Genomic DNA, 123070 nt, shown 5'->3' on the forward strand with positions numbered 1-123070 from the left:
TTTATCCGGGTTTTCATTTGCTTCTTCGTAGTTCTTTATGAACCAATTCATCTGCAATAGTTTGATTTTTTTTTCTACCTCTTGCATGTGCATTTGGTGCCGTAACTCGGCCATCGCCATTTTGAATTGAAGATAAAGAAATACTAAATAGCAGGAAATGGGGAGAAATGAATGTATCAATAGCTTGATGTATATTATGTAAGTGTAATAATATGTGTTATAATAGTCTATATGTTTATTAAATTAGTGTAAATTAAAAATTGTTTGAATTAAAAGTAGAAGCTATTTTTCGTGTGAACGAACATAATATTGTGTGTGAATGTAAAATCGAGAAAACATTAAACATAGTAATATTATTTTATATTGGTTAGTTACCAAATTATTTTGTGAAAACAAAATGAATATTCTATTATACACTAAAAATTTATTTATTTCTGTAGAAAACTATGACTGCTGTAGTTTAATGTATTTAAGAAACGAATAATACTTTATCGAAGTTCATAATAATATATAATATATATAAGGTATTTTATACATATATGTATACTGATACAGTAGTTTTAATACAATATAATATATATAGCACCTTAAAAGTATATGGTAAACCTTTAGATGTAACTTATATAAACTAAAATGAAGTCTTTAAATTGGTGTATTATATAGTTAATAAAACCACCAACTGAAAATTAACTAATTTCTGTACCATCCATTTTCGAGGTTTACTTTTTAATACCATTGCATGAACCATTTTTCCTTGGTTGTTTCTGATGTTTTCAAGTTCAATGGTTCAATAGAATTACTGGTCTAGTGATTGTTTCTTTTTATTGCTCCCCTAAAAAAAAAAATATTTAACACTTTCACTGAATGAAATATATAAAGTAAACAATAATAATAATGTCAGGTATAATTAATTTGGTACTTGAGATATCTAGTAGATATTAGGTGGGTAATAATGAACTCCAATTTGCTTACGTATTTTATTTTTCTACAATTAAAAGACTCCATCATATTATATCACTCATCATCAGATAGTTAAATTCCAATTAAATTTTGTTTCATTAGTTTTCATCTACTTTAAATTATTTATAAATAATATTTAAAATACGTTTTAGCAGTTACACGAAAATGTAATTAAATTGGAAAAAAACATAATATTATCAATAAACTTTTAATATAAACGTGGTACTTATATAGTATGGCTATAATATGTACTAATGTATTGTATACAATTTATAATCAAATTTATTTTGTAATCCTGCATCATAATTTCTTCTTGGCGACAGCCGACAATAATTTATATGTGCACTTAAAATGTTAATGTATATATAAGATTAACACAAATACAATTATCAGATTTTATTTCAGCCTAAATCTAAGTAAATGCGTTTAACTGAATTAATGAAATCAGTGAATTAAGGTAGTCATCGCGAGTAGGTACCTAGGTATATACTTTGTTATAATATTATACACATGTTATTATGTTCTAAAATATATGTACATAGTACTATTATCATAATATGATAACCACTGGCAGTTGGTAGTATATATAAGTATATAATTTATTAAGAATTTGGATTTTAAGAAAAATACAGAATACTATTTAAATTTAGTGAATAGTGATCATATCAAATATAATATTTTTAGACATTCCAAAATATTAATAATAAGTTACACTATGATATACATAGATTATAGGTTATAAATCTATGCTATAGATTTATCATATATAGGTAGATAGTAACAATATTATTAAATATAGAAATTAGATTAATTATAAAAATTCAACGGAACTTAATATAAAATAATATATATCGACTTAATTTCCATTGCATCGTAGCCTATTAATTATGTCGGGGAGAGGGGGCACGATGGTCTTAACGTTTCCACCAGAATTTTTATATTACACATAAAATACATTTTCAAAATAAAATAAAAAATATTTTTATCACAAAAAATTATCAGATAAATAATAAACTCTTAATACATTGATATTTGCTAACAATGTGATACAGTGTAAATTAAAGCAAATTAAAGCTTAATAAAATCAAAGGTTTATTTCTTATAATATGTTTTATTTTTATTATTACAAGTTCTCTGTTGTTATTGGTTATTCATTGTACCTGTGTACTATATGTATAATATATTACCTATTTACCCATAATATGAACAGAAATATTTCAAACACATGACCTTGAATTTGACTGATTTTTTTTTACTATGCAATAAGATACCTATTCAAATAAATTCAAGTTTTACAACTTTTTTTTCTAGTTTTCACAGCAAAATCAAATTTTCTGAATTGCAACTCCCTTTTTTGAGTTGAATTTGTATACATAATTGTTATTAATTGTCTTATAAAGTGTTTTTATATCTTTAAAGTTGAGTGTTTGAGATTTGAAAGTAAGTTAAAGTTTCAACAAATCACATTAATTCTTATGAAAATTTGTAAAATTGTAGATGGTAAAAAATTCGATAAATACACATATTATATGCACTGATATATAACCATACTCTCAATCAATCAACTATCAACAATTTTAGACAGAAAAAAACATTACAAGTTAATATTGTCTGAAAAAAAATAGAATTCAAATTTCAACTGAGAAGAAAAGGAGGGATTTTAGAAAGGGATTTTAACTAAAAAAAAATGTAAAAATGTGAACTATTATTGCAATAATATAAGTATTTTACACGAATTAAATTCAAGTTTATACGTTTAAAATATTTCGTGATAACTTTATCGAAAGACAAATTTATTTTATAGGTAACTATCTGAATTTTTTAACAAATACGTAATGTAAAAAGTTAATAATAGGTATCTAATATTCTGATAGCATTTATACATCTAATAAAATATTTTAAGGCAACACTGTTGTCTGTTTGATTGATAATTCTTAGAAAAATAAGATAAATAAGTTACATGTTATTACCTGCATGGAATAATTATTAATAGATAGATTATGAAGACGAGTAGAATAACGTTTTAGTGAATATTATTTAATCATTTATAACCAAGTATTATTCATACACACACAATTTTTTCAACTTTATTATAATATAGACACAGACTATGTCTTTACTTTGTGTATTTAGGTATAAAGGTAAAACAAATCGAAAACTGATAGAATGCTGATTTTGAACCCCATACAATTTAAATAGACTTATAGGTATATTAGTTGGTATATACATTTAATATAACTGATGTTTAGCGATAATCAGATGATGTACTACAAACCTATTCACTTAAGTGTATTATATAATATATAATTATATAAAAGGTAAATCTAGAATATTCTATATTGTAATCTAATGCTGTGCAATGCGTACTTAGGTAAGTACCGAGTAAGTTTATTATATTTCCTATAGTATAAAACAGTGAAACCTCCCCCAATGGGCATCATTCAAGCTGACGTTGTTCTGGGAACAAACTACAAACTTTTTACAATCTGAACCCTTTGAATAGAGGACATTTCAAAATAGCGGTCAAAATGTCGGTGCTTATTGCTTAAGAGTGTACGGTATATTTAGAGATTTATTATCAACCATCTATGCATAGAACATCCATAAAAATAATTTGTTCTAACAACATCTAACATTAGTTCATATTTATGTATAGTTGCCCAACTAATTTTATGATATCATATAGAAAAACTGATGATAAGTTGATGATTTTGTTTCAGATACCTATAATGTATAAATAATTTAAATAGTAAAAATAATAAGTTATTCAAACTAACATAATTATTTTTCATTAAATAGTTACTCGTAATATTAAAAACAATGAATATTAAAAATCAAAAATCATGTTCGGTGTATTTGTATTTTTAAAATTATGTTTATTATTGTATACTTTTAATAGGTATGAATTAATACATTTTTATGGAAAAATACCTTTATAATACAAAGTTTAAAAGTGGGAACTCAAAACCGAATTTAATGCACTAAAAATGTAATAAATTTGTAACGAAAAAATATGTAAAAGTTGTGTGGAAAAATCATGTAATTCCAATAAATATTTTATTGTATTAGGTATTTTAAATTCCAGTTAAATTAGGTCAGTCGCATAACTAGTAATATAGAAAAATATATTTTTATAAAATATACCTACTCTTACAGATAAAATAGGGTAACTAACATAAAAAAAAGTTAATACTGAGTATTAGCTCTACTTGAGATTCATTTTCTCAATTTATTTTATATTTTTCTTCGTTACACGTTTTTTATTTTATTCTTTCGTCTTCTAACTTTCACTTTTAATTATTTTATTTTTCTTAACAATAGAATTACTATCAGAAACAACTGACTATTAATATAAGAACAAAAATAAAACGGCAAATATACAGTGATCTAAATGTATTTAATAGTATACATGGGTGTCGTGGGGACATAATTATAATAATGTACAACGGAAATTCAACCAACCAAACGTTTGAGTCAGATTTAGCCATTACTGTGGTTTTGTGAGAACGCTTCATAAATGGCAGTTGTATTTGCGTAGATTCCGGTGACTGAACCAATCACTGCTGTAAATATGGTTATCATATCAAAAACTGAACTGAAAAATGAACTTTTATCTTTCGTCCGGAACGCCAAATTAGATAGTGCAGGGAAAATCATTGTGAGAGCAACACAAGTTACAGAACCCACTAACGACATGAATAGGTCCAAATGTGGGACTGTGCTGGCAGCCAGGTCTAAAATGTATAAAAAAAAAAAAATTATAAATTTATATCTCGCATGTTCTTTGATTTTTTTAAATGATAATTTTATGAAGCATGTAAGTAATACGATGACTATTAATATCATTATAAATTCAAAAAAATGTATAATCAGTATTCAATTCACAATACAGGTACCTCACGCATAATAGAATTGAAAACTATGTTAAAATTTAAGACCCTTAAATCAAATTTAAAATAATTTAAATATAGCAGGTGTTGCTTGATATATGTAGCCGGTGCAAAGATATGCTTTTGAACCTGCTGAATCGTAATAAAATATAATACAATAAACAATTTCAATATTTCATGATTTTTTTTTGTTTTTTGATTAAAGACGATACAACTGAATAAATAGTAAAATAACGTTAAAGTAATAGTTTTAATAGTTTTAAGTAATAGTTTTGTTACCACTTATCAATAATAACAGTGTCATTATCATAGACTTATAATAGACTATAGACTATACATTTTAACAAAATAACATTTTTTATTTTATACAAATATTGTATTTTTATATGAATATACACACACATACAGGGCTTATAATATAAAGATTTAGATATTTGTATGTAATCGATTAATATAAAAAGATAGTGAACGCTAGCAAAGCGTTTGGCTTTAAATGTGACTTGATTTGTTTTAATGACTATTAAACCTATACAAATATTGCACCTGTTGAAATTTAATGTAATTACGCCAATGTGCTAAAATATACCAAGAGTATAAAATATAACTACAGAAGCGTATTTATATATGTATCAAGTATGCTAAAAGTAATACGATCACTATTCACCATTAATCAACATTCAATTCACAATACACAGCTTCATCATAATATAATAAATTATTATATTTAATAATATTATAGTTTAGTTTAGTGTGTTACCTATGTTAAAGTCTAAAAAACTTTAATATTTAATTCAAGATATTTTAGATACAATATATTACATTTTGGACAATACAGGAAATACAGCTCATAGTAATATAGGTGTAATAACTAATAATGATTTATATAGATTACAGCTGTTTTCGGTTGGTTAATTCGTTATTTTGCAATAATTATTATTAATAACATTAAATGGACGTCTCTCAGCTAATCAAATTGATTATACAATATGTTTATTTAGTATAAAGTATCTTTTTTATGATAAGTGATCTAAATTATATATTTGTTTAGTAACCAAGAGAATTTGTAAAAAAAGTCATATCTATTTCAACAACAGTTTAATATTAATTTTAATACCGCTTTTATAAAATTTAATTAAATTAGCACAATTATTGTGTTGAATAAGTGTGAAGCCGTGAAATATAATTCTCTAGAAACGTAATATATTAAAGCACAGAACATGACATACTCATATTTCAATGTTAATAATATTTATACATTTTTAGAAGTTTAAATGTTTTAATTTCCTAAAATAATAATATTATAAAATATAGTTATTATATTGTATTATACACCTAAAGTAATCCGTGAGTATAAAACATAACTACATAAGCGTGTTTATATATTAAGTGCGAATTTACTACTGTCAAATAAAAATATATTATATCTATTTACTTACAAGTTAAAAGGCATAAACTTATCCGTATGCTATAATCCCATACTGCAGGATGGTTATAAGGGCCGTAGTATTTTTCAAGGTCATTATAGACGATTACGGCTGCAAGGTAAAACTGAAGTGCATATGAACAAGCTATACCCAATATCATCATGAGTATTACAAATTGCGTTAATCTGTTGGAAAAAATACTAAATATTTACAACTGTATATTATGATTTTATGTAATTATAAGTTCATAAATTCTTTGAAGTAGGTAGGTACCTCAAATCTCAAACATACCCCCCTACACATGCGCAACAAACGTCCGGGCAAATAAACATTAAAAATAATTTTAAATATATATATTATACTTTTACATAATATTATATTACATTATTTAGTCGATTAACTCACTCGTGATCAAGTGGTAAATTCAATGTTAGACTGCTTTTTACTTCCTCTCCCCATTTTGAATAGCCAGTCATACCCAAAGGCACGTTTAACATCATTACAGCTACCATACCAAAATTCAAGACTCCAAAACACGATGTAAACTTTTTATCATCGTCAATTTCCGCAAAAAGAGGTAAAACCTGTATAGATGGTTCACAAATTATCAATTTTAGACATAGTAATATTATTATAATAAAATATTGCAATGAAAAACTACTTTAATTTTAAAGCTATGAGCATATTAACTTGACTAACATAATAATATTATGCTAAAACAAAATACATTATTATTTCTATAATTTTTATTCACCGTTTTTAGTTTATTAATAGAAAAATATTTTAATTTATATTCAAAATGTTTTATAATATAATATGAATTAATATAAAATGTATTTATATCATATTATGTGTTTCAATACACGAGTGTAGGAGAATTGCCTACCATATGCGCCGTTCTACATTGTATATTTTACATTATTATAACTTAGGTATAAGTCACTAAAATATAATGTTACAATAAATAATAATGACGCTGAATACTGATAAATTATACTTGGAAAGAAAGAATGAAGAATTAATTTTTTTTTAATGTTATCTAAGTGTACTAACATATTTGATGTTTCTTTCTTTTAATGTATACTATGATTATCTATGATGAACTTTTATTAGTACATCCATATTATATTTGAATACTACTTATAAAACATGAGAGTGGTTTTTCATTACTTCTTCGCCGAAATTACTGAATGGATTCAAATGTGGTTTTCACTGGTGAGATAGCTCTACTGTCTTGCAAGGTTTAAATATAGTTTTATAGACCCGATCATACCCACGGAAAATTGAACAATGGAATAGAAATACACCCGTTGTTCCATCTGTCCGATGTTTACAGTGAACTTCAAAATAAAAAGATGTTTTACAAAGCGTTGAGCGTCGAGCGTCGGAAACGCAGCTAGACAGAGTTCAAATATATAGGTAAACTTACCCCGAAATACATGGCTACCTTATTTTATACTTATTAATATTTCCCTGGTGTAATCATGTAATGTAGTAAGTATTTTATGAGTATATTTGGTTTTTTGTAAATGTTTTTATTTTACAAATATGTAGGAGATTAGTTTTGAAAACTGTATATCTCCTGAAATAATGTAGACATCTTAATTCTGGTGTTTTATTAAGACTAACAGAGATAAGCACTACAAATAATTCATGTTTTAATTTTTTTCTTATGTTTCGGTATAAAAGTTGAAAAATATATTTTTTTTATTAATTATTTTAAAAAAAATTGAAGATAGCCATTTTGTAGAGATCATTTTTCTGAAAATATTAAAGTTTCAACATTCTAATTTTAGTAATCTCCTGATTTTTAATCAATTTTTAGTTAATAGGTAAAACAGCAAAAACCCGGTTTTGTACGGGCGGCAATTCCCCCTCTCCGGCTAATGGGTATATCATAACGGGACATCCTGTACTAGAATAAGTTAAAATATCATAATATAATACATCAGCATAGGCAATAAATAATATTAAGACAGTAAATTGTCAGCACTGAACTATTTAAATAGTGCATACTTAGACAATTAATCTATAAGTATAGTATAATTACGTGTTATTTAATGATTTATTATAATTACTTAATTATTTGGTTAAAAATAGAAGTACACACTACACAGTAGTTATTAATTATTATATAAAATCAAAATAGTATTATTATTCTATTATTTTTCTAGTACCATTACGATTAGACTTAACTTAACTAAAATTACACTATACACATAAGCAATTATCATAAATAATTCAATCATTTTAATAAATAATGAAATCTAAATTATATACTTACCAATCCAGTTCCTTCAAAACTAAACATTATTATTCCAAACATCGTTGGCAATTCAGACCATTTAGCATATGAATATCTAACATTCTTAGCTGATGGCCCAGAACAGCTATAATACATTATCGTAACAACGCCAGTAATCAATGCAACATTGGCCACAGTTGATAATGGTGCTATAAATCGCAATCTTCTCAAACATGCACCTACCATTATCAAAGGCATTGTAAATAATATAACTGTTTGAATATTAATCTCATATGAGTATTGATGTAACAGCTGCAAAATAATTAAAACAAAAACAAAATAATTTAAGGACTAATAAGATAAAACACCGAAAATATAAACGATTAAAATATAAAGATTAAATACTAACTCAATCTACTGTATATACTACAAAATATGTAATAATAAATAATTCAAATATAAATACTATTTTTCTACACTCTAAATGCTAGGATAAAATACATAAATGTAAATTATAATTTATTTAATAATAAATACAATTATTCTTTATTTACTTAACGAATTTTTTTAAACAATTATTCCTACACGTACAAGAAATTATTTATTGTGTTAAGCGTTTCTTTTTATCTCTTTTGAATCCACGATTCCTATTCGATTTATAATACTTATAATTATATGTACCTAATTAAAACAAAATAAAAACAAACAAATAAATGTACTAAGTCTTTTAATGTGTAAGATTAGTGATTTTCATCACTAATTATTAATTAATTAATATTATATCTATTATGTGTTTGTTTATTATTTATTTGATCTTATATAAGCTTCAAGTATTTATATTTTTTTTTACAATGTTTGTTTTTAATACCTATATTGATTTATATAAATCTTGTTACAAAGTATGATAGTATTTATTTATTAATTATTAACCGGAATATTATTAACTACTACCTAATTAAGTATTACCTTAAGGTACTAACAACTTTTTACGTTAAAAAAATAAAGTTCTCTCCAAAACCAGAATTAATCATTTTGGAATTTCTTTCCTGAAATTTCGAGTTAGTTATAATAAATTATGATCTCTGGATCTTAATACTTATACATTTATGATTGATGATAATGAAGAAATTAACCTAACCCAAGAAGTGTATTAAGTGTAATTAATTGCCATCTACGCAAGTGTTACATTTTGTGCAATAAATTATAAGTTGAATTTTAGGTACCAAATTTTTTTTTAGTATCTGCAGAAACAAAATTGCACGAACCTTTAATTGTACTCGTAAGCCCCAATTATTATCGGTAAGTGTTTGAAAACCAATCGATATCATTTTTTTGTTAATAAAGCGGAACATTTGAAGTATTTTAATTAAAATATAATAGTTTGTTTTTGTAAATAATATAATAATGCAATCATGCATTCATGCTAATAATCAAAGCTACTCATAACGGAAGTTTTTATTGTAAATTGAATTAGGTTTATATTCAGAACTTGAGTCTCGAGGCCATTCGAATGAATAACATTTCCAAAAAATTGTGTTTAATAAGAGCTATGATGACCTTAGAAAGTATTTATGTTAATACTTTCTACTAGCTACTATGATTTTGTTTCACTAAAAAAAAATATTAAGTTTTATTACTGATAAACGAAAATGTATTATTTGTTTAGTGTTTTTGGAACAAATATAATAGCACAATCAAACAATAAATAGATTACCCATAGTAGCAAATTAAAATGTATAAAACTTTATCACCTTTTTATCATTATTTGACCAGTCACATTTATATACATATACTCCCCAACACAAATATATTAATCTGTAACTATCTTATATTATTATTATAATAAATATGTAATACATATTTTTTTTTTCAAGTTTACCTTTTGTAATGAAGTGCTGATAAAAAGAATATATACACTGCCGAAACCAAGTTGTGTGATAAGTATGTTATAAAAAACAATCTTTCTACATGAAAAAGATAAATATATAACGTGTAATGCAACATTTATTAGTTTAAATGCTCACTTAATGTAATTTGATATACTTCGAAATATCCATTTGTCAGACATTTTGAATGCATTTTCGACGGTATCGCCAAATGTTGGTGCACGTTTGGCTTGCAAACGAATCTGCACTTTTTTACTTATTGTAGTCTGTGAACAAATTTAAAATTGTTTTTCTGAACATGATGCAAATGTTACCTGTTGTTATAAGCCTATGACCATAAAGATTAATTTACCAAGAATAAAATAAATATGTGTGTTTTGTTCAATCAATTATGTATTTAATTGAAAAACTTACCAAAATATGCATATTGCAGAGGCTAATTAGCCACACATATAACAGAATACACAATGTAAGGTATAAGCCTCCAATCTTAAAGGCTTCTCCCATAGCCAACATTCCACAGCCTATGTTTCCTTTTATAAAGTGCATCAGCGTTACTATATACCTGAAAAATTGTAAACAAATAATAAACCTAATATATTTGAAACATAAGAGGCGTTTAAAACCAAATTGATTTTTTATTTGTATTATTATTCCAACTCATCGTACTTCAATAGTTACAACTTTTAAAGTTTAATCGAAAAACAATACATTAATTAAGTGTATCGATCATGTTATTGTATCATCTTGAGATGGACTTGGATATTATGTTATAAATTACTCCTTGAGTGCAATTTGTTAATTCTTTTTTTAGAAGTTTCTTTAAAAGTAAGGAAAACTTTACTATGCTACTAAGTACCTACTACCTACATTGAAGAAATTTCAGCGAGCGTGATTTAACATACTAGAATAGTATTTCAATAAATAAATCACTGCAATGTATATATAGGTACCTATTATCTATCGGCTATACCCTATACCTAAACCGACATCACAAAATTATAAATTACAAATTTGTCTAGTAAACTTAGTTTCTAATACGCTCTTATTATAATTATGCCAATTAATCAAAACATTTATTTGATACTACAATTTGTGAATGTTAAAATAAAATCATACTATATATATTATAGTGCATTACACTTTGGCATCTCGTTACATATTTAACTGTAATTTACTGTCAAAGTTATAATATGTGTATCTACATTTTTTAGACAATATTAGGTATGTTGTAGGAATATAAAAATATTAAACACGTAGGTACCCTTAATAACTACAAAATATATTGAAGTATGCTCACGCATAAATGTGCTCAATTACGTAATACATACGTGTAAACTGCAGTATGATATTATGTTACTTAGGCACAAGACAAATTACGAGTTTGTTGTTTTATTTAGTGAAAACTAAAGAAATGCTTTATTGTGAATAAATAGAAGATATTGGTAAGCAGAAAAAATAGGATATTTAAAAACAAATCATTTCCAATCCCGCAATGTTATTAAATATGCATAGGTACCCGTCATATAAAATAAATAACACCTCTCATCCCTTAGTTTATTACAATTTTTAATTATTATACCAAATTAATTATTTAATATCAATATAAAGGATACGTATTTTCAATAGACATTAATTAATCTCCGTGTTTACTTTTATAAAATAATAATTTATTCATTCGATAACATTTGTTTGGTTGTTCCAGAAATTCCAGTTATACTTTTATTCACGACAAAATAACTATTATCTAAATATTAATATTTTTTAAATTCATTTTATGTCAATTGTTATTCAAATGAGAAATTAATAACCTTTATGTTTGAATATTATAGGCATCAGCTGTTGTTTTAGATTATGTAAATAAATACCTTTAACCAACTTTCTATAATATTAATCAGCGGTGGTCAAACGTTTGGATGGGGCATGGAAAGGTAATAGATTCCCGGATGACCTTTTTTCAATGTTTATAATAAATAAATTATAGTTTGAATGATCAAATTAGCTCATGTTAAAAAATTAGCCGAACCTCCCACCCTCCAAATGACAAAATTACTTGACCACCACTGGTCAATTGACCTAATCTGTTTATTGTTATGGAACAAGGTAAAACAACCATCACAATACTGTAATTCTTAAAAAAATATACTACAAAATAACTATGTCAAAATTATTTCAGTTAATTATATAAATTATTTTAAATAAATATAATAGACAATTTTATATTAGTTACATATTTTTAATAAATATAATAATACAACTTATTGACAAAAAATAGATATACGTTTAAATAAAATGTCTTTAATTGTTCTTTAATTGGTTTTTAATTTACAACGTCCATGTGAACGTTTTCCTAATTTACTATAACATATTATGTATGTATTTATTATTATCAAATATATCATTTATTAAATAGAATTCAAATGGTTATCACAATTGATGAGAACATTTTTTGTGTATTGTACATTGTATAGGCATCTTTAATTGACTCTTGTAAATAAAATAATATGTTACGTAGGTATACGTTTCTCTCTCTATATATAGGTACATAATACGTTAGTTGCCAAAAGACATATATATTTCGTAAAATAATATACAGAGTGATTCTTTTAAACCAAGGTATATTATTTCAAAAAATATTCACCATTTAAAATTACTTGAATGATAAAACAAAAGGAGTTGAAAAGAAATCACGAATATGCTATATATAGGAAAGCATAATGTCAAAATATAAAGACGAGAAAAAAGGATCAAGTAGGTATCAAAAAATGCATGGACAGTCAAACAAATCACAGCAAGCCTAATAATTGGCTTCATTGATATAATATAATGTAGAGGAAAGGTATATTGAGGGCGAGTTATCGATTCATTAATAACTAATCACTTAATATATAGTAGTAGAAAATGGTAATATATTATACATCGAAACTTAAAATTATAAAATTGATAAGACGTCTGTCTTACATTTGTAATACAACTAAATATTTAAAAAAAATTATAGATAGACCTTGTCTAAATTTAAAACTGAAATTATTATAGCCTACCATATAAAATCAGAATATTTATAAACCAAAAATAATAGTAGGGTTAAATATATCAAATAAAATACAGTTCAATTATGAATATTTTTAAAGATGTATACTATGTAGACTGATTAAATTTTTTTTAACGCCCTTATTTATATGTATCTATGTTTAATATTGTACTTTTTAATATTTTATTTCCAAAAACATTAGTACTTATATGACATAGTTACTCTCATCAATAAGTTATAACTTATTACATTTTTGAAGAGTTTCTGTATGGTATTATAGGTAATTTTTTTTTTTTTGAGTAAAACTATCAAAAAAATTGTACTCAAAATATTATCGAATTCTTTGAATACTTATTTTGTCAACATTTTTTATCTAAAAATTACACATTGAACAGTTGCAAAATAAATAATACACAAAATAAAATTACGAATAATATCACATCAACAAATAATAGGGTTAGTGATCCTTTTTGTAAACGTCAGTTTGGTTTATATTATTATTGTGTCTGAATGGATAACATGAAAAACTTTTATGCAATGTAATAAAATATAGGTACACATAGGTATATTACAAATAACTATCATTGTGATTCGAGGATTTAAACCCCTGAAAAACTGAACAAGTATTCTATGTGTTACTTATCTCTAATAATTGGAGTGCGTTTTATTATTGACATTGAGACATTCGATAAGTGTTCTATTATAATACGCCTCATTATATTTTATTGAAACCTTTATTTAGCTATCACATATTTACTGCAAAAATAAATAGGGGTTGAAATCGATTATTAATATCCTATATAATAGGTCAATTAGATCGTCAATTAGTTCGTCAGTTGATAATTTTGTTATCTATGACCGTTATTCGTATATATAAGTATATTGAACACACAGTTGACGATTCTGCACGTATTGTTCGTAGGTAGAAAACATGATTGTATTAAAATCTTTAAAATGAAAAACGATATTTTAAATTGTAAAAAAAAGAATAAAGTTTAAAATCTAATTATTATAAATCAGAAAAATATATCGATTCATCGATATTGTGCAACATATACAAATCATAAAATGATAAGATCAATACCTAAATAAATTATAACTATTAAAAAAAAATATACCTATTGGATATAGCTAAGCAAAATTGAAATTAAAATCGAAAAATATTATTTTGATTTTAAGCCTTGAAAATATTTCTCTAAGAGAAAGGTTATTTAGCTGGTTATTGGATTTGAGAATAATATAACATAGTAAAAAAAAAATTTTAAGTTAAAAGTAAATTGTACATGACAATTAAGTTTTTTATATTATTTCTAGAGTTAAAAACGTTTGGAAAAATACTCAAATGCTTTTTAATTTAAATTTAATTCTATTTAGACTTAAATAAAATTTCTATTTAGTTAAATATTTGTTTATACTTTATTGTAACAATATTTTTGATATTTGTGAATGAATAAATTTTTAAAATAATTTCTTTTTATTTATTTGCATTTTTTAAAATTCGATCCTTTATAACTCGTTTCGTGTAGGATTCATGGTACGTAATACAATATAACTACAGTTTAGGGTGTATCACATTAAAAAAGGTCAATTTAAAGGTTTAATTTTACAAACATATTCAAAACGTACTTCCAACACACCAAATGTATTTAAAAATAAACACTTAATGTTAAATAGGTGTAAAAATGTGGATAATTCAAATTTTTTCACATGGTTTCATACTTTCATCAAATTATAAACAGCAATATCATAAAATGTAACTTATACAACAACCTCGGGCTTCTACGGTTTTAAGTTATTATCTATTGTTAATAAAACTGTGTAGTTGGTAGCAGATATCTACTATATAGAGCCTATAATTAATAGGTATTACATATGTTGTGAAAAATGTTTAAAGGAGTATGAATTATTCTATCGGGTGTATTTTATGAGAAAAGTAAGACATTTATGACAATTAATAGACATTAAAATAGAATAAATACATAACAGTTATAAAATTCATATTATACTTCGACTAATATTTATAGCTTAGAATTGAAGCAATTAAAGTCTAATAAAACATACTATTTTTCAAAATAGGGTTTTAAAATAGTGCAATAATTGAATTTTTAATAGAGATCTTTGGAATATTTCAGCTTTAATTGTAAAATAACTGTTACAATGAAGGTGTACAAAGGAAACTCATTATTTCATAACGTTTTTGAAAATGTTATTGTAAGACATCATTTTTAAAACTATATTTTATACAATTTTTCATAATTTTTCATGTTTTTACTTTATTCTCTAATATATATGTAGCCCAATAATTAAATATTAAAATTTATTCCATCTACTAAGTTTTATATTCAAATGTTATGTGCTGTACGAGTTTATGCAAAAAATATTTTACTTACCTAATTATTTAACATTATAAAACTTAATTAAAACTAACCAGTTAGATACGAGTAGATAATCTGTGACCGTAACATTTAAGCTATTATTAAGATGACAATTATTCTAATCACTCTATGAGCCGATGGGTATTTATCATAAATTGGTCATAGGAATATAATTGTATCCTATTTAAGAATTTATACTGGCTTGCCTTAACTAGAAAACCTGCTATTGTAAGATGGTTAAACTTTGCACCTTTTTATGCAAATAATTTTGAAACATTTTAAAACGTGATTGAAAGATTAAAAGACGATGCTAAAGATGCTATATTACCCTCAGTGTTAAAAGCTCGAAATACTTCTTAAAATATTTTGCTCCGAAAAATGTGTAATAAAAATGCATGTTGTCTTCCGAAAAATGATAAAACAATTTTAAGTATATAATATATCAGATTATACTTTAAAACATAAATATGATTTAAGTATAATGTACCTAACCTCAATGAAAATATCCATTATAAATATTCATAACTACAAAGTCAGTAAAAATATAATTCTAAGCAGTAGTTATGTACCTATTATAATTATTAATATTAATTATTTACTTTATATCGATAAAATGTATTTGATAACAAACTATATGTTTATGAAATAAATTGTAAACTTATAACTTTAAAATTGTACTGGATATTTTGTTTGCAAAATCTTTGATCTACAATATGCGAGATTCAATTTCGAATTCCCGAATTAATATAAAAGAAGGAAGCCGTATATGATGAAATGTTTGATCATTATAGTCAGACATTTATTTTTTTTTAATTTAATTTAAAATACTCGTTAAGTAAAATGGTTACAATATTATTTTGTGTCTATTTTGTTGATGTTAGAAAAAAACTTCTAATTTGTATTTATGAATAATAACGAAACATATTTTGTAATATTAAGCGACAATGTACAATAATTTTCAATTATGTGTATTCATTTAAAAATGATATAACTTACGGCATAAATAAATATTGTATTTTTTATAGAAATTATTTAATTTTAAACATTTTATTTTTACAAGTATTTACAAGTACCCATAAAATAATGTAACGAGTATAATCTTAGATTGATTTTGGTTTAACCTTTTGACTGATACTTTTTTTAACGAAATTATCAGTGTATTTTTCTTTTTAGGTCAAGCTATCAATAGTTATTTCATTTAGATTGAACTTCTCAAAAAATTATGGTCACTGACATTATATTTCAATTACTGTGTAATGTGTTTAGACTATAGAGTCTATAGTATAGACTTTAGGCACCTACTTAGATTTATCAATGTCCGTGATCAAATCAACTTAATATTTTCATAACATAAAATCTTCAAACCTAATCCTAGCTAATTTGATTTTATAATTATTAAAACAATATTTTTTACTTGTACCAACACTTTGAGTCTACAGATTCGTCCATACCTACATTTATAAATAAATACATTTTTTTGTTCAAATTTAATAGTATGGGTACATTGGGTATCAACTATCAAAATTATTAATTTCGACTAAATACTGTTATAGAGGCCAAAAGGCCTATTGTATATTACAATAAATAATAATTATAAATATATATTATTTAAATGACTAGAATATTTTTTTTTTATTTGAAAAAAAATGTTACACTAGACATCATTTCTTGTCATTATTAATAGGTATTTATTAATATATCGTGAAGAAATGTCTTAGAGGAGGTAACAATTTAATAACAGTAATTTGTAGAGGGGTTCTACAAGCCTTAGCACTTTAAGTGAATTATTTATGAATTCAAAATTCCATAACACAGATTTAGGCTTCGGTTTATGACAATTTATTTCTTTTATCCTTTTTTTAGATATAAATATTTTATTTTGTTTTAGAGTATTAACTAATCAATATTTTATTACCTACGCAAAAATAACTTGAATATTATAAATGTATCTAAGTTCTATCTTTCAAGTAATATTAATCATGAGATAGTAATTTAAGAAATATTTATAATTTATTGGAAAAAAAATTGAAAGAACGCACTAATAACTAGTTATTTCATTTATATTTATTATTTTTATTCTATCTACTTGTTTCAAATAAAAACACCTTTTGATTTAAAAATGTTAAGTATTTATACCGCACTTCAAACAGTTGAAACATTATATAATCTTCTTTATTCCACTGTTTAAATTTTATTATTTGTTATAATTAGAAAACAATTAGTTTGGATTAAGATCTAAGAAAGTGATACAATATGTTGAGTATAAGACATTATAAAATATCAGTGTTGAAAAAAATAAAAACTGTTTTGGTAATAATATAAAATTAAAATAATTGTAAGTCACCATTGACAAATTGAAGGTTGATATTGTTTAATAAAATAAAAGAGATAATTATTACAAGAAAATTTAGGACAGTTGGTATAGGTATTTGTCTTGATTTATGACAATTTGATTTTTATTTTGCTAATTCTTTAAACAACTTGTAATTAGTTTTATACTTAATGTTTTAATTTCTGTATGATTATAATAATATCCAGAAGAACTTACTTTTCTTTAATTAATTTCTAATTAATCAGGTATTTGTTTTTAATTATTTTTAAATATCGTAATTTTTAGTTTAATTTTACCTAATTCTAGCTTATAATTATTAAATTTATTTTTTATCTTTGATATAATCGTATATTTTAATTTTATCTTTTATATGGTAATAATTTAAATTTTAATATCATTTTATCGAACTACTAATTCAAATCCCACAAATACTCATGTACAATTTATAAAAGTAAATTTATTTCTTACCCTGATGTTTTATTTTCTCCCGATATTGATGGCCTCGAACTGTGATTAAGTTCTCTCATTTCTACCACAGCAACTTGAGTATCACTTTTTCTTTTCTTTTCTGTATCATTTAATTTGTCAGTTTCCATGGTTTTGATTTTCACTACTATTATAATATTCTAATTAAATCAATATTATAACTAAAATAATTTTAACTAAATAAATCTAGCGAACAACTAGGACGACGATTGAGTATTCGTTTTGATGATCATCACGCGCGGACGAAACGATTACTAAGCTCGTCCCTGTGACAAACACTGTCTGCTACAATCTATTTTACTTTGTACTTTACCCTACTTCTCCTTTCCCTGCTACACACATTTTAGCCTCCCTTTACGGGTGTAACCGATACATTTCCATTATAATTTCCACGAGTGTATTTAATTACTTTTATATTCGAAAATAGTTAAGCGCCTTGAATATTTACCTTATCAATTATAATGGGCATGTGTGTTTATAAAGTTATGATCACACTTAGTTATATACTAGATAAATTGAATTGAATATTTTCGTTTATTGATGTGTCAGATAGACATAGTGAGTTTTTACTTACCTAGTGATCATCAAGTAAAATTCTGATTTTGATTTCTGTTTTATGTACAAAACCTATAGAACAAAATAATTATCGTATGACTATTACTTATTAATTATTATGTATCGATTCATTAAAAATAAAAGTTAGTTAATTTTACATACTATAAAAACAAGAATAAAAACGTTATTCTTTGTACAAATATTCAATTTCATCAAAAATATTAAAATAACTTTAAATTCCTTTTAAAAAAAGCAATTTTATGTATTCAATGTTTATACATTTCTGCATAAAAAACATAAGAGTTGATTCGAATGTTGTATCCCTATAAAACGTTAAATAAAATTTCATGTGAATTAAAAATAAATATTTCAATTACGCAGTTATAACAAAATGTACCTATACAAGATTTAAATACTACAATATTTGGATATTTTCTTATGAGCCAACTTGGGTATTTTATTAAATATTCAAGCTTATTACTAAGAAACAAACATTTTATGAAAATAAATACCATAATAAACTAAACATTGGTTATATTAAACCTTATAGCAACGACTTAACTTCCTAATGCTTTCACTTTAAAATGCGTGTTTGGAATATGATTTCACTCTTTTGCCTATTCGTCAATTATTAGGGTTAAATAGTTTGATTGAAGGAATCAAAGAAATTTAAAGTAAACATCTACGATTTATTTCCATTAAGTTACCTGCACGTGAACTGTTTTATGCTCGAAAACGTGCAGCCTTACAGAAAAAACTCTAACGCCTCGTAAAGTTCAGGTTCGATTTTTATCATTTTTTTTTTTTTGAAAGAGATACCCTTCTTACATTGGACTTGTCTTTTCAAATCTCTTAAGTATCAAATAGATTAAATTTGATATCAGAATATAGTTGAGTATAAAGTAAAATTAAGTAGGTATATTCTTCTTAAAAAAAGTTGATTCGACACAAATGAAAAATATACATCATATAACTAATACAAAGAAAGCATAGAGGAACAAAAAACATTTACTCTACCACACCATACATACATTTTTACTTTTTTTTTACTTTCGTATTTTAACAAGTTAAGAATGATGGTGCAATCATAATTTGTTGGTCGAACTTACTTTCGAAGTTATAGCTTTTTGAAGTTATATATACCACCATTACACGTATTATAAAAATACCATCCAACAGTGATATTGAGAAAGCCGGTAATGATTTCAGCTATCGGATATGCTGGTTAAATAATTGTATTATCTTATATATATATCAATTTCGTGTTACGATGTATGTTCGCAATAAACTCCGAAACTACTGAACAGATTTTGATGAAACTTTTTACATGTTGTGTATTTTGGTCCAACTTAAAAGATTGGATAGTTTTTATCTAAAATGTATTAATATATTAATTAATTTTTTTATACATTTACATACTTATGTATAATTGCATGGTGTATTTATTTATTTGGATTGGTTTAGTGTTTTCGTATTTTACTTTACCTAGGTTACCCCACTAACCATAAATACTTTGTATTGTGTTATTATTGTGCAGTGTTCAGTATTGAATATTCTTTAAATTTTTTTTAATTTAGTATAATGTCACGGAAATCTAACCTTAACAATCAGTATAGTAAAAATGCACGAAGTATGCTTGCTAATAGAGCCCATGAATCGGAAGAACAAATTGCAGCAAGAAACGCAGCTCAACAAATCAGAACAGCAGAAATTCGCAGACAAGAGCCTCGAGAACAGCGTTTATGTTGGTTTGTGCTTAATTAAAACATTTCGATACTTTATCTATTACTTTTAAATTTTGGCGAAACGTTTTATTTTCAATCCCATATGAATGAGTCTATTTTAAATTTTTTTAGAAAATATTAATTTGATTGCACCAAAGAATTAGTAAAAAATTGATTAAATGTATTATAATTACTGAGCCACAGCAACGCGTGGCTGGGTCAACTAGTATTATATAAAACAAAATAAATAATAACAAGCCTAACTTTGTAAAAAAAAAACAACAGAAAGATAGTATTCCCCCATATAATAATTATAACAATAATCAATAATTAGAGTTTGAAATCATAAATAATTGGTACACAATACATTAATATGCGTAATATGGATACGGATAGCAGAACTCCGTGGCAGATATAATCTCGAAACTGAAAGGCTATTAAATCATCGAAATCAAGTACAATTGAAAAATTTTGATTTCACTATCATTCATTACTCGTTTTAAAAAATCAAATCGAAAATTGCGAGTGCCGTGATAAAGTAAATCTGTGGGCACCAATTTACAAATTATCAAAATATGTTTATTAGGTACCAGAAAAATCGTAGATAAGTTTGAAATCAGCCGTAAATTAGTATTGTAATCAAAAATTAGTTTTGAAATGAAATAATATACAACTATAATAAAAAGGTACTAAATAAAATGTTTATAACAATACAATTAAACGGGATTCAGTAATTTACTATTTAAAAATACAGCTGTATACAGATAAACAACTACCTATACATTTTGTTTTGTATTATACTATTTTACCTATTTGTCTTTAGGTAGTTCAACAATTATTATTTATTACCTACACAGACATTTTTGATCTTTTACACTAGGTATTCTGTTTATATTTCACATTCTATTAAAAAAAAAAGTTATTACTGTGGATTTATCCTTTTTCTACCATAATATAATATTGTACTGATATACATATACTATATACAGTTACTATACACATATTATGTACATAATACTTGCAGCATGATTTGGACACAATCAGCACATGATGCTCGGACGTCACGATAAAAATAAAAATTTAAATTCTATCACTATTCACTGAGATAACATTTGAATAAATTATGTAACATAAAACACTTCAAGGTTTAATATTGTATGAATGATTGTAGGTATAATATTTGTATACGAGCTTTTATACTGATCACTTGAATTCGAAATTCTCTCACAAGCCCCAATATTTCAGGACGACAGTCTCCATAAGGAATAATGTACCTACATATACGTGATATGTCATATACAATATACATACGGCTATATAAGGGTTGCTTAAGAGTAAAAAAATTATATCAGCAAGGTATAATATTATAAATGACACCACATGATTTTGGGTGTATAATCATATGTATTTATATTTAAACAAAAATAATTATTAAATATTATTATGATTCGTATTTAACACACTTCATTATAAAATTGCTGGTTAGGTTAGTGCCTAGAATGGCGTCTCATAAAATACAAAGTAACGAAAGGGGGTATAATCACGGAGGTAACGAAAGCAAACGGTTTGCTGACTGTTTATTGATACCACCTGATAAGGAGTTTGTTCATTGCCAAAACGAAAATGTTTTATCAATGACAACAGAAACAGTAAAGCTTAGTAAATTGTTAAGAAAGTCGGTTAGTTCTTAGAGAGCACATATTTTTGTAAACAGTACACTTTTGACATACAATTATGGCCAAAATGATTTTTAGTAAACCGATAGGTCTATCGGTAGTTCCGTTAAAAGCGCTTGATGACTGCCGTTGCAACTTGCAGCAGCTTCCAATGAAGATATCGATGTGGTAGACCGTAACCGCGGTATTGTCACAAACTTATAACTGTCAAGTCACGTCTCTACTACACCGTGCGCAGTCGTGTAGAGTTCGACTCGTAGGCAGAACATCTTACCAAAATTTTGATACTTCCGTATTGAATATTTAAATTTACGAAATACGACAACGACGTGGCATGTACTGGAAATCAGGCAAGATTTATGACGTACAATGAATTGATTTATGTTTAGCCCAAATGGCCATCGGGGTTTTATCAATAGATTATAGTTTATATACTTTTAAAGATTATTATTCAACATTTAACTATAGGAAAACCCGAGGGAAAAAATACTCCCAACAAAGACCCTATTTATTTTTAGGTCAATATTATGCACAAATTAAAATTATTCACTTCATCATAAGGGCCTCAAGTAATTTTCAAAAATAATAATTGGTTCTTTCCAAAATCCTATAATGGGGACTACTGGACTATGGTCTATGAGGTATTCGTAACTTAGAGGGATACACAATTCCAACATCGGCAACATCAAATCAGGGTACGGAATTACGGATATGTTTCTATCTTTTGGGCATTACACACGCTGCCATGTCCTAAAGATAATTTGTTCCGCGATAATTTGATTATATTTTTCTATGGTATTAATATACACTTTTGTGTGACTTAATATATGGAACATCGTATAAAATATTTTGACTAAACGTATTGCATTTTGCTCGAGTCTCATTATTTTACAAATCCGCAGTTTTTAGCTAGTTCAGTGAGTAGGTGAGTATAATATAGTATTAGACATTAGGACATTAAGTACATAATGTACGAAATAATAGTAGAGATCAATAAATTGTAACAACTAAACGGTTAGATCTATTTTTAATTATATTTTGTCTACACCAATTATATTCATACACCTGCAATAAACATACCTATACTTTAATCAGTTCCCTATAGTTTATTATTGTAATGTTTATGTAAAACCGAATTTAGCAAAAAAAGAGCATTAAAAGATTAGATAGTTCATTTAACTATCAGTATTAGGATTAAAATAATTTCAGGCACTCCATAACATGATGGTTATAAAATAATAAATAATAATAGGTAATTTATAGCACAACGGGAGTACTATTAATATAAGTGTTATTAATAGTAAAAAATACAATATATTATTACACGACGAGTGTGGAGTGTGATCCGCAGAGTTAAAAAAAATAAGATTGCAAATACTTAATTTGAGTTATTAATATTTTCAACTAATTATTCAACTTTAAGCGTGTATGAATATTTGCAGTGTAATTTGGCAAGAGAAAATGAATGTTTTTTTTTCAATTTGCTGATAGTTAAATACCTTTGATCGGCACATTTTTAGCACGTGTTCGAAAAATTTGATTAATATATAATACACGTGAATCAAGAGATGTAGACGTATTTTCATCGCCGTTGAATAATACACTCTTATTATAAACAATCACATGCTACGAATGTCCGATTATTATTCAGGTGAGTAATTTTATTATTATCTACTTGTAATAATATGAATAGCGTTTTTCTTTACTATATGTAGCTAATTTTAATTCAAATTATTTATCTTTAGTCGAGACCCTCAGAAACGGTTAGTAATTAGTATACATTACTATCAAATTCAAATTATACGTCAGGTTGAATAGAACTTTGTAATCCGTGATAATATATATATATATATATAAATATGTGAATATGTTTGTGTACTGTATTATATATTATGGTACCTAATACCTATGCAAGCATTGAAGTATACAATATACAATACATTATACAAAGCACATACTGTAGTGTATAATGTATATCCATAATATAGCTTTGATTAGTTTTAAAATATTGGAGTTAAGAAGATGATTAATAACCTCTACGATTAAATTATGACGTCGGTTCCTAAATACACTAAATGTCTATATTATGTAAACCATCGGAACATAAATATTGTAAATAATATATATAACAATTGGTTTGTTATTAAAATAATAATTATATGTGAATGTTTAGAAAAATTAAATTTTGTTGTCTTCCTAACAAAAACACTACCGTGACTTGGTGAGGCGCGGTCGTATCCTCAATCTGCGGCAACGCACTGAGCGTACGTACTGGACCGTCGTTGCTAGCAGTCGGATGGGTGACCACCCGGGTTATAGCGACATATCCTTGGTACACATACAAATATGTGCTTCAAATCAACCGTTTCCTCCTGCAAAAGCTAATGGCCATGGTTGCCGGGATTTAGATCAATAAAAAAAAGTAAATAAATAAAACACTACTGCCTACTGGTGACAAAAACTAATGACATATGACAATTTAATATTTATTTTAACTCCCTCAAAGGCTTATTAAATATGTACTAAAATACCCTCATAAAACCGGAAAGTATTAGAATCCAGATTTGTATTCATTTACATACTTTTTTTGAGAGTATGCATTCCGATTAATGGTGTAAGAAATATCAATCATTTGTTTACCAGATGCATAGAAAGAATGTCATTATGCGCCTTTATTGAAGAAATTTTCAAATTTATGAATATTTCTAGGCAAGTTTTATAGATAAGTACTTTTTTATGCCTGGATTTTTTTATGTATTATACAAGTACATACAGCATTATACAAATGCTTATACAAATATTGTGCATTCGTATTTTTGAGATTTCTAAGTTTCAGTAAGAATATATTTTATGAGAAATCTTGTACTAACTTTTCAGTCATTGCTATAAAAATTAAAAATTTTATTAATTTTTAACTACAAAATAATTTGTAATTTTTAGGGGAGAAATTCGTAAAAATTGAAACTTTCAATGCTTGTAAAAAAAACTTGTTGTTTTCAAGATTAATGAATGTAAAAACTATTCCAGTAATCTCAATATAATATTATTATGTTAAATTGAATTGGGCAAAATAATATTCATAATTGGTTGTGTACTTGTAAGATTGGCACAAAATATCATGCACCTTTAGAAAAAATAAAAATAATACACAATTAAGACTCACGGTGTTACAAAGAAAAAACAGATTCATTTAATAATTCAGAACAATATTTTTTTTTTCAGTGAATCAAAAATAATAGCATGATATTATGAATTCTAAATAATATAAAATAGGATAATATTAATTTATGTATAAAATAAATCAACTTACTTTACATTACAAGTAAGTTTTACACATGTAAACTGCAAAGTAACTTCTAAATTATAATACTATACAGCTATGTTCTTAGTTTTAAGCCTATTAAATAAAATAAAATGTATAATACAGTTAAAAATAAAAATAAAAATATTTGTAAATATATATAATATTATAATATAAGCAATGACTAATTTGTATATAGAACGTAAACCTTGGATTCGACTGTGTATAATATGTATCTAATAGTAATATGTATTACAATTATTTGTGTAAAATAGTCTGTGTTGCTGTCAAAACGTGAGCATATAATTACAAAATAATATATAATATTAACTTAAAAAAAAATTGTAGAAAACAGTGTAAAAAAGGAAAAAACAATCAAGTATGGTAATATTATTAAATTGAAAAATACGTAACTATACGTCATAATACTTCTTATACTATTATATATTTATATTATGTAAATTTGTAAAATGTATATGTAAATTTATTGTAGAAGTCCTTTTACAAATTCGGTTAGTGATATCTATGAATTGACTCCTATATAAGTCTATATTTATTGATATTTGATACACATAATATAATATGTATTTTTTATTTCACATAGAATTGTTATTATATTAAGATTCAAAGAATGTTTTTTAATTCTTTTTTAAAACCTATTTTAAAACGTAGGTTTAAAAAAATTGTTTTTATGAACCATGTTCAATACGATTTTGTATAGAAAAGCCAACCCTGGATTTTAGGGGATTCTATATTAGGTACAATTTAAAATATAAATTATAATAAATATAATAGATGTATTAAATATCCACGTCTCATATCATATAATAATTATATACCTACTAACTACTTGTATAATATTATTATACGCGTACGCGATTTAGCATCCGAAGCTTAAATATACTATAATATTTGAGCTTCCGCGCGAGGTATAATGATCGTAGAGATGGATGGGTGGGTATACGGGAGTGTGCGAATGATGTCGACGACAACGTCCGCACAACGCCGCTGATGTGGGTGGATGGTCAGTGTACTCCCGGTACAGTGTAGTTATTGGCTGTGGTATTGGTGACGGCGGCAATGACCGAAACTTTTTGGAACGCACCAAATATCTCGTAGACGCTCGCGTACGTACCGGTAACGAATCCGAGAGCGCCCAACACCAGCGTGACGCAGTTCATCACCAACCGCCAGTTGAACAAGCCGTAACCGTTACCGCCGTCGTCGGCACTGGTAACAGCCATGTGGCACAGTGGCGGGAATATCAGCGCTAGGAACGTACTGGCGACGGCACCCATCATAGATATGAACAAGCTTAGGTGTGGTATCACGTCAGCCGCAACGACTGAAACACGCAATGTCACTCACACGTGTTATTCAAAAAATATTGTGTACCTATGTTATTAGGTAATTCGGGTCTTAAGACTCGAGTGCTATATATATTAGTGCTTCTAAACTTAGTTACCTATAATCTTTATAGTAATTACGCACTATATAATCAACTTTACTCGATCAAAATTATATTTTTATGTTTTATAATACCTACTCAAAATATATTCTACTCAGGAATTTGAAATATATATTTTTTCATTAAAAAATCGTAAACAAAATCCAATTTTCAAAAAATATTGTATGAAACGACATCAAATTATGTAAAACTAATGTTCAAAACTATTTTCAAATAAAAAATGTAGACACTTATATTTAAACAATAAATAAATATATCTAAAATACTCCAAAAATATCGACCAAAAATTGTATTATTGCACAATTTTGCAACCTTATTTTAAAAAAAAACAGTTTATCTTTTTAGACTTTAACTGCACTAATTCATAGCTATAAATGATTGTACATTTGACAAAGTATTTATGGTGAGGGGACGGGACGTTTTAGAGTGATTCTTTCATTCATTTAAAATTTAAAATGAGTATTCAATTTTCGAGAGTTTGGAAACACTATTTCTAGCTGGCCGAAAATACTGTATCTTGGTAGGGCACCTAATTACCAAAAATACCATGTCTCGGGAGTTGTCTAAAATACCGTACACTACCGGTTAAGCCGTTGATACTGGTATCAAAATTTGAAATACCACCAAGCCCTAGTTACAATAACTGATGCGATTTATATAAAATGAAGATATTGTATTTACCTACCTATTAAAGCCACGAGGCTTTTCTCCATTTTCTCACACCACCTCATTACATTTTGTCATCTTAGATCAACAATTTATTGTTTTGTTAAGGGTAAATGCACTTAAAATATCAAGTAATACTTTCTTTCCTCTAGAATACAAAAGATACCGTCAGCAAACACTAAAATTTATTCTGCACACTTCAGGTATTACCCATGTGCTTAATATAACTTATTACTGGATATGGTCATTATGATGTTATAGAAATAAGTAGAATTCAATAAGTCACCATGTACATGTGCTCTGCCAAGCACTCACAATTTACAAGTAGGTACCTACTAGGCAGAATATTTCAAGTGAGACTAAAAATAATATGTTGACATAAAATTCGAGTAAATCCACGACTTGAATGACACGTCATCATATAAGAGTTGAAACACGCGAACTAGACGTTTTCGTATTATAATCTGACACGTAAGCTAGGAATGATTTTCATTCACGCCAATGGCAATGTCAAGACGTAAAAATCGGTATGCGAGTATCGTGTATAATATTAAAGTATTATGAAGTATTAAGCCTCGTTTAAAAATGTAAATAAATAATAATCATTAATATTTAGGTACTAACATGTGATGAGCACCAGTATTACACGTAAACCCGTATCCCACAGTAAAGGTGATCTGAAAGGCCCAAATTTTTGTTCGACTTTCGGCCATAAGATTTCCACGGGTACGTAGAATTGCAATGTATAAGTGCATATGATACCAAACATCATACTCGAAATGACGACTTTAGATAGCCTGTAAAATATAATGTGTTACCCATATACCTATAATTATGTAACAAATATAATTGTAATAAAATCGTGTAAAATACTAACAAAAATTCTTCTGGCAAGTTTAATGTAAGGCTGCCTCGCACTGCGTCTCCAAATCTTAAATACCCCATAAAACCGGTAAGAACTATAAGACTCGTAACGATAACCATGCCCACGTTTAGTACTCCGAAAGCAGTCGAAAACTGTTTTGGCTTTTTCATTTCTTGTTCTAAAGGTAAGACCTGAAGCATGAACGTCAAAATATATAGATAAAACAAAAAAAAATACATATAGTTTAATATCAAATTATACTAGGACCAAATTTACCAAGCTAATTCCTTCGAATGAAAAAATACTGGTACCGAAAAATAAAGGTATTGTCGTCCAATGGGCAATAGCGGACCTTGAAGACAATGGGGGTAAATCAATGGTACAATAGTACAGAATTACAACCAGACCCACAAGCATACACATATTTGCTATTGCAGACAACCGGGCGATGAATTTTAAACTTCTGATGAGCGATGAAATCATTATAGGCACCATCGATATTAATATACTGAGGTGCACATCTAATTGAATGTTATACCAGCTCAACACCTAAAAACACATTGTAAGTAACGTTTATTTTTTAAACTGATACCAGAGTATTAATAATTTATATTCAGTGTCTTCAATATTATGGTTAGCTATTGATCTATTAAGTAATAAAGAAACTATAGTTTAATGTATAAATAAATTTTTAAAAAAAACAGTTTGGTGCTTACTAATAGTTTAAATGTTTATTTATCTGTAGCTTATACTATGCTACATTACTAAATATTCAATTGATTTAATAGTATAATGTAAATACCTTTTTTTTGGTATAGATTATAGGTAGGTATTTAAGAATAACATGGTTTGGTAAATGGTAATTATCATAGAACTTAAGAGGACGTCACACTCGTGTTGTCATTATCTTTCAAACGTATAACATACTACAGTTGCGTTTGACAGAACCAATTTTGTGTATTGTTAGCCTTAATATTAAAGTTAATTGACCTATTATCAAAACTAAAACTCAAAAGTAAGAAAATTATCTGTATTTGAGAATAGGTTTTGTGCGGTATTTTGATTTTTAATCGAGTTATAACCATTTAAAATTGCAATATTTACATATTCATGCTCAATTTAAAAATATAACTAAAGATCATAAAAATTAAAAATTCAACTTGCTAACACAGACATCTTACCATTAAATTCGACTTTCAATATTACATGAAAGCTAAAAACACATAATTGGTTCAGCTGAACGTACATTTTTTAATTATGTTATATGTTAACTCTAAGACACATATTATCACATTCGGATTAGACATCTTCTTGAGATCTCACAATTTCTAACAGCAAAATTATCAAAATCAGGGGCATGCCTGGGGATGTCAACCCCCCCCCCCCATCCCCGAAAAATAAAAATAATTATTAATAAAAGTTGACCATAATATAATATATATTTGGAGCTTGATTAGGTCTGGCTAGGTCTGGAGATAGAAACCACCCCCGAAAAAAAATTCTAGGTACGCCTCTGATCAAAATAAATGTATTACTATGACAAATATTATTTTTATTATCTTACTACAACATTTAACTTTATATTTCTTCATGTAAATAGTTAGAAATAAATAATTTACAGTAATTTTTTTTTTAATTCAAATTTAAATTAATTTAACTCATCTAGATATAAAAATTACAGGTTATAGAGTACCTAAATATGCATAATACATTTTATGTAAGAATATTTTAATCTATTTTCTATTTTGGTTTTAAGTAGTACCTATATACCTTTAGTGCTTGTTACACAGTTATAATTAATTAATAACATTAAACAAATCATAGTAATAAATTATCTATAATTGTAAAAATAAAAGCAATTTGATACGATATCCTAATTAGTAATAATTCATTTGACTCTGGCTTGCGTAGTACATAAATTCGCATAAATATGTATTTTTAAATCTAATTTAAAGCTCAATTCATTTTCTTGAAAATATAATTATGTGGTGTTCAATAACACCAAAAGGCTAATATACTAGTCATAATTATTTTTAATTTGAATTGTTTAAAGGCATGTACAGTTATACAGTTCATAGTTATAACTTATAAATTATGATGAATTAACGAAGTACAGATTTATCATTGATTAAATTTTTCTAGGTTTTATTTTATCGTTGAAAACCAACAGTAAAGAAATGTTGTCACCCAATTACTTGTTAGTTATTAACCTTACACAATATAAATCATCATGCATTTACTCGTTTAATATTATCATTTCCTTGAGAATAATACAATATCCTCACATTTAAATACAATATAATTATGGTACAATAAAAACACACTTAAGACACAATAATTGACCTTACCTGCTGAATGGATTTTGATACAAAAAGAATATAAACACAACAAAATCCCAACTGAGTGATTACTATAAAACTATTCACACTATTCCTGTACAACAAAACAAAAATATTTTAGTAATTAGTAAATATACTACTAATAAATATATATTATATTCATATAACCATAGAACTTTTCCACTTTATAAGAACATGTTTAAATTTCAACATTATTTTATGTTGAAAGTAATTCTTTCATAAGAGAACCATTGACGAATATCAATTAAAAATAATTTTTATTAATATTCTGTGTTTTATATGATTTAACTAAGACTATGATTAATTATATTAGTTAAAACTGATAACCACTCACCGAAAAAAAACTGAGTAACTTTGAAATCGTTGTGGTCCACTTTGAAAAGATAATTCTACTGTCTCAGCAAATTGTGGATTATGTTGTAATTTAAGTTTTTGTTTAACACTTTTTGAACACTGCACCTAAAAATAAAAATATTTTTATTCTTATATAATATTTTTATATAGTTGCTAGTTAGTCCTATACAGGGATCATCATTTCGCCTTTTTATTTTAACCATGTATTTATTCAAATTACGATTTATGGAATTTTTAGTATTGGTACTGCGAGACAATATTTTTGAATACTTCCATTCGCTATGCCTTTTAAGGGATAGGCACATCCTTTTTTAATACAAAATTCGTTTTTCAAATAAGATCCATCTTTTTTTATTGTAAATTGTGATCATGATTTTTTTGAATCAATTGATGGAAATCTAAATTTGAATGAATCATTACTTAATATACCAAGAATCTTATCCCATAATAGGTTTAAAATATACGTACCTATAGATACGCCCATATGGGAGCTCTGATTATTTTAAAATTTTGATACTCAATTCATATTAATACATTAACATTTTGTTATATGCAATACGGAAACATTTTTTTAAAATAAAATATTACACAGTTAATAAAATGATATTTTAAGATCGTTTTTAAAAATATTTTTCAACATTTGATGATTCTTTAAAATCTAAAAAGCGACCAGGAAGTCTTAAGATTGCGAATAAATAAGGAGTGTATTAATATTTTATCAAACCGATAACCCATTAGGTTTTGCATTATAAAATGGTTTTACTACTCTTATTTTTAATATCCTGAATAAACATTAATCATTTATCATAATTTAAGTTAAATGGGAAATTTGAAAAAAATATTAATTTTATGGAATTAGATTTTAAATAATAAATTAATAGGCAATACGTCTTATAAATTAGTTCAAAGAAGATTTCGTTAATATGTAGTTATACAAACTACTATAATGGAATAAAAGCAACTAAATAAATTACGAAGTAGCTAATGTTTGTAACTATATAGTTATTGCTTGCACTTAGAACCATAAGTATAAAAAACCTGAAATCCCATTGTTGAATGAAATAATTGTATAATGATAGCTTACTAATACGTGTTGATTGTAAACACAAATAATTCCAATGAAAAATGTTAAAACTGGCGACAAAAATAATCCTCCGTTTTTAAATGCGTCTCCCATAGCTAAAATTCCACATCCAACGTTTCCTTTCAACATGTTTATCAGTGTATCTAAATAACTGAAAAGATTTTCAAATTTTGTATAAAATTATTATATAACTTTATCAAGAAACGTATTATATAGTTTATTGCACTTACGAAGTCGGATGGGCAGTTGGATTATAGACTAAAGACAATATACTAAGTCTGTGTTCGGCATTTTCTCTTTTTGTCTGTTCAGTTTTGCCATTTGACCGAATATTTACACAATCCGACTTCCATTTCTCTTTAGCCATATTACCGTTCTCAACCATTAAGAGCGACGAAGTCTCGTCGTCTGCGGATTTAGGTGATCTTGATTTTTCGGATAATTTGTCACTTGCAGTCTCAAGAAGTTCAGCCTACGTATACAAGTAAACGAATAAGCAAATGATTAATTTAAATTCTATACATATGATTATTAACCTAAACTTGTACTGCATAAAATATTACAATTTTTATACATTGTTGCTTTTAAAAAGATTAAAATGATTATTATAACATTGCAGTTAAGGCTTAAGGATGAACGTCTATTTAAGAATCTGTACTATAAAATGATAATTAAATATTATAATCGCAGTTAAACTATACACGGCAACCACATTATTTTCATACAATATCCGCATTTATCAATATTAATTAATACAGATTAAAATAAGTACTATACTTAAACTGTATAAATTATATAATATAGGTACAAATCGACACCGCAATTTTATCGATGATAGATCGTGAATGCTTTTTATTAAATTGTATTGTTAGTGGTTAAACTATTATAATAAAATCCAAGACTCTGACGAGAAACAACTATGTAGACTCATTTAGTGTAGGAAGATTATTACTGATTAATAGACTAAGATCCAAAATAACGTTGGTAAATCCATGGTTAATTTTTAGTTATAAATTAAAAAAATTCTTATTACAATATAATCATTCCAAAAATATTTACCATGGTACTACAATCTATTTCCACTTGTGGATTACTACCTACCTATATGATATTAAATGCATATTTTTTAACAAAAAACTACATTCACAACCTGCTTGGTGGATACATCACAAAAATACAAAATATACGTGTCTTAATACTAATGTTTATAATTATATTCTATACTTCTATTTTAGTACTACACTAATATTTATAGTTTATACTAGCCACTAGGTACTGTACTAGATTCCCAGTATTTATAATCAATGGTTATTATCTAGTATGTTGTGTATAGGTGTAACAGAATGCGGATCTGATAAATGAAATAACTTTAGTTCTATAAAAAATTTAAAAAAAAAAAACAATTTTTATATAATTTATTTACTTGCATTACAAGTGCAGTAAATATAATTTTTTTTTTTTAATTCAATACTGATTTTTTTTTAATTTACTAAATTTTATTCGGGAAAATTCAAAATAATCAATTTGTGAATATAATTTTTAGAAAAATATTAAAGGTAAAAATGTTTATTTAAATTTTAAGTCAAATAGTTTATTTTCTACAATTCTTTAGAATATCAATATTTTTTTGGAGTAAATTTATTCGAATTTAAATACATAATTTTTTTCAAAATATTATTTCCGAGAATCAGACATAAGTAAATCATAAATTATTTAGTACCCATTTACTTTCATAATTTTTTCATACGTTTAACTTGTATGCATTTTTCATTTTATATTAGGCGGGTATTTCTGTTACACCCTGTATATAAGAAGTATAAAATGTGTCGATAGAGATACAGAGTACACACTATAACGAGACATTATACATTGTGCAGTGTGCAATAATATGCAACTTCTGCATAATATGTATGTATAACTTAAACTATTATATACCAATATTGTATCTTTTAACTTCCAATCTTAGGCAATTCTTATCTACATTTGTATTAACACTTGTTATTTATATTTACAATGGAAATTAAGCTACTAAATCAAAATATTTTAAGTATATCTATCTACATTACTAAGTGGATAGCACAGATAATAAAGACAAAAGTCTTATGTGAGCGTGTGTAAGTGTGTATTGTAAAAGCTACTAGTAAATATATTAAATAATAAGTCATATTGTTCCATCCAAGTGCTAGATAATATGCTTTATTCAAGATGCAAGAATGCTACAGGCACTAATTCTAAAGCCTAAAATACATTTCTACCCAACGTATATCAATTAGTAAAAAGGCAATCAAATTTAAATGTTCGTCAGTGTCGCGACTTACAATTATAACTTCTGACTTCTAAGGCCATAATATGAGTAAGCATTCAATTTGACTAGCTATATATAGTTAGTAGTTACAATACCATTCAATTTTGTTATCAAATTATACATTATAATTATTTTTAATTTATATGAATTGGCCATTGATAATAAATAGATTTTTGTATAATATTATGTGATGAATGTCTATTATTTTTATTGCGAATTAAGTATAATAATTATAACCTTAAACAATTGAGTACAACATCTGGAAATTATGATTTACCTATTTAATACAGTAAAAATAACTTTTTAACATTACTTACGTAAAGAACTAAAGAACTCGGAAATTCTAAAACTTTTAAGTTTAAATATATATACATTTAAATTGTATTAATGTATATTGATAAAAATTTATATTCCTATGATGGATGTATAATATGTAAATAATAATTATTACATAAATTGTATATATGTAAGATGTAACGCATTTGTAATGCTCATCGTTGAATCGCATCTACACATAACAATAAACTTTGGACGGAAATATTAAAATTACTCATAAATCATAATATATATACATAATATCTACACCTAAGGTAAATAATATTGTACTTCCTAAATAACTGAAAGTGAATACCAGTAGGTACCTAACAATTTATTATATTATTCAGATATTCAACAGTTTTTAATTTGTCTTAATTAATATAATATAATTCATGGTAGTTAGTCATAGTTATACGTTTAAACAAGATGTTTGTACAAATGCATGTACAATCATAAGCTAATTTAAACTTTGTTTTTTTTAAATAAATATTTGTTCAAAATTTAAACTTAAATCCTTACTGCTTTTAGATCGGTAGAAGCCATTAATTTTAAAACGTCATTCCCATTTATTGATGAAGTAATCTCTTCTGCGGGTAACATGATTATTCCAAGTAAAATATCCCGTATGATAAAAGAAATTTAAATAAAAACCTTCCTGGGAAACCAAACTTCAACGAACTACCGAATCAAATAGCGTCTAGTTATGAACTAACGTGACCCTCCATTTAGATTTAAAGCAAACAATCGACTATACAGAAATAGTAGGTAAAATTAATATTAACGAACAATATCGCTCCTCGTATCACCTTGATAAAACCTACCTCTTTAATTTTTCGTACAATCTAATTGAAAAATCAATTATTTTTATAAAGAGCTACTTGAAAATGCACAAGGTTTATAGATAACTCACAAGTATAACGAATACCGATTTATTTTACTAAAATTTAGCTGTATAAATTAGTGTTTTAGTTATTAGTGTAAGCGCTATGGGCTCTACGGTATTTAATGATTTAAATATTATTATAGGTACGATCGCACTAAAATGATGTTAATGTGTTATTTGAAAAATTAGAATTATGAGAATTAATAACAATAAATGTCAGCCGAATGATTTTTATTGCATTGAATTTAGATTTTATTTATATACAATATAGTGCGATCCCCAATTATAGGCGAAAGTAGTTTATTTGGTTTTATTTATTTGTTTTTTTGCCGTTCATTTAACATAGCAAAACAAATATATTTTTTGGCGATTTAAAAATGTAATACGAATTCTATTGAAACATCTAGGCCATATAGACATATAGATACTTTTATTTATCGTAACTTGTAAATCGAAATAACCCAATATACAGTTATACAGATATATTGCCTCAAGAACTATATAACATTGTTAATTCCTTACTTAATAACTTTATATTGAGTTTCAAAATTGAAAGAAAAAGAAAAAATTGTATTTCATATAAGTTATCAATGTTTTAGTTTTCATTAAATTAAAGTTTATTGATATTTTCTTACCTATTTAATTATTTAAAATAATTTACACAATAAAAACGTCAGTATAAAATATTAAAAATATAAATTATTTATATATTCAAAACATTATAAACTAATACGACTATATATTTGTAAACACACTATAGATGTTCTAATACTCGTGTGCAGGGTCAATTAGATACCAATACCTACCATATAATACATAGGTAGACATATAATATTTGTGGAATATATAGGTGCCTACAATAGTATTGTAAAAACTTGTCACTGATATTTTACTACATATTTCTGTCTTTTGGACCTGAACTACAAAATATCATATTTTCCGTTTCTGCTATGAATGGAAATGTTTTCTTATAATAAATAATCAAAATTCTAAAATTAGATTACATCTTATCTCGAGTGAACAAAGTTCATAGTATAATTTTTTACAACTATTGGTAATTACTAATTGACTCTAGTTAAATACTTGTATGAATATCTAATGCAGATAATTATCAAGTTGTATTGTGTAGTCCGAAATGGTCAAATAAATACTACTGCCACATTATAACACCATTTTCGATTCTGAGCGGAGCAATAGTAAGATAGGTACCTAGGTATTGGTTTTATAGTAATAGGATGTGTGCATTTTTTGCTTTGATTTTCAACATTGAGGTTGATTTTTGGTGCCGAATTAGGTCATTCTTTTTTTGAGACGTCAAAAGTATGTAATTTACTGTACTTTTTCAAAATAAAATATTAAGGAAAAAACTAATATTTACGAAAAATCAGTTTTTAATTTTTTTTTTTTTTTGTTATAACTTAAAAATAAATAATGGTAGATACTTGAAATTTTCACATTAATATTCAAATAGTTTGATTAGAAAATCGTCAAATATTTCTTGAATTATTTTGAAGTTAAAAATACGTATACCTAAGAACAACTTTAAATTTTAATATCCATGGCTTGACAATTTAAAACAAGATCGCTAATGAGTTTTTATTTTTAATTTTTAAATAAGTTTAGCCATATTTTATGATCGATTAAAGATTTTAATGATTTTCAATTTTGCTGTTATTAAAAAAATATATAGTCGTATAAACTTGAAACATTCCACTAATGGGTAGGTAGGTACTTGTATTATTTTTATCAGTACACAATGACATTTCGAATTATTCAGACTAATTGTAAGCTATTATTATAATTCATATAGTATGAATCTATCAATCTATGAACACTATTGAACCTTGTACTTGCAGTATTGAATTAAAAGTAATATAAAACGTATTCGTTAGTCATTACAATTATAATATGAATACCTAATACTTAACTAAAAGGTATTAAAATAATTAGTAATACAATATAATATTATGTGATGTTTTTCTCAAAAATAAATTTAAGTGTTCTACATACTACATATTACTAACAGAAAAATAATTTACTTATAGGTAGTGCAATAAATATTTATTGAATATTCCTATCCCCTTCGACTATGTCTTATAGTCGTATATAATAAAACCGGTGTTTTCGAATTGTGAGCAAAAACCATAATATATTATTTAACATTAAGGCTGATTGGGTGAAATTTTTTCTTGATACAGAGCTGATTTGCGCAAAATATGAGATATATTATTAATTAAAACTCAAATAAAAAAATACAAGTAGATGTACAAATAATCGTGTATTATAAGTTTTAATACATTTTATAAAATAATGCAAAACCATTTTTAAAGACTATTATAGGTACTTGTCCAACATTTTTATAACTAAGAAACTATTCAATGAATATTACTACTAATATAAATATAAGTAATTCATTCGCATTTTGAATTAGGTACAATTAACAAGCACTAAAAATAATATTATATAGCAGGGATGGGCAACTCAAAGTAACTAGCGGGCCACTTTTAAATACTTTAAAATCTAGCGGGCCGCAGTGCATAGGAGAAAGCAAAAAAAAATTAAAATTTTATTTTTCATCTTTATTTATTTATATTTACAATTATTATTTAATGTGATACTTGAGGATGAGGTTTTTCAATAGACAATTTAGTAAAATCCACTTCTATTTCTGTAGTTGAAACTCTTAGTAAATGTCCCAAGGTTTCATCTGTTAAACGATTTCTTTCCTTCGATTTAATATGTTTCAAGTTCGAAAATGTACATTCGCATATGTATGTGGTTCCAAACATAGATAACATTTTTAATGCGAAATCTCTTAGAATTGGATATTTTTCAACTGGTAATGTTTTCCAAAATGACACATCAATCTCTTTTGCAGATAAAAATGGATCTGTTTGTAACTCACATAATTCTAATTGAAGTGAAGGATCTTGCTTTTCAATTTCAACTGCCATAGGATTATTAAATAAATTTATTTGAGGACGCATAAGTTCAATTTCTTCAAATCGTCTTTTGAACTCTACAATTAATTCATCAATGTGGGTAATGCAATGTTCAAAATTAAATTCATTATCAAATTCTTGTTTTATAACTTCACAACACGGAATATAATATATAGGTAAGTCAATATTTGGTATATTTAAATGTCCCATTATTGTTACAAAGTGAAACCTGTTAATTTCACCGGTGGTATATTTAAGCCAATGTTTTTGAATGTAGTCAAGTTACACAATATTACCAAGGAAAAAATATATTTTAAAACAGAAACACCTATACAATACTAGGTGTTTAACAATTTTAACTTAGAAATGTGTACAATTCAAGATTAAAGTTAGAAAACCACTTAAGATTTTTGGTATACACCTTTTTCAGTTCTATTGTTCAATAATATTGATGCGCAAATGATGAGCAACATTTTAAACGGCTGATGCGCGAACAATGTATAATCAAAAATTGAACGATGCACAACTGTCTTGTAAAAATAATCAAAATTAGCAATAGTGATGCGTAAATGGCAACGGCGGGTTAGAACCTTTACTTTGATTTAACAGATATTTGATTTCGAGGTAAGGCCATAGTGTCCTTTTGATTGATTCGTCGCAACTAATGATTTGTTCTTGAGGCTCGTTTTGAATTTTATTAATGGACGTAGTGGGCGTCTAGAGTTGGTTTTTTCTATTTGTCTTTATATGTTCTGTCTAGTTTAGTCTTTGGTTTATGATGATTCCGAGGTGATTGGATGATTTATTCGTGAAGTTTTTTGTTCCAAATCCAATGTTACAGACTTAATTGTATTTTATTATTTTATTTTATTCAATTCCAATCATTGTATTTTATCATATTCAACTTAAACCGCAGAATAACCATTAGTCAAAATTGAAACGTAAAATCCATCTCTGTGACTTTTTAGATATATATAAAATTATAGTCTGTCCAATAATGTCTTAAGCTAACTTCTAACCCCTACAAGTTATAACTTTATCAGTCAACATTTCTGTACAACATTTTTTTTTTTAATAAATTAACTAAATGTTTTTGTAGACAAAAAGTTAACATCATACTTATCATGATACCTTTTTTTTAAAACCTAGAACCGAAGACGAAACTACTTTCGCATTACTTCGACCCCGGGCTGCAAATATCACGATACTATACAATATATAAACACAAGTATGCATTATAAATATTACGGACAATACAATACCAATTAAATATTTGAACAAAATGTTTGGCAACATAATAGTATAACTTTATAGGGAACTAAAATTGAATAACAAAACATTAACGAAACCGACGATACACATTACTTCAAAGTTCCACGAAGAGATACGCGTGTTTTTAATAAACTGACCCACATGATAGAGTACCCATTGCCGTAAAAAAATCCAGACGATTTTATTTTTTATTATTATTGCGAAGGATAAATTTTACTTACTCAATCAAATGGGTACACATTTTTTTTATTGGGGAATAATAGAATCAGTTAAATAATTATTATTGGCTCATCCTGTTTAATTTATTTTTTATAAGTATAATAAGTTTATCTCGTCACAGTTGATTTCAAATTTAATATTAAATTTAGTGTGTTTTATAAAACGCTTAATTTAAATATGTCCTATATTTTTAATTATTTAGAATTAGTATGATTTTTTAGATCATTAATACGTTATTAAATATTATCACTCAGAATCAAATTTGATTTTGTGATATTGTAAGTACGAACCCATACAATTTTGAAAATAAAATGTTGGGATTCCCACACAAATCATATTTTATCATATATTTACTACCCAGAAAATGTAAAAACTATCGATCTAGTATTTTTAATACATTTGTATACTTGATCATACAACAGCCCAAGTTTTTTTTCTAATTTTCACATATTTTTTACATTAATTAGATTTTAGTTAATATAAATAATGTATTATAATATAACTTATTATATATTATTAACTTACTTTATATTAATTAAAATAAATAGAATTGTTCTTCTATAACATCATTTTCAAAATCATTAGATCAATGTTTTATATTATTCGGATTTTTCCTTTTAATTATGATGATAATCATTTAAATCATTTTAGGTTACTTCGAGCTATAATATTTTTACAGCAAATTATCGTTGTGATTAACTATCATATCTGTGTAAAAAAGGCCCAATCCGTGAATAATAAAATAAATAAGTCTACTTTGGAATTAGCAACACAAATTACTCAGAGCTCTAATTGTGAAATAATTATATAGGTTTTCATTATCACGAATCAATAAAGATAAACGATTGTCTAGGACTAATCAATTCAAAACATAATATTTATAAATCTATAACAATAGAATATAATCTATTTATGTCGTTTATTTCCAACACTTATTATTATTTGATTCTAAGTAGGTACGCTGTATATTATATTAACTATTGTTAAGTATAAGCAAAGAATAAATTTGGCATTTTCCCAAGTTTTTTGACAAAAAGTCAATTATATTTTTAAATAATTAAGACTTAACTTTTTAATTTTATATATTGTAATATATTGCATTATTATGTGTATTGATTCATTTTTATTTCTGTGAATTACACGCAAATAACTATACAGGGCATGGGTACCAGGTATTCCTGGTATCAAAATGTATACCTATGTTTCAATTAGTTAAGCCACTGAATGCCAATATTTAATTAAGGAATTTTTTTTACATTGAAAGTAGTTTGTATTTAATTCAAAGGGAACAATACCAAGCATGTTATTGTCGGAGAAAAAACGCCTAACTTTAGTATATCCATTAAAAGACACACGTGTACCTTTTAAATTACTTAACAATAAACATCCGTGTGACAAACTTTATTAATTTTGAACAATACTATATTATATAACTTTGTTTTAATTTAATAAATTATTGCATTATTCCGTATGAAATTTGATAAAATTGATTTTCTTTTTGTAATTTATAGATTTATTATTAAGAATATTCTTTATACGATGAAACAAGAAACGTATTGGTTTGAAATGGTTTCTTTTTAGTCTGTCATCACACATCACACAACCATGGTTTATGGTGAAAAAAATCGGTATAATGGGTATGTTCTTTGTGTGGGAAATTCTCTGTACTTTTTCTTAATTATAGGAAAAAACAAACAAAAAACAACGAAGAAATTGTATTATGAGAATTCACCAGTTTCCAATAAAATCGTTTAAGTTTTTTTTTGGAAATTCAGAAAGGAATATTGTGACTTAAAAAGTTCACTAAATATTTATTTAGTATTTAGTTTTTAAACATTATAAAACTTTCAAAAAAGTTTTTCTTTTTGAGCTATTATAGACATTTGAAATGTTCAATTTATATGTTCATAAAGATTTTGCTTCTCGACTCCCCGGTAAAAGTTTGCTCTTTAATACAAGGTTCTACATAAGTTGTTTTTACACCAATTTAATAATGTTAAAAATAAGTATACATAAAATATTGGATATAAACAAAAAATAAAATTTTAAGTTGAAATTCAAAAAATATTAACCATAGAAACATTAAAAAGTAAAAAAATTCTGAAATTGCGTGTATTAACATTTTCTTAATGAAATTTTTAAAATATTTAGAATAATTTTAAGCTATTATTATACCATATAAATCATTTTATTATTATTATTATTATTATTATCATCATCATTATTATTACGTACATGTCATTCTACGGTACGTTAGTTTTAAATTATAACTTATATTATGTTATAAATATACCTATGGTAATGACTCGTCTCATTCTCATTTGAATCGTTTTACGTATAAAATGAATGAAATAATTGAAATAAAAATGTAAACATCCGTTGACCGTTTCAAGTCACTCAGTACAATGAGATAGATATCAGGTTTACATTTGAAACTTACAATAACTACGTATACATTAGAAGCGAGTTTCCTGGCTTTTTTTAAAATTTTAGTACTTACAACAAAATAATGATTAGCAAATAAATGTGGACATATAATACAGTTATAATTTGTAATAAGTAATAATAACCAATAAAAATTTTTTTTTAATTATAACAAGGATGATATTTATGGACACCGTGTAAATTGTAATTAAACCATCTCTTTGATAGGTACGACGGATATAGCCGGGTGTTAACCAATATGTAAAATCCCAGTCATATATTATCATACATAGCCACAGTGCAATATAGACCATTGCTAAATCAAATATTCAGCACTTAAGGCTTTAAAAATATTCTAGATAGAAAAATAGGTACCTACGCATCTAAATATTGTGAAGATTATATTCCCATGGTACTGATATGTGAATCAGCTAAATAGATCAAACTGCAGTAAATACTATATTAGGTACCTATTTTACTAAATTAATATTAAAAAAATATATATATATATAATATACATTCCACAGAATACAAATATTTTAAAATATACATAATATTTAGTAGGAATAATATGCAATGTTTTGTATTGTAATAATATACCACGCACACCAATTACAAATTTGAAAAAAGTTTAAAAAAAATACAATGAACAATTATTCGTAATTTGCTTCAAAATTAACTGAATTGCTGTTCCGAATTCTATATAATATGTGACCGTGGAAATGTTAAATAGCCCATAGTGTGCTATTGCGTATTTTAATATAATAATATTACTATAATAAACTAATAACTATTATCCGTTTTAAGTAACATTTTCATAATGGAAAATTAAAAGTCACGAAAAGCTATACCCACCTACTGTTCATTATATTTGAAAAGGATAGGTTATAATTTGTTGAATATTTTATGTATAAATGTTTTTATTCTTAAAAATTGAATTATTTATAGATACCTATGATGTTTCCATCTCAATTACAATAAATTAGTACGTACATTATTTTATCTGTACTCAACAATAACAATCATTAGTTTTTATCAGTAGAGATTCTTAAAAAAATATCGCCAAATGTACAATGTATACCTTCAAGCTAATAAATGCAGTCCCTAAATCCAAAAGTTAAGTAACAGTACATTTTAAATTATATTATGTATATCCAATACATTAATCAAAAACAAATTTGGTTTTTTGTATAAATTCTAAAGTATATATTATAGATATATTTTTTAATTTCTTGTCGAAACAGTAATTTATTAGGTACATACATTGTCTACCGATAATATTATCAATAGTCAATGTAATATGTTCGGGTATATAATATGTTGTAGGGTTAAATACAATTATTTTAAATGAGCACTTATTAGTATATATGGGTTTAGTCAAAAGTGTTTTACATAAAAATAAATAAATAATTATTCTAACTTACACGAAATGCCGATTCAGTAGGTATAACGCAGTTTAACAAGTAGTAGTTAGTTGAACTTGGTTTACAATTTTACTGTTGCTTTTGTCACTCGTCTATAGTTATTACTACATCAGTAACCGTTGTCGTTTGATTTTGTCAAGCAATATTCACAAAGGAGCGTGCACGCAGAATAAATTATAACACACAATATTATTATATTATGCGTACACGTGGTCATGAAAAATCGGTCAGTGCGCAGTCCGACGTCCGTTCAGCAATGATAGCAACGATGTGGGTTTAACAATTTTTATATTTGCCTAATAACTGGTGTATTTTATTTATCAGTAATATTAGATGTTATCTTGACACTTGTGTGTGCATTACAAAGTTGTATTATAATCAGAGTCAGGCGGTCGGATTAAGATAATCACGAGCTGTATATTATATTATGTATAATACTATAATCGTTTAAACATGTTTGTACGAACACAAACTATGATTTATGAGCTACTTATAGCAAAAACAACTAAATTCAGGGGCAGTCTCAGGAGGGGTTTGGTGGGGTCAACGGACCAAACATTTTTTTCTCATTTTTAAGTGGCCCCCTTTCTGACATGATACGTGGAATTTTATTTGAACAAATATTATAATATAGATACAACAATAATCGTTTTAAAATATTGTAGATCAATGCATCTCTCCAATCTATATGGGTAATACATTTATACAATAATACCTATTTGCATTATGGTGCAAATGTATTGTTTCTTTTATGAAAGATATAGATAATTTAGTAATTATATCTATAATATGTATTATAAAACGAAAATTTATACACTAATACCATTATTTATGATTATGTTTAGTACCTTAGTGGTTGATTTTAACCGTTATGGATATTAGAATTTCATTCGATTTATGAGGGCTGACATTTCTGATTTTTATATACCTGAATTTAACCAGTGAATATTTTTTTTAACATATATTTATACACCTAATATACAACGGGGGGACCCACTTTCCCGCCTTTTTATCTTACACTAATTTATTTTAAAATAAATTATAAAAGTGACAAAATTATAAGGTTTTAAGTTGATATTATTATTTATTAATTTTTTTATCAGATTTGAAGTAATAACTACGTACTTTCTATTAAGGATTTAATAAAACACAGAATAAAATCAAAGCAAACATGTATACAAGACATAAATGATAATTTTTTCTTATAATATAATAAAGTAGCATTTACCGACTTAACTAAAGCTGACCAGTGAGATTGTTTAACAGGGTCTAACAATTAACTAACAATTTATCAATATGCAAATAATAAAAATATTAACAGTTTTTATGTACCTATACCTAAGTTTGTAAAATTTACTTTATTAGTAGTAATCCAAAAGGCGAACTAATAGCAATTGATAGAGCACATATAGGTACTATTTAATATTATGGCTATATGTATAGCTATTTTCAAATGTCAGTTTTTAGAAAAATCAAATGTATACATCTATTTATACATATAGTAATTAAAATTTGAATCATTTAACGGAATAAGTAAAAGTATAATAGTACAGTGGGTAATATAAAAACGAATTACTAGTACTAACAATATTGATGTTTTCAAGTAAAAAGAAAATTTATTTTTCTAATCATAATTTAACAATTTACATTTATTACTATAATAATTATCGTTTATTAATATAGACCATAGATTCGAAAACTGTTGCCTGAAACCATATGTTTGATGGGTCTAGGAAAGTTTTGAAATATATCTTTATTTGTTATAAATTTATAATATAAATTTTTTATATAAATACGAGTATATGATACAGTAATTTCCCGATTTCCGTGTACAATATTAATTTGAGTATACCTATAGGTAAATGTATTTTAGTTCCTAAGTCATCATAGGAGCAAAGAACGTTTATTTGCTGGTTTTTTTTTGGGGGGGGGGGCTAACAGGTGTAAACGCGACAACGTTTAACAGTTAACAAAAAGATAACAATTAACAGCGAAACAAAAAAAAAGGTCATTAATACGTAGTAAATCGCCAAAGTTTAAACATTTTCCAAAATGGGCGGTATCCTAGAAAGAATAGGATCACTGAATTCTAGACATCTATAATGAGTTATGACTTAAAGTATTATTTGTTTATTTATATACATATATATATATATATATACGAATTGAACGCGATTCAAAATATGTTGAAGCTAAGCGGACAAAAAAAAAATTTGTAAAAATTAACAATTAAAAAAAATGTATATATATAGTAGGAAAATTATAGAAATAATAAGATAATAGCAATAATAAAAACACACTTAAACTGGTAATGATAATAACAAATAAAATTAATAAATATTAAATATTAACACACTATATATGTATACACGTACTAATCAATAATTAGGTATACTACTTATCCACTAACGACTTTGACTATACTACCACTTAACCTCAAGAACAATATCATTTATCATATATTAATTTACTTGACTAACCACTATTTAAAATAAAATTAAAAATTATAGTTTAAACATCGACATGTAGAATAGATTGTAAAAATATATTATATAGGAAGCCAATGAATTATCTCCCGATCTTTACAGTGATATAAATTGTAACATAATATTTACTACCTATATGTTCCTCGAACAACTGAAGGCCGGGTCTATCCACTTTTCACCAAAAATAATTTTTATAGCGTATAAATGAGTCGTTTAAACATAAAAATTCAAGTACTTTGACAGATTATTATAAAATTATCTCCACCAGTAAAAGAATGACTTTTTCACCTGATGACATAAAAACAGAACAAAAAAGAATAATTCATAATACTTTTCGAAATGAACCGAAATGTCAATACAAATTATGATATTATATACAATACACTCAACTTTGGAAGCTCTAGACCAAACTTCATCAATATTTTTAGATTTTGAAATAATTTGTGATTGTCTTGAAACATTTCCATCTTACTACAATCGAATGAATTAATTAGGTACCAAATTATAATTCTCGTGTCAATTTTTATCTGTATCTGATCTTTTTGAACTGTAGGTAACAAGAAGTAAAAGATATAAAGTTTGATTTGAAGAATTAACCAAATTAATTGAAAATCTTTTGATATTTGAGTGTGATCAGTTTGATCTATAGTGCCTCAGCAGAAATTAGTTTTTTAACAACGAAACGAGTCTACGTATCTAAGATCAACGATGACTAACCGCAGACTAAATATTTGAACTATGTTGTCTGTTGAGAGAGAAATAAGTGTAAATTAAAAACAGTAAATTCATATGCTGTAATATTAACAAATTTGCATCAATGAAAAAAATAGTTCGAATTTACGCTACATTTTCTCATTTTATTTGGTAAACTGGTAAAGTTGTCTCTTGTATGTATACAATGTTTTTTATCAATATTATTTGACATTATTATCTACATTTTGGAAGTTAAGAATTTTATTTTATGTTTAATTCATATTTTGATCAATAAAATTGTTCATGTCAATTTAAAATACATGCATGTATAATATACACTTACGGTATTTTGTTAATTTTAATAAAAATATTTAGGTATTGGTAATCCTTCCATTGAAATATCTGACCTACCTACCCAGAAAAAATGTCTAGATACGTCACTATACATACGAGTCAATGACGTACTCATATTATAGTCCTCTATAGTACTCACCAGTGGAAATCTTATCTTAAATAATTATAACTATACTTTAGGATTAAACAGGCAACATTTATGGATGGCCACATGAGCAAAACAATGATAAACTAAAATTAATATTGACAAATCTCTGCATTTCACTTTCATTTAAAAAAAAATCTCCATAAAAATGTCCTCAAGGACTCAAGACCTCGATTTATATTTTGACCAACACTTCTATGTCTATCCCTGTGCGAATTTAAGTATACCTAATACACTAGTGTAGTACCTACATTCAAGCCTGAATTAAGGGGAGCAGAACTGCAGGGAGGCACGATCCCTGTTCAAACCCATTTTTAAAAATATAAAATTATTGTAGAAAGTGGTAATCATAATTTTTAAATTAAGTCGGGTTGCACAATATTTTAAGCAAATTTTAGTCTGTGATGAAAGTAATCTATAAAATATTATAATAATATACATTATGTTAGACACGTGGACCTACCTATATGTATACTGCAATAACAGTTAACAGTCCCTTTCATTAATAAAATGCTCACAGTGGGTTAAATGTATATAGACATATAGTATAGCCTGTACACTGTACAGGTATAGGCATACAACCCCGGAGGAACACAATGACAAGACGATTTGTATGTAACCACTCCGTTTTGGCCATGTTCCACTAATGATCACAAACTGAATATAGGCTTATTTAATTCGTCAAAAGTTCAAGAATTTTTGAAACGATCGTAAGTTCAGAATCGTGGTGACCGGTGGTGGTTACCTAATGAAATTGCACCAGCCTATAGAAATGCCATAAGCCGTGTTAATTTTATGTGAATATGTGTTATCATACCTCCTACACAAACATATTATATTATATTTTTTTTTACTACTTGCGCCAGGGTTAGAAATTTTGTCACCGCGCCACTGATCGTGATCCGCAATTCCTGCAGTTAGCTTTGGTGAAAAGCAGGGGTTCTAAACTGTTTACGGTACGACCCATTTTGAAAAAATTTTAATTTTGGCGACCCACAACATACTAATGAAAGCCATTTTTTGTTGTTGTTCCGTTGATCGCTATACTTAAGATAACTAGTGCGGCACAGTTGTGGTGACACGTTATCGTCACTATGTCACCGCTGGCGACACTCGTGGATAATGATAAAGCAATTCAATAATCAGATAGTAAAAAACTGAATTTTTACCAAAGTAACAAATGTACAATAGTTATACAGGAAATACTGTATTATAATATTATATTCTTATTTTATACATAAAGTGCACTAAGAAATAATAAATTAACTATTTTATATCATAGATGCAACTTACTGTTTTAAACGATAAGCGGGATTCCGTGACCAATGTAAATAGGGATTAAAATAGAGAAAAATATTTGGGGTGGGCCACCCTTCATACTTAAGGGTTAAAAAATAGCCTATGACCTATTCTCAGACCTACCAAATATACACAACAAATTTCATGAAAATCGGACAGGCCGTTTCAGAGAAGTTCAATAACGAACACTGTGACCGGAGTATTTTATACGTAAGAAATATATCCAATAAGTATAATCTTAGTTTACAATTTCTAACAAAAAAAAGAAGAACTAATATGCAAAAAAATTAAAGTGTTACTGTTCCTCGATAAACCATACAAAGTAGGGTAAAACAATATAAAAAAAATAAGTAACGCGTTCGTAGTTCGAACCCGACTCCACTCAATACGACGCACGGCGTTAAATTATTTACAATATTGTTATTATTTTCGGCACCCAATTAATTTCTCCAAAACAAATTATACATTTTCACATTTTTCTGAGCCTAGACCTATTCATTAGTGAAAACTTTACTAAAATCCGTTGGGTGCTTCTTGAGTTAAGAGCGTACCATACAAAAATAGGGGATATTTTACGCGTATGTTTACACGTATACTTATTTTTGCCGATTTCAACTCCTTAAAATCAAAATTTTGAAAAATCCTTGATACCTACGTGCACTGTGAAATTATAATATTAATCTTTCCTCAGAATTTCAAGTCGATCACAATAATAGGTTCGGATCTGCGTTGATTATGAATCAGGACGACACTTTCCTTAATATAAATAGAATTTCATAGGTATAGTAGGTGATCTAATACTAAATAATATGCTATATTATAAAAAATAAAAGTACCTACCTACATTTTAAAACTTTCCGTGGCCCACTTTTGGGTTGCCTGCACCCATAGTTTGGGAATCACTGGTATAGAGTACTGTACCACATGTATATAATAATATGATGTACTTATACAAAAAGGTAGCTTTGTGACTAACTATATTAAGGACACATGACGTGCATAAATTACATGTAGATTCGGGGCCATATTTACGAATACGGTGCCAGGGGAAAACAATGAAAAATCACCAAATACCTACCTACACAAAAATTGTTAGTTTAAAAAACGATTTAAAGGTTTAATGCGATGAACGTTTAAAAATAATCAACCAACACCTCATAATCAGCCACCCTGCATGGGTACCCGGAGCCACAGCCCCCCGTTGTAACTTGTAGCAGCATCAACGCCCCCAACCCTAATTATGGTTTTGTCGGTCATATTTATTTATAAATTATACTCGTATTATGCGTCGCATGTTTGTAATAAGTAATAACTAATAACCGTATAGGTAGGTCGTAGGTACCTACGCAATTATATTATTCAAGCAAACTTCAGCGCACATCGCGGGAGACTATATTTAAACGCTCGTATTAATTTTATATTGATGATAACAAAACTACAATATTATTACTTATTAGCTCTTACCTTTGGTCGGGTACGCGTATTGCAAATTGAAAGTCCACCACTAATCGAACAGTGAAAACCGAGTAGTTATTATTAACAATAAATTAATTATTATTCAACCAGTAAAAAATTAATATGATTTGGCGTGCTCGACACCGAAATGCCGAATAAATCAAATACGATCGCTATAAGTTTTTTCCATTGATAGTTTTGAAACTCAAGTGAATCAATCTTTGTTTTAATTTTATTTTCACGCCGATCACGCGCCACAGTCGGGTGTTCTTAAATTAGTTCTTAAATTAATCCGATGGCCAACCGGGCCATCTGATTTTTCTATCAGCCGTTACGCCACGACTCATCGTAACTCACGTAACAACAGCTTAATATATTAAGAGGATGTTAATCGTTATATAATATTATATACACTTGTAACCACGCATGTGTAAGTTGTCTCCGTCTTACTAAACCTTAGCATGGGAATCGTTCAGAAGGATCAATTTTACCCAGTTATTTTTAATATTAATATTTGTCCTATGACTTATGATTAAATTTAAAGGTAAGAATAGTATCTAGGGCTATGGTTCTCGACATGTTAGGAGCACCCATTAGAGTAGCTTAATGACTAATGAGTAGGTATATTTTAATTAATTTAATGTAAAAATACTTACGACTTTAGATTAAAGAAGTTTCGGTACCTACAACCAGCAAACAGAAAATGTATATAATTTAATATTATTTTGTTATTTTATTATTATTATTATTATTGTTTGTAAAATTAGGTGCATTCGAAATATTTTTCATGCTTTATTTTTAACTTTGAATACCTACATTCATTAACTGTTGTTTGATAATTATTTTTAATTTTATTTTATGATATTTTAACTTTTAAGTATAGAATTTCCAATAATTCTTTTTAGAATACATATATATAAAAGTTAAAGTTGAAAATACACCTTCTAATAATTTTATAATAACAACGTTATTGTTAAAATATTATAGAAAACGTAATATTTTCAATTTTCAATCCTCAGTTATACAAATTGAATATTTTCTACATTTTAAGTTTATACTACTACACTAAAATCATACATTTGTAATTAAATATTATTAATGTTGGTAATTACTAATTACACTAATTAGCGTTTAAAAAAATATTTGTTCAATAATTTGCAGGTGTAAGTGAGAAAAATTGTAGTCAGGGATTTATTTTCCTAGGGAAGGGGATTTTTATTCCGCAATTCATTATTGACAAATATCCATATATCATACGGGAGGCCCTCCACCCTCAAAAAAAGGTCCTAGTTACGCCGTCAGTAGGTACCACATTGTATGTACCTACCTATCTAGTACCTATAGGTCAAGTGTCAGTTCTTAGAGCATTGTACACAGTAGGTAAGTATAATTACTATACCTAATTGAGTAGAAGTATTTAAATAGGTAAGTACCTACTTATATATTGATAGGTATCAAAATATTATTATCTTAAATACTTTTTTTCTAGAATGTTTAAGAGTAGACTGTAGGCACCTACTCGGAAAAACAGTTGAAAAAATGTGAATATTTTTGAGGGTTAATCGGTTTATAATGTGCAAATACTTTTAGGAAGTGTTTTCTACAACACCGGACAGAGTACCCATATTTACAAGTGTACAATATAATTATATCAATTATTATAATGAACTAAATCCGTGTAGTGTGTCATGTGTGGTTATCATTTATTACTTTTAGTTATTTTTACGAGCACGAGTAACCTACTATACTACTATAGTCTATAGTCTATATTCTATAATTATAGTAGTTATACAATCTAACCTAAAAGTAACTCCCATGTCAACGTAGGTACGTACTCGTATTTATAAACGTACTGGACACCCTTCCACTCTCCTCACCCAAGTCAGAACAAAAAAAAAACTATAATCTGCGTCAGAACTTATTTTTTTTAAACCAGCCGTGCAATTTTTAATATCTATTATTGATAACTATTTTCTAACATTAATATCTATAAAAAGTAATAACTAATAACTAAACATTTGTAGGACCAGAAATGTTAATAATCCCAACTGAATGTAGGTATTATTTCATAGGTTGTAAACAGTACTATTTAGTATTTACAATATATGGTGCTACGCGTAGGCAGGCATAGTTACATGGCCAGCGGCCATATTATAATAACAATGGAAAATGGCCAGTGAATAATGGATACCTATGCTACCGGAGTACCGGAAGCCCGTCGAAACTCGAAACCCCTTCCAATAGACCGGTGAACTTTACCGATCGTCGAAGTAACGTTCTTTTTATTTGAAAAATTAATATAATGTTATAATTATTACCTTATTCAAAATAATTCACGGGTCGGCAACTTCTGTCAGCTTCATTTAGTCATCTAAATACTCTCAATGATATTCTATCGGACTTCTGGGCATAGGGTTCGCGATTCGTATAATTATAATAATATGATAATGCAATAGAACCGATCATCGTGATCCCGGGGCCGCGAAAAAAAAATAATCCGATAAACTGTTTGCTGTCATCGCACACTAGTTACTACCAGCATTGCTCCGTCTCAGTTCGGGTAATATACAGTGACTAGTACACGACCTGAGACTGAATTAATGCCTTCTCGACAATGATCTCGGACATCGACGAATAATGGCGGTAACATTACCACCACACAGGGCATACTACAGAGTCCATTACCTAATCGTAATTCTGAATTCATAACATGGTATTACGTACAACTACAACTGCGTAGTAGTTATTAAAATTAAATGCGTCAACCGCAAAAATACCATTACCCCGGTCCAATCAATCGTTATACCTAGGTAGGTTAATTAAAAAAAAAAATAACGAGATCGGCCACCAATACTGTCTACCTACAATATTAATAGATATTGTTTCTAATGTGTCTGTACAGAAAACACAGAGCAATGGCCCTCGAGAATTTCTAGAATACAAATTAAAAAAATGTTTTGCAAAATGTATAGGTACAAAAAGTAAAAACACATGAAGTGTCCCAGTCATTACTTCAATAATTCAATAATGATGCACACTAATTTCTAATACACTAGTCACTAGGTATTATAGGTAGGCATGCCCACCTATTGACAGAATCTATAATATTCTATGTTCATCTAATGTTGTGCTACAACAAACATGAAATCAATATGTCTACCCAAGGTGATAAACTTGTTGTTGAATGTTGAAGTCTCTAAAGAAAAAGATAGCATACATTTTAAGTTAAGATTACCCACAATACCATTTTTAATGATCAATTTCTTGACATTGGCCTTAGCCAAGAAGTACCCACATAATATTATATGGTTTAATGAGCTGATTATCAGTAGGACCACCTAGATTAACATAAACTTATAGATTGCACTAATCAAAGCATTATTACATAAATATTTGTATCACTAAACAAATAACTATGAAGTGTTTATTACGTTTGCATCATAAAAAAAAAATAAAAATGTAGATCTATATTTGAATAAGAAAACAGATAAGTCAATTGTCAAAATATGGGTAACTGTCAACTGGTAAGTAATTTGTTTCAATTTATATACCTACTTCCAGTTTAATAATTAGCATAATTAAGCATAGGTATGGATTTTAAGTGTAATCATTCTTCTTTCTTCAATTAACGATATTTAATAAAATTATATAAGTACATTCAATTTAATATTTCAAACATTAGTATTCGGTATATTAGTCAATAATATATTGAAAGTTTTAAGTTTTAAGAATTAAATGAATCAAGAGAAATAGAACTCTAATTCATTAAGTAATGAATTATTTATAATAATAAATATTTTAAACCAGTATAAGAGGAATTTTTTTTTTAAATATATTATATGACATATATAAATCACATCTTATAACTTTTTATACATCTTAACAATATTACATGAATGTCATAACTCCATAAATTGTTTTAAAAACCAAATGAGAAAAAAAACTATTTTTTATTAATTCTTAAAATATATATATATATATATATAATATGGTAGGTATGTCAACATTTCAAAAACAAAACATAATATTATGTTATAAGGAAAACACAAGTTTCAATTTCAGTATAAAATAATATATTTTTTTTAAATAGAAAAAAATGATAACTTTGATTATACTTACATTTTTTAGAAGAATGTTGGTATATATTAACTATGTTAACGCTAAATTATGTATAAAATATAAAACTACATATTTATATGATTACAAGTACATTTACTGATTTACTTAATGAATTATTACAATTTACAATGTTGAATTATCTACATTGGTTTGGTTGAATACTCAATAATAATGTGAAAAAAATTATATTTTATAATTTATAAATAATAATATAGTAATAATAAAGTTTTGTTAACTAGAACATTGACATTTCTAAGTTTTAAAATAATAGTAATGGATAAATTAATAATAATCGTTAAATTATAAGTATTTTATTGAAACACATATAATAATTTAAAATAAAATAAATTGTAGATGAAACATAATGTCATACTATAATAAAAATAAAATATATAATAACGAATATACACGCTACTTTAAAATATCCAATTACTTGGAATGTCAAATTTATTGATGGAGATAAATATATATTTTAATCCCTACTATCAAAATCTATATATATACATTATATATTTTAATTTGAAAGATTAAATTAAATAATACTAGTTAATTTTTTTTTGCCAATCATGATAAAATTTTTAATTATAAAAATATTATGGCATGTCATACATTTTTAGAACATACCTGCATGAAGTTGATAATTAATAACTGATAGCAGATAATAATGTATAACTTAATTGTCAGTTTCAAGATATTAGGCATAAGCCATTTAGTATATTAAATTATTGGGAAAAAAAAATTAACTGAAAAATACAACACAATTTATTAGCATAATAACATTAGGAACGTTGTTGGTATCGTTGGATGGTTTGTTTTCCCCACCAAGCTTCTAGATCAAAGGGTTTAAAACCTGAAATAAATTAAAGCATAAACATTTTATTAACTATCTAAAAAGATTGTTATTTATTAATAAATATTTATTGAACATAGCACTAATAATATAAATAAACATTTTAACACATACACCAAGACATCAAATTACAGCTACTGATATTTTATATACTTAAGACCAGCTCAAAAAATATATATTATGCAATTTTTATTTTCATAAATTAGTAATTTATGAAATTATTATTATCTACTTACAATGAATACTAAAATTAAATTATAATAACAATTAAATGTTATACTTTGTTTATTAATAAATATGCATTGCAAGTACAAAACTTAACTATGGTCGTGTCTATATAGACATATAAGACAGATTTTGAGAATGTATTAGAAAAATTTGATTAAAAGAAATGTATAATAAGTCATAAAACAATGCTTTAGTTGTACATGTAATACAAACAAATAAAATTCATAAAAATTATATAAATTATTATCATAAGCATTAATTTGTTTAATAACTTTAATAGAACCAATATCAAAATATCAAATACTGACATTAAAAAGACCTCAGTTTGCAAATATATAGTTACAAATTCAATCATTGCAATTATTATACATACTAATTATATTTATACCACAAACAACAACAATTAAAAATATTTTTGCTATCTTAGGAATTATGCCAATTTCATTTAAGGAAGGCTGTTTTAAAATTTACAAATTTAAATTTGAAAGTGTCACTGTGCCAATACCACAGTAAGCATTATTTTTCTGGCACATGTTCCCCTACCATAAAAGGTAAACAAATTAGTAACCATTTAATCAAATCACGATTTTCATTTAATACTAACTGGATGATTCAAATATTTTTACAATCTGAATAAGATGTGAGCAGTTATTATTAATATTACCTACATATTAACATAAAAAGTAACATTCATACTTTGCTATTCTTATGAGTTAAATTCTTATTCATGTACTACAAAAGCTGAATATACATGCATTTATTTATCAAAAATGACTGTAATATAGACTTAAAGGGACTTCACATTCAAACATTTCTCTTCCGCCTTAAATTCATAAAATATTGACATTTACATTCAGAAAAATCCATATTATGTTATTCTCAATATTATTTAATGGAAAGAAAATTTTACAGAGCACGGAAAAATATTAAAATTTTAAAATGTATATAACTCGCTATGAAATTCTTGAGATGTTTTGGACTACTTAAGGAGTGTCATATGGTGATACAAATGACTGTTTATAAAATGAGAACCCCCTTTTATTACTTTGAATTATTTAGTAGATATTTTTTTAAAAATATTGATCAAAACGTTTCAAAATTCAAAAGGGTAGTTTTTCTATTATTATGCTTAATATTAAGGATAATGCCCTTAAAAATGGCTTAACAAAAATATAAAATAGATGTATATTTCTATACGTCGGAAAAATTAGTAGCTAAATAATTAACTGTATAATACAAGGGTTGTAATTTGAAAACAGAAGTTTATATCTTCTTAAGTAGTACGAATAAGTTCAAGGATTTACAAATATGGTCATAAGTATATTTAAAAACTTAAAAAATCAGATTTTTTAACTGCATTATTGAAAAAGAAAGAAAGTGAGCATGCTTGGTGAATCACCGGGTCTAAGAATTTCAAGTATTAATTATGTTTTTTAATTTTTAGTATGTATTTTATATATTTGTAACATATACTAAAAAATAAAATTACATATTATAATGAATTATGATGTTTTAACACCAATTTCTAAGTCATCAAACATCAGGACTGAAATGGCAATAGCTTGATAAGACAGATGTCTCATTGCAATATAGTTGTGTAAGTGGCAGCTGGCAAGGTAGCATACTTGAGTATTGGACTTAGGTAAACTAAGTACTAGGAAAATAAATATTATTTTAAGTCTGTTTGAGGTTAATTGTTAGGTAGGACAGTCAAATTTTGCTATCACAAAAATTAAGCAAATTAGTATTTTTTATGGCCTTATAACAAATACTACTTAACAAGATTCATATGTAATTGCACAAACTTGCAAGTTTGACTCATTAAGTTATAAATAACAATCATTCTAATATAAATACCCATAGTGTTATAATTTATCAATAATCATTAACTTAATTTTATAAGCAATAAAGAAATACAAATATTATTAAATAAAATTAAAGCATAATACCTTTTAATGTATCACTATTTCCTTCTTCATAGAACTGTATATGAAAACGACCTAAAAATTATAGATCAAAATAAATGGTATATTTAATATTATAAATCGTCATTATTTTAAATTATAAATTTTTACATTTAGATTTAATATAGAAGAAAATTAATAAATATATGTGTATTAAGAGTACCTATACAGTTATATTTATCCTGAATGGAGATACTTAATTTAACGAGTAACCTTATAATTAATTAATTTTAATAACTTGTAAGGATAAGAAACTTACCGTTAGATCCTTGGCATCCATTTTGATATTCTTGAAAAATGACATTCCATGCTAAAACATTAGTAATAACAAATTATAAATTAGAAGGCATAACTCTTTCTCAATGTATTATTAATATACACCCAAACATAATTATTTTTGATTTAAGTTTAAAAAAATTGTAGTTAAAAATGTATGTTTATGTAATACGTTTTAAGTGAAATTAATAATTATAATAATATTTGTAAATAAAATATAATTTGAAAGTACATAGGATTATTCAGAGATTATGTGTTATAGAACTTAAATGTTTTTATAGGTAATTTATAAGAATACTCGCAAATGTGCATAAAATAAACTTAAATAATATATTTAAAAAATAAGTATACAAGATGATTTGGTTTTGTTTTATAATATGTTATTTTCTTTATCAAGTGTTATATTTTTAAGGATAAAAAAATTATACTTTGCTAATGACCTACAATTTTAAAAACCTACACAACTTCAACATAGGTGTTCAAGTAATATAATAGTAATATAAAAATGAATGATACAACCGAAGGTATAATAGTATAGCACAGATCTACGATAAATAAGGTCTAAAATTATTTTGTTTAGAGTTTTATATGAGATTATAGATAAGTTATAGCTTAAGGGGATTGGAAGCAGTGATTTTTTGTCTCTGTCTAACACATAATATAGAGTATAGGATATTTGGTGTATTAACATTCCAATGTACTGATTGATCTATTGAAGTGATGAGAAAATTAAAAAAAGATTTGAATTTTTCACCATGTCTACTTCAGATCAAATTTCCCACTTTTATTTTATCCCTCTAAATATTAAAAAAAATTCATACTAAATAAGGAAATAAAATATTTAAATTTTTGGAGAAGTTAAAACCACAAAAATAAAAATCTGGGAAAGTCGATCTCAAGTAGACTTGAAAAAAATTCAAATTGGTTTTTAGAATTATTATTGTTTCACTAGAGATCAATTATCTAGTATGATGGAATGAAAACATGTCTTAATTCCTATGTTCCATGTGTTAGACAAAGACAAAAAATGACTGCTTCCAAATCCCTTAATATAATATTCAAGACTATATGAAAAACAAATTAATTATAAAGATGTTTCAGTCACTGGGAGGTGTCGGAGTTAGGAAATATAACCTAAACTATAGATACATGGAGCTACACATTATGCATATACCTCTATTAGATATTATTTTATACAAAATATAATACTTACAACCACCAACAAAATGAATAAGTTCATCATGTTGTGATAAATTGTTTCGATCATTTGTTGAAGATGAATTATGTTGTGTTGATATGGGAAGGGGTTGTGCATCACGAGTCCTAGCAGACGGTCCAGTTAAACGACGGCCCATGATAGATGTATTATTTACCCTTAAATGTAATGAATTGATCAAATAAATAATGTTATTTTATTGAAATATATTAAGAAATTATAAAGTAAACATTTATGGTGCAATGTTAAAAATACTTTTGGATTGAGAAAAAACAGGTGAATTATTATTAGGCCGATTTATTATATAGTTGTCAGGGGGAATTATATATCAAGGAAACGCAGTGTAGCTAAATAGAAATGATGACATCCGAGGGTGGGGGCTAGGGGGACAACACGATTGGGACAAATAATTTTTAAAAACTGTTGGATTTTAATTTTTAATACGTTGTAGGCACGCCACGATAATTGTATTCACTTAACGCCACGCGTACGCTGATTGAATCTGGTAGGTGAACGAGTGGGTTATCCACCTAAAGACGATACTCGCCGTTGGAACACGATCCATTCCATGACACTTCGTGTCGTATGCGACCGGTTACTTGCAGTCCATTGAGTCTATGCAGTAGTATCGCTAATATTTATTACACCGTTGTTTTTGTTATGGGCTACTGGTTCGTAAGGAAAACTTACCCAGTAATCTGTGTCATTGGCTTTTGAACAGCTTTTGTAAGTCTTATATAAGACTGAGCGGGTTATGGTTTATGACTTACGATGATACAATAATGTTAAAATATTAAGCGATGTGGAACAAAATATATATTATATTAATATAATAATATTGCGAAATATTTTCACGAAAAACAAAAACAAAACAAAAGAAAAGTTCACGTCAACTGCGAGAGCGAAGCACCACGATAATAGCAGAAGCAGACACTATCAAAGTGATAATATATTAATTTATAATGCTAAAATATAGCTACGCCAGACTAGACCGCGGTATATACTATATGAGACCACGATTTAATTTGTCATGGACAGGACCGCGATGTAGAATGTAGATAATACGCGGGTGTCGGGTGTAGTGAGTAAATATGACTAGTGGGATCTAGGTGGCCTTTCATCGGCAGTCAGCGTCGTAATTTAACGGCATTGTCCGCCAGTAGCGCTAAAGAGGCCGATTCTTAAAATAATTCTGTGCAGCGAATGTTAATAGGCAAACCGCATAAAACCTTTATTAAGTTGTATGTGGCTTATTAACAATAACATTAAAAGTAAGTAAGATGGGTAAAGTCCACCATCACGTTGAGCATAAAAATACTAACATTTCCAAAAAAAAAAAAATTCTAAAAGATCGCTTGGGAAGTAAACTGCACTCCTACAAGTTGTACCGTTAGTGATATTATAAGAAACTCTAAACGTCCATAGACAATGAAAGAATAATAAGAACTTATATTATCTATGTAGACGTCACAGTTGTGAGTTTAAAATGCGGCTCCCTTATTAGTTATTAGTCAATTTCAAATTTTCGCCTAGCATTTTTATAGATTCATTGAAATCAAATTGATGAGCATTTTCATAAGATTTCCCTAGATATTATTGGCTATTGTTAGAGTATACAATACACGCGTGCATGTTTTGTATAATACCTATCGTCGGTCGGTGTTTTTCCGACGCTGCAGGTTTGCTTCGGAAAAAATGTCTTGGTTGGAAACGACCCCCGGTGGCCACTGCTCCGCTGTACAATAATATTAGATAATAATATGTTTGAGTTCTTGTTGAACATAAAATAGTTATACATAAATACATATAATATTATACAGTCCGTAAAAGGGGTATTCAGTAAAAACTTCCCTGATACAATGTCATTTTAACCATATTGGCCTGCAGTACGATTCAGGCGCATATTATTTTAAATTAGAGTTGTAACAGCGCTACTCATACGTATTACGTCACATACCAGCCGTACAAGTATAATAATCTACCCCGTGTCCCCGTCATAGTATTGGAAAATAATAAATATTATTACCTATATACCTATCATATGTGTATATATATTTTTTTCTTATTTGAATTAAACATTCAACTACCAAGGTCATTAGTCTCGTACTATGTGTGAGGTACCAATGCGATTGGTTGGAACACGTTTTTGTATGTGTGACAAGGCATTGTTGCTAAAACCTAGGTGGTCACTGGTCACCCACCCGGGAGCTAGGTATCAACGGTGGCCGATGTATGTACATTCAGAGCGTTTCTGCAGATCGAGCCACAGAATAGATGGGCCTCACCAACCACTTTAATATATTATAATATATAATAATAGTATACTACGATACGTACCTATCCTATTATGTGGTTTGGATTGGATTGTTTTGAAAATAGATTGTAGGAAGTGCAGCTTTTCTTAAAGTAAAATGAATGTGTAAGGGTTTGTGTTTATTGATTTTTATTCTCCATTTGGCGGAGCATTTTGAAATATTATCAAGATGAATTTGGAGTTTTGGTATGCTGTTGTGGAATCGGAATGAGATGAGAGGATTGCCGTGTCGTCGGCGTAAGTGGCTATCAGTGTGTTTTCGGAGTTGGGAATGTCAGCTGTGTAAATGTTGTAGTCCTTTACTCCTTTAGGTCTTTATGCTCAGAATGGTGTATTTATATACAATGACTAAGCATCATTGAATTCAAATTTATAGCCATTATAGAGATATCTGTGACTTAGCAATGAGATACCTAATCACTAGAGCTTTTTCTAATTATTTTTATAGTATCCTCAATTTAAGACTTACACTAGTTTGCTAATACCAAACCATAATAATTATTAGTTATTACATATTTTTTAAAAATCACAGATTAAATATATTTGAAAAAGGACTACTCCAATTTTAAAACAAGGATCAAATTTTTCTAAGACCAAGTCGGAAGGATAATCTAGTCAATATTTGGTAAAATTAAAAACAATGAAACTAACAACAAATATTTATCACTTAAGTTATGACTAGGGGCCGGAATTATATTCTTTTGGATATTTTTTTTGAGCCTATGCAGTAAGACGGGGGTTGGAAATCTTCACTAATCACGAAACCGGATAATTAAGGGCAAAAGTTTTTTTTGCATATTTGAGAATTTTTCAAGATAAATCGTCCAGTCAGTCCGTACATAATGTAAAACAGCTTTTGACTTAGAAACCATAGAAAACGATATAATATCTATTAAGGCACTTTTTCTTGTTATTGAAACATCGATCAAAAGGTTAGAAAAGTCTAATATATTTCTTGTTGATTCGACAAATCTAATTAAAAATACAATTGGTCAACTTCAAAAAATAACCCGGAAAAAATGGAAATAATATTTTTAAAAAAATTGATCGACTTCAACCAAAAAAATCGATGGATAATTTTGAAAAACATAGCTAGTTTTGAATGGATGAAGTTCAACTTAGAGATAATTTTTCCCCGCCTATGATGATTACTGATTCACAAAATTCTCTTTATTATGTGCCTATGTTTTGGTATTATTTTGCACATTATTTTTTAGTATATACCTATTTATATTAATTTTTTTTATTATTTTGCGTATAAATAGGTACATATTTTTAGTTCAAGTGAATAAATTAATAAAAAATTATATTTTTTATGATTTTTAAAGAATATTAGCATCTCATTTTGGCTATTTTAAAAGAATATAATTCCGGCCCCTAGTTATTACTTATATATATAATGAGTAATTTGTATTGAATTTTTAACTGTCGTAAAACTAAATTAAGGCTAGAATATTTAAATGTTCATTTCTACATCTTGAAGTACATATTGATCTGTACTTATGAAATAATAATTTGCTGTACTGCTGTACTTAAAAATAATGAAAAATTTAAAAGTGTGTGGTGCTCTTACACTTGACATATACTCCCAGTCACTATATCTTATAAACATGATAGAACAAAGAAGTGTATGTGAGACTTAGCTCGGCTTTAAATGTTTTGTATGATGCACCACACACTTTTAAATTTTTCATTATTTTTAAGTACAGAAAATTATTTTTTTTAAATAATATGTTTTTATAGAAGCGTGTTTAAAAAAAATATATTTTTTTATTTTTTTATTTTCTACTTTTTAGTTGAAAGTTAATTTTTTTTATTAAACGTTTAAAAAATATATTTGTGAAACAAATTTCTTATATTTAATAAAAAGAATCAAACTACTTATGACAAGACATTTATTTTGTTTGCCACAGCAAATTGAAATTTTTTTTTTGAAAAATTTCGTTATGAGATCATTATGTGTATAATATATTTTGTTATTTTACAGTACCCACTTATAATTTATTGTCCTTCATTTACAATTGCTTCCGAGATATTGGGACGATGTTGTCTCATTCTGTCGATTTCATCCAAAGCGTCAACGTTACAGAATGTCTTGCCCGTTATTTTTGAAGCGTCCAATTCTTCGATACGTAGTCCATCGAGGCTACGAACTCTGCTAATGATGACGTCAGACGTACGCTTGACCTTGAACGAATAGTTTCTGTCCCAAGTAAACGACAGCATAATCGACTGTGGTGCCCTGCATTTTATGGGCTGTTGAAGCCCATGTTAATATTAAAGGCAGCATAAAGCGCTCGGCAGTTCCGTAACTGAATTATGCTGGAAATTGTAATGATTTTGGCTTGATCAGGTGGATCCCATCCACGCCAATATCCACCATTACGTCCGGTACCTATGTCCTGCTTGTTTCAGGTTGCTGCCGATCGGGCAGTAAGCGAGCTTCTCGTTCTTCCAGGCTCTCATTTGTACGTTGCAGTGAATGTCGCTTTTGATCGAGTTGTAATCGTTGTTGGCGCTGCTCTGTTGTTTCGGCACTTCTCCATTGCCTCATATATTGGCTGTAAGCATCGAGTCTGATTCGTTTAACAATACGACCTTCATTATCCCTGTTATTACGAGCTTTCTCCAGCCGTCGTTTGCGTTGAGTGATTGTCTCTCTCATTTTAGTAGCGTCGATAGATAAAATATCTTGATAGCGTCGACCATTGATGTAAAACTCATCATATGCTTACTGTTTTGTAAAATTTATGAAAACCGGAAAACTTTAATTGATTCGAATTAATTTAATAGAATATTATCATGTCTGTGAATACCTGAAATATTTACAATTATATTTTTATAATATATTTTATATTTATTTATCGTCGTGGAAACAATCCGTTGCTATAAGGGGATCCAGAGAAACCCTTCGTACCTTTACTTCCTCGGAGATGACTTTGCACAACCGTCATCGCCTACCTGGAGGTCCGTGTCCCAAAATGACAACGGATTGTCAAAAAGTGCCACAAATCGAGCGCGCAAGATTTGATTACGGACAAACAGACATGAGAGCGAAGTTAAGAAAAGTGTGTAAAAATACAATTATTTATGTATAATATACATTTAGCTTTGAACAAGCAATACAACTTCTACTTATTTAAATTAGGTATTACATTTTTACTACGGGAAAAACAGAATAAACTAATAATTTTATGTATTATTTCAATTTAACAATAAATTGATTCATAACTCTGGTCAGGTTAGGTATGAGACGTTTAGGTAGTAGGTACACAAAGTTAAAGGAAATAGAAAACTTAATTGGGTAAAAAAAAATATAAAAACATATTATTGTACAATTACCATATAATTGTTATACATATCTATGATAAAATACAATAAAACAAGGTTTGCTATTTGTTTTTCTTTATATATTATAATGTATGTATTTATAAGATTAATAATCAAATATCACAAAAATTCCAAATCAAACAAGACTCCATGAACATTAAACACATAAATTTGTACGTCATCCATCGAGATGAACCGCACACCATTTTAAGAGGAGAAAAACACAACTAAATAAAGCTTTAATTATTAGTATGTATATATTTTTAAAATTTTTTTTTTCATACTAGTTGGTCATGAAATCCAGTTTGAAAGAACATATTATTATTTACACCTTAACAATTACATAACCACGTTTATTCTTTTTTAAATATTCATATTATTATAATTATCAGTATAATAATAGTTTTTACGAATTTTTAAAAAATATAAATATAAATAAGTTAAAATAGTTTTCGATTAAAACAGAAATAAATGGATCAGTCAACTGGTTTCAAACGTTAATGCGATTTGAAATTATAATTATTATAACTGTACATCGTGTTACCGTTTGAATTCACATGTAACAATTTATTAATAATATATATTATGATCAATAAACACTCAGTTTTTATAAGATTATTATTATTATATAATATTGTAACAAAAACAGTGGAATTAGGCACAACAGTACAGGTTGATGGAAATCTGGCAGAAGGGGAGTTATAATAAAATCATGAGTAATATATACCTAACAATATGGAATACTAGGGCTGGCTGTTAACTCTATATAATATAAAAACCTGGAAGGCCTACATAAATACTAAATAGGTAATGTCAATAGTCGTTTATAATAATGATAATATGCTAAAACGAAAATGATATTTAATTAGAAAACCACTTTATGAAATAGATACTAGGTTTATGATGTAGTATGCACCATAGGCTTAAATATTATTAATGAAGTAGTCTACCTTGGGAATTAATATTTTTGATTACCATAGTATAATGATAACAAAGAGTATACTTTTAAAAATATTATATATTTATAAATAAATTGAATATATATTAGTAAATTTCACTTAAATTACAAAACAAAACATTTACAACAAATAATGGAACTAAATAATTTAAAAACAAGTCATCAAGGCAAGTAAAAGAAATAATAATTTAATACTATTGAGCTTCGATATTCATTTATTTTTGCAAATAATTCTCAATGACTATAAAAGAATATACATTTGACACCTAAAGAAAATAAAAATTCAACAAAACAAAAACTATGATTTCAAACTGTTGTAAATCCTTCTGTTAATTAAAATTAAAAAAATATTATAAAGTAATTAATCATTTTTTTTATTTTTTTATTTTATTTAAGTTTCCTTCGACTAGGAAGGAATATACATTAATACATATTTTGATATACAAATTGTGTCAGGGCATGGCCCAAAAAAAAATGATAGAAATTGAATGATAGCCATCAAGTTATACAGAATTTCTAATTTTCCAATCAAGCAAACCACACTACAAGAAATCTTTGAAATTGTATTAAAACACTGTGCGCTTGTATTAACATTTGTAATCATTATTAATGGTAATGATAAAGACTCAAATGTATCGATTGAAGTCATAAGACCATAAAAAAATTGAATTACCAGGGCAGTTATTTATGCTTAATAAGATATCATTTTTAAAGGGTATATTACAATTACAGTAATTTAAACAAACTATGATATAATTTATTCTACATTTTGTATTAATTAAATATTATGGTTCAATTATAGGTCTGCAATAATATTCAATAATATCTTACATAATTGTTTTCTTTAAGGAAATAAAAATCAGATAATTAATGATTGGAAAATCAGTTAATAAATAAACCATAAGATAACACACATTGTATAGACATGTATGTATAAATATATATTTATCAATATTAGCCTCCCGTGACTAGTACTAAGGGAAATTATTTCCTAATTCCACTTAAATATTTATATATGTTAATTATTTAGCTATTTAGGTATTTAAAAAAAAATAACAAGTATATACATGATTAATAAAAAAATATACATTTCGTCAAAAGAAAAAATGTCATCCCAGTATCCTTCCAACTAATTACATTTTAAAATGTTCTTGAAATGTAAAATTTTAATAATATTCAATATCGAGACATTCAAAATGAAGATTATAAATAACACATATAACCCAAAATAATTAAACAACTAAAAACAAAAAAGATAAAACAAACAAACAATACTTAATGGGGCTTCCATTATGAGCTCTTTTTTCTTATTTTTTCATATTATATATTTTATTTAAGCCATATACCTACTCTATTTTTAAAACAATAAACAACAAACATAACACATATATGGCCATTACAATACACTGGCGAAATGTATCAACCACTATGTAACAATAAACAAAATAATAATAATAAATTAATAATAATAATAATAATAATAATAATAATAATATATTGTTGTTTTTAGTTTTTCATTGAACAATGAAAATGAATAGAATCTCCAGTGGCAACTATTTTAGAGCACACACATAATATATACACCAGATAATTTTATATTCAATTTATTAAGTGTTTTTATTTTTAAATTATGTTTAAATGTTAGCAAATTTAAATGACAAATATTATGGTAACTAAAAAGGCAAATTATGCAAAACGTTTTTTGATTTGAAGATATTTTTCAGACCAGTATACAGTTTTGAAATTATCCTAAAACAAACATTTATGACTCGATGAATACCCCAAAAAGTTAGTAATAAAAAGAAACCAAATGAATAAAGTAGTTATGGACTCATTTAACATATTTTAAAACAAATACTCGCATACAGAATTCATTTGAAAATCATTCTTGAAGACTGATGTTAGATTTGGATTAGAACATTTTCGTTAAATGTTTGTGCTAATTGGGCAAAAACAACCAAGTAAAAATTAAAATCAAGCTAATTTTGAATTATGACTTGTTTAACAATTTAAATTCATTTTTTGGGGTTATTTTAATCTGAAGTTGATTGATTTTAAACTTGTTGTTTTAAGTATGCAAAATGTATTGCGTTAAAATGATGTAAGTATAGTATAGAATAATAAGACAGAAAAACCCAAACAGATGACTCTCATCAAATAATTTACATTTAACTACATTATATTATATAAGATAACTATATTCTATACAATTGAATTCAATTTATTAAATTGTATTGTTGGCCATTTGCAATCATGGCCTCAGTAAAAATTAAAAAAAATCTAGTCTACTAACTATAAATTAGTTTTAACATATTTTTTTTATTATTTTATCTTTCATTTAAATTTGAAAACATTTTCAGATGAAATTTAAGAGGTATAAAATTATAAATTAAATTTTACTTAAAAAAAAACCTGATGTCCTCCTCTTATTACGTTTTATCATAATATTGTAACATTGTTCTATTATATTGCTAGAACTCGTTCATTTCTATTTCATATTTTTTTTTATAAATATCAATAAAGGATTAAACTAAAAACAAAAAAGTTAAATAAGAATGTAAAAAAAAAAAAACAAAAAAATAAATAAAATTGGTCGATTAACGGATGTGGGTGACAAATGTATCATATCATTTCATGGGATAGTTTAACATTTTTTCATCTAAAATAATACAATCAATAAAAATTAATATAATTTAGTGTGAAATACAAATAATATTGCATACATTAAAATGTTTATAAAATTACTCGCATGGTAATGTTAAAATAAAAGACAAAACAAAACAACATTGCTTATAAGTATAAATAATAGAAATATACTTGTTTGTAAGCATTGTGTAATTTAAAAATCATCTGAACTAAACAATTAATGAAATATATAACAACACTGTGATAAGCAAACATAAAGAAAATTCAAACCCCTCTTTGTAATAACTTCAAGCTTTTAAATTTTGTTCACATCCAATCAGTCAATACTCACAATTTTTTTTATTATACATATAAAAAATGTATAAGTACTTATAATAACATTTATTAAATAATGTCAAAAAATAAATATCAATGCAACTGATAACTTGAGGTTAAGAATATTACAAGCTTACTAAAATGTAATAACATAATTGGAAATTAATGATAAATTAAGTTGAAACATAATAGTTACTTGTTAATATTCAAAGTAATTCATAATTATGCTATGTCAATGCAAATTATGATTACAAATAATTCAAATTGATATTTATATATATATATATATATATATATACACACACACATATATACATATATAAATATATGACATACAAATATAAACTAATGCATGTTAATGTATAATTTTTATCACAGTTATGTTATTTAAATCTTTTAATATATACATAAACATAAATATATATGAATATAATATATCTATATAGGAGTTTTGTTTCAGTTGTTTTGTTTTATGCATTTTTTGTTTTTCATAAAAGGAAACAATCATAAGATATTAGACTTATGTAAAAAAACTAACAATAAACATAATAATTTGGACAAATTGATTAGAATATAATGACAGTAGGACGGGGATATATTTATCTATCACTGTTGTTTTAAGCCTATCAATTTAAGCATAAAACAATGTTACAATTTGTGTGTCGATACTGTCCGGATCCTTCCACTTATTTGCCATACTTGTAGTGAATTGTTTTTATACTGAAAAATTAACCATAAATGACCTCGTGCTTTTAAGTTAAGTTGATTATAATAAATGTACACAATATAGGAGTTTGGTTGTGACTAAAAAATAAACATGATAATATATTTAATTGATGATATGGGAATAAAAATATTTACATGATACTAAATTGTTTTTAATTGTCTTATCTTACATCTTTTTATAAAAATGTAGGTGCTAAGGAATTAACAATATTTTCAGTGCTTGATTTGGGGGCACGTAGTAATAAAGCCCTTCTATTTTTTTGAAACAACCTCCGGAAAGGAATATTTACTAGTGAATTAGTAAATTTTCAGTTTTTTAAATGTAAAATAGTCTAAAAGCCATTGTACCTACGAAAAACCCTTCAACAAAATTGATTGTTAAAATTCTTTAAAACTATTAAATATAGTGATACGAAATATTGTTATGCAGAGGAAGCACCTGCAAGCGCAGTCGTAGTTTTACAAATGCTTAACATGGCAAATTGTAGTGTGAATAATCCATTCAACTCAGGTATGTATAATAGAAGAGCATATTGAGCATAGACTTATTATAAAATTTAAAAGCAAAAATATTATCCAGTAGACCTTTTTGTGTCTTAGATTAGAATTTTTAAGCAAGCTATGAGCATTTAAAAATATTTTTAACAGAGTTAAATGAATTATTCAGAGCGTACAATTTGCCATGATATGAGTTTATAAAATGGAGTTAACTTTAGATCTATGCAAAAAACAAAAACAAGGATTGTTTATAAGAACATGTATTTGTTTGTTTAATGCATAGTTTTTTGATTTTATGCTTTTAAAAAGATAATTCAAAAATAAGTGTTTTCTTTAAACATATGTAAACAAATTTAATAATGTTCTGGTGAAATTGTTGCTGGGAGGGTGCAAACCACTCACAGTAATGTGACGATTAATTTTGTGCAGAACATCATTCTTTCATTCAACATCCGTTGAGTACCCTTTTTAATTTTTTTCCAAATCAAGCACTCTGTATTATGTATGGTTAATTTAAGAAAAGATTTTACTGAAGGACCAAACACTTCAAGTTTAAGTGATGGAAAAATATTTTAAAACTAAATTGAGATGGTCAAAATGATTTTAATACTTACAGAACCGTTATTTATAAGTTGAGTCACAACTAATACTCTGGCCTTATCTACATTTTACTTAGGAGACTTAGTACGATTGAATTTTGATGATCCTTTCCTGGGTATTGTTCCCCGTTCACTATTTGCTGTTCTGTGTCCTTTACCAGACCGATTTGTTTGAAGGCCCTCTGAAATGAATATAATTAAATCAATATCAAGAACACATAGATTAATTATTACGAGAATTATAAAGATTTAAATTTGAATATTAATTACTACTTATAGTTAATAGCTTATTATTAAATCTATCTGCACAAATAAAAAACAATAACTTGTCTAAAAAACAATTTTAAATTAGATCTTAATAAATTTATGAATTCTACATAGTATATATTAAGCTAAAAAAGAATATGAGGTGTAGTAAAGACATGATGGATGCTTAGAAATATAATATATCACTTTAGATTTAAGTAACTCCATTTGAATCAAATTTATATTAAAAATGTGGTAACTATACCTGCTGTAAGGTTTGATTGTTTAGATTGTTGGGGAATCACAACAGGTATGGTTTCATCTTTTTTTTCTTCCTCTACAATAGGAGATTGCCCAAATGTGATAATGGTAGGGATATGGCTCTCATTCCTTTCTTTGTGATGCTGTGCTACTTGTGCATAACTTAGTTTATGACCAATATTTGGAGAACCATTCCCATTAAGAACAGGATTGTTGTTGGCCATATCAGCAGAAAATGTAGCAGGTGGTTGTGGTATGACACAAGCACATTGTGATGGCAAAGCAGCCTTATGATTTGGTACAGTTGGTTTAGTATTAAGAGATGTACCATTGGCTTTAGGCGTAGTAGGTGGCATGTCAGATTTCGCTGGCATTACAGTCTTATCCGTAGGATTTATTATAGAATTCGAAGTCGTAACAATATCCTGAACCTATAATAAAACAATATAAAATCAACAATTTTAGTCTATTATTAAAACATTAATACAAGATTAGGATTAACAAATACCTTTGGGTGCAAATTATTAATAGAGCTCAGAGACATATTTGATATGTCATCAACAATTGCAGTCACAGGTACAGACCCAACAGGAGGCACTGTTTGTAAACCATTTGGTAGACTCTCTGAATTCACAGTTAGGTCCATATCATCATCAGTCTTAGATACAGAGGGTTCAGACAGTACTGTTGAAATACTCGAAGTTGAAATTACAGAAATCCTGTAAATCCAAAAAGTCAATAATAGTACAGCTAGTATAACCAGAAGTATAATATAATATTATAACAAACAAACAAACTTAGTAATAAAAAAAGAAATCCCACTAAAAAAAAATTTATTTTTTAACCTTACCCCATATTAGGTTGCCTTTAACTTAATAATTTATCACCACAAATTTATAATAATTTTTCTTCTCTATTTTTGAAAATTGTTGTTGTCGTAAAGGGAAATCAATTTTTAAATATAAATTGAGTTACTTACATAAGATAGAACTTTAAAAAAGGTTTTAAGTTCTCAGTACAACATAAAATAACTCAATAGCTATCTATTTTAAACAAAATATCCCAGTTTATTATAAAAAAAAAAGGATAAAAAATTAACAGTTGACTTGATTTATACAAAATTGATTTAAGTTTCTAACTATACATTTTAATAATTACCTAGGATCAATGTTAATACGAGGTGATAACTGGTCATGGGGCAATGAAGTTGGTGATTGGTGTGGTATAGACACAACTTGAGGTGGTAACGGAGGGAACGCATCAGCAGCCAAATCAAAACTACCAGTTGGTGGCTGAGGTATAGTACCTGTGGTTACTACTTCTGGTCCTACTTCTTCGTCTTTCTTCCTTCGCCTATATCTGTACAAGAAAAAAAATTTAAGTAATAATTTAAAATCAATTGATAAATGTTGCTCAAAATATTAGTATTTTCTATTTAGATGAATAAAATATCAATGTTAAAAGAATATGAATACCTTGGTGGCAATGTTGTAGGATCTTTTGGGATGTTGATTGTTCCACTAGACTGTCTATCAACTACAGTTGAATCTTGATTGTCAACATAGTTTCTGGTTGCATTGGAAATATGCAATGATCCGCTACTACTAGATGACTTAGTTAGACTTCCATTTGATGTGTAACTTCCAGGACGAGATGGTAAACCACTATCCGAAGCTGAACTTCGGTAATATTCACTACCACCAACAGAATTATGACGCATTTTTCCATTGGTTCGACCACTATAAGAAATACATTTAAATGTATAAATATTGCAAAAAAAATTATAATTATAATGTTATTAATAAGTAGATTACTATAATCAAACTTACGGTGCCCGTGAAACATTATATCTTGAATTCTGAGGTTTAGTAAAAGCTCCTTGAGGAGCCAATCCATTCACAGAAAATATGCCACTAAGATCAGTTGTGTAATAGGCGCCTGTCGCAGGATGAGCCCAATGTTGAATCATATTTGTAGGATAATATGGAGACTGTTGCTGCTGCTGTAACTTATTAATAACATTCAACATAAATATTCTAACCAAAAAACTATTCAAAAACAATCATATTTTCCTAGAAAATAATTTAAAAGATAAAATACTTTGAAACACTTACATATACTTGCAGATTAGCAGCAGCATAATTGACTGGAGCATATTGAGCTGGACCTCCATTTGTATAAAACAATCTGGCAGCTTGAGGATGTTGAGGGGGTGGTGCGGGAGGTCCCGATTGTGTGACACCTGGACCTTGATCTATATATGGATTGATAGGTTGAGCTTGCATTGGCGGAGTTCTAAAACCATTAACTGTTTTGATACCCGGAATTCCAGCAACAGCGCCAGGTGATATTGGTGCAGCCATGCGATTCATTGGCTTCGCTTTGATACGTGCCATTATAGGTCGACCCTAAAGTAATTAAATTTAAAAATGAATAATTTATATCTAAGAACATTATTAAACTATATATATTGACAGTCCATATAAACTGTATGTTTAACACTATCTTACCCAAATTATACAAAAATCTATCAAATATATATAAGAGGAGAATTAAACAGTAGTAATCTTTATTAAATGCAAATGCTTAATTTGGAATAAAATATTTAAACACCTATACTATAGTATACTATCCAAGCTTTAGATGGGAATACATAGTGATAAACAATATACTATCACTTATATTTGTAAAACGTAAAAAATTAACATCATGGACATTTTTTTTATCCTTAACCACAGTTTAAAATCCAAAAATTAAAAATACATTTATGATTAGCTTGCTACCAACTCAAAAATAAATTTCAGCTCAGACTTAAGTGCACTACAAAAAAGAAATTGTTTCTCTTAAATCCTCACACATAATTATCTTCTATAAACACTAATAATTTAATTCAGTAGAAAAAACAAAACAATTAATCTTTTAACTGAATAATTGTTATCACAACTTTTTATTTAAAATATTAGTTTGAAAAGCAAACATAACAAAATATTCTACTACTATAGTAACATAATATTATATTATATCATAATAGACAGAATTATTTTATATAGACACAATGAAAATTGAATCTTCAAGCAAACCTTCAACACCCTGACAATTTGTAAGAACAAAATTTAATTGAAAATAATACCTCAGTTGGTAGTGCATGTAATAAACAATCACTAAAATTCATTAAAGTGTGAAAAATTATCATCATAGGCATTACATTATTTTCAATAAATAGACTCAGTTTCAAAACTATCCAGATAATTTGTTAGAATAAATTAATACTTCAGTTGGTAGTGCATGTAATAAACAATCACTAAAAATTCATTAAATTGTGAATAATTATCATCATAAGAATTAAATTATTGTTTGCAAATATTATTGATTTCAAAACTATTGAGACAATTTCATAGAACATAAATTCAAATTCAAAATAATACCTCAGTTGGTAGTGCATGTAATAAACAATCACTAAAATTCATAAAAGTGTGAAAAATTATCATCATAGGCATTACATTATTTTCAATAAATAGACTCAGTTTCAAAACTATCCAGACAATTTGTTAGAATAAATTAATACTTCAGTTGGTAGTGCATGTAATAAACAATCACTAAAAATTCATTAAATTGTGAATAATTATCATCATAAGAATTAAATTATTGTTTGCAAATATTATTGATTTCAAAACTATTGAGACAATTTCATAGAACATAAATTCAAATTCAAAATAATACCTCAGTTGGTAGTGCATGTAATAAACAATCACTAAAATTCATAAAAGTGTGAAAAATTATCATCATAGGCATTACATTATTTTCAATAAATAGACTCAGTTTCAAAACTATCCAGACAATTTGTTAGAATAAATTAATACTTCAGTTGGTAGTGCATGTAATAAACAATCACTAAAAATTCATTAAATTGTGAATAATTATCATCATAAGAATTAAATTATTGTTTGCAAATATTATTGATTTCAAAACTATTGAGACAATTTCATAGAACATAAATTCAAATTCAAAATAATACCTCAGTTGGTAGTGCATGTAATAAACAATCACTAAAATTCATAAAAGTGTGAAAAATTATCATCATAGGCATTACATTATTTTCAATAAATAGACTCAGTTTCAAAACTATCCAGACAATTTGTTAGAATAAATTAATACTTCAGTTGGTAGTGCATGTAATAAACAATCACTAAAAATTCATTAAATTGTGAATAATTATCATCATAAGAATTAAATTATTGTTTGCAAATATTATTGATTTCAAAACTATTGAGACAATTTCATAGAACATAAATTCAAATTCAAAATAATACCTCAGTTGGTAGTGCATGTAATAAACAATCACTAAAATTCATAAAAGTGTGAAAAATTATCATCATAGGCATTACATTATTTTCAATAAATAGACTCAGTTTCAAAACTATCCAGACAATTTGTTAGAATAAATTAATACTTCAGTTGGTAGTGCATGTAATAAACAATCACTAAAAATTCATTAAATTGTGAATAATTATCATTATAAGCATTTAATTATTGTTCACAAATATAATCGATTTCAAAACTAACCTGATAATTTGCTAGAACATAAATAAATAAAAATTCCAAGTAATACTTCAGTTGGTAGTGCATGTAATAAAAAATCACTATAATTCATATTGTGTGAAATATTATCATCATGAGCATACATTTTTTTTTTATAAACTAATAATATCTACTTCACAAGCATTCAAAAATTGTCAAAAATAAAAATTTAATGTAATACTTTAAGTATTAGTATTTGTATTAACATGGTCAAGTAGACCATCGAAACAGAAGATAAAACTTATACTGAATGTAAATCAGAAAAACTGTTTAATTAATTATGATTAATACACATTTAGTCATAAGAACAATGCTTCTGTTGGTAGTTCATGTAATAAACAATCACTTAAATTCATAAAAGTGTAAATAATTATCATCATAAGCACCAAATTATTTTTTATTTAACAGAATGAAGTTTAAATGTACACATTTTAAACATATAATTGTTAATTTGCAGTTTTTTTAAAATAGAATAGATGTTAAAACAGGAATTCAAAACACCTAAAAGGTTTGAAAAAAATACAAAATAAATTTATTCAAAATTGATAGTATCGGAGTACCATAGCCCTTGCTATGATTAAATTATTATTTAAATTACTATCTGTATGTACTGTTTTTTTTTTCATATTTTTGCTACTATGAGAATTTGAGAAACTTTGAAGTTTGTGAATCAAGGGACCTTGGATTATTCCATTGATATTTATCTAATTTTGATATAGTTTTTCTTTAAAAAGTTTGGAACATGATATGAACAACATGGTATAATTGCAAAATTCCAGAATAGGTTAACTCCGAGTAATACGCCACTGGCTTACCAGTACTATCATTCTTAAGTTACTTTTTTTTATTTGGTCAAGTTACATTACTTTAGAGTTTAAACAGTAATTCATTTACAATAGAAGTATATTTTTTTCAAAAATTTCACTGTAGCTTAACCATGTTGTCAATACGACATAATACTAAATAATGGCAATCAACAAGATGAAATTATTAAGGGGGCTGGACCAGTTACAAATAATCATATGAAACAGGGCAAAAGGTAGACATAACCATAGGCCTTGGATTTGACGGATTTCAATTTTGAAAACTAATTGAAAATCTTCAACAACTCTACTAAAGCATACAGTGGATATTATACATAGTTACAAAAATGAATTGCATTCTTAAATATACAAAATACCAAAATCTTATGTTTAGAATTGTCGATATCTTTAAATAAATTAAATAAAGAGAATTTAAATAAATAAAATAAATCCCTTTGACCACTCTCTAAACACAACGACTAATTAATATCCATTTTCACAATTAAAATCCGTCGAAGTCAGGTCTCTCAATTTTGTCATTTGAATATCATGGTGCATATATGATAAAATTTGTATCATTGACATGTGCCTATAACGTTTGGAAATCTATGTGCGGGTGTTGAGCCATCCGTGTCTAGTTCTCGATAACAAATTTTACGAATTATACACTAACATTCATTCACTGCTCATACAGTAACACAGCTCAAATCAAATTGCTGTATAAAATGCCTAAATAACTTTTTAAAACAGGTAATGTTTTTGCCCCCTTAACAGATTTTGCCACACATTAATTTTCAATTTAAATAAAACACATGATAATTCCATTACAAAAATAACACTTAATCGTTAAATAGTCAATTGCTACATAACAAAAATATCAGTTCAGAAATTTTACTTATAAATTACAATACTTGGATGATATACTTTAATATTTACACATATACAAACTAACACAGCTTATACATAAACCCACAGCATGTGGATACTGTAATATCCCGGTGTATATTTAAGCCAATTTCACTCTAAGGGTGAAGAATATAAAACGCGATAAATTACCATCACAAGTAACTTAATAATAAACTATTTATGTAGACGTTGAGTATACATCTGATATTTAGTGTATCAGATTAATTTTTGTTGTCAGTTATAATATAATGCATAAGATAATTTTCAATAATTTAAGTACTTAAAAAATTACTATAACATTATTATATTCATTTTTTTTTCTAACTTACATTGTATTTTTTGAGAATTCATTGGTTATTTTATAATTAAGTTATTTGATAAAGAACATTTTTATCAACAAAATATTGAAAGAATATCAAATGCATGTGTTTAGGTATAATCAATGACAAAAATGATTCATAATAATATAGGTACTAATAATAATATATTCTTTTTTTACAAATAAATGTTTACCAACCTGAAATTCTTTAACCTCTTCACGAAGATACAAAAATGCTCTTTGTGCATCTTCATCATTTTCAAAAGTAATATACCATGAATTATTATGAGCAAACTCGCATGATATCATTTTAGGACATGATTCACCAGCAAATAATCCCTGTGATCAAAAACAATAAATGAGTTTAAAAAGAATGACAGAATAAGCCTTCTGACAACAAACCTTAATGTCTTCAATTGGAGTAGTTTGAGGAATTTCACGCAAAATAACAATACAACGTTTGTGATTTGGACGGACTTTTAATCCTTCATCATCAACTTGCACATTTGGTGACTCTAATAAAGGAATATTGTTAATTACTATAAGATTAAAAATATTAAAAACAAAATTTACCTCTCAATACTTCAGTAATCAGCTTAATGTCTTTAGTCAATTTTTTTACTTGATTAAAATTGGCAACTGTCCATATTGGAACATATTGGTCATTGTCCATTTGTGACAATAAGTATGCATCATTTGCCAAATTTTCTCTATTTAATAAATTTTAAGTAATATTGATAGTTGTACATAATTGTTTTAAAAAGTAAAAATAATAGTAATATATAGTTTATAAAAACTGTAGAACATAATTTTACCTTGAAAAATAATATTCTAACTGATTTGATAAAAGTTGTTTGAGTTGTTCTACTGATTGCGATGGCATATTTTCAGTAGAAGTCTCAGCGTTAACCATTGTGCTATTTTTTCCAGTTAAAATTACTGTACCACTTCTACTATCCGATGCCGACACTTCATAACTTCCATTTATGGAACTAAAATTTATAACAAATGATTTTATATATTATCAATAATTCCAACATTAAAATTGTGATTCAAAACCATTTTTTTTCCATCAAACTATATAGTAAAACTAGAAAATTGAAATACTCTTGGGCAGTTTGGTTATCTATAATTTTTGGGCAAATCTGCTTTAAAATATCAAGTAAGGCAGTCAGGCATAAAAGGTACTTACTCTACAATAAATTAAACAAATATTTTTGTGCAAAAGATCTTTATTATGGTATTTATTATTTATATATTTATTAATACTTCCATCTTTCAGAACAGGGGCATCATTTCAGTTTTTTTTCTGGGTGTGCACAAAATTTTAGGCAGGCCATTAAAAAGAATATATTTATATATATAAATTTAGGTAACCTATGTAAATATTCTTTCCTTCTATTTTGTAATTCTAATTGAAACTCATAACGACTAATGCAACTTTTAAGCAGCTAGCAATTCAAAAAGAATTAAAAGCTTATAAGCAATTAAAGAAACCACTTAAAGAAATTTCACTATTATTAAAAAAAAGGCAAATAAGGTATAATCAATACACTTGATAAACCAAAAATGTACAAAAACTTGAAAAAAAATATATTTTATTTATATTACCTATATATGAAATAATAATGTATAAGTTTAATGGCGGGCCAATTGTTTTTTTTAAGTTAGTGATACTGTTGCACACCGTGCCCCCCCCCCCAAATTACGCCCGTTTCAGGAGCTACATTCTCAGTGATTTTTTTACCTTATCAGTAGAGTTAGGATTTTAATGACCTAAAAATGACCCGAAAACTCTAAAACTTTAATTTTCAAATAAATATTATTATTAATTATAATTTATTCATTTTTTATATTACACAAAAAAGGCAAAAATTTGTTTTAAGAAGTAAATTAAACAAATATTATTTTATTAATAAAATTTTAATTTTCTAAATTTGCCGACAGGTGACAATAATTTTATCAAAAACGGGTATAACAGAGATAAAATTATGATATGTTGTCGATATAAGTTCAAAGGTACTATTTTTATAAGGGCCACTATAGGTACTAATTGAGGTTACCTATACAACAAATATTAAAAAAACTTAAAATAAACAAAAATTAGTTTAAATACACAAAATGAATGTAATATTTGTAAAAATACAATAAAATGCATTTGACACGAAAAATGCTTGTTAGAACTGAATAGCACTTAGAGAAAAAATGCATGTCACCAAAATCCTAGCTCTACTTATTATTGTATACTATATTTTATACATATTTTTATACCCAATTAGTATATACTTATATTATAATATACATGAACGAGGAGTCAATGCGACGGTCGCAATTATGTTTCTAAAATAACCATTCCATAAACTTTTAACTATGACGATTTAGGTACAGTATAAATCTTTTTTGATAGAATACAATGGCACAGATCACCTTTTTTTTCAAAAGCAGGATTCTTTTGTATTCTTTGTGGATACCTGAATACATAGCTCGAAAGCCTGAATGTCTTACTCAAAGCATTACGTGTAGCCATGATATTAGGTATGTTTTAACAGTATTTAAGCAATAAGTGGTACACCAATAAAAAACGGTTTTAAAAAAAACCATCAACCCTAATGCAACTAATCTGAAGGTGAGGAGTATAGCATCCTATATTGGTAGGTATATCACTGACATTAATGATTAAAGGTAAGTATCTACCTAATTTATCATAAACTTATAATACTTTTTGAAGATGACATATTTATAGATTCCATAAAAATTTAAGTTACAAATTATAAGTTTGTTATTTTATTATTAAATTAAATAAGTAAAACTTAGTATTCAAAACATTTATTCGGGTTTTGGGTGCTGAGCGCTTACACAAAGGAATACCAATTGAACATTCGAATATTTAAATTTTCACTTTTTATTATTCAGGTTAATATGGGTTTAAATAGTTGTCAAATGATCTATTTAAACTTAATTTGAGAAACAAGTATCAACCTATACTTTGGTTATACCATGTATCTACCTATTTTGTTTATAACATTTGTCTTACTATGACAAAACTGGGATGGTTATCACAAAATAATTGAGTCTATTAGATACTTACTAATAATTGTCAAACCCAAAAATAATTTATTTCACTTTTGTTTTCAAAACATGTCAAATGCCAATCAATAGTTATTACTGAATTAACAACAAAATTGAATTAACTACAGAAAATAAATATATAGGTGCAAAAACCAGAATGTATACTATTGGACAAATTTGCTTACTTACCCACGCAATAAAAACCTATTATTATGTATTAATGTGTAGGCATGTCCAAAATATGCAAAATAAACAATGAATTTAGAACAAGACTTTGTAATTTGAAATTCTGACAATATTATTGAATTCGTGGTTTTGAAATAAATACCAAAAATATCCAGTATCAATAGATAATAAAAACAATTTGTCACTTATACAAGGTATAAACGTAAAAAAAATATATTTATATAAATATTTTGTATAAGATTATAAAATACTTTAGCAACATTTCGACACCATAATGAAAAATTTGTATAACTTATTAGGTTCTAATAATGTGCATCTAGTTTACTGTTAATTCTATCAATAGAAATATTCTTAAACCACATAAATACAGAAAATAATTATAAAAAATTGTTGATCTGTTATTTTCAGGTTAGCCAGAATGCTGTAATAATTAAATATTGGAAAAATTCACTAATTTTTCAATGCAATAAAAACATTATTATATGTAGGATCATCTAAAATATGCAAAATAAATAATGAATTTAGAAAAAATTTTGTAATTCGAAATTCACACTCGCAAATTTATTTAATTCATAGTTCTGATACCAAATTATAAATACAGTAGAACCTCATTAATTCAGACTAATTGGGGCTCTAGGTTGTCCGAAATAATGAAAATCTGGATTAAACAAAATAATCAAAAATCGTAAATTATAAATTCAAAAAAAAATTTATTGGATAAAATGCATCATCAAGGGATTGACCTAGGCAACCGCATTCTTTTTACAACACTTGTTTCTTTTTCTACATTAAATTTCAAAATAAATTTTCTTACGTCATATTTTTATGCTTCGTTTTCGTGTTTTTTTTAATCTACGGCATAAACCAGCGGAATTTACGTATTATAAACGGCTGTCCGGATTAAACAAAGTCTGGATTAATGAGGTTATACTGTACCAAAAATACCCAATATGGATAAATAATAATAACAAATTGTTACTTACACAAAGTACAAATGTAAAATAAATATATTTATACAAGTATTTTGTATAAGATCATAAAATACTTTAGCAACACTTCGACACCATAATGAAAAATGTTTATAAATCATTAGGTTCTAATAATGTGCATTTAGTTTACTATAACTCTATCAAAAGAAATGTTTTTAATAACTAACCACAAAAACACAGATAAAATTTAAAAAATGAAGACTTCGGGTCTGTTTTCTTAAAAAAATCATTTGTGTAATGGGTTTCAGTTTTTCCGATTTTAAAAGGTTAATAGAGCTGGGTCGATAACTCTTTTTTCCAATACAATAGGTGTAAACTAATTTATCAAGACATCTAAGATTTCTGCAAAGATAATAATTTATTTTCCTCTACAAGTGTTAAAATATAATATAGTATAATATAATATACCTAACTCTATAAGTAATTGAGACTTATAATATTACACTATAGCATCCATAATGAAAATGATTTGATATCATTAGGTTCAAAGTGTAGTAATTACATCCATTGTAACAAAATTCAGAGTTGATAATGGGGCTGAGAATTTAAAGTACTATAAAACCCATGAAATATGTAATTACTTTTGTACCAAAAATTCCAAAACATGGGAAATTATGCGAAATTGTTAACTTAATAGACTTAATGTGTCTTGAAGAAATATGATTAAAGGTTACCTAATAAATAGTAGGTATGTGTAAAATATTAAAATTGAATGAAAACAAATATGTACTATAAAAAAAGTAAACATAGGTAATAATGAATAAATATTAAGCTTTAGGTATAAAAAATAATAATCTTTTTGAAGAATATATGACAAATAAACGTTTATTCAAATATGTTTATGTTTTTATATTATGCAGAAATATCTAATGTATACAAATCAAATTTTGAATTATGAATGGTTGTATCAGAGATGATGTGTCAACTAAAAGTTGTATCCCACTTATAATTCGTTCAAAATGAAATTCATACACACAAAATCTTTAAAATCATAGCCCCAACAATTTCAAGCTTTCATAAAAAAAACTGTCACTTACACAATGTATAAATTTAAAATAAATATATTTACACAAGTATTTGTACAAGATTATAAAATACTTTAGCAACATTTCGACACCATAATGAATTTTTTTTATAAATCATTAGGTTCTAATAATGTGCATTTAAATTTACTGCTAATATTCTATATATTTTAAAGTATTTATAAAGTTGAAACATTTTATATTTACCTGTAAGAAGTGTTTGTGGCAGTAGAAACAGTCAGTGGTTCGGAGGGACTATAATGTGTCCCAATTGAAATTTTCCCTACGTCCCCATTCATGTACATGTATCCTGTGAAGACGGTTTATTAACCAAACATCAAAATGTATAACATATAAAACAAATAAGGTACATTTTTAATGAAATGATCACAATACAATACTTAAATTAAGTAGAAATAAAGAAAATAGGCCAACACGGGATTAACTCAAAAATAACATTTTACTGAAATTCCAAACCTTGGCAACATGAAAATGTAATTGAATACATTAATTTAACTTTTATTTCACAATAAAATGTGTAATCATATCATTAATTTAGGTACCTTTAACTCATAAAATACCTAAATAATTTGTAATCAGCTACCTAACCTATCTGATCCAATATCAAAATCACAAAAAAAACTTGTTTATATAATCCAAAAATTAGCTACTGCTACCTACATCTAAGTTAAAATCCTAAACCAAGAAGCAAAATTGTATTTTAAATTGTGGAAATATTTAAAAAGGTATCCCTATCAGTAAAATCATATTCAAAGAACAAATATACAGGAATATCAGCAGACACAAAATACACTACAATATCTGAGCACTGGTTATCAACTAATAACAAAATATAATACTACATTAGGTATACACCAATGAACTAGATAAAATATAGCAAGTACCTAGGAATTGTGTAGGTGATCCCTTATTGGATATTTAAAGCCTAATTTAAAATAATCATATTGTTGTATAAATGGGCACACGAAGGTAACATATAAAATACATTATATTATAAGGGTTCGGGTACGTGGGAACAAAAATCCTGATGAGTGCCTATGCATTTTTTTTAAATGTAATGTTAACTTATTAGGACAGTGAAAAGCTTTAATTATCAGTGCAGTTACATTTAATGAGTTTGTAATAGTACTCAAATATTTTGGAACAAATTATGTCTATCAACTTTCAATTTAGCTGTAAATAATGCCTTCATACTATTATCTGTATAAATTACAATAAAGTACTGATGTTAGAGCTTTGGTCACACAATTTCAACAAATAATATTAGATTTTCAAGTACACATTTAGATTGAAATTATAGAGCAAAATATGCTCCATCAGCATTTTAAAATAAGGCTATTGGTACCTTATGAAGTGTAGGTAATATTTTGATAAAAGGGACCTTAAGTATGACCCTGGATATTATGCATTGTTTTATAACAGATGGGAGCTTTTTCATCATAATTCAATTATACAATAGATATTCTATGAGAAATTGAAATTTTATATATTTAAATAACTGATAACCTATTTTTAGTGTCACAGGCAATACACCTGAATATTGTAAAAGATAACATTTAAATCCTTCCTGAAATACCTAGTTGAACCCCGAAAAAAAAACAAAATAGAGTTATCGAAAGATTTCAGGCACAATAACAATATCTCAGATACTTTACACAAAACATAAATAGTTGTAAAACTACTATCTTAAGAAAGTGTAAGATATGAAACTTTTAGAAATCAGTCATCAAAGTGTGTAACGCAACACAAAAAAACCCGAGACTTTGAGGGGCGTGGACCAAGTGAAAAACAAATTTAAATGACAACCAGCACGATCAGATTTCAGGGGAATAACAGTCGATTTGCTGGTGAAACACCGATAGAAAGGGAACGATTGACCCACTGATTTCCGAAAAATAATCTACCAGCAGACACACAAAAGTCGAACGGTACGAAAAATTGTAATTACAATAGCATCGGAGATTGTCTTTTATATAATATAATAACGTCAGCAGTATGCGAGTGTGATGGCAATAATAATAATAATAATTGTAATAATAATAATAATAATAATAATAATAATAGTATGTACAATCTACCTACATGAAAACGGTACAGACTACTTACACGATATCACACACTAAAGTATTGAGGTAGCACAATATTGTATGATTATAATATTTATAAGTAAAGGTTCGCAATAATATTTGAGTGTAAAATACAGAAACCCGTGTGGTGTAAAGGGCGACCGACTGGAACCGACGGACGAGAGCAAAAATCGCAATCGAAAAAAAAAACCTACGGTGTGGTGCACACACACATATATATTTGTAGGTTATCACAGCCAGCCGAGTACGACTTCTCGACGGGTTAACCTATACACACGCCAGCAGTTACGCAGTGTACGCCTATCACACCGAACCTATCGAATGCCAATGGCGACCGATTTGATTATATATACACACACACTCACTCACACTCACACCACTCATGACGCTGATATCGTACCACGATTGTTGAGAAATTTAGAAAAATTACCGTTTGGACTCCCGTACGACGATCCCCCCAACGTGTCGCGCCACGAGAGCGTGCGCCGCGCTGTGACACGCGCGCGCGACCGGGCACGAAACGGACACGGCCCCGAGAACACGAAATATACCCCCGAGGGGCTAGATTAATGTTATTATTATTATTTTTTTTTTTTACGAGTAGTACTACGATTACGGCAAAGGACGCGGTCACCGGGCGCTTACCTGCTGTTTCGGCCGCCTCCTTGCGCAGGAACATTTATAGCAGAAGAAGGAAAACAAACCGAAACCGTCGGCGGACGGTATTGACGACGAGACGGGCAACGATCGACAGAAAGTCGAGAACACGAGAATTGTTACGCGAGATACGCGCGCGCGTAGCGTTTTCGACACAGCCACGACAGCGAGGTGTATTATTTCTCAACTGCGGATCGCGGCGCACACCATGTTTTTCGACCGTAGAGTGCTGCTGCTGCGGTTCCGCGAGAATTTTAATTTTTAATTTGTCGTTTACCCGTAGAGTTTAGTCGTCCACACCGCCGTAGAAGCTAAACCATGTGCACACACGCCAAATTCCACTGAGTAGCCTTATATGACTAGACAGTAGACGACGGCGGCGGTGGCACGAACGTGTACACACACACACACGCACACACGCACTCACATACGCACGCGCGCTCACACACACGCACACGACCACTATCACGGGAGTCCAAACGTCCAAACGAAGCTATATATATATGTGTGTGTGTCGCTATTAAACCGCACCGGACTTGGAGGCGGTCTCGTCGGTCCACTCTGTCCGCCGTTTGCCAGTCGGCGACCCGACGACTGCTAGCTGGTACTTACAGATCACCGTAATATGTGGTGTCCGTCGTCGTGGTCCGGTTAGATTTTTTGTGTGCGACTCAGCTGCCGCCGCGAGTCGTCCGTCGAGAATACGCGTGCGGGGGGAAATCGGGCGGACGAAGGGCGCACACCGCCGCCGAACGGAGGAAAACCCGGACGGGACCGCAACGAGGAAAACAACAACAACAACAATCGGACGGCGAGTGTGGCGACGTAACGTATTTCAGTGGGATATCATTCGTGCGGGTTTGCGATAGAAAATTTATAGCATTGCAAAATGGACGACAACACGAACACATGCCACAGAGTTCACGGCGGCCATGGAAGACAAAAATCGCGATGGTAGCGACATCTGTGCGTCGCGCTTCCCGTTCGCCGACGAACCGTGCAAAACGTTGCATACTCGGCGGCGGCCGTTATCGCCGCCTATCGCGACTCTCTCAGTATCAGAAAATGATAATAATAATGTGATAATATGATATTATGATATTATCGACTCTCCATCGCAGGCTATTTCGCCGCCAGAACGCAGTCGCTGTGAACGGTGGGGTGCCGGAGCCGGAAGAGGCGAAGAGCCAGTAGTTGTATTTTATTTAATGCAATATGCCAATATGGCACTACAACAGTTGATTACAGTAGCCAATGATATGATAAAAAACATCGTGGTACGATCGCAAAGGTCCAGTTTTGGTTAAAGTCTGCGCACACATCACTTGCTTTCCGGTATTATCATACTGCCGTTAAATTATTATACCATATTATGTTACTCTACGTCACTTGCCTTTGGAAGAATATGACCGTCAAAAAGTCCCGATCACACCTTGTTGTCCTTATCATGGTCAGTGCAGACGGCCGATGTGTGCCGCACGCGGAAAGGCGTTATTACTTATTATTAGGTACGACCGCCGCCGTATTGATTTCACACGGTTGCGTCGATCTGTATCACGACCCAGAGGCCAACACCCGTGGAAGACATTGTCGTCAATTCAAAAGTCAGGATTTGTGCGCACGAAAAAAGTGCTTAAATTAATTAATATGATATCATTCATCGAATAAAAATTTAAATATGAATCTGGCTACCTTTAATATGCTTTTACATTTTAAGAATATTTCCAAAATATTGCACTGTTTCTTTGATAAATATTAGACAAACTGAACGTTTTATTGGGAAACATTTAAAAAGAAATTTAAAAAATACATTTACATTAGTTAAGTCACTCTTTTTTTCTCTAAACATTCAGTCAAAGACCAAATTGTTAACTATTACTATTTTTCTGTGTTACTACTTATTGGACACTCATTAAGTGGAGAAATCTAAGAATTTTATAAAATCTAAATATATGTAAATCACAGGTGTGCACTGTGCGCAGGCTTATCATAGACAGGGTCACAGGGTGTGCAAAATAAAAAATAGGCCCTTCCCCCTAAAAAAAAAAAATAAGACATTAATACTACAGTAAAATTTATATTGCCATTCAAGTTTAAAATGTATTACCTAGGTAGTAATTTTATTAAAAATATATATATTGATCAAAGTTCAAGTCGCCTTTTCTACAGGGTCTTAACTCGTCGATAATAAAACTTCTTCAATCAAATTAATTTCCAAAGCCATTTTTTGAAAACGAAAATTTAAATTTATTAGTATTGAATTCTGAAAAAGCCCCTTTACGGGGATATAAATAAATAATAACATAATATAAATGGGCATTCTCAGAGTCACAGAGTATGCAAATGTAATAATATATGTATACAAAATGCGGTCGCTCATAAATCACGATGTACAATATTGTAAACGCATTATATTCATAAATAAGAGGGGTTAGGACGGTTAGGTATAAATCCTAGGAAAATAATATGTAATAATGTTTTCTGCAAGTCTTAATTTCCTCTAATCCCTACGATCGAGTTTTGGATCTTCCTTTGAGGTTGACGAAGTATGAATAACGATAATATTATAATAATGATAGGTATTACTCGTGTAAGTACCTACAGTCTACATCAGTGTTTCCCAACCGGTGGTCCGCGGACCACCGGTGGTCCGTGGGCCAGTCATAGGTGGTCCGCGGTACCTTTCTTAGTTTTCTATTAAAATTGCAAAATGACTCTGACTGCAAAAATATGTTTGATTCTGGTATGAACCTTGAGGAATTTTGGTGCAGAAGGGCAACATTACATATTCAACTACGGGAAATTGCCTTACGTTATTTAGTAGTATTTTCAACTACGTATTTGTGTGAACAAGGATTTTCCAGTCTACTTGTGATCAAAAATAAACAGAGAAATCGCTTGGACGTAAGTGACGACATGCGTTTAGCCATTAGCAACATTCATCCGAGAATTGAAAAACTGGTCAAAGAAATGCAGCCACAAAAATCACACTAAGTAAATTATTAGTAAAGTTTAATAATTAAATAATTATATATAATAGTACAGTAAAATAATAAAAAATTTTTAATAAATTTTGTGTATTCTTGTTAATGAGCAAAAAAAAAAAAAGGTCTTCCTAGTTTGTGTAAAATTGAGGTGGTCCGCGACCTATAAAATATTGTGGAAGTGGTCCGTGGTGGTAAAAAGGTTGGGAAACACTGGTCTACATGAATATGTATTTTATGAAATGGGTGATATTATACCTCCAGATTTTTCTTCGGTCGATGTCACTGTCAAGTCACCACTCACTACTATTTTTTCACTGTGATGTGCATCATTCGTTTTTTTAACATTAATAAAAGTACCTAAGGATCATGATCATGCCGGTGGACTTGGTAACTTAGACCTATACCATAATTATACCTACCTATATAAATATAATAGCACATTATCCTATAATATGGTCTTAATGTACACCTAATGTTGTATTGTTATTTGCTATGCACCCAAAAAAAATAACCAATTTCCATATTATAATGTGTGTAAATGTGTTCACTCTATTTACATTTAGCCAGTGTTACTTGTTATAGGATTTCTTTATAATATAAAACAATTAAACTGCTATAATATTACTCGAGTAGCCATTTAGGTCCGTAATCGTGTACTCGCTAACCAATTACTATCAAAAACACGGTTGAAGTCTCGGCTTATCGTATCGTAGTTTTTGTTTCCTACAAGAACGTGGCTTCGAAATAATATAGTCTCCCACGCATACGTAATTTGCTATCACATATTTTAGGGTGAAAGTTTTCTTCAAGATTATTTTTCTAAAACATTGTGTTTGACCGGAATTTTTTGAATCAAATAATTTACGCGTTCGATAATGTCGATATTATTTTTCAGCTCGATATTACGTTCACTTCGAAAGTGTATTATAGCAGCGGTGCAGCAATGAATCATTGTCAAACTTTTACATTTTCACAAACCACAAATGAAATATTTAAAATGTTAAATGTCACAAGATTCAAATATATTTTTATATGCAGGATAATTTTTATTTTATTTACGGTTTAATATTGATTATTATTCCCAAATAAAAGTACAATACTTATATTAACACAATACAGAGATATAAATTATTATAAATTATCATAATTCATAACACATAAATCAAACAAAAGAATTTGTGTTTGTTTTTAAAAAATTATATTTACCTTTATTCTTGTTTCCGTTTTCTGCATTTTTTTTATTTGGTTCATCGTCAGACTTTGATAGATTTGCCGTCAATGATTTATACTTGAATTCATGTGCTTCAGGATTTAATGTTCCAATAGAATTACTAGGAGTAGTTAACACCTAAAATAGTAATTTTTTAATATATTGAATTCAGTATTTTAATATTATGTACTCAATAGTGTAATAAATAATAGTAATAGATGCAGTGAAATAGAATTAAGAAATTTTTCTTTAATACAATAAGAGTGCGGAGTGTGTATACCTATATGTATATCTTTAAAGTATTCATATTTCATATACATCGAATGTTTATTACACATTTATACCAACGATTATGAATACTAATCATGTAAGTAAATATCAATATTCAATGGTTATACATTATACATATAATATTATAATTATTTAATTTGAATAGGTACCTCTAGCATATTTGTACTATAGGTGTAAAGAAATACCTTATATAGGATAAATCGAGTGTAGGTATATGGTACCTCGTTAATAAATAAAAATAAAAATAAAAATATAATGATAATAATTATAACTTAATACCAAAATACATCATTTAATCATTAATTACTTTGAGAGAGTTATTTTACTTGTAGTATCTGTAATGTGTTTTATTATTATAAATCTTATTGGAATTTCCAGAAACGTTAATCGCAATTTTCACAATCACATGTTACGTATTTGAATAAATGCATTAGCTAATAATATAGATGCATTTATAATAAATATTAATTACGTAAAATTGTTTAGAGCTATTGATATACCATGGTCGGCCATATGACAAAAACTAAGTACACATGCGTTAAAAATTATACTTTGTATGGCTGTACGCTTATATTATACCACTAGGGAGGGTCAATTCCCTCAAATAACTTCATGGAACTATACAGACCATCAAATGCGTAATTCAACGAGTATAATATAAGTTATAACGTATATAGTATATAACGAGTAATTATTTAGATTATTAATCAATTTCATTTAACTACAATTACTCGACGTACTATTAATTATTACAGTCATAACCTACTTTAGATAATGAACCGCTCTAAGAATAAATTATTTATGTAAGTATATTATATTATATTAATGATTTTGAACAGAAGTCCAGTTTAAGTTGATTATTAAAAAACAACTATGAACTAACATGTTTATTATAATAATAACAAAGGCTAAAACGTTGGTACATAATATACCGCATGAAACAAGTTATGATAATTTAACATGATATTCTGTTCTTTTGAAATATTTCAAAATCATCAGGGAGTTATTAAAAGTTCCAATAACACATGTTCGACGTTAGATAAATAAAATCAAACGTTTATTAAAATAAATCAATTATTTGTTTTAATTTCTATTAAAGCGTACATAATATATACATGATAGTGGTACCCACGACCTACCAACGATAAAAGTTACGCACTTCACTACAAACTATAGTGAAACTGCAGTGTAATGTAATACTATAATGTAGTTAAATGGAGACCATTATTTTATTTTTATTTTATTAAACAAAAAAACTTTGACTTGAGTCAAGAAATATTTAATATTTCGTAAATATGAAACTTAATTCAGTGCTACTATAATAGCGTATGGTGCGTATGAGTGTATGACGTGTATTGTACAATATTGTCCCACTACTCCATGTTGGCACAATTCAACAATTATGCGTGCAACAAACCAGTTTTCTGGGGATATATATGTTTTATTGAATAATGACGGATTTCCTCAATAGTCTTTTGTATGTATACAAAAGTATGTCGGTTTAGATTTTATTTTAGCGCATACCAGATATCATTTGATTTGTACAATAGTATACACATAACTATATAAAGTTCGTGAATCGGAACAGCTTAATGATGAAATGAAAAATATTCATCATAATTCATATTATTTATTGTTAAATAATCTCAAGGTTTTGTACGTATGACGCTATAATATTCCACACATATTTATATAATTTTTGTTTTTTTACTATGCTTTCGTGTAATTGTATCATGTAGTTTATTAGTATAGTATCATAATGTGTATACATATTACATATACTTGTGCACAATGTATTGATATATATATATAATATATGTATACTCACGTCTTACAAGACGCCGCGCCGGTCAACACTGATAAATTTTGATATTATAGACCATTATAGTGTATTACCCATTTGGAATATTCCGTTTATTTCTACACGACAATAAATAACAAATGCAAATTTACTATACGTACCTATCATGACAACTGTCTGTAGTATAGGTACATGTTAATTCGTCCGACTAGGTTTAGTGCGTCGCGAAGAGCATATTATTACAGTTAAACCAATAAATATAGAGAGGAAAACCTGTTTGAACAGTTGTCAAAATACCTTGAAATCGTTTAAATAATAGACTTTTTAATTTTTGACACAAACAAGTTCATTTTTACATTTAGGTACTTAAAATTATTATTAGAATCGGAGCACATTCAGCTAAGATTTTGTTTAGAAATTAATTTCAGATAATTTGTCTCTGGAACATTCTCATCCCCTCACATATATTCTGCCAATATGTTGGTACAACAATTAAAAAATGGACAGAGTAACTATTATCGTCTATACAGCTATCTATAATAACTGAAACTATTTCATTTTATTGACTCAGTACAACACAAAAAGTAAATATGAGTGTAACTGAAAAAACAAATAATCTTTGACAAATTAAATTAAAATTAAAAACATAGCAGTACATTTTTGTTAATTTTTATAATGCTATGATAAGTTATCAGAAAAAATATATATTTAGAATAGAATCGTATAGTTAAAAACCGAAAAAGTGTGCTGTATAATAGGTGTCGACTTTAAATTGTACCTCAATACCTCGTCACTACCTTCTACTATCATTGAGTAGGTCTCTGTAATGGATTTGTTAAATTTCAATTCAATGATAAATCATAAGTATAGCTTCAAAAAAGGATTGAGCGGATATGCCTAGGAAGTATATTATGTATAACGCTATATAACACCTATATTACTAAAGATATTTTGCTATACAGGACACATATTTTTATTTCTTTAAGTAATTTATTTTTCCATTATCTAGTAATACGGTAGGATTCAACTGCATACGATATAACTTATAGAAATTATTTAAAAGTAATTGAGCAGAGGCGCAGAGCAGCCATCTATTTTAAACAAAATGTATAGGTTGTTTTATAGATTGAGTACTGGGTGATTTCAACAAAGTACAAAATTATAATGATGCGAAACATACAGCTTTATGTTATATACAATATTTATTAAATACCTACCTAATAATTATACTCCGATATCTTATATTATGTCTGTGACGAGTAACGACTAACAATAGACTTATTGTATTATGTAAATACTATATTATTTACACGTGACTATGAAAGTTGGAAGGAAAAACTACATAATATTATAACTATTTTTATGGCAAACACATTTTTGAAGTATGTGTTATACTATTATATAATATTATATGAAACACGTCCACCAAAACCAACGAAAAATACTTAAAACTATTGACAGCAGTTTTAACTTCTATGGTCCAATATACAGTGGATAAATAATAATAAACTACAACTTCTATATTATATTTATACATAATACATTTAAATACCTATGTATACTATGCATACACTCCGTACATATTTGTATATAGTATTTAAAGTAATATATAAGTATTGTCGATGTGAATATGCGATATTGATTGGGGCCGATCAAAAATAAATTTAAATAAAAGCATCACATACCTATACAGTTCATCATAGAGTATTAAAATATCTAGGACATTATCATACCTATAATACCTGTTGAATCGTAGTACAAATCAAAATATTACTTCGTTATACTAATTGTAATATCAAAGTAGAACGCCGTATATAAAAACGAGTGTATAGGTCAAATTACTTCATGGTATTTTTTTTTAAAGGCATTTTATATGATATGTTTATTTAAAAAAAGTTTACAATAACAATATTGTCATTCTATTCTTAAAAAAATGTTATTATTTCATTATTCATTGTAACATATGAATAAGCAATAAACGAATTTTATGTAGTAGATAGGTAGGAACAACAGAAACTTATTTTCTTTTTTTTTATAAGACAAATTCACAAATTTCCAAAAAAAAAATTGAGTTTTATAACTTAATTATTTTAGTATAACATTTTGAAATATACATAGGTATAGGATACAAAGGTTTTATATTATCTATTATAGGTAATTTATATAAATATTATAACTATAACTTTTTCAGGCTATAATTTTGTAGCTAAAATAACTATTTGTTAAAAGCTAATAAAAAAAAAAATTCAGAAACATAGACGAATAGTAGTATTTAGGCCTTGAATAATTAGGGAGGCTCGAGTTTCACCTAAAATTAATTATGTCATAGAAATATAATATAAATAAAATATATAGTTATGACAATTTTTTTCTGTAGGGAATAATAAATATCTAATAAAACTCCTATCATTTGTACACAGGTTCCCTCCACCTTCCCAATCATTCAAAAGTTACGCTCAATAAGGTCTTATAGAGTTGTACAAAAACATTCTTAATATTTTAATATGTTTATCATGTATCCCAGTATAGAATAGCATTCGAACAAAATATTGAGATATTGAGACGTAAAAAAAAATAATAGTAAAAGAGCTGTATATTATATGTATATATGCGCGCGTTGAAGCCGATGCACTTTCACTGAAATGGGGCGTCAGAGGTTTATAAAATTATAACTGCTTTGGACGAATACAGTGATACACTGATAAACAAATACTACGTCACACACTCACATGGCACACATACACAAATATGTCGTGCTCTATTGTCGGATTGTCCACATATCTTCCCCTCATATAGGTCCCCTACCAACTAGGTACTATATTATATACTATTAAATAGGTATAGCGATATTACAGGTACTCTAATCATTACCACAACTATTACTATACTCAACTACTGGGTATATCATACATTATATGTAAGTATATATATTATATACATATATTATATATATTATATACTAGTAGGTACTCTCCCTCTCCCGTTTCCCTCCGATCAAATAGTAATATATCCCGAGGCACCTGTTGATATTTTGCTGACTGATTTACACCGCGTGTGTGCACCATAGGTATATTGTTGTGTACGTTCTTTTTGACGGACGATGTTTTCACGAACTCAAAGTTTATTATATTTTACTCGTTTAAAACGATTTCGAAGGTCAAGGACCGCGACGGCGGACATCCTCTTCACTCCCTCTTTGTCCGTAAAATAAGTGCGCTTTTACGCGCACTATACGCTACACATTACTTTTCCCCCTTCGAATTAATTATTATTGTTAAACTTATCGTCAGACTGCGCCACCGTCTAAAGTCCATTTTTACAATCACACGTACACACACACATACATTTCAGAAATAATATATATTTAGTTAGGTATTCATAATATGTTTTTAAGTTTTATGTAATTTAGTTACATGTGACTCACTCGATTGTCTCGACAACTGCACGGAGAAAAACGACAAATGTTATGCATACATCGCAATCTATATTGACATATTGTATACAGAGCGCGCAAGTGTATGTTTTATGTAGTGTAATTAAACATTATAGTCACTTAACAAAAAAAAACATGATTATCTTTAGCAAACGGGTTAGAAAAATGTGAATTTTCCCAGACGTTACTTAAAATATGATGTATTATCACTGGTAGTTGGTATCGTGCGTATGATGACGTCTACAGGGATCGCTAAAAAGTATAACTATAATAATATTATATTGAACTATAAAAGAATGTCAGAGCACCGTTTGTTTTCTCTCTCCGACCAACGAGGAATAAGGCAAATTGGCGTTCAACAGAATCGATAATGTGTTGTTACGTCTAATGATTTGAAATTTTATCAAACTTAAAGTTAAGATCTGTGTTGCTTTTTACGTTTTACGTTTGTCTTTTTACGAAATAAAAATGTTTCCACTAAATTTATCAGCATTTTTAAATTATAATATTTTGCGTATCATAATTTCTATAAACATTAAAATATTGGATAAAAGCCAACTTACTAACATAGATAATGTTCTTAACTTTAAATTGTATAATAGGTCAATAATTTACTTTAATATTAAAATTTAAAGCTAACAATACAAGGTTGGTTCTGTTGTACTCAAATTTGTCATGTTACGAGTGGGAATATTGCGAAAATATGAGGGGCTTTAAAGGCTAATCTCCCCCAAATAAAAACTTCAATGGCCCACCCAAACATTTCCTAATTCATTTTTAACCTTACAATACAATTTTCTGCTGAAAAAATACAAAAAATGGTACTTGTGTAGTATAAACTACCTATCAAAAAATTGTACGCGTGTATTCAAGTATTTTAAAATGTTATATATTATTATACGTCATGTTGATTTTAGTATTTTACGTCATCCTATAGATCAATAAGGTAAGTTGTCGTTGTGTTGATGAATATTTACCTGTTATCATAATGGTTAATATTGGATAGTATCATATGACTGTTAATGTTGTCTATAGTAATAACTCAAGTCACTAGTAAGAGATAAAATCAAATAAAAATATAAAAATGTTTTAAGAATATGCCAGGTATGTCAAATTTTCTGGTATTAAACCAAGAACCATACTACAAAAGTCCCTAAAAAAATAATCAGCATTACAGGAATAAATGTCTAATATATTATTAAATTTAGATAATCAGGTAATGAAATTAATTGATTAACTTTGAAGTTAACTGTATTACTAAACATATTATTTTATTATTTTTGTAGGTTAGCCTACTGCCTACCCATTACCTATACATTAATAATAAATTTCTGAGATATGAAATAATTTTCACTTAGAGGTACAATATTAGTATACTACTATTTAGTATTAATGTAATTTGCCAATACCCAAAAAAGTCATTAATCCAACTATTCAATAAATTGCTAAATTTGTTAAACTCCTATATTATAATTAAATAATATATTTTCCTATAATGTTTATAAATTTTGTACAATATTTACATATATATTGTACTACATACTCGTATAATAACCCGTTATAAAAAGTAACAAAAATAAATACTACTGTTATCTGCAATTTGGAAAATTGAATAGCTAAGTCTAACACAAGTCTCATCCCCCCTATAAAAAAGATAACTCTTGATTAATACCTAGTAGGTAGCAAAAGTGTGTAACTAGTACCTACCTACCATATAATTGTCATATCAACTATAACATATTTTCGTGTACTTACATAAATACGTACTCATACATAGGCATATGCATTTATGCAACAATAACTATACCAAGTAAATGTACATCATTTTATTGTTTATTAGTTATTGCCAAAGTCTAAAATTCTAAAACTGTAAAAGATAAACCGACAAAACCGAAACCTGCAGAGACGGTTATTACCGGTCAGTGTCAAAAGCGTATTCAGTAATACAATAAGAGGCACATAATTAATAGCTTCGTTGAATTGAACTTTGTCTATGGTGTTCAATAAATGCAAATGTGCATCGAAACGAAAACGTGCCGAAAAAATTGTTAACAATTACAATTCTCAAATCTGCCACATAAGAATCTAAATTACTTTAAGTATGAGTTATTTAGAGGTACACAGTAGTACAATACACACATATTACATACCTAGTATTATATGATTTATAGGTATATATTAATATATAGGTATAATAGAATTGGTAGGTAATAATAGAAAGGTAGGTATAAATGTAGTATAATTAATTTTAAAATAATTTAAATGTGTATTGTCAATAATAATTTCTATTTCATTATTCAATTACAATTAATTATTACAAAAACCAGTTATGTACATCAAGTGGAGAGGATAAGACTTTTTACGTTCTACCGAACCAGATCGCCGACCCATAAAATCACGTCTTAATAATCCACACGGAAAAAAAATACCATACAATTATAGCTGTTAAAATTGTAGGTACTATCTCTATTTTAACACTGTCCGCTAGATACAATAATATTAAATTGTATTAATCATCGATTAAAAAAAAATTGTTTTATTATTTCTTTTATCGTCTTTACTAGCTATACTGAAGCAGATATTCTATAGTAATACATAATATGTATTAAAATCTCACGTGTGCTGTACAAAATAACCAGTAGTAAAAAACACAGCGACTTCAACGACTCATTGACGCAACATTTGATTCATGTACAATGTACCTATGGGTATAATTAGTGTTTTACTTTAACCATACATTATTATTCGAAAGATATCACACAATCTAACGCAAAAATGCACAAAAAGCTTATGTGATAAAAGTAGTGTTGACTTTAATAGTTAGATATTAATATACATTATTGAGAAAAGAGTCACTCGTCCAAGCTTCACATTTCAGGTTAGGTTATATGTATGAATGTATAATCAACTCATAAGTAAACATTTTGAAAATTTAGTTAGTAATCTTTAGTCATAATTATTAAAAACATGATTAATAATAAATAATAATCTTACATAGATAAACTTAAAACCTAATTACTATGTACTTAGTAGTTACTCTTATGCTTTTCATTCTTTTCAAAATAGTACCAACATATGTGTATACAGACTACAGAGTGTTCAAAAAGTACAGTCAAAAATAGTATAATACTATAAGGCATATATTTGTTTAAACCTAATTAAATGGGTTGATTGCAGTAGCTGATCCAGAAGTAATATAAATGGAAGGGAAGGGCGATTTTTCAAAATCGAAACTACAAATATTTTAAATGCAACCATAGACTAGCCCGCCATCAAAAATTAAAATTAAAAATTCCATAAAAGTGTAATTATATTTTTTAATGTTTTATTTGTACCTAATATTAATATTCAATGTCTATATCTACTATACTGCTTACTAACTCTCAAGAGGATTCGATCCCGACTGTGTTTTATATCAAAGGTGGGTACTGTCTTTAACGGAAATACGATCAAAACTTCTGAAAACATGCTTAAATTCACCACAAAGTTCATAGGTATTTGAAAATAACATTTTCCTTGTTTGAAATTTGAAGTCTTAAACTTCAAAATTATATTATAACATTTTGTTTATTAAGAATTATAAAATATTAATAATAATCAGTCACACAGCACACACTGTACATAATACAGTGGAACTTCCATATAACGAACTTCCATTTAACGAAATTTTCTATTTAACGAATTATTTTTGAAAACCATATGACCTTCATTGTTAAATACACGTAAATTAACATCTCCAAATAACGAATCTGATGTTTCTACATAACGAAATAATTATTGGATAAAAACTGGTTTTTGTAAATGTTGTCACCATCAAATTTTAAACATAGTTCTAAAATTGTACATGAACAATAAATCAGATAAAGATAAGACACCGAAGGTAGGCAAACTGATTAATTTAATAGCAGTACTTTAAAACTTAAAGATATAGAAACTTTTTACGAAAAAAGTACAATTTATAAAAATAATAAGGAAACAAAACTCGCTAATTATTTCTTTGAATTATAAAATTAAAAACTAAATTAAACTGTAATATTATAATTGATGTTGTTTTTTACATAACATATACAACATAGAAGTAACAATATAATATAATATAAGTAACAACATACAATACAATTTTTAAAAAAAGTTGAAAAAAATACGGAATTCTATTTAACGAATTCTTCTATATTACGAATTTTTTTTGCTGCTTATTCGACTTCGTTATATTGAAGTTTCACTGTATTATTTATTATTATATTAATTTAAATAATTATCACTTACTATACGCACACATTCATACACGATATGATACGCACGCACACTTCGAAAGTTACCCGTATATAACTCCTTAAAAATAATATCGCACCCCCTAAAAATTGAATATTATGCATACTTATACTGTCTTAGATTTTAAAAAAAATATTGTTATAAAAACTACAACCACGATGTAGAGAAAATAAGTTGACACCATGTCACTGACACCGCTTGTACACATTCCGCTCGCAAATTTTCTCAACAGTTTGGTAGTACAAATGTGTCGTGCAGGTGGCGCCACCATTCGCCGGAAGGCTGGTTTTTATATTATGAATACCTACATATTTTTTAATGTAAAATATCAAAAATGTTCACACATTTTTGTTGTTTATGATAGTATGATACTATTACTTAAAAATTAAAAATAGTAGCCGAGTAAGAATTATTTTTAAGTGATTATTCTGTTCAATTAGGTACAATTTAAAATAGTCTCAATTAAGGAAGTCAAATATTTTAACAACTATATTATGTTACACGGTTATAGGTATCAGTTTAGACTGCTTCTCTAAACTTTTTTGTTTTTATTTTTTTTCTCTAGAGGCGTTCTCTGCAGCATCTTGTACAAAATACATTCTAGGTTGTAAGTAAAATGTAGTAATATTTTTAGTTAATGCATTTGAAATTATTATGATTTTTTATTTGAGTATTTGAGTGTAAGTTTGGTCAGTAGGAAGTAGTTTTTTGAGCTTTTATTAACAGTTAAAACTCGTACCTTATACTTATTGTATCAATTAATAAATGAACATATAAATATCACACAGTAAATATTCATTTTATTTAAATAAATAAACGTGTACGATATGCAGGCTACATACCGTGTAATGTTATTACGATTTTAACGTAATAATTAGTATATGATTCAGAAACATTGGTTTATTTTAATAATCTATACAATAGGTATAACGTAAAAATATATATTATTTTGTCATGCAGTTTATTGAAATTTGAACAAAAATGTAAACACTTTAATAAAATTTAAATGTAAATCTCCATTATGACTATAGTATAAAAGTCGGCCTTCGTGCGAATTGTGGCGTACTCTGGTAATAAATTCCGAACTACCAAACTGCGGTGATTTTTTGCTTCAATATCGTAATTGAAAGATACTATTTTATAGAGCGGTGTCGTCTTATCTTCTCTATGCATAGTGACTACAACATTAAATCTATTTTTTTCGGGACTCAGTCCAAGGGGAGAGGGCTGAATATTCGCAACAGGCTTGATTATAAATAAATACATTATTATAATAATATATCTACTCAGCAACAAATAATTACAATACTAATGCTCAATAGGTATACACACTCTAAATATATTTAAACATGGTTTAGACAGTTAAGTAATATTATATCGATCTCTAAAACGCAGTCGGAAGCATGCAATGATTGTCGATTGATATAATATATGAATACTACACAATTTGGTATATCGCGGTCAATTTCATTGCTTTTCATCCGTGACTACCATTTTCAATAAGTGATTTATTTTACTTCTCTTTAGACATACATGAACATAATATCTCAATACCTTAGTGCGCATTCTAAGGCGTAGCCACACGTAAGCATATGTTTGCTTTGCATTTACGTCTTACTCGTACAAATTATTTTAAAGTATATTGATGTCATATTAATACAGTTACAGAAATATGATTTGCAACTAATAATATACAAGTTTCAAGTATAACGTATACCAATAATAATATTATATTATAGATTGAAAGGTTATTAGGGAATATGACTGCAGTAAAATAGCAGCACATATAATAAGAAACTCGTATCAACGATTAAAAGCAAAACATATTACCTGCAATGTCAATAATTTTTTTTTTAAACTAGTTATATTATTATTAACTGAGGTATCGCCTGTATATATATTTTGTACGGTGCAATAATGACTATAACATGAATCAGTCCGAGACGTATAGCCGTAGATAGGTTCACCATCGCGTGGGTACACGTCATAATCAACGATAAACGTCCGTATGGAAATGCAATTTTCCGCGACAAACAATTATGCGGTTAATAAGTGGCGATTATTATATAGATACGGACTACGGTGCATTGACTATATAATGTTTGATTATATATATACCTAACATATATAAATACACATATATAGGTAAAAAGACCATTGACAATGCGGGTCTAGCATGTACTGAGAGCTATATAAAAGCTATATGTATACATGATAAATATAATATAATAATATAATATGGACGGGGGGACGCACCGCAACGCTACAACTCGCGGTTTAACCGCACTCCTATCCAAAACTTGTTGAACGATTTCCAACAAAGTTTCCACAGAAAAATGAAAATACAATACAGAGAGTGATTATATCATAGGTATTATGAAATCTCCCGATAAAATATGTTTTGTACCTATTCACGGTCTATAATTATAATATCGGTCAAAAATAGTTTCTGCGGAGGCATATTGTGTTTATATGTACCTTTAAACCGTATATATTATATACTCGTATATTACGAGTATTTAATGCATATTTTGTAATTTCATTTAAAAAAAAATTTCCACATCACCTTTATAGGTATGCGGCTCTACACACGAACAAATATAACGCGATAGTACATACACATACACACACAAATATATATAGGTATGTATAAATAAAGTGAAACATCGGGAAAATTGATTTTCCGCGAGAGAGTCGCCGAGAGCGCTCGGCAAAGGATTATATATATAATATATACATAAAAGCGGGTGGGAATCGATGGGGAGCGGCTGTGCGGCGGCAGTTCCTCCTCCAGATCGGGTGGCCCGGACGGGGTGCGTCCGTTCTCCCGCCGGGACTTCGGCGCGGCTATACCATATGTTAGCGACGAAACAATTAATATACCATACGACAACGATGATTTACTGTCAACGCATACTGTGGACACTATATTCATATCCAGCAAAGTGTCTGTTTAGTAACTATATATAATATAAAATTATAGTATGAATGCCGGTCAAATAAATTGTGACAATCTATATTTGCACGTGCTTGTCCAACGATCGACGAGAGCCATCTGCGTGATCTATACTCACTAAGCTCAGTGCTCGAATTCAGGGGGTGGAGCGTTCCCCTCCTATACTTATATTTTTGCCTAATTTTCCTAATCGATAAGACATTATATTGTTTAAATCTTCGGGCATGATTTTTTTACATACTTTTGCAGCATCCCATTTTAATGCGTATTTCCCAATTCAAGCATTGTACACCGCGCGATAATACAACAATACTGTTGTTGTTTATGATACGAGCTCGAATCCCAGACGGTGGCGTTTATTATCCATCGTCATCATCATCATCATCATCATCATGTCTCATCGAGTCCGCTCTCTCAATGACCGTTCGGGCGCATGGAGAAAGGCGCGCGCCAATATACAGGTTCCTGTTTCCGCGAGCTCGAGCGCGCTCGTGTACACGTGAGCGACGGAGTTTCCTCTCACTTTATATCTAGCTCGCTCACTCTTTCCCTCATTCCTTCTCTCTCTGGTGTCACTCTCGCTATAAAGTCGCGTTCCGGGTTCACCGCGCGGAGTTCCGATGTCGTACGCTGCACGCACGAGTCATCGCTGGGTAGACACAAGGCATATAATGATAACGATAATAAAATACATTTATAAGTATAGTATATGATACTAGGTATATGGTACTCGGCTGTCTATACCGCTCATAACAGGAACAATAAAACGTAGGTGTATAATAATGTATGAATCATATATTGTATAAGTATACCGTATGCGCTTATTATACCGCGCATACGCTTGTGCGTGCCATCCGCTTACCTTGTATTGTACGGCAGCAAGACGCCGGGGACTGTAAGATGTTCCACCGTCGCCGAATGCTGCGGACGACAGTGGCTGATGACGGTCGGCCGGCGCGCCGGTCTTGTCGTCATCGCAGCCGCCGTCCTCGTCGTCGTAACGATTTCGGTGCTGTCGGTGATTGTTGTTGGGATAGTGCGAGTCCTGTTGTCCCCGCTGTAGCTGTTGCTGCTGCTTGTTGAGACCCTTGGTTCGGAACGTCATGACCACCGGCAGAGTGTGATCCGTAGAACCGTCCGCGGACGAGTACCACGGCACCCGTCGCCCACGCACGGGCCGGATATCCGACGAGCGAACCGTTTTTTTATGGGGAGCGCGATGTAAACTCGAACGAACTCACTCACGCACGCGTACCGAGCCGCTCTCTCACTAGCCCCGAGAGACGTCAATATACGTGTGTACGTCGTATGTATATGCGGGTGGGAGGGTGTGTGTGTGTAGGTTTGTGGGTGTGCGGGTGTGTGCACGGAACGAGCGACGAGACACGAGCACTGCACAGATTAGTCCCCGGAGAACGGAAGTAGGGAAAACAAAATTATATGTACGTCACTCGACAATAGATAATAATGTACTATATTATTGTCAATACACACGATATTGCGATGAATATTTACCGGGTGCGTTGACGGACTGTCCGCCACGATGCGGCACACCACTAAATCTGCTGCGAGTCACACGGCACACGGAGATATAACGCCGGACCTGTTGAACGCGAGAACGGTACGGCTTTGACTCGCCGCCGTCGTCAACCGACACGCTCCCCGTGACCGATCCCTTCCACGTCCGTCGCAGCCGCCGTCGTCGCGTCGTCGCCCGCCGCTCGCTATCGCCTTTGCCTTTGCCTTTGCCTATGTCGTGCTAAATTATCATGATAATTGCGTCGCCGTCGCAGAAACTGTTCAACATAGCACATTACCAAAAACCACAATAACAATAACAATAACAATATTACAATCGACCAAAACGACGACGTTGTTGACGATGACAACGGCATCATAACGCGGCGTCGCCAATCCGTCAATGGAAATTAAACATGCGCCTGCGGAGTCAGACCGTCTGTTTGCACAGCCGTATGGATTTTACGATATTGTGTACTTTAGAGGCGTCTGCCAACCCCATCTCGTGACTAGTCTGCCCCGCCGACCTCACTGTACTACACTATACAGTGTACGTAATATATTGTAAATTGTGGTTGGAGGTAAAAATTATCTGTCCAGATATACTATAAAATTCGACATACACCTGCAGTGTTGCTTCTGGTTCGACGAAAACCGTGCAGCTCTTCAGATTCACATGACGTATTATGAAGTTGTATTTTATAAATTTAAAATATTATGATTTATGCACATTTATGATTTGATATTTTTTTTTAGATCGTCCAAATGTAAACACTAAATATTCACGCAACACGTGGTTTCAATGTACAGATAATATTATGGAATTTATTTTACGTTAGATGACGCATTAGCTTGCGCTTTGCTGTACCCGCGCGTTGTGCACTTCGTATCAACTAAAAGTTATAACACTTAGATGGATTTTTCAAAACTTAGATTTAATCACCTTTTTTTAAAGTCTGGTGACGCTATAAATGTTAACGGGTGAGGTAGTCACCCTAGACCTTACTAGAAAATTATGGATGTATCAAATATTAAAGAATGCTCTAAATTATGCATTTTTTAATGTAGATGGGTGGTTGCGTGTTATGTACTTGTGTACTTGTGTGTACTAGGTATAGTAGGTTAGTTTTACTCTACCTGTTATGTAATACTTGGGCCTCGCTGCATTAAGTTATACTATTCAGTATAAATGATCATTGACTGGCCTTTCAGTTTTTGATTCAAATCTGTAACAACAAATTGATATTATCAGCGTTTATAACGTTTTCTTATAGCTTTTCTATAAGTGCCTACCTACGAGGTTACGCCGTACACATATTATTTATACTTCATTACATCCTACATAATATTATATAATTATAATTAGAAAGAGGCGACCGTTTTTTTTTGTTACTTATTACAAACTATGTATATTTTAGAAAAGAACATAAGGTTAATTAATAAGTAGATAAATTATTAAAAAATACGAATTCGTACTGTTAACTGTTATAAGAACAAAAATTATATAGATGATATAAATATATAATACGACGACGACCAAATAAAATTTATTGTCGCTGGATTGGTCCATATATAAGTCTACTTAAAAATATAAAGTACACATTATTACATCCCCCCCCTCCTACAAAAAAAAAATTAGCTGTGATACTTTTCGTGCTTTTATTCGGGACTTGATTAATTAAAAATATGTATCAATGTATATTTATTGTCTACATTATGCTTTTTGACAATAATTGATATATTTATTTTAATATGTATATGCGATATAGCATTGGTAATTTATGTCATTGCATGGTATGTATGTATATCATGCTGCTAAGTTGAATAAAATGTAATATATTTAGACATCTAGTCAGGGCCGGACTGGGTCAACAATTTCTACCGGGAAAATAAAAAAAATCGACCCACTTAGGTATACTTAAAAAAAGAACCTTAAAACATATTTTTCCATATAAAATGTATATTATTTTGAGAATTTAAACACTTAATATTATTATTAAAAATTTAAAAAAATTAAAATTAGTTAGTACAAAGAAAATTTAATGTTATCATTTTTATTTAAAATACATATTATATTTAGACTCTAGAATAACTACACATTAATTATACATATCAAGCAATTTGTTTAGGTTTGAGCTCTTTTGAGAAAGTGCGTCAATTATGATTTCATTATCGAACGCCATCAAAATATCAGATTCAGCTGACATAAACATAAATGATTCTAAATGATCATGGCTCAATGAATTTCTTATTCTATTGAGAATATATTTTAATTTTGAAAACATTCCTTCACAAGCTTTTAACGCTAATTAATTAATCGTTCATGAACTTTGTCAGTCACGTATCTGTAAAACATTTTTAATTTCTAATTTAGTTATTAAAACCTAAAATATGTACCTAAATAATATTTTACGAAAATACGCACCTTATAATTACAGAACATTGGTCGGTAACGTTGATATCTTGTGTTGTATCGATCTGAATAGTAAATATTTTAGCTTCATTGACCTCATCAGCAATTCGTGAAATAATTAATTCTCGTATTGAATCAATCACATCATTTAATGTGGTTTTTGAAAAAAAAGATATTAAGTCCCCCCGTCCACGGCTACTTCCAACTTTATCGTGTCTTTTTTTACTTAATTCAATAGTTTGATTTAAGTGGTTTTTCAATGTAAAATCGTACTTTGACAATAACATTAATATTTCCAAAAATTTTCCATGGTCTACATTTTCATTTTCAAGAGTATAAGCAGATTCAATTGATCCTCTAAAACTGAGACCTCTTTTTCCAATTAATTTTATAACATCGATAATTCTATGTAGTACTGCACGTCTGTCTAAAATTTGTTTTTTATGGAGATTAACACTTTTAGTACACAAAAGTGTTTTAATATCAACATTTTTACTTTGAATAATAAATGATTCAACAGCAGCAGAATGAGTTTTACTTTTTTCGTGTTCTTCCAGTTTTTGATACATATGTTTGAAATCAATTACTCCTTTACAAAAATTATTTTCAAGTTGACTATGAAATGCAAGGCATATTGAACAGAAAAATAATTGTTGTGATTTAGAATAAGTAACCCATTTTCTGCATGTTTTGTCTTTTCTTTTGTATAATTTTTCTGAATTAGAATTTGTGATATTTATTCGAATAGGATGATACTTAAAAAATATTGTTATTTCTCCTTTTTTTGGCGGCTTAAACCAATAGTCTTCACTTAAATCATTTTTTAATTTCATCACATTATCATTCATATTATTTGTAATAGTATCTATTTTTTTATTTTCCAAGTTAGTGTCGTCTTCAAATAAATTGCATTTTATTTGTGGTTCTTTTGTTAAATTTTTTTCTACACAAGCAATTTGTTCAAAATCTAGTTGCATTTTCGTAATTTATTTTTGACATTGAGAAGACGATGTATTACATGTGGCCGGAGTACCTTCATCAACTTTTTTTTTTAAATATCTTTTATTGATTTACAAATTTATGCCTGAGCTTCTAAAAGTTTTAATTTTTTTTCTCTGTTTTTTCAGCGCCTCCTTTTCTTTTTTTTATATTATTGGTATCCATTTCATTATAAAAACTTGAGGACAGATTCTGTTTTTTTTTCAACAAAAACGATTCGTTACTCAATAAACATGACACTTCGATAAATGATAACTATTAATGATCACCGAACACGTGCGCGAACAGTACTAATTTTCGTCTGAGCGATTGTTGCATTTTTAGGCGGCGCAGACGTCCGTTACGATAAGAAAGGGATAACCGATTAACGATCGGTTTTTGGCAATTTATACATTTGTTCATATCTATTTTGATGAATTTCCTTAATATTTTATGGCACACCCATGTTCAAGGTTAGATTATATTCAATCGCATTAGAAAACGTGTCTATGTCTATTGACAGAATGTCTCAATCAATAAACTTTAAAAAAAAACGCACCTACAAGTACAAGCGGCCCACCGGGAAAATCCCGGTATCCCGCCTGCCCAGTCCGGCCCTGCATCTAGTAGAAAAATGCATTAATACACTATGGTCAATATAATTTTCGAATAATAATAAACTAATAAATGGCGGAATACCTTATATACATAGGCTGTATACAAAAATATTTAATTTTAGAACCAGAAAGTTTGCCTTTTGAAATAAGGTGGTTTAATGCAATGTAAGTATTAATTATTATAAAAACAGAGGAAGTCACTCTGCTGTATAGTATAGTCGTTAGATTTTTTAATTTAATTTTATTTGTTGTCTAAACTGGTAATAAGACACTCAATCTTCAATATCGACTAGTGAGTAGTGAGTTAATGGTCCTTTAAATATGATTTAGTATATTTGTGGCCCATAATTTGTCCATTACATATTAATGAACCATTAATTAAACAATGTTATATGAAAAATTAATGTAATAAAATATAATAGTAATTAATACAAAAAAACATTGTTGTTATTATTATCTAAATCATTAGAAAATATTATAGCTCATAATAATATTATTATGGTTATTTTGGTTAGGTGTTATTTTAAATTGTTCTAATTAGGTACCCACTTAAAAGTTAAAAATCTCCGTATTTGTAAATAAAACACCAGTTGATTGTTGAGGTACTATAGAGTATATGTATTACTATATTTCTATATTTTATAATAAAACTATTATACATTCCGTTCTAAAGTGAACGAGTTAATTACTCGTTCCAGTCTATATTTTGCTATGAGTTATAAAATACTTTTAGCCTATTTATATTTTATTAAATTATCCCAATTATTAATTAAATGCCGTACTTACACTTTTTTTATTTATCTTAAGATAACTATTTTTAATATTTTTAATAATTAACAACATGTACACGCATATATAAGTAGATCATGTTGCCATGTTGGTGATAGGAGAAAGGGGGAGGCTAAGTTCTTTTGAAATTTAAAAAACCACCCAAAAGTTAGAATTAGGTATTTTTAACTCAAGATATATTTATTTTGCAGCCAATAGTTTTTAATGAAAATATATAAGACATTTATTTAATCGTTGTCAATTTATTTTCTTTACTAATTTCGTTGTTTTAGTTTATTGTTAAAATACTGCATGGCATCCAAATAAATTATTTTTAACCTAAATTATATGACAATAGCGAAGAATTTTTCTGTACAAAATACTTCCCATATATTATACAGCATGCAGGGATGTGCTCATTGGTGGTTGGTCATATTCCCCTTATTTTTGTTGTATATAAAATACTTGATGATATACATAGATAATATTTTTTGATGTTCAAGGATTGCAAGCATATATTAATCGACATATTATAACGTGACCTGAGATTTGTGAAACATGTTATATCCGCTCCCCCCCCCCCCCATTCAAAAGAGCCACTGTTGTATAGTAAATGAGCTAAATTGGAAATTGGACTACGTATTTAATAGACAATTGATATTTTACATAATATCCGCATTTCCATAAAATGAAATTGGTTATGTTTCTTTCTCGTATGTTTACCAGAATACACTTTGTATTCATTATTTAATAATTGTATTAGTTTTATAATATTGTCGAGCAAATTAAAATAATTGTATAATGAATACAAACACGAATATTGCCTACGCGCGTTCAACATTTAAATGCAGGCGTCACACGAACGGACATATAATAATATGCCCCTAAACTATTATATTATATCTGTCGTTTAATTGTAAAAACGGCACATTATATGTGTAATAATAAAAACGTAGTAAAATTATGCGCTCGGTGCGAGTCCCGCATAGACACGATGACGACAGATAAATAGGTACGATAACGCTGAGGCGGTCGGTGGAACAATAAAAGCGAAACCTAAAAAGTTAAAAATTGTTATTTATTTATTTATATATTATCTTTAAATATAAATAAGTCATAATATATTATAAAAATAAATATTATTATCTTAGGTGTAAAATATATAATATCGTATTGTATTATAAAAATAGGTAAAAAATATAATGTACAAATCAAAATATGTTCCTTAAAAATTATAATACTTATTTAATAATTTAATTGTTATAATATTCGTAATTATTAAATGCATTTAATTAAAATATCTTGTGATACAAACTCATAAATCATAAAAATTAAAATTTTTGTGCCAAACAGATAGGCCAATGAGACAGCAGTATAATTTATTTTTTTTGTACCTCTCGTGCAGAATGGTAATAATATTTTGCTACCCGGCGAGCTATGTCGATGTTTAGTGGCATGGCAGAGGCCATGGGTGGGGTGGCGAATGGGCGAGTGCATGCGTATCTGTACGGATATAACAATATTAAACAAGGTAAGTGCGTCGTCAACGGTGCCGCGTGTAATTCAATACGGACTGTCGGCAATCGACGACGACGATGGAAACGCAAGGGCGGCGGTGACGGACGCGCTATGACGTAGTGGCTACTGAATAATAATAATAATAATAATATGTATGTATATTTAATTCACAGCTGCAGGCAGCAGGTAATAGGTACACGTAATAATAATAATAATAATAATAATATCGTAGTCCCATCGGAGGTGCGTTTATAGTTTTAACGCAAACTGTACAGAGTGATTGCCCTGCAAACATACCCAACTTTTTCTATTCTTTAATAAAAATGCACTTGTTCGAAATCTGATCAGGTTAGGTAGTAACAATGTAGGTACTAGGTAGTTTTCACTAATTAAGCAGGAATGTCCCGTGGTGTGCTGTAGACTCGAAACAATATAGACTTCTGTTTATTTAATGAGAGCCCGTTTATTACTTGAAATTATTCAGCAGATATTCTTTTTGAGAATTTTGATATATCTAAATCAATATTCGAGCGAGGAGTTAGTTCCGAGTTATTAAATATTATGTACTTATAGGATAATAGGCATAGAAAATACGCAGGCAATGATGATTTAAAAATTATATAGTAATTATAACATTAATCCATCAACATTTTATGGTTTGTAAAAATACTCTGACTGTAATAAATAGTTGCTATACTATATTATGTCTATATCCAACATAACATAAATTTAATATTTTAATATTAATGAATTATGTAAAACCATTTTAATTTTTTACATAAACCATTATACGGTATTATCCGTATATAACCTATGTATCAAAATAACTCATTCGATCGAATTTTGATTTAGATACAAGTAAGTACATGTAAATTTAAAAAAAACCATCTACTGAATAATTTTAAGTGAAAAATTGGATTCTCATTTGAAAAACAGATGTTTGTATCGCAATATTACCAAAGGACATTCTAAAGTGGTACGAAAAATCTCAAGGAGTTATTCGAAAATACAGTGTTTAAGAATGTATATAAAAATACAAAGATCACATTTTAAATGACTGAATTACTCCATTTCCTATTATATTAAAGAAAAAAAGGGATGGGGATATGTAGGGGTAATAAAGGGTATGCTTAACAAATCTCCCTGTATACAGATATTAATGCATTCATAATAATATTTACTCTGTGGGTTTTATCTGCGTCCCCTATACAGGATAACTTACCTATATGCAGTGAATCTAGGACGTTTCCCCCCAAAAACGGGACAATTTCCTGCCAAAAATTAAAAGTAAATATATAAAGCAATATACAAATTACAAATACAAATAAATACATGTACCTAGGTACTATTTACGAGATTTTTCATAAAATAATTATATGTTAAATTAATGTACAAATATAATTCAGCATTAATACTATTACATAATTTTGGTTTATCAATCATTATCCATTAAATTGGGTAATAAATCCATAACGTGAATGATGACAGTCGATAAATCTGATCAAATATTTTGAGTAAAACCAAAGAAACTATTTTCCAATTTATTATCTACCGCTAAAATTCTAGAGGGGAGGAGAGGGGAGAAACGTCCAAATAGCATGTGCAGTCATGTGTCATTGGTGGCGAGGACTATGAAATCCGATGTTAAATTTTTTGAGATACAGTATTATTTTTTACACCCACGATCCACCCAAAGGGGACTAGACTAGTTGACTTATTGCCTTGTTCTGCTAGTATATTTACTAGTACACATACACGGCCACCCGTCAACCGTATTATATATAAATATTAATTTATGTACCTACCTCTGCATAAACTGTATGTGTACAGTGTGGCATGAGCATTCCTACTCTGTAGCATGTAGGTACCAGCCTTCAGATTGTCTAGGGAGTACCTAGCTGATGATTGCTGATACTTCTTCAAGGCGCGCTAGATGATTAGCTGTTGCAGGATGATATTAGATGGAAATCAGCGAGAAATCGGACTTTTAAAATAGATACTTTGATATTAAATAAAATAGATATTTTGAACACGAAAACCATACTTAATGTCTAAAATATTTTTTCATAGTTGGCGAGCAATAATTTGTGTAGAAAAAACGCGGCGAGACATATGTTTAGACTATATATGTATATACTAGGTATAGATTTAAAACAATTAGTTAACATATCATATACGAAGATCACGGTGCGTTTTCGCGTGGTAACTGTAGCCAGTATAGGTATAGCCGTATAGGTTAGGTATTCTCTGCGGCTGCTTATACCGTGACCACGATTCAAGATGATATTAAATAAAATATATAAGATTATCTTAAGACTAAAAACGGATTTCCACATTACACGTTCGCTTAAAATTTCAATCCTCAGCTATAATTGGTTAGTTAGGTTAGGTTACCACACGGTTACCACGTCGTTACCGTGCTATTAGATAGAGCTGAACATTTTTCGTGTACACCACACACGCGTATAATAGTGGAAACCCGGTTGAAGCTCGTAAGGGTAAGACCATGATAAATGTATTAATTTATATCAATGACTGTCGTCTGTAACTCACATAAGGTCGCTCGATGTGGGTAAATCATTAAAATTTAATACTGGCCGTTCGATATTGTGTCGCAGACAGCTAATGCAGTACCTAGGTAATGTGTACGATATATATAAAGTATACCCACATATAGCCATGTAGGTAAATCATTTTACCTATATGCAAAAAACGTTTCTGAGCAGAGACGGACGTCAGCTTGAGGATATTTTACTAAAATTTATTTTTTTATTGGTAATAACATGGGATGTATTATAGAACAAAATTTTGCCAATTTTTTTGGTATAGGTAGGTACCTACCTACATTTATTTACAAATTGAACACAACCTAATTCAGATGTATCATATATATTCGATGTGATGCGGTTACTGTTACTTACATTAAAAAGCTACCAATATTACAGCAGATGAGTGACTTCAACGGTTTTTTTTATTATTTTAAAGTTGGATTTGTTCAGTTAGGTATTCTTCAAATACAAAACTTATTTCAGAAGTGTAGTTTCTGGAACGTATTCATCAACAAAGATATAAATTATTAAATTAATGTATATTGTATACCCAAAAGAAGAAGTATCCTCATATGAAATAAGATTAAGTGACTTAAGAAGTCAGATGCAAAGCCAAAGCATCAGAATATCCGATGATTCATTTTAAATAATTTCGTGTTATATAGTCTATAGATTATCATACACATACACAGGCATCATTTAAGTTTTTGATGGGGAATAGGGGAATAGATATTATAACTGAAAATATATTTTAAATAATTTTGTTCTAATAATAAAGTACGATTATTGATTAATAGGCAGGAATGAACAATAAAGATAATAGTTTTTAGTGTTATCTTTTAATGACTAATATGAACTAAAATACATTGTTAGTAACCTGACGTAATCGGAATTTTTTCTATTTGATTATTGTTGATAAGAGAACTTATTAATGATTATTAATCATTTAACAGCTAGTTTAATAGCTATTATAGGCTGCAGCAAAGCATTCCTTAATACATAGAAAAATATAATTTACCCAAATTAGTGATCTTTATACATTTTTTTTGAAATATACTAATACTCTTTTTGCTGAAAATGTTGATACCACTCATTTTGTTTTTGATTTTTGTAGTTAACACCCTTTTAAAAAAAAAATCAATTACTTCATAAACATAATAGTTAAAAAAAACCATAATCATTCAAATTCAAAGTAAGCACACAAATATTTTTCGAATTGATCTGAAGATTTGAATATGTTGCTAATTGGACATGGTTACACAACCTATAAAGTAATTAATATTGCATAATATACTTAATAATTGACATAGATTTAACCAATTTATTTTAAAGTTTAACTTAACAACAATGAAGGAATATTGCTCTTTTATAAATTCTTATTTCCGATATTTTTACTGTCCTTACTGAGCCTCAACTATAATTTATTATATTGATTTACAAGTAAAAAAGTTGTAAATATTTTGGCACACAAAAATTATGAACTAATCAATGTAAAGAAATACATCCTTATCCAAACATTAAGACATATTTTTTTTTAATGTTTATTAGGTTATAAACTTATTTAGAATAAGATGTAATATTAATTATTTTAAAAACATTCAAGCTTAAATGATGTGGGAATGAGTATCATCATGGACTTAATGATATTATAATGTAAATTTTAAAATTTCTTTAATTTGTTAAAGGTATTTTATGATATTTGAAACTTAATTGAAAATAGAAAACCAATTAATAATTATTATAGGTTTTTACTTTTAAGCATTAAGATAATTAAGAATTCAAGAAGTATTATGTTTAGCAAACAATGATTGAAATGTAAATATAAGGTATTGTTTAAAAAATGTAATTTATATTTTAGCATTTTTCTCCTCATTGGCTTAGTAGGGTATAACTAATAATAATATTCACAACAAAAGGAGCTTTGTTCAAGATCATAGGAGATAACAAAGTACATTTTTGTATTTCTAACAAGTATTTGATAATATAAATTACTGCACACATAGAAATAATTAGTGTAAGATTTAAAAATTTATTCTTTCATTTTGGTACAAATTTATAACTTTAATAAATTAAGTGAGCAAAATTTTCTACAATTCAGTATTTAATATATATTATTCAATTTATGAGTAAATGGACGTTTAATTAGATTTTTACATAAGTCATGTTTCATACAAATATATATACGATTTATTATAACACCATTTGGTAAACCAATAGAAAATAATATTCAGTAAATCCTTGCTTAGTATAAGGGTTGTTTCTGAAAAAAAAAAATGTGAACTAAGACATAAAATAAAAAATAAGTTGTCAGTCAAAATCAATGTTAGAATATAGATTAAATCATTAAACAGTGAATGTCAATTAATAGTTGCTGAAAATTTAATCTAACAGGGCTGTTAAACGAGGACTTACTGCACTTGTTTGCAATGTGTGTATATAATATTATATTTTTAATATATTTTACTTGAGATGTGGTAAGTTCTCACAGTTTACAAATGAAAAAAATATGTGTACATTTATGAAATAAAAATTTTAAATACCATAGGTATCTATAATGAAGTTTATAGCATTCACATTACATTACATATGTGGATTTAAATATAATACAGTTAATAATTTTTCTTATTTCATATAATTATGAAAATAATAAAAAATACTCTCTAAATATGTCAGTAGCATAGAAATACATAGGCACTAATGCTAATTCAAATCTACTTTGTTGAACATTAAATGATTTGAAAAATCACTAGGATTAAATATTACATTTATTAAAACATGTTATGAAATTGAGAATTTTGAATTAATTATTATTTGTTTGACTGAGATGTTGTACGTTAACAATCCAATATATTTTGTAGCATGTTTAAATTGTTTCTTTCAGAAACCATGGACCTTGAGTTGATCAGACTTGGCAAGACCACATTTAGTTAACCATTGGCAAATGTTTTCTCGTTGGTCCCCTTGTAATTGTAACACTTCACCGTATTCAGGATGTTCAACTACTGTACCGTTGCAAGCAAACTCCTAAAATATTAACATGAAAATAACTGTAATACATAAGTTTATATAATACTGAAAATGTCTGAAATTACTTTTATTTTGGAGTTATGTTGTATCGTATTGTGCATTAAGAAATGTTCAGATTAAAAGGGTTGATTATTAAATGGAATTAAAATTATTTCTCTTTTAGTTAAGTATTGATAAAAATTATTTTTAGGGTTTTTAAACTGTAGTAATAGTATAACATAAAGAACAATTAAATAAATAGCTACTTAATATGTTGTGATAAAACTTATTTAATATTAGTTATTACCTTTTTGCAGGCCCGTACTATCTTCTTTAAGTCATATTCTGACGATAGACCTTGAACCGTTGTTAATGTTTTACGACCATTACGCTGTTGAATTCTTATGTGAACAAGTCCGTCTTGAACGTCATCGTCTGCACCCTTGATTGCATCAGCAAACGGGTCTTAAATAAGAAATATCAAGAATAAGCTATTTTGACATTCAATAGTCATAAGCTCCCCAGAAATCTCTATAGCTATGTGAGCCATTCAAAATTGTAGCACTCCCAAAATTTGAACTCTTGTTGTGACACTGTTCCAAATGAAATATTGAACACAAAATTTATTGAATAATAAAAAATATTATGTGTTACATTTTTTTTCTAATAATGGTATTGTGGATAAAAGTATAATCTAAATATTGGTAATATGTAATGTTAGAGGGGATGGGATCAGAGGCGAGCAGAGCCCCCCCCCCACGAATTTGTAAGTGATACAAAATTGTTGGAATTGTAGCACCCCCATGATTTCAACACTCTAGTAGCACCAGTGAGTACGTCACATAATGTTTAGTGTTAAATTAAAAATTATAATTGGTCTATAACTATAAAAATTAAAAAATAGCAAACGGTATAAAAAAATGTCATGGGTAGCTCTACTCGCATAGACATAGTTTTCGTAGTCGTATTGCCAAAAACAAAAAAAAACAAATGACGTCAACCAACACCCACAACAAGAATGCAACTGACCAGCAAAACAGCGGACAAAAGCACAAAACCCTGTTCGTTATTGTTTTATTCGAAGGCCATGTTAAAACAAGTTTGGCCTTAACACTCCGTGACGGGTGTTCACAAAGAAAGTGAGGCAGCGAGACAACGCCCGACTGGGTTAACGCTACCGGAATCGGAATACTTCGCAAAATACCTAATTTCTGCGTCGGATGACGTGTCCTCTTATGGGCACCACTTAAAGCGTTTCAGGCTACGAGCTCGAGTAACAATCCTCGTACTTACCGAATACGTTGAGATTCTGGATTGACATGCGTATGTTCGTATCTCCTGTGGTAACGACTGGTCTCTTGGAATTCCACTTAACTATAGGGGACGTAGTGAACGCTTGGAGTCTTGTGACAGTTCCGGGTTAAACGGCGAAATAATCAGCAAATTGAATAGGATTTAGAGGTGGCAGGCAAACGAACAAAAACGTTCAGACGACAAGGTCCGACGGTATTGCGAGTAACTGCGAAGTCAACAAAAGAGAGCAAACTAGCCAACTAGCGAGTAGCGAGCCAGACAAAAAAATTGAAACAACGAACGCAGATTTATTAATAATTATATATAGCACGAAGACGTCACGAGAATAAGGTGATTGTGAATAATTGTGAAATTACGCGGAGTAGGGGATATGGTATTTATCGTGGGAAGTACAGTGTGTACGGGAAGCGTAAGAAAAAAATGGTGAAAAATAATCGTGGCAATCCGAAGGAAGAATAATATTAGAAGGGTGAAGCCGTTGCGAATGGGACGTTGTTTTTTTGCCGTTGAACAGGCTGACCACTACGCCGTCGGCTCATCGAGAAGTCCAAGGACGTTGTAAAGATGGTATCGTCGTGGCAACGTCACAAAGCCGACTGTGGCGAAAGCGCGCTCTCAATATTTGTTTAAATCATGTTCTATGCTTTAACTATGACTTTGATAAAAGATATTTTCGTTTAAACTTTAAATCGTAACCGAAGTCCTTGTTGTTATCCGGAAATAATATTATAATATTCAATAGTCAACGTTACAATTGTCACAGATTAGTGTAACCAAATGTCATTTATTACGATGACGCGGACAACGGTTTCGTTTCCTTCGACTATTCGACGGATGAATAATTAAATTTACCGGATAATAATCCTATGATGCAATAACAGTTTTCTAACTACAGTTTTTTTTAAATCCATACTATATACCACAATAATCGATTTCGTTAAGAGTTCACGACGTCACTGGATGGCGAACTGTGTATCCTTGTTCAAGCGTGCAGTTTGGTGAAAAAATAACATATCTAAATAAAACACAATCTCTTGGCAGATCGCGTATTTTGAAGAGTGAAGACTAAAGCTAGTAAGGAGGAATTGTTCATGAAATTAATAAATAATAAACAATAAATAGTTATTACAATTTACAATATCAAAAAACCACTATGTACAGATTGATAAATCTGACGACGATGAGAGCATAATTACGAGTGATAAATTGTATAAAAAATAAACTATTTTAAGAAAAATAATTTACTTACCTATATTATGTACTTGTAAAAGAAAATTATACATGAATTATATTTACCTATTGTTTATAATATATTAGGTATTTACCTATTATAGGTTATAGCAGATATGTATACAAACTTTTTCATCCCACGGCTCCTTTGAGTCTTCACAAAATATTGACTTCTCCCAAATTATAAATGACAAAAAAATCAATGTTTATATGAATGTAATTTGTATTTTATAATATTTATCCTAATTATTTATTTATCATACTACATATATCAAAAAATATATATCTACAAAAGCTATATTTAGTGAATGATTATTGTAGACAATTCAACGTTTCCTAACCGGTGTGCATCAATCATAAACGTTTTTCTTAAAAATATTTATTTGTTTTCAATTATAGGACGCGGCTTTCTTCGACAACTCCCGCGACGCCCTTGCGACGCACAGTTTCAATACCTCTGGGTTATAGGTACCACTGGTGACTAGTCACTACTGAAAAAAGTGTTATCAATACATTTCAATACATTTTTAATAAAACTCGAAAGGTGACAAAATAATTTTTTCGTGTTAAAAATTATAAAAAAACTCTTCAGTGTTTTTCAAAACAATGATGATTTGTTTAGGCAATAGTTAATTATGTATCCGTCACGTTTTTTTGTAACATTACTCATTACTCATTATAGTCATTACTAATTAGTCATTAAGTAATGTAAATTTTAACTAGGAACTACGCTATAAATCGATGTTTAATATGTTACAAAAGTAAAGTTGTTACCTACTTAGGTACTTAATTTGTCTTAAAAATATTTTTTAATTATAAAATAATAACTAAAATCATCATTCTGTGTATAAATATTTAAACTTCGTCCAAATTTGAACATGACTTTTTAATGAAAAAATGTCGACTATGTATTTTAGATTCTGAGTTTAGCGACGAATGTGTTGATTTTACAATGATGTATGCTTTTATATTTATTTTTTTTTTTGTGTGTTTGTCATCACGGTTTCTTGCAATAAAAGTGCTTCGATTTTCCTTAACAGCAATTTTTCTGGTAAGAAAGTGAATCTAGTTGATGCATGCGGGAGGTCAAAATTTAAAATGTTCAATAGTTTTCAAAAGTAACAGGAAAAACAAAAAAAAAAAATTAAGGAAAAACGGGAATTTTTACCGAAACCATTTTTCGAAAAAATCGATTTTGCTTTGTAGTGTTACTCTAACAAAAATGACAGTAGACACATGCATTTTTCACTGAATAGTTGTGTAAGCATTAAAAATACACTATAAAACTTTGATTTGTGTTGAACCATTCATAGGCAATAGGCATATTACATTTTCGAGTATTATTTGTTTTTTTTAAACTCAAGTCGGTAAAAAAATGTTCACTATGTCAAAAAACTTGAAAATTTAATATAAGGTTCCATGTAATTTGTTGTAAATTTGAAGTTGAAATTTTTACAACTTTGGATATTCACTCGATTTCTCTTGCAACGATTTTATTATTTTGTTGAAATTCAATAACGAACTACTGTAGACACTTGAAATTTATACCAAATGTTTATTTCATCAATTCATAAACTTGATAATATTTTCAAAATATTTTGACTCGTTTTCAGCTGTTGACAGACATTTAAAATTTTAATTTTTTTCTGTAAATGTCAATAACATTTTATTGGTTGAGTCAAAAAGCATGAACATTTAATACAAGACTCTTGATAACTTTTTACAATAGCAGTTGAAAAATATTAAAAATATATAGTTATGATTTTTTTTTATAAGCATTTAAAGTTCAAATTTTGACAATATTTTTCAAATTGAAAATTGAAAATGATTTTATTGATAAAAATGTATAACATTTTCAATTTTCATAGCTAAGGATTGAAAATTATATATAATATATTATGATTCCACTTAAGTAGATTTTTCGGTCATTAAAAAATCTAAAAAATATATGAATACATTTTTTTTTACAGACATTGTAAGTTCAAATTTAGATAAGATTGTATATTAACATACAAAGAATAACGTTTATCATTTTGTTGTAATTCGGTTCCAAAACAGCCCAATATTATATTAGTATATTTAATATTTTTCCAGCATCACTGATAATTTAAGCATACCTAATGGCTAATATTAATTCAACTTACCGGTTACCATATTAATAATAAGTAATAACAATATAAAATATCCTAAACTGATATGCCGTCTCCGCTAAGAATCGTTTTTCGGGTATTATAATGATTTGATATCATTGAATTCAAATTTAATACCATCCATTACATCGACCTCTTAGATACATAATGTACAGCAGAGCGACATCCACTTACCCTCTTTTTTTTTAGTTACAATGAGCTATCACTTCGCATAACTTAATTTAAAAATATTTTTGTACAGACATTCGTTATTATACAGCCCTAATAATTATGTAAATTAAGAGTACCTACTATAAATATAAATATTTAATTTTGGAAAATTATTATATGTTAGCTGTCCAATCAAACTATACAAGTTTAAATGATACAATATTATAAAATGAACAGTTTAAAATGTGTAAGATGTTCAACATTTATTTATTAAACATCTATGTTCAAAAGTTACCGGAGTCTTTTTGAGGGTCAATTTTTATAATATTTTATTAAATAGGTACTTATCTATAATGTTATAATTATTAATTGTTAAACATAAATATTTTATTATTGTTAACTACCTTTTTATCAAAGTATTATTATACAACTATGGCATGGAATAAATGAATTACCTGAACATTTCAAAATTTAAGTTTTCACTAATTAATGTAGGTACCTATTATATTTTTATTTTTAAAGAATAATTCATATTAGGTACCTAATAGTTATCGTTTTTCCTATAGTGATCATTCTATTGAATACTTTAGTATTCATATAAATTACATAATATAGGTAGCAGGTAGGCCAAGAACCATTTTACAATGATGCATTTTTTTTTAGTATCTGTGTGTGTAGGTTACACAATTTATATTTTATAGTAGAAAAGTTGTTTTGATTTTCAACTTCAATATCTTTTCTGGTAGGAAAGTGAATCAAATTTTTTCTTTTGGGAGGTCACAATTCTTTTCGAAATACCCAGTATTTTTCAAAATATTTGTGTAAAACAAATCATGGGGTAAACTCGAATTTTTATGCAAACGCCATTTAGTGTTAGTGTATCGTGCGATCTACCAACTCATCGTTTTTAGAGTAGCATGCGATCCACCAGCCTGTTTTTGGTGAACGCCATCTGTGATCTGTGATCTGTGATCTGTGCATATTTGTTTTTTTTAAATTACAGCAGTGTACACTTCATGACACAAGTTATACTAAATCGATGATCGTTTTGTTGGATCTTCTAGTACAGCTACCCGAATGAGAGGTAATTCGGTGACAAACATGAACACTATTTCCATAATCTCGCACAGTGTTAGATTACAGTATTACACATCACTCTGCCATTGAGGTCCGTTAAGTGAAAAAAAGCATTTCCTAATGAAAAGTTTGACAATTTTTTTTTGGGCACTCGAATATAGGAAAAAATTCACCATTACGGTTCTTCTGTCGTCTTTCACTCATCTATGTGCCACATTTATGGCAAGCGTCAATAATATTCACATCTGTTAGCAGTAGGTGTTCTCGTATAAGAATGCAGTGTACGCTTGCTCTGAATTTGCTGATAAAGAACTGGATAGTAATGCGGGTAGATCAGAGGTAGAGCATCACATGTAAGCGGTAGATCGCACGCTACACTAAATGTTTATATTATAGTATTTCATATTAATCATATTTATGGTAAAGTTTCAAAATTGTTTGCAGTTGTTCAAAATTTGTAAAAATCACGAAAACTTGCAAATTATTTTGCTAGAAATTTATAAAACTTTCAATTTTTTTATAGGTAAAGCTTACAAATACAAGACAGGGTTCCTCATAAGTGATCTCATCAACAACAAGATAAAAAATAATTATTCATAAAGGTAGTCAATATAATAGAATATAATATAGTCACAATTTTGTATAAGCATTTAAGTTTTAATTTTTATAAAATTGATGATGGTTTATGAAATTGACAAAATCACGTGAATATGTAAATTATTTTGCAGATAAAAATACATAAGTAGCA

General features: G+C 28.0%; 6 protein-coding genes across 13 annotated transcripts; all 6 read right to left on the reverse strand.

Moving 5' to 3' along the window:
- Window positions 1–716: 716 nt before the first annotated feature.
- Window positions 717–18739, reverse strand: LOC111029071 (proton-coupled amino acid transporter 2-like). The gene is made up of 9 exons (XM_022307918.1): window positions 18612–18739; window positions 10820–10970; window positions 10544–10671; window positions 10399–10483; window positions 8559–8831; window positions 6680–6858; window positions 6287–6459; window positions 4423–4694; window positions 717–832 (listed from the first exon to the last, which is right to left on the reverse strand). The coding sequence occupies exons 1-8, from the start codon at window positions 18737–18739 to the stop codon at window positions 4441–4443; spliced, it is 1371 nt and encodes a 456-aa protein (XP_022163610.1). The 3' UTR covers window positions 717–832; window positions 4423–4440.
- Window positions 18740–25864: 7125 nt separating this feature from the next.
- On the reverse strand, window positions 25865–53542 carry LOC111029065 (proton-coupled amino acid transporter-like protein CG1139). Of its 3 annotated transcripts, none has more exons than XM_022307902.1 (9): window positions 53220–53542; window positions 32913–33154; window positions 32683–32833; window positions 31579–31703; window positions 31233–31317; window positions 29161–29433; window positions 28897–29075; window positions 28644–28816; window positions 25865–27230 (listed from the first exon to the last, which is right to left on the reverse strand). In XM_022307902.1, exons 2-9 carry the CDS (start codon window positions 33065–33067, stop codon window positions 26911–26913), a joined length of 1461 nt encoding a protein of 486 aa, XP_022163594.1. In that variant the 5' UTR covers window positions 33068–33154; window positions 53220–53542; the 3' UTR covers window positions 25865–26910. The 3 variants fall into 3 exon arrangements, with proteins under 3 accessions (XP_022163594.1, XP_022163593.1, XP_022163592.1); XM_022307901.1 differs by lacking the exon at window positions 53220–53542 and adding an exon at window positions 44470–44748; XM_022307900.1 differs by lacking the exon at window positions 53220–53542 and adding an exon at window positions 35825–36058.
- On the reverse strand, window positions 38795–39340 carry LOC111029081 (EPM2A-interacting protein 1-like). Its single transcript, XM_022307928.1, has one exon. It carries the CDS (start codon window positions 39338–39340, stop codon window positions 38795–38797), a length of 546 nt encoding a protein of 181 aa, XP_022163620.1.
- Window positions 53543–55759: 2217 nt separating the features above from the next.
- LOC111029077 (MAPK regulated corepressor interacting protein 2) lies at window positions 55760–60556 on the reverse strand. 2 transcript variants are annotated; one of them, XM_022307924.1, is made up of 6 exons: window positions 60245–60556; window positions 59999–60169; window positions 59552–59712; window positions 58322–58372; window positions 58048–58098; window positions 55760–55870 (listed from the first exon to the last, which is right to left on the reverse strand). In XM_022307924.1, exons 3-6 carry the CDS (start codon window positions 59691–59693, stop codon window positions 55800–55802), a joined length of 315 nt encoding a protein of 104 aa, XP_022163616.1. In that variant the 5' UTR covers window positions 59694–59712; window positions 59999–60169; window positions 60245–60556; the 3' UTR covers window positions 55760–55799. The 2 variants fall into 2 exon arrangements, with proteins under 2 accessions (XP_022163616.1, XP_022163615.1); XM_022307923.1 differs by lacking the exon at window positions 59999–60169 and having other exon boundaries at window positions 60245–60554.
- A 10399-nt stretch (window positions 60557–70955) lies between these two features.
- On the reverse strand, window positions 70956–104200 carry LOC111029083. Of its 5 annotated transcripts, none has more exons than XM_022307930.1 (14): window positions 103897–104200; window positions 90278–90419; window positions 83527–83629; window positions 78869–79045; window positions 78627–78763; window positions 78456–78568; window positions 78252–78392; window positions 73562–73855; window positions 73277–73449; window positions 72923–73186; window positions 72606–72806; window positions 71956–72166; window positions 71452–71878; window positions 70956–71122 (listed from the first exon to the last, which is right to left on the reverse strand). In XM_022307930.1, the coding sequence occupies exons 1-14, from the start codon at window positions 104137–104139 to the stop codon at window positions 71010–71012; spliced, it is 2739 nt and encodes a 912-aa protein (XP_022163622.1). In that variant the 5' UTR covers window positions 104140–104200; the 3' UTR covers window positions 70956–71009. The 5 variants fall into 5 exon arrangements, with proteins under 5 accessions (XP_022163622.1, XP_022163621.1, XP_022163623.1 ...); XM_022307929.1 differs by having other exon boundaries at window positions 73277–73455; window positions 103897–104175; XM_022307931.1 differs by lacking the exons at window positions 90278–90419; window positions 103897–104200 and adding an exon at window positions 86073–88237 and having other exon boundaries at window positions 73277–73455.
- Window positions 104201–115518: 11318 nt separating this feature from the next.
- On the reverse strand, window positions 115519–118066 carry LOC111029072 (eukaryotic translation initiation factor eIF1). The gene is made up of 3 exons (XM_022307919.1): window positions 117695–118066; window positions 116709–116866; window positions 115519–116419 (listed from the first exon to the last, which is right to left on the reverse strand). The coding sequence occupies exons 1-3, from the start codon at window positions 117720–117722 to the stop codon at window positions 116273–116275; spliced, it is 333 nt and encodes a 110-aa protein (XP_022163611.1). The 5' UTR covers window positions 117723–118066; the 3' UTR covers window positions 115519–116272.
- Window positions 118067–123070: the final 5004 nt, after the last annotated feature.

The sequence above is a fragment of the Myzus persicae genome, unplaced genomic scaffold (genome assembly GCF_001856785.1).
Source record: "Myzus persicae strain clone G006 unplaced genomic scaffold, MPER_G0061.0, whole genome shotgun sequence".
Taxonomy (NCBI): Eukaryota; Metazoa; Arthropoda; class Insecta; order Hemiptera; family Aphididae; genus Myzus; species Myzus persicae.

Coding starts and splice junctions, on each gene's coding strand:
- LOC111029071 (XM_022307918.1), bottom strand. CDS start 18,739: ATGGAAACTGACAAATTAAATGATACAGAAAAGAAAAGAAAAAGTGAT. Junction 10,484..10,543: donor AGTATATCAAATTACATTAA/GTGAGCATTTAA, acceptor TTTTTCATGTAG/AAAGATTGTTTTTTATAACA. Junction 6,859..8,558: donor GTTTTGAAGGAACTGGATTG/GTAAGTATATAA, acceptor CCATCTATACAG/GTTTTACCTCTTTTTGCGGA.
- LOC111029065 (XM_022307900.1), bottom strand. CDS start 35,905: ATGTTACCCGCAGAAGAGATTACTTCATCAATAAATGGGAATGACGTT. Junction 33,155..35,824: donor CTTCTACCGATCTAAAAGCA/GTAAGGATTTAA, acceptor TTGTATACGTAG/GCTGAACTTCTTGAGACTGC. Junction 31,704..32,682: donor TTTACAATCAACACGTATTA/GTAAGCTATCAT, acceptor TTTTATTTTTAG/GTGCAGTGTTCAAAAAGTGT.
- LOC111029081 (XM_022307928.1), bottom strand. CDS start 39,340: ATGGGACATTTAAATATACCAAATATTGACTTACCTATATATTATATT.
- LOC111029077 (XM_022307923.1), bottom strand. Junction 58,099..58,321: donor TGGATGCCAAGGATCTAACG/GTAAGTTTCTTA, acceptor TATAATTTTTAG/GTCGTTTTCATATACAGTTC. Junction 55,871..58,047: donor AAATAGTGATACATTAAAAG/GTATTATGCTTT, acceptor AATTTATTTCAG/GTTTTAAACCCTTTGATCTA.
- LOC111029083 (XM_022307929.1), bottom strand. CDS start 104,139: ATGACGTTCCGAACCAAGGGTCTCAACAAGCAGCAGCAACAGCTACAG. Junction 90,420..103,896: donor TTGCTGCCGTACAATACAAG/GTAAGCGGATGG, acceptor TTACTATTTTAG/GTGTTAACTACTCCTAGTAA. Junction 73,187..73,276: donor TATAATGTTTCACGGGCACC/GTAAGTTTGATT, acceptor TATTTCTTATAG/TGGTCGAACCAATGGAAAAA.
- LOC111029072 (XM_022307919.1), bottom strand. CDS start 117,722: ATGTCAATCCAGAATCTCAACGTATTCG. Junction 116,867..117,694: donor CCAGAATCTCAACGTATTCG/GTAAGTACGAGG, acceptor TTCTTATTTAAG/ACCCGTTTGCTGATGCAATC. Junction 116,420..116,708: donor TAGTACGGGCCTGCAAAAAG/GTAATAACTAAT, acceptor TTAATATTTTAG/GAGTTTGCTTGCAACGGTAC.